A 121,896-nucleotide genomic window follows, 5' to 3' on the forward strand; every position below is an offset into this window, starting at 1 on the left:
ATTACCCGGCTTATCTTTCAGTGCTTACATATTACGTTGTGCTATGCCAAGTTTCCTTCACTGACTTGATGCTGCGTCCATATTTTGCTGTTTCCTCAATCTTTTCCACGTTACAACTTCGGATGTACCTTACTTTCTTCTTGTTGTTTAGTTTGGACAGTTCAGCGAATTCTATATTATCTCCCGAGTTTGACACTTTCATGTTTTGCCGTTTCTTTATTAGGTCCTTTGTTACTTGGGAGAGCTTACCTATTCGTTGTCTCGATGCCTTACCTCCCACTTCAATTGCTGCTTCTGAGATTTGCCTAGTTACGGTTTCATTCATTACCTCTATGTTGTCTTCATCTTCCTTTTCTAAAGCTGCATATTTGTTTTGCGAGCGCCAGCTTGAATTGCTCTCCTTACTGCTAGACTGGCCTGTTTGTCTGGCCTGCTACAAACATAAACAGGCCTGCTAGACTGGCTAGACTGGCCTGTTTCTTCTTGGCTAATTTTATTTTTTCACTCTTCAAATTGAGAGAAATCTTGGACCTCACTAACCTATGGTCATTGCAATTTACGCTACTTAACACTTTTACATCCTGCACTATGCTGAGATCGGTAGAGAGTATGAAATATATTTCATGCCTTGCTTCTCTATTAGGGCTTTTCCAGGCCCACTTCCGGTTACTGCGCTTCCTGATTGCAACGTGGCATGCCCAAGCCTCACTTGGTATGTCGAGCAGACTCGACAACTACCGTCGGGCATGACTGGGCTTCGGCAGCGTCTAAGCGTTCAAGACAATGTGGTGGACCTGCAAAGCCACATAGAACATTACAGTGCGGATGGCCTGTCGACACTTGCTGTTTTTATGGTTGTTTCCAAGGCTTATGAGTACGTGTCTCAAAGAGCGATCATCAGCCAATTACAAGTTATAGGTGTCACGGGTAATCTATTGCACTTCATACATACGTTTCTCAATTATCGTCGCATCAGAGTTCGTCTTGGCGACACTTTGAGCGATGAAATAGGTATATTTCGCGGCGTGCCGCAGGGAAGTGTTTTATCTCCCTTATTGTTTAACATCGCCATGGCTAGCCTCCCAAGAGTACTAAACCATCGAACAGCAGTCAAGATATCTATATATGCCGATGATATCTTCATATGGGTCTCCGGCTACCAGCATCGCCGCATCGCACGAATAGCCCAGGGAGCAGTAAATATCGTTCAGGGCCACTTGGCAACGCTTGGATTATCACTATCAGCAGAGAAATCATCAGTCGTACTATATGCTGGATAGGATAGGAATAAACGTTATTTGTGCAACGGTTATTGCTTTTCGTGCCCGGGGCTAGGCTGCCAGGGGTCCATCGCCGGAGAAAAATCTTTCGAGATCCTCAGAAATGGCCCTGGCCCGCTGGACGGCCCACTCCTGTTCCTCGGAGTGAAAAGAAAATATGCACGCTTGAAGCTGAATATGGACGGACACCTGATTCGACAAGTCACCAGCGTCCGATTTCTTGACGTTATCTTGGACCACATGCTACTTTGACGCCGCGCTGTTGACCACGTCGTTGCGTCATCGTCACAGAGGCTACATGTGCTCAAGCGAGTCGCTGGCATACGTTGGGGCAACCACCCGACGTCGATGCTACGGCTACATACAGCGTAGGTTACCAGTTAGATCCTTTATCAGCTACCTCTGATGTCACCCTTAGATAGCCAATACGAGCGCTTAGAAACCATCCACAGAAAAGGTACTCGACCTTGCCTTGGAGTCCCTCATTCGGCATGGAACAAGAAAGTGCTCTACGAAGCTGAGTCCCGCCCTCTGCGACGTCAGGCTTCCCAGGCTCTCATGACCCAGCTACTACGATTGAGTGAGTCTACGCCCGGCAAAGCCCTGTTAAAACGTATAAGTAACAGGCCGTGCTCACACTTTTATGCAGCACTGTACACGCTTCGCGTCTTAGGATGGCGCGGCTCGAGACAGAGGGAAAAAATAAAATCGTCATGGACATTCGAGGGCATCACATTCTACTTAAGTGTACCACAATTGCAGTCAAAGTGCTGCATTCCATCTGCAGAAGCCAAGTCACTAGTCCTGGAACATTTGAACACGACTCACCCGTATCATCTACAAGTATACACAGATGACTCTGTCATAGTACACGAAGACCGCTGCGCAGCTGAATTTTATATTCCCTTACTGAGATATACATGGTCTGGCCGTCAGGACTGTATAGCCTCGTCGACAGTTGTGGAAGGCGTAGCAATAGCTTCTGCTCCGCGCAAACTAAACACTTTGCCTCCGCAGAATGTGGTTATCCTTACGAACTCAAAGGACGCGTTACAAGAACTATACCGTGGTCTGCCATCCATCAAGTTTCCACGCAAATCGCAAGCCACAATGAAAGAACTCAACAACAAAGGCTTCACAGTAAAGTTTCAGTGGATTCCCTCCCACATTGGTATTAGCCGCAATGAAAAAGCTGATGCGCTTGCATACGCAGTGCTCTATCATCCACCCAAAGTCAAGGCTCTAAAGAGTAATAAAGTGAAAAAATCTGACATTTGAAATCACTTTGGGTCGGTTTGGGTGCCACCACATATGCCCTGCGTAACCAAGTGATTTCACCAAGAGGAAGCATTACTTTTATATCTAATCAGGGCAGGATCTGCTAGTACACCAGCCTGGTTATTTAAGACGGGGCGAATCAATTCTCCGAACTGTACGGCATGCGACGAGACAGGAGACATTGAACACTTTCTGTGGTAGTGCCCGAAATTCCAAGATGAAGGGGATGCTCTCCTGGAGAATTTGCAAAAAAAGGACCTTCCGCATGCGTGCCTGGAACACCTTGTATTTCCCGAAGGATGCGTTATAGCCCACAAAGAAACTTCACGTCTTCTTAATGAATTGTTAAGAGAGAGTGGTTTGATGGACATATGGTGATACTCTACAGCGATATTGGAAGAAACAATCGGGCGGAGCAATTGCCGGCCTTGATCGCCAGGCTAAACCCGGTACCTGTTGCTACAATTCACCACCACCACTACACGACAGCAATGAGATCTCGATTCCTAAAATATGACGATCGTATAACGACGACAACATGAGGACAATGAGGTGACGACGACTGTATGAAGAAGATGGCGTGACGACGATGGTATGAAGACCACCGGATGAAGAAGCGGGGATGACGAGGATGACATGACCAAGATGGTATGACGACGACGGGATTACAACGGTGGCATGATCGCGATTGAATGGGGACAGCATGATTACGATAGAATAACGAGCAAGGAATGGCGCCAATGGATCGACGACATGACAACGGATGACGATAGTGAAGTAATGACGATGGGGAAATGACAGTGTGACGACCACGGCATGACAGGAGTCGCATGTCGGTGTCATAATGCTGACGAAGGAATGACCGACGGCATCAGGACGACACTATGACAACGAATACGACACTATGACACCTGTATAACGGCGATGGAGTGACGACGATGACATGGCACCGGCATGAGGGCAATGTGATGACGACGAGTGTAAGATGACAACGGGATAATGGTGACTGTATCCCGAAACCTGTGCGACAATGATGGCATGATGACGACTGCATGAAGTGAGTAAGGTCAGATAGGATAAACAACGAAGGTGGAACGACCTCGAGGGCATCACGACCACGAGCGCATGCCTAATGGCCGAAGCAGGTAAAGAACTTGGGTTAATGGGTCGGTGGAAGAGGCTAGACAGACAGAACAGAACAGAACAGAACAGAACAGACAGACAGACAGACAGACAGACAGACAGACAGACAGGCAGACAGACAGACAGGCAGAAAGACAGACAGGCAGACAGACAGACAGACAGACAGACAGACAGACAGACAGATGGACGGACGGACGGACGGACGGACGGACGGACGGACGGACGGACGGACGGACGGACGGACGGACGGACGGACGGACGGACAGACAGACAGACAGACAGACAGACAGACAGACAGACAGACAGACAGACAGACAGACAGACAGACAGACAGACAGACAGACAGACGGACGGACGGACGGACGGACGGACGGACGGACGGACGGACGGAACAGACAGACAGACAGACAGACAGACAGACAGACAGACAGACAGACAGACAGACAGACAGACAGACAGACAGACAGACAGACAGACAGACAGACAGACAGACAGACAGACAGACAGACAGACAGGCTCGAAACGGCTGGAGTAGGCAAATAATGCTATTCGGAATAATAAGTAAAGAAAGTGTGGGTATACACAGCACAACTTGCTCCATGAGGCAAGGCCCCAGCATGAGGCGTGGCCTAACAGACACACAGGAAAAATTTCCGCGAAATGTAGTTACGTACGCACAGCAGACAGAATCGCATGCATCGAAGTTTTCAAGAAGTGTGCTTTTGCAAAGTCACAAGCTTAGACGAATGTACGCAAAATAGAAACACAGCGCTGTTGCAACATTTCGCAACTAGTTACAGAGAAGAGCTAGGAGCAAACGCCGTCGTCATCATGGTGAGTCGACTGCTAACAGACACGTAAGAAATGCATACACAAAGACACAGAGCTAGTTTTATAATTACGCAAGTACAGGTTTCCAAGAAGTATATTTTATCCAAAGACATTAATGTCCCTTCGAGTGAATATAAAAAAAGGGGGGGGAAGAGGGGAGAGAGCCTGCCACCATACAAAAAATGCGAGGAAGGACGCGGCAAAAGGGGAAATGGCAGGCAGAGCACAGCTTAGAACTTGTGGGTGATTAATCGTTTCCCGGTAGAGTCAATGGGCGAGATCACAACGATTCGGTGTCTCCACAATTAATTATGCACGTGCTACCATTTCCTGCATCGGGATGGAAATTGCTGGCCACATGTTAGGCGTAATGTGGTACGAGAAAAATGTGAAAATGAGGGTGCAGGAATCGGAGCGCTACAAGGATTAGGTTTCTCGTGACGTGCAAATGAAAAAATGAAATCGAAGATTGTTAAAATATATAAAGAAGCCATAAAGAATAAAAAAAAAAAAACAACGTGAAAGGGAAGGAGTGTGGATATACGTTTGACAGTAGCTAATCTATGCGTGTACGATTTTAGTGGTTTTTAAGTGTTAATTTTCTTTCGCTAGGTAATTGTCATTTTACGCGGCTGTTTCATGACCTAAATGACACCCATGCCATGACATTCATGTCAACACTTACCCTTTATGCTCGTCATACACTCTTGTCATACTACGCCAGTTTTGGTGCCTACCAAGTTTACGAAACGACCGTGAGAGCTCCAAGACGTAGGCGGCTTGATAGATAAATGAGATAGATAGATAGATAGATAGATAGATAGATACTGTCAAAGTGGCGAATGTTCGCCAAAAAATGCTTCGCACTTAAAATGCGTCGTTGCTCACTGCTTTCGCAAGAGCTTGTTCCTCTTCATCTTCAGGCGTAGCAGCCAACGGATGCCACCACGTTGATTTGCTCCGAATATGAACTCCGCCCACATCTCGACTTGGATGTCCACACAGAAACTATGCTACTGCACCAATGTGTAATAATACACAATAGGGCTAGGCTATGGTGTTAGCCATCTTTTTTATTCCGAACCACCTGTCATTTCGTCCTCTTCGTTAAGACCTTCTCTAAATTCTTTGCAACGTCCACGCACACATAAAACGTGCTACGCTGTTGTTGTTTTTTTGCTTTTTTTGCATCGCTAATGACCAATGGTGGGTAATTCTGGGGTGTTTTGTCGGTGCGTAAACGTTTGCAATATGACGCGCAGCCTTGACTAAAAGGACTCGATTTTATACGAATTCCTACGTGGTTACTGTTAAAGTTGAAGTACGTCGATTTGTAGCTGAAAGGGTTCAAGGAGACAGCAGTATAGCCTTTCCATGTTACGTATTGATCAAAATTTCTCATTGGTGAAGCGTTGCACGCTTACACGACTGATACTTTATACTATGGCGTCTCTGTTGGCACGACGTTTATTCGGCCCGAGTACTCGGCAGCGAACCAGCAAAAGCCCACACCCGATGATGATGATGATTACACATAACTGAAGATGAGGATCGCGCAACGTAGGATGATGATGATAATATACAGATGAAGAAGACGTGCGTAATAAACGCCCACACTAATTTCCCCCCCACGTGGAAGCGGCCATCCTGGCCGCAAGTCAAGGCGACGAAGACCGCCGCGTGAACGGTTTCATGCGGGAGACATGAACGACCTCGGTGCTGCGACAACGGCGGTCTGTGGCGGCGACAACAGGAGTCACGCGATAATTGACGGGTGATGTCTGCTCCAGGACGATGTAGGGCCCGATGAAACGCGGCTGGAACTTGTCGCACAAACCAGGCGTGCGAAGGGGCGTCAATAGAAGTATTTCGTCACCAGGTCGGAAGGACACAACGCGATGGAGGGTATCATAAATGATCTTCCGGTCGTGTTGCCTGGCCGCCGTGTTGACGCGAGCACGCTGGCGACACTGGGCGAGTCGTGAAAGGAATTCTTCGCTAGACGATGCAGATGGATTGACAGGAGCATCGAAGAAAGAAACGTCTAGAAGGGAAGTAGGCGACCGTCCGTAAACTAAGTAAAATGGCGAGTAGCCGGTGGTACGCTGAACGGCCGTGTTGTAGGCGAAAGTGACGAAAGGTAGAATTTTGTCCCAATTCTTGTGATCAGGCTGAATATATACGGCGATCATGTCGGCAAGCGTGCGATGAAATCGCTCTGTCAAGCCGTTAGTCTGTGGATGGTAACTCGACGCTGTTTTGTGGGTGGTACCAGAGGCGCGCAGGACTTCGTTTAAAAGTTGCGAGAGAAAGACCTTTCCACGGTCGCTGAGCAGTACTCGAGGAGCACCATGGCGCAGAATTATAGCTTGAAGGACGAAGTCGGCAACCTCCGAAGCTGAGCCAGTGATCACTGATGTTGTCTCAGCGTAGCGCGTCAGGTGGTCGATGGCGGTCACTATCCACCGATATCCAGCTGCAGTAACAGGAAGGGCCCGTAAAGGTCGATACCAACAACCTCAAATGGTGAGTCAGGACACGGAATAGGCAGTAATTCGCCGGCAGGAGCAGAGGTTGGGAGTTTGCGACGCTGACATGGAGAACAGGAACCGACGTATCTCGCCACACTAGTAGAAAGGCCAGGCCAATAGTAACGGCTTCGAATGCGATCGTAGGTTTTGTGGAAACCGAGATGGCCAGCAGTCATGTCATCGTGGAATGCTTTGAGGACATGGGCTCGAAGAGAGCGTGGTAGAACGGGCACCCAGCGTTGACCGTCAAGGTGGTAAATGCGCCGATACAGCACGTGATTGTTCAGCTTGAATTGTGCGAGTTGGCGTCGAAGCCGCGCGTTAGGTGGGCGAGAAGCGCCAGAGAGGTGGTCTATCATACGCCGACAATATGGGTCAGCCCTTTGGCGAAATGCAAATGTTTGATCGTCGTCCGGAGAAAGGCGGTCTATGGTGGCTAGAGAGGAAACCGGCGCAGAAGTGACATCCGAAGAGCTGCTTTGCGACGCAGTTGCCGAGGTGTCAAGTGGGTGCGCAGGAAGCGGGCAACGAGAAAGAGCGTCAGCATCTTGGTGTTTTTTGCCTGACTTATGAATAATGTCAAAGTCATATTCTTGCAGGCGGAGAACCCAGCGACCCAGCCGTCCAGTCAAGTTCTTGAGAGTGGAGAGCCAGCATAATGCGTGGTGGTCCGTAACAATTGTAAAATGACGCCCGTGCAAATAGGGACGAAACTTCTGTACGAACCAAACAATCGCCAGGCACTCCTGCTCAGTTATTGTATAGTTCTTCTCGGCATCGGTGAGTACGCGGCTGGCGTATGCAACGACTCTCTCGTGCGAAGAGTTGTTGCGTTGCAGAAGAATGGCACCGATGCCGTGGCCGCTAGCGTCTGTGTGCAAGAGAGTCGGTGCAGTCTCATCAAAATGGCAAAGCACAGGTTCAGACGTGAGGGCGCCCTTCAACATGCCAAAGGCTGCTGCACAATCTTGAGACCAGTGAAAGGGTACACCGGAAGCAAGTAGTTTGTGTAGTGGCGCAGCGATGGAGGCAAAGTTCCGTATAAAGCGACGGAAATAAGAAGCGAGGCCAAGGAAGCTTCGCAAGTCTTTAGGCTTTTCTGGGCGAGGGAAGCGAAGGACCGCAGCAATCTTGTCAGGGTCAGGACGTATGCCCTCCTTGGTCACGACATGCCCCAGGACCTTAATAGATCTGCTGGCGAAATGACATTTCTTCGTGTTGAGCTGAAGACCAGCGTCGCCAAGGCACGTCAGAACTTCATCTAAGCGTTGCAGGTGCTGAGGAAACGTGGATGAAAAGACGACAATGTCATCCAGGTAGCAGAGGCAAGTTTTCCATTTCAGGCCACGCAGCACGGTATCAATCATGCGTTCAAAAGTCGCAGGTGCATTGCATAGCCCGAAAGGCATGACGTTGAATTCGTAAAGTCCATCAGGGGTGGCAAACGCTGTTTTTTCTTTATCGTCTTCGTGCATGGGAATTTGCCAATAGCCAGAACGCAGATCGAGGCTCGAAAAGTATTCTGCACCTTGTAGTGAATCAAGGGCGTCGTCACTGCGAGGCATAGGGTATACGTCCTTTCGAGTGATCTTATTGAGGGCCCGGTAATCGACGCAAAAACGCACGGAACCGTCTTTTTTTCGCACCAAAACAACCGGAGATGACCAAGGGCTAGCTGAGGGCCGGATGACCTTCTGTTGTAACATGTCCGCGAACTTTTTCTTCTATGATTTTCCGCTCGCCTAGGGACACGCGGTACGGGCGTCGGCGCACTATCGACGCTTCGTCTGTCTGAATGCGATGCGCTGCAGCTGTGGTTTGGCCCAGAGTCGACGAATGGACATCAAATAAATTTGCGTGTTTGTTCAACAAAGCAAGCAGCTGCTGCATATGTGAAGGTGGCAAGTCACTGCTGATGGCTGCAGTAAGGGCGGAGGGAGAAGCAGTAGCACAAGTAGAAGGGTCTTTGGAAGACATAGTCGTAAGGGGCACGACGCATACAGGCCCTGGGTCGGCCGCGCAAGCCACTGTGGTGCTTTGCGGAAGGAGAATTTTCTCCGATGTCGCGTTCGTGGCGGTGACAAGCGCCGAGCCATTGTGAAATCGAACCACACCTGGCGCAAAAGCGATGCCTTTATGAAGGCAACGGGAAGAGGGCAAGACCAAGACGTCACCATGGTCGATATCGGTCGACATAATGGTAATAATGCGCTGTCGGCCGGGAGGCAGTTCGGTATCTTCCGCAGCGAGCAGGCGCAACGGCGTGTACCTGTCTTCCCCAAGTAAGTAGTCAGTGTCCGTAAGATGGACGACACGTTGGCCACAACAAATAGCCGCGGAAGCAGAAGAGAGAAAATCCCACCCTAAAATAAGTTGATGAGCGCACGGGGACAGCACAGCTAATTGTATATGGTGCAGGATATCATCGATCAAAACACGGGCAGTGCAAAGAGCGGAAGGTCGAACAGGGTCTCCTTGGGCTGCAACTAGCGTCGGTCCATCGTATGGCGTCGTGACTTTTCTGAGTCGGGAACATAAATCAGCGTGAATAACAGAAATTGTCGCACCTGTGTCCACCAAAGCATCGACGGGCACTCCTTGGACAAACACCGAGAGCATATTGGACGGGCGCGCTGGAGGAATATCAGTCCTGGTGTCGTATGCAGTTTGTCCTCCAAAAACTGCATCGCTTAGTTTTCCGGACGAATGTTAGAGTTGAGGGAGACGGGCCGTAGTGGTGACGTGGATCGGCGGAACGGCGAAGGGGAGCGGCGTCTGGCTGAACGGTAAGTGCTTCGGTCTTCAGTCGATGCGGGCGGAGAAGTAGAGCGGAGCGGAGGCGAAGAGAAACGCCGGCGTTGGGAAGAGACTCCACCGGAAAAGTTGCGTTCGGAGATGTCGTATCCCCGACGCTCGTCTTGCTGGCGCTTGCGGCAGAAACGTGAAATATGGCCGCGATAGCCGCAGTAATAGCACGTGGGACGTGACGGACGCCATGGCGGATAGTACAGGGGGCTAGGTGATCCGGGAGTCAGTGCAGTCAAATGGGCTGATGAAAGCTCGGGCGGCATCGTCGAAATGTTTACTGGAGGCGTGGCAGCAACCGACGCGTACGTGCGCAGCGGCACCGTGGAGTTGACGTTGCGTGGAGGCGTGGCAGCAACTTCCGCGTACGTTGGCAGGGGACGAGAGACGGAGGGTTGCACGTGCGTGGAGCAGGTCAAGGACGCCAGTTCATCCCTGATGATGTCACGCAAGGCTGCGCTAGAAGGCGCGCTGGGGCACACGGATGGTGACGACAAGCCCATTGACTGTAATTCTTCGCGTGGTTTTACTTGCCAATGCAAAAGCGAGTTGGCAAGCAAACGTGCTGTGGTAGTCTGAAGCTTTGCTACCCGCTACTAGCAGTATATAGGGCTTGAAAACCTTTTTATCAACTGAGTATTTGGCGTGTAACTTATGCGAAAAAACTCTTTCTTCGCTAAACGAGTGTTCTGGTGCTGATCGGGACAGAGCTATGCAATAGCTTCTTGCTCACAAAAATATGTTTTGTGCGTGAGCTTGAGTTCCGTTTGCGTTGCCGACCGATGTTCAGCACTCTCATTCAAGATTCACTATGCTTAAGTGAGACACCGCCTTCTTTAGAAAAACTAAACAGTCGCTGTGATTTAATCATATGGCCACGGTTGACACTCTGCTGCATTTGTCTAATGAGGCGTCTACCGCATGGAAGCAAAGCCTCAGCATACACTTTATGCAAATGCACTAGCAATTAAAAAAAGCCCTTAATTTAAGCGTGAAGCGGATACAATTCAACTCTACATACATTACGCGAGACTTTATGCGGTTAAAATGCCAAACAATGGGTATAAGTTATTTCGCAAGCATTAGTAGCTTATGCTGGAATCACGTTACTGTTGAACATGTCCTGTTATTGTAAATACGCGCTTTTACTAACAGGCCTTTCTAGATGCCATTATTATGACTAAGCCAACCAGAGCAGGTACAAATAACCCGCACTGTATTCCCCACAATCAACGAAAGTAATAATGATTTGCGCCTTTTTCACAGGATGCTAAAACCCGAATGCATAGAGGTCAAGGCGAACCAAAACTATCAGAAAGACCACAGGAAGTTCCCTGGCCAAACAGTGCGCGAAGAGTTCTATTGCAAGAAGATCTTGAAAAAACACAACGGAAACCGAAACAAGGTGATTGTGAAAAAGGTGAGCCGCCGAAATGCACGGATATTTTTCTCTCACAAAGAAATTATCAAAAAAATTAATAAGGAGGTCATTGTTCCTTTGGTGAACTGTTTATATGGGTTCTGGAAGCCTGGCTTATTATGTGTAAAATATTTGTAAGAGCACATTTTTTGCCCTGTTCTCCTCTCACTCTACAGCCCGCTTATAACGCAATCGCGCTTCCTGCTTCGATTGCCAGACATTAGCTCAGCTTCACTGAGACCCACAGGCATCCTGCTCACTCGAATAACTGTCGCACACTCATATTTCAACGCGTTCAAGGCTTTCAAAGTGTGCCAAGGGTTGTCTTTGGAGGTTTGTCACTCACAGGGTGGCCAAAGGCTCTTGCTGACAATGGGCACCAATTTGCGATGCAGGACCTTTTTTTCTTTCTTTTTTTAGCCTGAAACGTCCTTTAGTTCCGTCAGAGGCGGTCGCTTGGTAAAACCGAATGTAAACAATTGGTGTTATACTATCCTCGTGTGTTTTTTTTTTAGAACTACACTACCCGCGTACCTTACTCTGCTATCGTTGGGTAGAGGCACAATGTTATTACTCGATGATGCACGTGTCCCGTCAACAGATGGCGCAGTTTGAAAGACACGCATGACGCGATCGGAGCAAAATTGAGCTCTTCGTGGACGTTGAGAGAGGCATAGCTCGTTTGTCGGTTCTAGCGGGAGTGGCGGCGTTTGAGAGCACACTTAGCCATAGCTAGCATACTCCATCAAACTCGTACATGTGCTCACCAGGACTTAAGGGCCTACAAGTGTAGAACTTTTTTCACTGAAATGCCGTGCTTGCTCGTATACTGCGCCCCCGTGTTGGACAAGTTGAGTCCTGAAGTGGCGCGAAAAGACTCGGCACAGCAAGACAACAAAGCCTGCCGATTCGCGCCCACCACCTTTCACCGCGGCGAGCCGACTGTGAATAGGCAGCGAGAACGATTGCTACATGAGACTACAAGACACCCCTCCCCCCCCCCCCCCCCACACACACACACACACACACACAATTGTAACATAATTACGTGAAGCATGGAAGCTCCCTAATGCGCGAATGAATGTAACTGCTGGTTTTGGTTGCGTCATTTCTGTACACTAGAGCACGTACACCCTCCGCAGCAGGCACAACACGTTTCACGTAATCCAGTGCGGTTGCGTCCATGCTACGTTTTACGCATTTTTTTTTAGGTATAGCGCTTGGTCACTGTGGCATCATCTCAGAGCATCCGAAACGAGAAAGAGGCCGTTGGTACACGTGATACAGAAGACTAGAAAGCCGGGACATTTGCTTCTAACACTTAATGAAGCACTCAGCGAGAACTCAGGCTAGCGGCAGGCCATGCATAATTAGCAATATGCATTTAAAGCAAACACGCACTGCACGATATTTGTGCCCGTTGTGCCGACAGTAGTTCCGAAGTACGTGAAGTTGGAATTTCCAATAAACTAATTAACTATACTTGACTAACTAGTCTTTTACTAATTACTTTACTGCAAATATTGTCATTTACGAATTGTGGCCGGGGAGTTCGAGAGGAATAGCGGCATAGAACGTAATCTGAGGATTGCACTGGTTTCGAGATACGCGCCGTCAAAGTTGCAGTAAATATCCACTGTTCCACTTAGGTTTTTTTAACATAACATGGTTTTATGCAAATAAACGTAGAAGTAACTGGACCGCCAATATATTTCTTCGCCCACTTTATAAATATCCGAAAAACTGGTTTCATTCCGAGATTTCGTTCCAAGTGGAACAAATTCTCGCTAGCCAACTGACAAGCTACAATTAGTAAATAGAAATGTTTGCCGTTAAATAAATGAATCAAAATGTAATTATTATTGTTTGATAATGAGTTGACTTTGAATTTTCATTTCTCGCGCAACTACTATCGAGTATTATAGGTCAACGCCTACAATAGTGGTATCTGCCTGAGTTGATTTTCGAAAATTCCTCTATGGTATAAAAAATACTTCACTCCGTACGAACACCACGTTTCTTGCAACAGCAAATAGGCGTACAATAGACGTCTTATGTCGCACAATAGGTGTGTTTGTCAACCTATTTTCATTAGAAACAACTGGGGACAGTGAAGAACGTTTCCTTCTCTATCGTTGACGCCTCGTTTCTCTCGGTTAAAATATTAAGAAATACTCGCAGGCGCATTTGAAGGAAGCATAGATTGGCGTCACCTGGATGTCTACAAGCGGCCGTTAAAATCGCTTTGTATCAATGATGATGTTCTGCGAAAACACAATATGGGAAGGCTCTCCTAATGTAACATATCGTATACTTCCAGGATCCGCAATTCACCAGGAGATGCAAAATGAACTGCTGCACTAGGCATATGAATGGCCTTTACTGCATCCGAGCAACCATACCAGCTGGCATGGCGTGTGACCGAGGAAAGGCATGTAACCTTTGGCGAGATCTTTTTCAAGGATGGGTTGTGGCATGCCTGCGTGGTTGAAAAGAAATTGCTGTAAAGAGAACAATAAGCGTTTTACGTTTATTAATCAGGCCGGGTAATTTACATACCTGTCTGATCCGAAATATATAGGCTTGTTATATGAATAACAGTTTTGCAGGATACGAAAACGAAACTAAAGTGACCGCTTATCCAACAGCATTGCGAGAACGAAAAATAATGACGTGCTGAAGGCGAAATATATTTGCAGATTATGTATATTAGAAGCAATAGCAATCACAAGCAAATGTTATTCGAACATGTTCTTTTTTTAATGATAATAAATGAATCAAGTATATCAATCCATCAACAACTTCTGTTCTAGTAGTGCAGATAGATATACTGCAGTCTTTAGATGGCATGCGCACTATACACAAACTTATTTTTGCGTTCAGAAGTGCAGACAGGCTTCGCCATGTTTTATTTTTTCCTCTTTCAGACGTGCAAAAGAGGTGTCTGCGGAGTCCACACATGGGAACAGTTCAAGTGACTTTGCACCTTCCGAATCTAACTATGGGCTAGCACAAATGAAGTATAAATTTCTGAAAGAATAAATCACTTGCATCGGTTTCGCACGATTTTGGACTTTAACAAAATTCGCGTGCCAAATACCACGACCACTTGGGGCCCGCTTGCTGCTATTTAAAAAAAATATTGCGAACAATTTATATAAAATGTGATCGACCAGGCATGCCTATACGAAAAAACGAAGAAAACGACTACAAGGGACATATAACGTTATCCACGAATTGTGTGTGTACCAGGCATGTTGTCAATTATTGTTGTTTTCTTTTTCAGAGAGAGCGGGTGATTGACGGTTTTCATTGAGTTACCTCCGTTTCGTATCTCTATTTATTCTTTGACATTTTACTCTCCGTTTACAACAACGCACGCGATTGGATCGGAGATGAAGTGCATATTACTAGGAATGCTCCTACGCGTATGGCGATACTTCGAAGTCAAATGCATTGACATACTGTTTCTCGTTTCGAAACAAACTTAAATAGAAATGTTACGCAGTGTCCGCCTGATTGAATGAAGGCTTTTTTCGCAATTGTTTCATGCATGGATGTATTTCTCTTGACAAATGGATTTGCAAACAAGAAACAACTGCTTCCAGCTGTACCCGCCGAGGTTGTCTAGTGGCTATGGTGTTGGGCCACCTGCGACCTCGTGCTAGGCACGAGGTCGCAGGATCGGGCGAAATACGATAACACCGGTGTACTAAGATTTAGGTGCACGTTAAAGAACCCCAGGTGGTCCAAAATATCCCGGCGTCCCCCACTACGGCGGGAGTCATAATCAGATCGTGGTTTTGGAACATAACACCCTACAATTTTTTTCCAGCTATCCCGTGTAACATGGCAATGATGGCTTAGAACAAGGTAGCACTACGTTGCCAGATGGTGGGTTAATGCGATTAGCATTCCCTGCCCACTTCTGGCCCATTTTGAACCTATTTATCTACCTGCTGGAGAACTTCGCAGTCTTCTTTACTCGCTACTGTCATGCCGTGCACGTAACAATAGAAGGCTTCTTGCAAAAAGCTGTCGGGTTCACACATATAATTTTTACCGCAACAGCAGTTAGGTTTCTCGAAATTTGGTTCACGTTGTCCGTCCAGTCCGTCCGTCCTTCCATTCAGTTTCGCTTTCAACAACAGCTTTCGTCATCGACAACGCACTACTATTATTTCTCTCGTCGTTAGGCCCCCTTGTTATCTTCAGCTTCGTCATTACCAGTGCGTGAAGAAGAAAGAGGCCATCGCCGCAATCGAGTCCACTAGAATTCGAACCCAACACCAGTTACGAACTCTGCAGTTCGGTGTCGAGCGCGCTACCACTTAGCCGTCACCCAACATTTTTCTAATCTTTAGCGCATGATAATGAATGAATGAATGATAACTTATAATCCGGCGAGCTTTTCGGGGATTTGGGCGAATACCCCTGCCTAGGTGTCGGCCAGGAGCCCTTGAGCTCTGGCGGCTTCCTCGGCCCGCTGGACGGCCCAGAGTTGGTCTTCGAGGGCGGAGCTGAGCAACGTAGTCTCCCAGCGCGTTCGGCTCGAGGCTGCGTCCCCGTCTGGAACCCCCCCTTGTTTGCACTCCCATAACATGTGTTCCAGGGTTGCCCTGGCCTCACAAGACTTGCATTGGTTGGACGAATAAAGCTCTGGGTAACAGAGATTCAAGATCACCGGGTTTAGAAACGTTCTTGTCTGCAGCTGTCGCCATGCGACCGCCTGTCTGATAAAAAAAAAATTGTATTGGGCATTCAATGCAATGCTTCGCGCAGACAGACTCGAAGAGCAGTGACATCTGTGCATGCATGTCGGAGTCCATAACCAGCTATACTGCAGTGGACAAGAATTACGTTAAGTACATCGCATAGAGAATGCTATTCATAAGATGGTGGTGTGTATGCGTGCCCTTCTAAATGCGTAAGAATTTCTATGCTTACGCAACGAGAAAACTGCCTGTCCGTTCGTCCGTCTGATCTTCCCGCAAGACGATCGTTTTCAAGACAGAGCCCGGCGAGCGATTTGAGCGTCGTGCGGCCGAACTCTTCAACGTAAGCAAAGCGGCAAGAACACAGCGCGCTGAGCTATCAGCAGCCGGCACTCTCTGCCCGCTTCACCGATCACTTTCAAGGTACGGTCCGCGCGTCCGTGCTGGAGTACGTTTGATCGGTCCGTGTCGGCGCGAGAGTCATTTCACCAGGATTCATAATAGACAGATTTAGTATTGCGGAAATGGCACCACGCTAAACGCAAAAATATAGCGGTGTCAGACTGCGCATGTTCAGAACGCTATTTCAGTCTTGCGCGTAGCGTGCGTCCACTATTTTTCGAATTTTCCGGAGACGCTAAACGGTCGCTAAGTTTTTAGCGTTGCAAACACGGTGGCACCCTCGGAATTGACGGCTGCCCGCTTCGCGGAAATCGTCTCGTCGTTCTGTCATATAGGAGACCCTGATTTACAAATAAACGGTGCTGCCGGGTTTCACTTCGTGTATTTTTGGTTCGGTAACGGCCTACGGACGATAAGACAGCGTTGTTTTCGCTGTCGATTCTAGGTTAAGCACACTCCACATGCACAGCGAAAGCGTAACTCTGCCTGTAAACACTCGTCAGACTGAGGCAAGAAATTTTAAAATTATTGTTGCCCAATTTATTTTCTTAATGATTGTTTACGGGCTTCAGTTGTTTTGAACTTACTAACAGCGTCCGATACGTCTGAAAGTTGTTACCGATTAAATTTCCGCGCACGAGCGCTTGACTTTCTCATCACTAGGCGGCGTCGGCGGTGCCGCTACAAGCTGTCTGCAAGGCGCGCACTTTGTGCGTGAAATCAATCACAAAACGAAACTTTTTCGTGCGGCACCAGGTCGACATAGCAGCATCCAAGGCAAATGCGAGTGCGAGGGTGCGCTTCAGTACGCCTGATGACCTCACCCTCCTACGTGAAATACTTGCTTCTGGAGCTGTAAGCGACTGTTCGAAATGACCGGAGGTTACCTATCGCTCATGTTTTGCAAACAGAGCGGGACGCCAAGAGAAGAAGTTCACGGTCCGTGCGGTGCGCGGCCGTTTCGACTAACTAGTGCCGCAGTTCTCCACTGGCGATGCAGCGAATCTTAAGAAGTAAGTAACTAATTCCTTGGAAATGTACAAACCTTGCGCCCTTTTCTGCCTTTTCTAAGAACCTTCGTCGTTAAGCATGTAAAACGCATTTTTTCCCGTCGAGTGACTTCACTTGTTGTAATCTTCGATATTCCAGTTCAGGAACTGAAGAAGAACATGCCGAAAAAGAGCAGGTATTGACGGAACTTCTGAAACTGGTGCGCGAGGTCGGCTATAAATTTAAAGTTAGAAGGAACATCGCAGCGCAGGCTGAGCGCCAAACCACGAACCATGCACGAGATGCTGCGTGTGCAGCATTCTCCTCCACCTTTGAAGATGACACAGAGCGTACGGCCTTATTATTATTCGTTTTACTTCGTGCGCACTGGTTGGCAAGTGCTCATGCGCAAAGGTTCCTAAATTCCTGCTTTGCCTCGCACGCCAGTGAGGGCAGTCACGCTGTCGTGCTAAGTGTTATGTTAGTGCGCCACAAGATCATGAATAAAATGTTTTCATTCAAGGCTGCCTTTAAACAAACCAGCAAACATAAAGCTTACAGTTATGCGCGCACATCAATGCAGCTTGCACCATAAGCAGTGAAGAATGCTTGCATGAAAGCCAAACGTGTTGCACGCACATGACTACAGCTTCTACAATAATGTGCCAGCAATACTTGCTTGAAGTGTTGTAGTGCTACGTCATTTGTGCATAACTTGTACACTTCAGTCAGTGAACATGTTTAACCAGCATAGCGTAGCACAAGTACATGAGGAAAGTAACGACAACACGACTTGCTTTCTTTGCCGTTGCGCTCATGCAACAGAGAGAGGGAGAGAGAGAGAGAAACAACTTTATTTAAATTAAGATCGTGCTTGGTCACTGTGGGTGGAGCCCCTCTTTCAGGGCCGCACTGGCTATTGCGGCGCGCCGGGCCTGGTCGAGGGTCGCCAATGGGCTTCCCAAGTCCAGTTCGGAGAGTCGCGCCTCCCACGACCAATTGCTAATTGTATCGTTAATTAGCGGAGAGACGGCGTCTGCCGGACGCTGCGTGCATTGGTAAGTGATGTGTTCTAGTGTCGGGGTGGAGTCTCACCATTAGGCAGACAGAACCTGTCGATATGCCTGAACTAGCCGAGTGAAATACCAAATTTTCAACGTATTTTCTGAAACACTGCTTAAGGTATTGCACACGTGACAGCAGCTCTATTTTTATTTGCATACCATATATCACCTTTAGGTGGAGTCAGTACAGCAAGTGGCATTCTGCAAGAAATTTATTGTGAGCCTGATGACATTTAGTGGGTGGATTTATCTGGACAACCAGAAGAAAAAAGCAGCATCAATGGAGTAGCAATCAATTCTCAGGAAGAAGTTACTCCGTAAACAGTAGCAAACGATGCAGAGGATGCCGCACCTGAACTGCGAAGGCGGCATGGGGCTCGCAGTAAGCACACAGAAGTACAGTACCCAAGGCCAGCATTACTATGGTTCGAGGTCAGGTTAGATACCACTGAACATGTTATAACGCATTTCATGAGCTACCCCCTCCCTACCAAAAAAATGTTTTCTTTCAAGGTCTAGCTAAGCCTGCATAGCTAAGGCCTGCATACTATGCTCTGCAGCATCTTTCGGTGTAATCATAACTGAGGTATCTGGACAACTGTTATGAAGACTAATGTTATCTAGACAATGTTCTAATGTTCTTACTAACCTTGAGGTAGGGATCCAGATGCTTTGTACAATATTTCCTGTGTGTTGTTGCTATTTGACTAAATTTGAATTTGAAAATCATTAGGGTGTGTTCAAATAAGTTTGGCTAGGCAAGCCTGGCGACCATGATTTACTTAATTTTCATTCACATATCTGACTTGTGTGATGTGTGCCTTGACATATTACAAAGTGCATCCTGAAATATCTTGTCCAGGAAAGCGAGGGCAAATCCAAACAGCCGACCACGCCTTCCTGGAAAAACGATAGAAGCACGAACAGGCTCTCGAGGACAAAGATGTCGCGCTTGAGGAGAAAAGGATTGAGCTGGAAGGAAGCAGGCTGGCCTTCGAAAGAAAGCGCCTGCAGCGAGAAAACTGAACTCCGCATGGAGGAGCTCAGAGTGAGGGAGGAAGGCCGCAGGGAAAGAGAAGAGCAGCGGCGCACAAATGCTGCGCACCAAAGTGCCCTTCTTGACATTGTAAACAAATTATTTGACACATTGACGAAGGATTGAATAAATTTATTTCAGAAAAAACATGTCTCGCATGGAATGTACACCCAACACTTATTTCTACTCCAAATGTAGCGCTAAAGTAAGAAAAATATATTGGGGTTCAATGTGTGAAAACTACCGCACGATTAAGATGCATGCTGTGGTGGCGGACTCCGAATTAATTTTGACCAACTGGGGTTCTTTCATCATCATCATCATCCTACATTTAGGTCCACTGCAGGACGAAGGCCTCTCCCTGCGATCTCCAATTACCCCTGTCTTGCGCTAGCCGATTTTAACTTTCGCCTGCAAATTTCCTAACTTCATCACCTGAGCTAGCTTTCTGCCGTCCTTGACGGTACTTCCCTTCTCCTGGTATCCATTCTGTAATTCTAATGGTCCACCGGTTATCCATCCTACGCATTACATGGCCTGCCCAGCTCCATTTCTTCCTTTTAATGTCAACTACAATATCGGTTATACTCTTTTGATCACTGATCCACACCGCCCTCTTCCTGTCTCCTAACATTACGACTAACATCTCTTCTTCCATCGCTCCATGCGCGGTCCTGATCTTGTGCTCGAGCTTCTTTGTTAACCTCAAAGTTTCTGCCCCATATTTTACCACCAGTAGAATACCGTGATTGCACACTTTTCTTCTCAAAGGCAGTGGTGCGCTCCCAGTCAGGATGTGGTGATGCCTGCCATATGCACTCTAACCCAATTTTATTCTTCGGTCTATAGACATGTGTCAAGACTCAAACCCTCAAGTAAGCATGAAGGCTTGGTGGTTGTGTACCAAAATAGAGAGGGATTTGATTCTCATGCGTGCAGGCATGGCAGTTCATGAGGATCACTGCAACTCTGTACATGCGGCGAGCATTCTGAAGCAGAAGTTTCTGTTTTTTTTAATATAGAAAAGCACACTGTGATATAACCTTACCTTATCCCCACTCCACTGCTTGTCTCACTGAGCTCATGGATGTGTTGAATTCTTGCTATGTTTCAGTAAGGTCGGCACCTCCGTACGGCTTCATGAGTGGTGGCCGCAGAGGGTATGCTTGGTCCCTGTAGATCACATAATCTCTGCATGCCTTGGACCAAGGTTTCCAGTTTCTCATAGAGTCCACTCTCGTGCAAAATGCCTGAAGAGCTTTCTTCACATGCGAGAGTTTTCCGTCATTTATAGAATAACTGAATGACCGACATCTTTATAAATGCTACAGAACATCTCATTGGATAGGTGTAAGAAATTATGCAGATAAAATGCACATATTAGCATATCTGTGAGGCAAAGCCACATTTAAGTGTTAATAACATCCTATTAGCAGATTGAAATGATGTCGTTTTGGCTGCCATTTGGAGGTAATAGGACACTGACAAGCTGCATAAGGAAATTTAACAGCATGACTGGCAACATCATGCAATGTTTGTATAATACATTTCCAAGATTTGCCAAATAAGGCACATGTAAAATGTGAGACCCCTACGCAGCAAGGCAAGGTCCTATGCTTGCCAAGGAAAAAAAAAACGTTGACGGGCATGTGCACGGTGCAGTATTACACGTATAGCTACATACAAGGGTGCTCTATCTCTTGTATCACAGTGGAATGTAGCCATCTTAGAGCATTTGAATATAATAAGTACATACCGATTGCCTAAATCATACAAAGTCTAAGCTGAAGTCACGCAATGTCAATTTTTGCATCTTTTCAGGCGCATCGAACCTCTTCTCATGTCAGAGTCTTTGTTTGTATTCTTTAGAAGTAATGTACTAATACAGCTTTAAAGTGATTCGCATTCAAACAAAGTATTATTAATACGTTGTCTCACCACCATCGTGTCTCCTTCCTGGATACGGGCTATCAAGCTCACAAACAAGCCCATTTGCACACATCACCACTTGGTACTTTAGAACATGCAATCTTTTGTGTCCAGAAAAATATGCACGTTGGTCTTCGGATGGTCTGCAGGTGGGCCGTGCAGTCCCATCAATGAAGACCCAACAGCTTTGCAAAGCTACTCCTGTGTTGTGCAATGCATAAAAGATAAAGGTGAAAACACATAACGTCAAAATCAGTGTAAGCGTAACAGTCCGTTAAAGACACAAAATATCATGACAAATTATTCTGCTTTCTGTCAAGTACGGAGCTTTCTCAGGCATATGCTTTTATGCCACATTTGCTTATATGTGCAGAAGCTCCTCAGTGAGCTTAAACAACTTGTATTAAATATACCTGACTGGCATTCATGTACTCATGGTGTCACCAGGAGTATTCGCAGACTTTGTGGCACTTAACAAAGGAGATCTCTGACCTATATGATGTGTTTCAAGCACATATTAACACATAATATGTTTTGCAGCTTTTGACCACTTGCTATGTGAATAGCACTAGTTCAAATGAGGCTTAAGTCGAATGTGGGGTGCTTATTATGAACGCGCAAACTCATAAGACTGCTGTGGTGCCTCACACCGTAATTAAATCACGATTTAGATTATCAATTAAATAATAAACTTCCAAGCCGTAATAACCACGTTCATGGAACCATTTACCCGCTACTCTTGCACAATTTTGTGTTACATCTGTTCCGTAATACATACCATCGCGGGACATGTGCGCACATTTTTCTATTTTCGTAACACAAGAATTAGTTCATACCTCAAGTTACCCAGCACGCTGTTGAAAGCCCGTAGCAGCTACCTAACCATTCACCACAGCGCCCATAAAAAGTCATGCCGGAGTTAAACTGTTCTTCAATCTTTGCGAGCAGACGAAACATTTCCTGGTTTCAGTTGGCTTACCTGAGAAAGCTCGTCCAAGTCGTTCAGTGAGAGCCATTCGTGCTTGGTGAGGTCATCCAAGAGATGGCCGAACGTCATCTTTATGTGATCCAGCACGTTGTTGCTTATGCTGGAGATTGCGGAGTAATGAAGGCCGAAGCACTGCTGCAGATCACAAAATCGGTTTGGGCAGGCCAGCTGCTTCAAACAAATGCACAACACCTCAAAACCACGAATGTGCATACTCTTGACGCTCGTTAGGACATCTGGAATCTTCAGTGCGCGTTGAAGGACAGAGAAGCCTGCTTTTTCAAAACCAAAATGCCGCCAAAAAACATCGGATGGCATTTCCGCAATGTTCAGCAAGCCGTGTCGCGAGGCGTACACTCTGGGCTGCACCTCTGGCACCCTTGTCATAAGCGCCTCGATGTCGTCCCATCCAAGAGTCGCTAGATATTGCGGGTCCCACAATACAGACGATGGCATCGTTCACCACAGAATGCACTTGCACACGAACAACCGAAAACAACGCCGCGCACGAAACTGGCGCGCGAGACTACGCAGGCTCTTTCCAAGGCTTGGCGTGGATACAAACGGCTAGTTTGTATCCACGCCAATGGCAAGCCGATCAGCTTTAAAGCTTTGGCTACTCGCAGCTAGAAGCGCGGCGAAGTTTCGCGCTTAGCGGCGCATCGTTGTTTTACGCTGTACTCAAACTATATCGAACAGCGTTCCGCAAAGATTTAGCTTGCGCAACACGCTAACGCTAACGCAAGCATTTTTCGCACGCAATACTAAAACCTTCAAATGATTCGACACGGATGGAGAAGGTGCTAAAGAGCGATAACGGTTTACGATTGATCTGAACATCATCAGCGCACCTGGCGCCGTCACCTATAGTACTTTGCGTGCGTTATCAGTGCACCTTGCGCCACCGTCCGCACCATTTCATGTCGCCACAGCGCTGTCGTTTGTACTAGCCGTATCAAGTGTCATAGCACTGACAATAACACCGGGCTGCGTGGAGACGAGCAAGTGGCTTACGCATACTTAGATATTTGCTTGAATTTTTTTAGATGTCTTACTCGTGAAAACAGCGTCAGTGGCACAAAAGAGGCGTGCATGGCAATGATGATGATAAGCCTCAAACACAGCACAAAACCACAATACAGGATGCGCGGAAAATGAAGTAGTTGGTGGAAATCAACGTCGAAAGCAACGACTGCGTCAGTGGCAACAACATCATGGCAGTGGAAATGGCAGTCATTTTACATAATAGCTCAAGGTATTCACCGCCAGAAAGTGTCCTATATATCAGTACTGAAAATAGACAGAGAGAATAAAATCGCTCGTGCCTCGTGGTTGCACGGTGTAGTTTCCCTCCAGACATCAGCTTTAGTCGAAGATTTGGTGTTAGAGTTGATTAATCCCCAGGAGGAATCTTCACAACGACAGTTCGACTCGTAAATGCAAGAAGCCATTAACACAGCAAGAGCTCGCTCGCCCACGGCCATAAGCTTTTACCTTCCACAAAAACTGAAGGTAATAAATGATGTAACGACGCTTCAAATTCGGAGGTGATCTCAAATGTCACGCTGCAATCATGTCGGGCGGGTAGGTGCTTGGGCATTTTCGTACAGAACAACCAAACAAATTGTTGTGACACTTTTACGCAAGTTCTCCTAACTTCTTACACTGACAACACTACGTGACGTTGATAAGACACAACAGAAGCAAAATTTACCATGATGAACCATGATTACCTCGACTAAATGTATTGGAATAGTAATTTATTGACCCACCTAGGAGAAAAAAGAATTAGTATAAGCTTTTGACCAAGTAGCTGGGAATCAAGTTGAGAAAGTTGCAATTTCGCCCGAAACGACAAGCATCGATTGCGGCAGGATATTAGTAGACAGCTATACCAAGTAAGCATAGTGGTGTAATCAGCCGAAAAAAACTTGTAAGCATTCGCTTACTAACCAAATTACCAAGCTTGGTGTCACGCGCGCACAAGCAAAAATGACCACATCACACTTTATGAGCGCGCACACTCGCGGTCAAAACCCCGGACAGAGGAAGCGCGGTAGCCGCAGCGAGAGAATTTACCTCGGTGCTGCCTCTCGCTTCAACGCGAACTCAGCGGCGAAAACAAAGCGCACACGAAGCTATCAGCAATCGACGCACTTTGGCCCCATCGCAGATCGCTTTCAAGATAGGACCCGCGCGGCCGCATCCATACGCAGTATAAAGCCCCCCCCCCCCCTCTTATCCCTCCCCTTCGCCCGGTGTCCTTGCGCGCCACGCAAGACGTCACGCTTGCTCCCCAATGCCCTGCCTTGCGCGTGCAAGATTGAGCCATCATCGTCAGCTCATCCTTGCACGCCTTCACTCGCACATAGAGCATACCGCGTTCGGCAAAGGTATTACCACCCTCGGACTTTATACGGAACATCATGGCAATGCCCAAGCCGCCCGAAAAAATGTGCCTGGAGTGTCCATATAATATCGGTTGAAACAATGAAACTGCCTTTGAAATAATAAATGTAGCCTATACTCAGACAGGGAAAGCCGGACAGTGCTGAAGTCTGTCCATGTGAGTAGTTCGAATTTCTGATAACCTGATCAGGATGAGCGCGTGTGCATTACTACACCATAGAAGCACGTGCAAGTTTGCATGTATTTCCCGTGTTCTTGAGCAACATTTTATAAGCATCATCTCTCTGGGCTGCACGGTGTAACAACGGTTCAAAGAAAAAACATGCTTCTTGGAAAACATTGATGGCTATGCAGCTCATATATATTGAGCTTTGATGCGTACCAAGGGCTATGCATGGATGAGATGGATAATGGAAAAGATTGCTATAGGTAAGATGGTTAATCTATTATCGATATGTGTGGGAATAGCATGTGTAGAAGTCGCTATATAACCACACCGAAAAAACAAGAACCGAGCTGTCGAAGAACTTTCAAGGAACGAATGTTGAGCAAACCTGTCGATCGCCTGGGAATGCCGGCCCAGCATAATTTTACCAAATACTAACCAAAAACATTTTCATTCTGAGTACTTGCAGACGTTTTAAGTATGATAAAATATTTACACAGGCACGTCTCCTTTTTAAAAATAACTTCAACTTCACGAACTATGGCTTCGCTTTTATCAAGATATTCATGTTCTACTCATTTCAGAAAGAAACGGCGTTGTGATCACTTAACCCGTGTATGTTTCTAGGATAATGACGTTGCCTGTGTTATTTGTAGAGAAAGCGCTTAGCTGTGGTCTCCCATATTTGGTTTATTTTTGCGCAGTTACTCTGCTTGGAAAGTTATAAAATATTTCATAAAAGAATTAGCCATCTGAGACGCTTCAAAAGCGGATTGTGATTCGCTAGTTGAAACAATGAAGTACAACGGCCTCTAGCAATAAGATAATTTCATATATATATATATATATATATATATATATATATATATATATATATATATTTCAGCAGAAGCAGTTGATTTAGACCAGACTTCGAGTGCACTCAGTAGAAGGCAGCATAAGCAATGTTCGTTTTATCCATAGCCTCCCTCAAGCCTAGTTTCCTTTACTATTTGCCCAAACAAATGCTCTGATATAGCCCCTGAACGGTGTCTCAGCCGATGTGTTTTGTTGGTACCACAGAATGTCAGCTGGGAAGTATTTACCGTCTTCTATATCATGTCGCCACTACTCAATACCGGTAACATTAACAGGCTTCAACTCGGGGAAAAGATAAGTCGTCAAAATATTACACTGCATCGGTGATTCTTCAGGTTGATCATAGAACACCGTTTCAGTGTTCACTAAGAAATTGTAAATTTGGAATAACCATAAATAACCATTACAACAATATTTCCACAGACTGACACCTTCAAATACAGCTTCTCTGGCTCGGTGATTGGGCTCTGTACACCCCTTAAGCGGCAGTATTCTTGATCTACAGCTGGACAAGTTTTGTCAACACTGAGAGACATATAGTCACGTTTTCTGAATTCACTTGGTTCTGCTTGTTGTTGTTTTACCTTTGCTTGATTTGTTTGTTATTGCACTGGCCGTCCGTGTTTGCTTTACGTGTTACAACTCCCCCTCTAGCGATAGCCCCGGTGTAGACCGCACTATGTAAAAATAAATAAGAAATAAAAGGCTATCAATATTATATTTTAATCCCCTGTGTGATAAGCGCTCTAGCAAGTAAATGTCTGATGTTTATTGCACAAAATACAGAAGAAGACTTCTATTGCTGAAGGAAGCATTGGTCAGCTCACTTTCGTCCTTAACACATTTACTTTTCAACACGTACTCTGACGCTACACGTGGAAGTGCAATAACAAAACTGTTCTTCAAACCAGGAGGACTTGCCTCAAAAGGTTTCACAAGGTGACGTGCAGCTACCTTTAGCAGGAACAGAAACGAACAAAGGCTTAATCTTGTGCGAAAAGTAACTTGGAGGCAGGCTTCTTTACCGCTAATTCTTGGAATATGGGTGCAAAAAGCACACAGTTGATGAACTTTAATCCAAAGGTCCACGTGACAGATGATTTGTTTATTCTTCTGCTTTTCTCAGAAAATCAAACCGCCGATAAGCAAACTTAAGCGTTGTTGACTTCTCACTTTGTCTTGCCTACTATTAAAAAGTTAAAAATATATACAGATCTAGGGCACAAGTTTTAACCTATTAAAAGTTCAATAGTGCGCTACAGTCGAGCTGCTGACACATTCTTCTTAGCAATGTTACATAAATAAGCGCATGAAAAAAACAAGAATCAACAGGATGCACTGCCGCAACTTTAAACCTAAAGGTTCATTAGGGTTACCTTCCCAAATTGTGACAAGCATCCATCATTACTAGACAAGATACGACAATAAAAAGGAATCCCACGTGCCAACGCATCTCCATTGTTAGCTAAGGTAATTTTCTGTCTATTCATATCAACATCTGCTCCTTTCTTGATAATACAATAAATGCTGCTCTGGCATACGAGATTCCAGCATCTCTATTTGCGGGCTTCAATTATTTCCTGTGATGTCTTTTCTCGGCATGTGTGCATGCTGTGGCTCGTTCAAAGTACTAATTACAAACACAGTAACGACAGCAGAGCGCCAAGTTATCCGACGTCAGCCTAGTACAAGCACTGTGGTGTTTTTCCAGCATTTGTTTCGAGCAATTTCCCGTTATGGCAATATACCGGGTGTTCAAAATTAAGTTTTACGGAATTTTTTTAAATCGTCTGTGGCAGGTAGCACAATTCTTATAGTTGAGCTGGGTTATTCTAACTAATCAACTTCTTCGTTAATTACATTACGACACATTTGGCAGTTTACGAATTGTAACCGGCGAGTTTTCACGACGCATGCTCTGGAAATGAACTTCCAGGATGACACCAGTTTCAAGTATTATTTCTCAGTGTGGGACGAAATACATTGGTGCTCCAGATAAGTTTGTGCTTCAATGTAAAAAAACAGCATTTTGGTAAAAAAAGTTACTGGAACAACAGTGCATTTTTATAGTGAGTTTTATGGCGCATAACCCCAAACTGGTGTCATTCTGGAAATTCATTCCAAGTGGATACGCCTTACAAGCTGACCGGCTACAATTCGTAAATTGCAATATGTGTCGTAAAGTAAGTAACTAAGAAATTACCAATGATTTTGTGTTAATTAGTGAAGATGTGTTTCGATTTCTCGTGCTACAAATGTCCGCCTCATCGAATAACCCATCTCAATGATAAGAATTATGCTGCCTGCCACGGGCGATTTCTAAAAATTTCGTGAAACTTGAAAATAAACGCCCAGTATATTTTTGCACATGCCAACTGAGAGGAGTAGACATCACCATCAACACACTCCACAAAACACAAACAGTGTTGTTTTGAACACCTGGGTGCAGAGCGGTCAATTCTGATGGCCTTGCAAGGGTCAGACATCTTTTCTGGCACGGAAAAGTTTATTTTGAATGCTTACGCGATCGTCCACATGCTTCAAGTTGTGGGTAACCTCGTAGCAATGTACATGATCACGGTAAAACTTTTGTATAAATTTTCTTTGGTCTCAGCGTTTTAATCAGTGGTCTTCTTCAGCTTTTGCATTAGGCTTTCAGCCAAAATCGACAAAAAATCTATTTGGTTCATAGCTCTTGAAAGACCTGCACTTGATTGTCGAAACAGCTCTCCATTTTGTGCATACATGGCTTAACAACGCGCTGGAAAAATCCAATGAACGACGGTCCTCTTTTTCTTCTTCTTCTTTTTGGGGTTTTACGTGCCAAAACCAGTTCTGATTATGAGGCACGGCTTGGTGGAGGGCTCCGGATTAATTTTGACCACCTGGGGTTCTTTAACGTGCACTACAACGCAAGCACATGGTCCTCTTTACCAACTTAGAGTGAGCCAATTTAAATGAAAGCAATGGTTTTTCAGCGTGTGGCTGAAATTCCCAGCAACCGTAATTCTTACTCATGAACAGTCCTAGATGAAGGAATCTTCCAAAGTACTATTCTGATACCTCGTGCGTTTCCACCGACGGTTCAACGAGCGTAAGAACACTCATAGAACGTCAGACACGTTCTGAATGAAATTTCATTTCGCTCGCTTATGCTTATCGGCTTATTCTTTGTTAACCAAAAAAATTTGACAGTTTCTTCCTGAGGCGAAGCATTGATCGCTAGCGAATTACAGCTATACGAAGTAAGGATGGTGGTTTCTTCGGTCGTAGAAACGTGTAAACACTTACCTACTAGATAAATTAACAAACACGGTGCCACGTGCGCACAAGTAAACGTGAACACATCTCACTTGAGGACCGCGGACACATGATGTCATAACGCTGACGGGAGAAAGAGTGGCTGCAGCAGCAAGCACATTCCCCTTCATGCTGTCTCTAGCTTCCCCGTGAGCTTAGCCGCGAGAACACAGCGCACATGAAGCCACCTCTGACACTATGTACCCGCCGAAGCTCGCTTTCTAGATGGGCCCCACATGGCTATGCTCAGCTGCGCCATACGCGGCCGCCGCCGGAGTAAAACGGCACTTGCAGCCCTGCGCGCGAGTTGAGCCTCCATCCTTCTCGGATCGACGTCGCACGCTTTCAATCGCACCTACACCATACGGCGTGCAGCCGCAATGTGATCGCGCTTGGACTTGATGAGATCAACACGGCGACGACGACGGCAGAAATCCGCCCATAGTGTCCATATTATTGCTACTTCAATAATACAACAGATGTTTCATGTTCACTGAAAAGAGCTGACATGTGTCTGGTCTCTTAGAAAATCAATTCTTCTGAATAGTGTACTCTGAATTTATCCCCATGCTTGAACAGGGACAGTTTGGTTTGTTAGAATATAGAAACATGGCTTGCTGATCAAAGGTGCACCCGCGGAACGCGATCGCCTGACCAGCTACAACGACCTTACGAAATCATTCTATCTCAACAGAAGAACGTTTCCCATCTCTCATCACAAGCTAAACAGAGCTCAGGCAACCACCCTTCGCCGGTTACAAACACGTACCCCTCACAAACACGTTACCACAGGATCTACCCTAGTACCATTTGCAAGATCTGTAGACTCATGCAGCATCGCTTTCCCACATGCTATGGGAATGTAAAGACCAATATCCGACAAATAATACCCTGACCCTCTCGTCGAGATGGCACGCTGCCCTGCGGAGCTCCCACCTCAACGACCAACTCTGGGCTACCCAGCAAGCCTGCGAGGCGGCGAAGAGGCAAGACCTCGATGTCCCCACGTGGGAGGCCTAGGCCCAGCCAAATAAACTGTTGGTTTAAATGAAAGTTTGTTCCTCCTCCTCCTCCTCCTCCTCCAATGTCATACGTTCTTGAACGATTACACTGACAGGTTAGTAGAGTTTGGCCTACTTTGCGATGAAGAGCAATTGTAACTTCAAATTTTGTTATCGACAGCATGAGCAAGACTGTTCAATTCAAGTTCTTTGCAAAGCTGTTATGCCTTATTCTTCACTTTCGATATTGTTACATTGTTATGTAGATCTGAAATCAATAAGGCGTTCTTGAACAAACTCGTATTTAAACAGATCGCAAAATCCACCTGCATGGGTAAAATTGCTAAAATATTCCATTTGAAGTACACGACAGTTTTCTTCACAAGATCGGTTGCTCGCGAACGGCATTTCGTAAAGACCAATGTAGCCTTTTCATATGTATTTGTCCGTTTATGATTCAGAGCCACGTGCGAAGACTTGCCTCATTAAAACCAGAAAATTAGCAGGCCACTTTAGAGGTCCGGTGGTAAACTAGAGAGCGCAACTCAGAACTTGCATAACGCCCTCAGTAGGCGATTTTTTACCCAGCATGTGGTCACGGTTTCATTGAGTGCCAACCTTCCACGAGGACGCAGTCGAAGATTTGAAGCGCGTGCTGCTAGAGATATTCCGCGGTCTGGTCGGCGCCCTTTGCTAAGGAGTGCAGCTCGTTTAACCCATTCCGAGGCATTGACTCTAGGCGCCGAAGCAGCCACAAATAGTCCTTGTAGAGACGACTTTGCCGTTGCTATTTATGTCTAAGTAACATGCATAGTTTAGTATCATGAGCAGGCGAAAGTCGAATGCCTCAGAACAACTGTTCTAGATCAAGAGGTAGGATATTTATTGCCTACACAGCGCTATCGTTATGGCCTTGCCGTTTGGCCTTACAGATGGACCATGCAATGTGGTTCAGACAGAAAGTTTGACAGACAGCTGCAGACCTACATCTGAACTTCAATATAGTTTGGTGGTGGGCTACTGGGTGATGCATGTTTCGTAGCATTGTAACAGCACATATAAACGTGGCAAAAAATCAATACGAGACAGGAGACAGTGAAGAGATTGAAATATGAATTTTATTGAGGGAGGCGCGCCAATGTTGCCAAAGTCTCATCAATATAACAGAAGATATCACAAAAACACCGCCCAAACACTCCGTACAGTTGGTTAACCAGCAAAGCTGAAACGTGCGTCCCCGATGTTTAGCAGTGGGTAAATACCGACGCTCCATTCAAGCGTTTCTCAATTATTGGTTACATGTTTGTGTTTCTAGTGGAACGCAAGCGCCAATGGCGGGCGGTTGCTGTTAACCATGACGCCAAGATAACTCAAGATATCTAACGCATGCGACAACGGTGAGCCGAGGAGGCGGCGTTGCGGGTAGAGCAGCGTCAACGTGGCAATGGCTGGAACGCATTCGCCGGGGCCAACGCCCACTTTCGGCGGGAGTTTCTCGAGCGGCAGTTTGGCTTCGGCTGCGACGAAACGTCCACGTTGTAATCGCGAAGTTGAACGCAAGCGCCAATGGCGGACGGATGCTGCTAACCACGGCGCCGAGCTAACTCGAGATATATCACGCATGTGACAACGGCGAGCCGATTAGAAGGCGTTGTGGGCAGAGCAGCGTCAACGTGGGAATGGCGGAGAACGCCTTCGCTAACGACGTCATTAACGGCGCTGCCAATGGCGCGCGCGCTTGGGTGTGACGTAGGGAACGACGTAACTGACGGGGCAGCCAATGGAGACTTTTATCGAAGCATGGGACAAACGGTTTTTCGTTTCGCCTAGCCATATACAGCTTTCGCTGTAAAAAAAAGGAAGAAACTTGAGTGCCACCGCGTCTCCATTGACCGCAAACAATCACAAAAGGCCAATCCCCTGTCCATTGTTAAGTAGTGGTGTTCATATTTCTCATTATACAATGAATGGCGCACTGACACATAATCAGAAACGAAGATTTAGTGATTAGGTAAAGTGCATTCTATAGAACACATAGCGATGTGTTCAAATTATTTTATCCAGATCCTCAGCAGCTGTCTCATGCCCTACATGACAGGCATGTCATGAAATTCATGTGATGATCCTTCATTTAAGTTCGTCATACACTATTGTCACATTACACCAATTTTGGAACCTACCAAGTTTACGAAACGACCATGAGAGCACCAAGATATAAATATTGCGGGGTTTTAGGTGCCAAAACCAGTTCTGATTATGAGGCACGCCGTAGTGGGGGACTCCGGAAATTTGAACCACTTGGGGTTCTTGAACGTGCACCTATATCTAAGTAGGTACATGGCTATTTTCGCATTTCGCCCCCGTCGAAATGCGGCGGCCGTGGCCCACCAAGAACTAGGCAGCCGTTTCTTGACCTACATGACACACATGTCATGATATTCATGTCATAACCTGTAATTCATGTTCGTCATAGACTTTTGTCATGCTATGCCAATTTAGCTAAATACCAAGTTAACGATACGACTATGAGAGCACCAAGACATAGGCGGCTAGATAGATAGATACTGTGGCAAATGTTCGCCAAGAAATGCTTCGCATGTAAAAAAAACATTAACACTCAAAAAGCACTCAAATAGGTTCGGACGTGGGTACTTAGTGAAGGAAACAATAAGGGATGATGGTAGAAACCAGTCATGAGCATGACTCAGCAAAAAATAATAACACTCAAAAATCTCTGAAATGGGTTCGCACGTGGGTACTAAGTGAGGAAAACGCGAAAGGATGGTGGTAGAAACCATAGTCATAACCATGACTAAGTAAAAATGACCGCCTCAGCGAAAGAACATTAACACTCAACAACCAATGCAATTGGTTCGGATGTGGTTCTGAGTGAAGGAAAAGGCTAAACATTCATGGTCGAATTCATAGTCATGAGCATGACTAAGGCTTTCGCCTTAATATCTCTTAGCCCTAGCTAAAGTGACTCCTCAGGACCCATGACATCAATGCCATGACATGGGTGTCATATAGGTCATGAAACAACCACCCAAGTCTTGGTGCTCTCATAGTCATTTCGTTAACCTGGTAGCCGCCAGGCTCACTGCTTCGCATAACATCGATTCCGACAGGGCGTGGGATCTGGCGATTTTTTACATTGTTTCATACACGGACGTATTTCCATTGACAAATGGATTTGCAAACAAGAACAATGGCTTCCAGCTATACCTGACGTGGTAGCCTAGTGGCTATGGTTTTCGGCTGCTGAGCACGAGGTCACGGAATCGAATCCCGGCCACGGCCGCCGCCTTTCGAGGGGAGCGAAATGCGAGAACACTGGTGTAATTAGATTTAGGTGCACGTTAAAAAAACCCAGGTGGACCAAAATATTCCGGAGTCCCCCGCTACGGCGTGCCTCATAATCAGATCATGGTTTGCGCACGGTAAAAACCCCCAACTTTTTTCCAGCTATCTCATGTAATATGACAATTGATAGGCTTACAGCAAGGTGGTAGCAGTACATTGCCAAATAGGTGTAATTGTGCGATTGGCATTCCTTGCCTAGTTCCAGCCCAATTTGAGCCTATATATCTATACCTGCTGGACAACTTTGCAGTCTCCGTTACTCGCTACTGCCATGCCGTGCACGTCACAATACAAGGCTTCTTGCAAAAAGCTGTCGGGATATTATATATAATTTTTACTGCGACAACACTTGGGTTTCTCGAAATTTGGTTCACGTTGTCCGTCCTTCCATACAGTTTAGCTTACAACGACCGCTTTCGTCATCGACAACGCGCTACTAGTATTTCTCTCGTCATTAGGCCACTCGTAATTTCCAGCTTCGTCATTGCCACTGCGTGAAGAAGAAATAGAACATTGCCGCAACCGCCTTCACTAAATTGGAACCCAACACCAGTTAACAAATCGGCAATTCGATGTCGAGAGTGCTAACCACATAAACCCACCGTGGCTGCTCAGTAGCTGTGGTGTTGGGCTGCTGAGCACGGTGTGGCGGGATGGAATCCCGGCCATGACGGCCGCATTTCGATGGGGGCGAAATGCGAAAACGCCCGTATACTTAGATTTAGGAGCCCGTTAAAGAACCCCAGGTGGTCGAAATTTCCGGAGTCCCCCACTACGACGTGCCTCATAATCTGACCTTGGTTTTGGCACGTAAAACCCCAGTATTTTTTTTTTTTTTGCTAACCACTTAGCCATCACTCAATATCTTTTTAAACTTTAGTGCATGAGACATAAAAAATAGTATTGGGTATTGAATGCAACGCTTTGCGCAGACAGATTCGGAGAGCAATTACATCTGTGCATGCATTTCGGAAGCCATAACTAGCTATACTGTAGTGGACAAGAATTACGTTAAGTGCATCGCATGAAGAATGTTATTGACAAGAGGGCGGTGTGTATGCGTGCACTTCTAAATGCATTAGCATTTCTTTGCTTACGCAACGAGACACCTGTCCGTCCGTTCGTCCCGTCCGATCTTCCCATAAGACGATCGCTTTCAAGACAGAGCCCGCCGCAGCGAGCGACTTGAGCTTCATGCTGCGGTCGCTTCAACGCGAACGAAGCGGCAAGAACACATCGTGCTCAGCTATCAACAACAGGCACTCTCTGCCCACTTCGCCGATCACTTTGAAGATACGGTCCGCGCGGCCGTTCTAGAGTACGTTTGATCGGTCCGTGCCCCCGCCAGAGTATTTTGATCACGGTTCATAATGATTCGAACGGATGGAGAAGGCGCTAAATAGCGATAACGCTTATGGTTGATAGGAAAGTTCATCAAAGCGTACTGGCGCACACCGCAACACGTTCCTTGCGTTATCACGCCTTGGTGATGATAAGGAAAGAGTGCCGATACCTTGTGTTTGATGCGCTGTGGACACACTGCGCTCACTGACTCCTGTGGCGCTTGTTTGAAGGCGCTGGTTTTTGATGCGGGCGGACGGTTAGCCACGTGATATTTCTCAGCCAGCAAATAGGAATAGCGGGCAGCGGGTACCTGGCTGAAGAGATGCCAGTTTTAAGTGTCCTTTAGTTTTCTACGATTTCTTCATTGACAGCACGCCATTCAGGGCAGCCATTCAACAAATTAGCTAGTTTAAATTATTTATAAATTGAGTAGCATCGACAAAATATTACTGGCGGCTGCTATAATCGACTGTGAATAATATGCACTTGGTTATGTTTGCATAGATTGGCTCGTCTTAAGAAAAAAAACATGATTCATGATAGCGGGGACATTCTGTATTTTCGCAATGCCTGACAAAACGCTGGACTAGAGAAGTATGTCACAAGTACTTGCTTATTGTAGACAAAGACTGGATATATATTACAACTATATTTGTTTGTTCGCCTGAAGTCGACATTTGGAAGTCATCGAAATAGGAAAAACGTGAGACTGGAACGTTTTGTAGATTTAGAGGAAGCTTTAGCTCGAGGGATTCCATCGAAGTACACAGGAAATCAGAGGTTTTAACTCTTATTCCCTCATAATGAGAAATCGTTTTTCTCGGCACGCACTTCCTCCAATTTGATGTGGTCTCTCAAATTTAAAAGAAAATATTAACATAAAGTGATTGCAGGAAGCCAATTTTTTATTTAGATCGTTCAATAATTTTATAAGTGCAAAACTTGTTGGAAAGTGCAAAACTTGTAAAAACGAAACTACCAAGTTTACAATTCTTCCATAGAACCCTTCCTAATTGTTTAGCCTCATGCTGCAGCCCGTGTGCCAACGTTGTAACCCTGAATTAAGCTGACCGCAGAGTCCACGAGATACAATGGCCATGATTTTTTTATCACACGAAGATACTCCTATCGCTGCTTAGCCGTCTTGCACCTGCGGAATGGTGCAGGAAGCGCTAATCAAAGAGTAAAGCAAGCAGAATTACGCCATGTGCTTGCCGACAGCACTTTAATTTTAGACGAAGTAATGAACACTGTGCGTGGTGGCGTGGAGCAGAGGTAGAACACCGAAGGTCTTAATTTCGAAGGTCGTAAGTTCGAATCCTTTTTCAGGCATAGAATGGCGCTTGACACCGGCAATAAAAATACCGCCGAGAGCTAGTGGGGCTATACTAGTCCAGGTGCAACCAAATTAGGAAGGCCAACTAAGCTTCAATACAACAAAGTCTCTCCCTCACCAGAACAGGAATTGGCCTCCCTGGTGCATGTATTCGGCCACTACCTCCCTCATGACTCCTACAATTAACCCATAGCCCTCAGTCCCCAGCGGCTGCGGAGCACCTGACCAAGGTGGCGGTCAGACCTGCGACGTGGCAGAGGGTGCTAAGAATCTCTGGGTCCAGGACAGGCCGCCACTGGAAACTGAACCTGGCAACTGTTCAACACGCGCACCCTATCGAGTGAGGCTAGCTTAGCAGAGCTATTTGAAGAATTATTAGGTACTGCCTAGGATATTATTGGCCTTAGTGAGGTTAGAACAACTGGTGAGGCTTATACAGTGCTGACTAACGGCCTCGTCCTCTGCTACAGAGGTCTTCCAGATAAAATAGAATTCGGAGTAAGATTTCTAGTCCATAAGGACATAGGGCAGCATTGATGAATTCTACAGCTTTAATGAGAGGGTAGCAGTCGTCGATAGAATGAAGGTAGTACAAGCCTACGCCCCAACGTCCAGTCACGATGATGAAGAAATAGAACAGTGTTATGAAGATGTTGAATTAGCAATGAAAAAGGTTCAAACTCAGTATACTGTAGTCATGGGCGACTTCAATGCAAAAATGGGGAAAAAGCAGTCTGGTGAGCAAGCAACTGGCAACTACGGCATGTGTTCTAGGAATGCTAGAGGAGAGATATTGGTAAATTTTGCGGAAAGGAATAGGCTCCGATTGATGAATACCTTCTTCAGGAAGCGCAGCAACAAGAAGTGGACTTGGAAAAGTCCTAATGGAGAAACAAGGAATGAAATAGATTTCATACTCTGCCAATCCCAGTGTTAGGTCGAGTAAAGTGCTGTGACCATACTTAGTGTGGTCTAGGATTTCTCTTAATTTGAAGAAAGAAAGAATAAAATTAGTCAGGAAGAAACAGGCCAACCTACATGCAGTAAGGGTAAAAGCAGACCAGTTCAGGCTGGTGCTCGCAAAAAAATATGCAGCTTTAGAACAGGAAGATGAAGACAACATAGAGGTAATGAATGAAACCGTAACTCGGCTGATCTCAGAAGCAGCAATTGAAGTGGGAGGTAAGGCACCAAGGCAACCAGGAGGTAAGGTCTCCCAAGTAACAAAGGACCTAATAAAGAAACGGCAAAACTTGAAAGTGTCAAACTCGACAAATCAGATAGAATTCGCTGAACTCTTGAAACTGATCAACAAGAAGAAAGTAAGGGATATTCAAAATTATAACGTGGCAAAGATTGAGGAAGCAGTAAAATATGGACGTAGCATGAAATCGGACAGAAAACTTGGCATAGGTCAAGGCAAGATCTATGCACTGAAGGGTAAGGAGGGCAATATCATCAGCAATTTCGATGACATAGTAAAAAAAGCGGAAGAATTCTATACTGATCTGTTCAGTACCCAGAAACAGCCAAGCTACTTTCATTCGAAGTAGTGATGAGCAGGATACAGAGGCTCCTTCTATCACTAGCGCTGAAATTAAAATGGCATTGAAAGACATGACCAGGGGAAAAGCTGCTGGAAAAGATGAAACAACAGTCGATTTAATCAAAAATGAAGGAGATATCTTGGTTGAAAAGCTTGCGACCCTTTATACGCAATGCCTCACGACTTCAAGTGTACCAGAAAGCTGGAAGAACACCAACATTATACTCATCCATAAGAAGGGAGACGTTAAAGAATTGAAGAAATATAGATCCATTAGCTTGCTTTCAGTATTGTATAAAATATTCACCAACATAATTTCTAATGAAATCAGGGCAACACTTGACTTCCGCCAACCAAGAGAACAGGCTGGCTTCAGGTAGGGATATTCTACGATGGATCACATCCGTGTAATAAATCAGGTAATAGAGAAATCTACGGAGTACAAGCAACCTCTCTATATAGCTTTCATAGATTATGAAAGAGCATTTGATTCAGTAGAGATACCAGCATTCAATAGAGGCATTGCGTAATCAAGGAGTAGAGGAGGCATACGTGGATATCTTGGCATATATCTACAACGATTGCACAGCAACCTTGTTTCTCCACGAGGAAAGTAGGAAGATACCTATCAAGAAAGGGGTCAGGCAAGGAGACACGATCTATCCAATGGTATTCACTGCATGCTTAGAAGTATTCAAGCTCTTAGACTGGGTAGGCTTAGGAGTGAGGATCAACGGCGAATATCTCAGCAACCTTCGGTTTGCAGATGACATTGTCCTCTTCAGCAACAATGGGAACGAATTACACTAAATGATTGATGACCTTAATCGAGAAAGTGCAAGAATTGGGTTGAAGATGAATATGCAGAAGACAAAGATAATGTTCAATAGCCTGGCAAGGGAACAAGAATTCAGGATCGCCAGTCAGCCTCTAGAGTCTGTAAAGGAGTACGTTTATCTAGGTCAATTACTCACAGGGGACCATGATCATGAGGAGGAAATCTACAGAAGAATAAAATTGGGTTGGAGTGCATACGGCAGACATTGCCAAATCCTGACTGGGAGCTTAGCACTGTCGTTGAAAAGAAAAGTGTACAACCATTACATTCTACCGGTGCTAGCATATGGGGCAGAAACTTGGAGGTTAAGAAAGAAGCTCGAGAACAAGTTAAGGATTGCACAAAGAGCAATGGAACGAAAAATCTTAGGACTAACGTTAAGAGACAGGAAGAGAACGGTGTGGATCAGAGAACAAACGGGGATAGCCAATATTCTAGTTGACATTAGGCGGAAGAAATAGAGCTGGGCAGGCCGATGTAATGCGTAGGATGGATAACCTGTGGACCATTAGAGTTACAGAATAGGTACCAAGAGAATGGAAGCGCAGTAGACGGACGGCAGAAAATTAGGTTGGGCGGTGAAGTGCGGAAATTTGCAGGCACAAGTTCGAATAAGCAAGCGCCAGACAGGGTAATTGGAGATCGCAGGGAGAGGCCTTCGTCCTGCAGTGGACATAAATATAGGGTGATGATGAATGAACATGTATTAGCCCCAAATTTACGTTAAAATTCTTCATCGCAATGCTCAGCTCATCCTTCTTTTCAGTGACCAGAATTTGGAGATGTGTTGCAATTGAAAGAGGTTATTTGGAGATCAGGGCAGCAGCTTGCTTTCGGTGGCTGAAGGCAGCATTTCTGGCATGAACTCGACAATGATTGAGGTGGCAGTGAACCTTTTGTTAATGTTCCTCAGTAGACGAAACATTTAAGGTTCACTTGCAGCTGTTGGTGTTTTAGAGCTACACTAAAGAGGAGAGTATCTGGAGTTGTATGAATAAATTAGGTGTCTGCAATGGCGATATAGTCACTCTTACCATTAGCGGCGGGTTGCTAAGCCCGAAAATACGTAAAAATTAAATACGTGTGGCGATATCACTGTCACGATCCCACACGAGGTCACCGTGACGTCATTGATTTTGACTGCGCCCACGGGGGCCTTGTTATTTTAAAGCAAGAAATGCTTTTAGCTCCCGTTGTGGGCGTCCTTTAAGTGACCTTGAGCCAAAAGCAAGAGCAGTTTATCTGGGCACTCAAACGAGAACATCTAGGCATGGTTGCGAGAACAAAACGAAATCACACAGGCAACCAGTTAAGAAAATGCGGTCTCTGTCCTTCAATCCTTTGTACAGGACTGGAATACATAGGCTACTTACTGCGCAAACAACTTACAAAAATTATTACTTCCGAGTTCTTCGTAATGCTTGTTTACACTATCACTCAAGCTGTAATTTCCAGTACGCTGAAGTTTTATTTGTAATTTACAATAGCGACGTTCAAAAGTCAGATAAAGGGCACCATGCATGCACTTGATTGTCATCTTTTCGCCCTGAGACAGGACAGCCTGTGCTCTTTTCAAGCGCCAATGGTCGGTGAGTTCCGCGGCGCATGTCTTGCGTCGCCTCGAGAGATGGCGCGACGCTGCGTGGCGCCTCCTCCAGGCGCTTTTCTTCTTCTAGCTGGGCAGTGCGCTCTGTCTCCATGGCGTCTTTCGCTATCTGTCGTGCTGCCTTCAGCCGGTTTTCTTCTTCTAGCGGGGCAGCGTCCATATCAATTAGTACACAATATGGTGTGATGCGGTGTGGTGTGGTTTGCTGTTGTGAACATGCACCACGCCCATTTTAAGATTTTGGCTAGGTATCATCTCCAGCCAATCTGCTTTGCCTATAGCCATATCATGCTTACATCTACTCTTGATTGCGAGCAATTTTACAGGCTCGGTAGGTTGGTCTCGTTGTCGTGTGCAGCATCGCCAAGATGGGAGAGTGTCAAAGCAGAGCATAGGAGGAGAACACGTGCAGAGAGAGAGAAAGATAGACGGATAGAGAACGAGAAGGCGGGATTCGAATCCGGGTACCCACAGACCGAAGGCGAGCGTTGTAACCCCTGCACTATACACCCACGCTTGCAGAACATGGATTTATGGGACCCATATGGTTGCATTGTACCGATGATGGTAACGCAACTTGCTATGAGCGAGAGCAAGAGAATATGAGATCGAGAGAGAGAGAGAGAGAGAAAGAAAGAAAGAGAGACACAGGGAGAGAGATACAGAGAGAGAGAAAGAAAGAGGCAAAGAAAAAGAGCGAGAGTAAGAGAGATAGAGAAAGAAAAAGAGCGAAAGAAACAGAGAGAAAGAGAGAGACAAAAAAAAACCGAGGCTAAGAGAAAAGCAAAGTTAAAGCGAAGGTTAAAGCCAAGATAAAAACCAAGTAATGCCAAGATAGAGCTAACGGAAAGCCAAGCCAAACCTCCACAGTTACGCTGGTCATTGGTATTTGCGATAGCAAAGCCAGCGCAATTTTCTTACCAGTATAGATACGGACATATGGACTAGGATGTGTTCTAAGCGACCAAAAACTGAATTTACCAAGTTTAGAGGACTTTTACTGAGCCACACGAATACGAGAAATGACTTTGAAATCCATGACGTAACCCTGACGTACCGGCGTTGGGGTTTAGGCCGGAAATTCAAGTAATATAGCTTCGACGTTACCTTTCTGTTATAATGGTGACCCTATTGCCGCAAACCCACCGATTGCTCCGCGGTATTGTGGCCGCGGCTCCGGTGACGCCTCCCCCTTCGATTCGTAACTCGGTAGCGCCGCGTTAACCAGAAGATGGTGCTTAAGGGAGTGGCGGCGGCGGTGGTCCGCTTGACGCGCCGCTGCGCGTCCGCCAGCGCCAGTGTATGCTTAGAAACCCAGCGAGCATTCGAGCATCGGAGAGGAACGTACTAGCTTAAACCAGAACGCTATAAAGCGTCCTTCACTCTGAATTGTCAAGGAGAAAGAGGGACATTCGGAACCCCAAGAGATTCGACGAGCTCGAGATGGGGAGTGAAAATGCCTAGCCCGAACCACAGCTAATGCTTTCACAATATTAGCGTTGCACACTCGTTACCGTGCTGCGAGTTTTCTGTTCGTCTAACCATAGTCGTTAAATTGCCTCTCTAGGATACTAAGCGGGAGAGTGAATATGCTGCTCCGCATGACTCAGCAGCACATCAAATAAATGTTTATGTTTTGCAGAGCGGACGCTCTCACAAATTCCCGAACGTGCAAACGCTCTTCGCCAACGCCGGGGCCAAAGAAGGCCGAATCGTAAGTATAGTGCCTACCTAAAGTTTAGATCATTGTATATAATATACGTGGTGATTTCCGCAAACACCATTGCCCTTACGTATTGTCATGCACCGTATATGACACAGCTGGAGTTCGGCTTAAAGAAGTGATTTGACCTAATAATTACTGATGTAAATGTAGAGAGAGTGAGAGAAAAAAAATTCATGATACGAAATGCAGAGAGGTCCGCCTAAGGTACATTCCTCTAGGCAGCTACTCTGTGCTTCGGGAAGGGGAAGAGGGAACGAAAGAGAGAAGGGGCACATGATTGGTAACGAAGACGAGAGATGACGGCGTTTCTCCTCCCTAAGAAACAGAACATTGCAAATTGCAATGCGACAGCTCGGCCTGCCATTGAACACTCCGGAACTGCTGTCTTTCGGAGCTTCTGTGCTTGGACACTCACACAGGAATGTATGCATCGCCATAGAGAAATTCGTTCTCGAATCAAACCGATTTCATTGTTAAGCATATTATTCCATTTATCATTACCTTATTGCCTCTTGTACTAGTGTGCTTACTTTTATATATTTATTGTCTACTGAATCGTCTTCGAATTTATTCGCTTTAGTATATTTACCAAAATTAGACATTTGCTAAATTTATTCACTTAGCACATATATAAAATCTGCCCGACTCTTGGCCGATCCCCGTGAGTGAGTATGCGCCGAAGATGATAAGGTCATCATCATCATCATGATCACGACAAGGATGTAGTACATATAGCAAGCAATTTGGTGTACTCAAAGCCTACAGTCCAGAGCCGTACTTTTTAAAAGGTCAAGTAAGGCCTGTATGGATCTAAAACTCGATGTAACGTCTAGCCAAAGGCCTCAAATAACATTCTCCTATATCGGTGGGCTGTCGAGGCCCGTAAGGTCATTGCTCAATTTTTGTCGCCCTTCCACATATTGAGGGCAGTTACACAGCGCATGAGCTATAGTATCATTCACACTGCACAGATGTCTGTCCGGAGACTCGGTGTGTCGAATGAGGTGCTGGTACCGGCGCAGGGATGCTTAGATGGACACAGACAGAGCTAAAGAAGTTGAACAGATTACTTAAAAGGCTTGTCAAAACAACAGTGGGATTGCCGGTTAGCACACCGGATGATAAATTAATGAAACTATGGCTCCACAACACAATAGCCGAGATAATTGAAGCTCAGCAAATTGCCCCACAGAGAGAGGCTTTCCGAAACAAGGTCAGGTAGAGCAATACTCGAAGAGGTAAGGTGGTACCCAACCGAATTCAAAAATTCGGAAGAAACAGTAGAACTAAATAATAGCATAAGAGAGATCATTAAGACGACTCCTTTCCCCAGAAATATGCACCCTGGTGCACAACCTCGAAAGAAGAAAGGCATGGGCCAAAGCTCTCCTGCAGGAGATAGAACAGGACAGAGAACATGCGGCTTTTGTAGATGCTGCATGGGTCGGAAGAATGAAAGCCTTTACAGCAGTAGTAGTAGATGCAGATAGACTCACTCGGGATGCTATTACAATCATGACTAAAAAAGCGACAGTCGTGGAACAAGTAGCGACAGCATTGGCTTTAAGGAATAATCAGTGGACGCGAATTTACAGTGAGTCTAAGATGGCTATTAGACACTTTACCAAAGGTTTTGTAACCAAAAGGGCTGCCCAGCTGATCGGTGAGATGGACAGCCAAGGGATCGAAATCCGCTGGTTTCCTGCACACATGGAGTCTGTCGATCCATCTCGGATGAATCTAAACGAGGTCGGTTATGATATATTGAGATCGGGGATCAGAGGCAGCTAAGGCGATAGCTACTTCTTCAGCTTGCGTGGAGCCTGGGGCTTTGAAAGTGAGCCCATCTACTTGCTTTTCCGCGTGGATGATCGCTGCCGTATACCACCACCCACGACATGGACCGGCCACATCCACGTAGAAGACTCCGTGTTTGTTGCCATAGTGGCGTTCCAAGGCGTCCGCTCTCACCTGGCGACGACCACTATGGTCTTCCCTATCCATCTTTGTGGGGAGGGGTCGAACTCTGACGGCGCATCTCCAGAGCTCGGGCACTCGGAGCCGCTCCTGAATATGAAAGTCATGTTTCAAGTGGAGCCGGTCAAGCAAATGCCGTCCCGACTTTTTTGAGCTAGACGTGTATATTGGTTGATGAGGTGGGTTTTCTTGAGCTCCTGAAAGGTGTTCACCACTCCCAAAGCGAGAAGTCTCGCGTTAGAAGTTGTGACAGGAGGTCAAGGGTCCTCTTCATCACTTTGCGGAGGTTAACCTCGACTCTGTCTTCATCATGCGTCCGCAGATGGAGATAGGTGAGCCTCAGCTAGGCGACTGGCCACGGCTGTCTGGTGTTGAGCGATGGGACAGTGACGAGACGTTCTCTCTATGTTCATAATTATGCGCCAACTTCGTTCTTGACGCCGTTCATGCGCCCCCCCCCCCCCCCCCTCGAGCGTATCCATTGCCCCACACCCCTTCTTAAAATTATTTTCCGTTAGTCACTGTCGCACTCTTAAACATTCACAGGATTGTGGAACAGCACGGCGGCCCGTAGCATTCATATATTTTGTATTATGCGTATTATGTATTGCGTATCAGTATTATGCGTTTCCTAGGCAAGAACGTCGCAATATTGTCGGAATGTTTTGCTTCCGCGCAGCGTGGTCAACGATTCGGTGAAGTAGCAGAAATGAGAAGCTCTTCGATGACGCGAAAGTTGGGAGCAACAATTCCCCCAAGTTTCATGCAGGTGCTCGTCCTATCTTTTTCTGTGTGTAGAATTTGGGCGCTGGTCCCCCCTCAGCAGTTATGGTTGACACGATCCGTAATGAGGTAGAGACGCGCCATGAATGGGGCCGCAATGATTGGTGCTGGGAGAGGGTATCGGATGGATGGATGGATGGATGGATGCTATGAGCATCACCTCTGAAACGGGGTGGTGGGTTGCGCCACCAAGCTCTTGTTATTATTTTACCTAATGTCCTACCTTTATTTTTGAGAAACACACAAAGAATTCCAGGCATCAACCTTTTTGGACCATTACTGGGAACTCTGTTTCTGTACGTCTCCGTTGTTTGTGGTCTCCCTACTTTTCTGCCACCAAACCTCCAACCACCTCTTACTAATCTCTACAGCGGACATGTTTACTTTACCCGTGCTATCCCTGAACCCAAGGCCTTCAAGGAGGTCAGAGGAGGCTAGACTTGCAGCTGGGTAGATTTCTTCACATTCCAATAAAACATGTTCCACCGTTTCTCTAGCTTTACCACAGCCAGCACATGCGGCTCCATCCTTGGTGTACTTCGCTTTATAACTGCGCGTTCTAAGGCATCCTGATCTCGCTTCGAAAAGTAAGGGGCTTCCCTTTGAGTTTGTTTTTTCCTTTGACGTAGTTAGTCATACCAGGTTTATTTTCCATTGCCGCCACCCATAACCTTGTCTCAGCCTCTCTCACTTTGCGTTTGACGTTCTTTGTTGCCTTGTTGCTGGCCATACCAGTCGCATATTTGCTGGTAAGCTTCCTAGTTCTTTTCCTCCACTGTGAGTGAATGTTGTGCCTGTACAGATACCTGAATACACTTGCACCCCATCTACTTTCTTCCAATTTCCTCAGTCGTTCTTCAAAATCAATTTTACTCTTTGCCTCCCTTGCTTCAAAATTTGTCCAGCCCATATCACCCTGCACAGCTTCATTAGTAGTCTTCCCGTGGGCGCCAAACGCGAGGCGTCCCACTGACCTTTGGTTGCCATCGAGTCCTGATTGTACTCCAGACTTCAAGCAAACAACCGCATTTCCAAATGTAAGCCCTGGAACCATTACACCGTTGCACATACCCCGGAGAACCTCGTACCTATTGTATCCCCATAGCGCCCTGTGTTTCATTATGGCCGCATTTGTCTTCCCTTTTGCTGTTGTTTTCTCCTATGTCTCCAGATATTTATCGCCTTCGTTTATCCATATACCAAGGTATTTGTATTCTTTTACCCGAGGTATTTCCTGGCCCTGAATCAACACTCTCTGTTCACTGTTTTCATTGAATACCATAAAACCTGATTTTTTTAACGCTAAATTTTAATCCTAACTTTATTAAAATTTTAATCCTATCGCCCCCGTGATCCCCCCTCCCCCTATCGGACCGCCGCTAGCTCTCGCCTTGCTTCAACATACAAGCTTTCCATTCATGTCGCTTTTTCTGCGCCCACTTTCTGAAAGCTTCTGGTCCCTGGGAAAGCGGTGGAGGGAGGTAGGGTTCGTCAAAAAAAAAAATGTTTTACGGGGGCGGGGAGTTGTTCGAACCCCCATGCTACGCCAATAAGTGGGAGTATCGAAACGTATCGAGGAGTCGGTGACCACAAATGCAATATCTGAGTGCAACGCTGATAATGTTTTAAAGCAGAAATATCAGCCACCATTACCACTCTCACTATACCACACACTGTAATAATTCGTGGATAATTGTAACTAGCTTCAACGACATAAGGAACGCCAATAATGATACGTTCACTCTGCTCTCAATTTTAGCGCCTCGTTCTACGAAAGGTCAGCAACAACAACGACCATCGAACGGAGAAAAATTTACTGTGGAGCTTCACGTTATTTCGGACTCGGTGCACCAAAAGGTGTTTAGAACAAATGATGAACTAATTGCTTATTTGGCAGTCCTGACAAATGCGGTAAGTACGTTTCTTAACTTCTTAAGAATGACCTTATTCTGAGTTTTAAACTAAGAATAAGGTCATTCAGTCAGAATTAAACTCAGAATAAGGCGCGCAGTTCAAATTTGATTTTGGATGTTAACGTAGACGGCACTACGTGCGATTTTGGCGCCTACTACGCACCAAACAGTTAGCCAAACGCGGTTGTCCTCAGCGAGCCCCAGTGCGCTCAGCCGGTGGACTCGTCGCGCCACCCCTCGGCGGCCGCGGTATCTACACTATACAGGGTGTTTCAGCGAACACTTTCAAAAATCCTTAAAGGTTGCCTGTGACAGATAGCACAATTCTAGTTCATGGGCTGGTCTACTCGAAGAGGCGGACATTACTTGCACAAAATATTGAAATGCATAATCGACTAATTAACAAAAATTCACTAATTAAGTTTTTAACTAATTGCCTGATGACCCATATTGCAATTTACAAATTGTAGCCGTTGAGTTCGCAAGGCGGATCCACTTGGAACGAATTCTCGGGATGACACCAGGTTCGAGATATTAATTGCCGAACTTTGCGGAGAAATGCATTGGCGTTCCAGTTAATTTCTTAACAAAACGTCGCTTTATGCATTGAAGCACAAAATTAACTGAAACGCCAATGCATTTCTCCGCAAAGTTCGGGAATTAATATCTCGAAACTGGTGTCATCCCGAGAATTCGCTCCAATTAAGTGGATCCGCCTTGCGAACTCCCCGGCTACAATTTGTAAATTGCAATATGGGCCATCAGGTAATTAGTTAGAACTTAATTAGTGAATTTAGTTAATTAGTCGATTATGCATTTCAATAATTTGTGCAAGTAATGTCCCCCTCCTCGAGTAGACCAGCTCAATAACTAGAATTGGCCTATCTGCCACAGGCAACCTTAAATAAATTTTGAAAGTGTTCGCTGAAACACCCTGTATAACAGACCGCAGCGACATGCAACTGTAGCGCGTATGCGCAGCGTATGCTTTGTGCACGACAGGGCTTCAGACCGTGCTACGGGGTGCGGACCTGAACCGATGGATTGTAGCCACATCCAACTCGCGCATTTTTGAAGCGCTATCGATTAGTCTGCCATGGCGCCTACCCGAAGCGGCCAAGAGTGAGTGTGCGCTGGAAAGCGTGAGCATGCTCTGAACTTAGTTTCGCGTGGATCGAGGCTAGTTGAGCGTTCCAAACTTGTCAAAATGGGTGAGATCCTAAGACTGGGACAGCGAGAAGCAGGTTGGCCAAATTTTAACTCCTACGCGGGCGGCCGCGGCAGAGCGTAAGCTGACGATAGTCGTTATTTTTCAGCAAATACGTAATTATTATCGAATTTGGAAAGCACATTTACGCTTACTTCGGCCTGTTTATTAAACTTCGTGACTAAATATAGGCAGTAATAGCGGGGAAAAGCGCACTGATACGAACACCCTGCTTGATTGACATCAGCTATTGGCCAATAGCGGCCGCGTATAGGAATCCGCTTCATTACGAAATAAAGCGTCCAGAAAAGAGTGAGGACCAGACTTCTGTTGAAAAGTAAGCGTTTGAGAGAAAGCTGACTTCGCGCTCCTCTTGCGAGCTCAACGCGCCACGCACAACAGCAAAATTCGTCTACATTCGTCCGTCTACATCCACTAACGTGGAAGACTCTGACGACTTAAAGGGACACTAAAGTCAAATAAAAAGTCAAACTAAAGTGATAGAGCAATGCTCTAGAAAGTAAGCACAGCTGGCTTGTGCTATGAGCGCCGCCGCACCCAACTATTCCAGTGAGAGCAACCGCCGGTTTTGCTTTGTGACACAAATTGGTGCGAGTTTTATCGGTGGCCTCATGACACTTACCATGAAAATTTCTTGCGGAGCTAGACGTCACCAACCTGACGCCAACGCTGATATCAGCCACCAAGCCGCCACCGAGCTACATCTTCGCCGGGAAACTACCTGGCCAGTCTGATGGAACTGACGTCGGTGGACGCCGTTCGTTGTATACACACAAGTTTATACAGAATTAGGCCCGTCATGTTATAGGTAGAGTTTCCAGATTATCTTGTCAACACCGGGGCAGCGTTTTCGAAGTAACGCTTTCAAGTCAGTGAAAAAGTAATATTTTGTTGGGGTAACTGCGCTAAGTTTCATGCAGTGAAAAGACAATCACTGTGCCCTGTGGGTAAAATTATACTGTTGGAACTACTTCGGATGGTAAATTGTTGAAGGCAGAATTTTCAGTTCCTGCCAACCACATACACGATATGATCCTGGGGATGGACTGTTTATAAGAATGTGGTACCACCATGGACATGCGCAGTAATTAGGTATTATCTGCTTTTGCGAAAGCGTTTGGGCGCTGCTACGAAACTGTCGCTGTCACGAATACCATAGGTTTGTCAGCGCAGTTCATAACACCAGTGCATGTTGATGCCCGTGTCGCCGTCGATATACCCACTGTGTCGTTCTAATTGGATCGATCCCTCTTAAATATGCGAAGAAAAATTTACTTGCGCTCCTGTCCTTGCTGTGCATATTAGGATATCCACATTATGGGCGCTGAAATGTTCTTTTGTGCTTGTTGTTCTGCCCACTGGGATGCGACTGGTCAAATTTGAGCCAGTAGCTAGCAGTGCCATGGTGATCCTAACTGACGATATGTACCTGTAATAGCTGCGCCCTTGCCTGATCTGGTGATGCTGTATTACTGAGCATGGTGAAGAAGTCTCTGTCATCAGAGAAGCGACAATCCTTAGTTCGCATCCTCTGCAAGCATGGACTCGTCTTTCACTTCTCCTTGAACGCCCGACATGTACCGGGACCACCTTCGCGATATGATTAATACTGGATCCCGCCACTAGATCTGACAGAGTTCTTACGAGTCTCGCCAGCCGCTAATTATTGCTGAACAGATCAAAGAAATGGTAACAAAAACGGTCAGGCAAAAGTAACTTAGCCCTTGAGTGCACTTGTTACTCTTGGTATGCGGAGAAGCGGTTCGTGGAGGTTCTGCGTAGATTATCGGCTGCTCAGTCCTAGCAAAAAAAAAAAAAAGTAAGTATACCCACTTTCATCTATTCGCTACCGTCGGCTTTGTATTTTTCTTCCGTGGACCTCAGATCTGGATTAGCAAATTTGATGATTACCAACCTCGGTGAATATCAGACCTCTATATTTGCGAATTCCTATACCTTCTGTCGAGAACGAGAAAACAGCATTTTTAAACCCAGGTAGCCTGTTGAAGTTTATTACGCGTTATGCCGTTTGGTTGGGTGTAATGCCCCTCCTATCTTTGAGCGTTTTATGGGCACAGTGTTCCGTTGCTCTGGCGATATATGGTGATTGTAAAGGAGGAAAGGGACGCTTAATTCTACAGCCATTCAGGGAGCACGGCGCAGAACGCGCGTTTGCTCTCCGCCGTGCGTTCGCTCCCCACGAAAGCGCGCGTCCCTCACGAGCTTTCACTCTCACATACAGCATACGGCGCGCGGCGACAATTTCATCGCCGTTGGCGTCATACGGAACCTCACGGCAACGGCAGAAATCCGCTTTGAATGTCCATATAATTGCTATCGCAATTAAACTTTTATTGAATGTCCTGCATATTGATGACCCGGGCTCAGGTCTCCCACGTCGAGACGTCCAGGCCTTGCCTAGTCGCCGCTTCGCACGCCTACTGGATGGCCCAGATTTGGTCAGCGAGCGTGGAGCTGTGCAGGGCATCGGCCCACCTTCCCAGAGCACGTGTTTTAGTGTAGCAGGTTCTATACCGCAAACCTAGCAGGTGCTGTCGTGGTAGATCTCAGGGCAGAATCTATGATACGCTAGCGTGTTTAGATAAGCGTCAGTCTGTACGTGCCACTAGGCGGTAGCTTGGGCTCCGCATAACTTGCTGTTAGGCGGAGTGAAACTCCGTCACGCCAGATAGAAAGCCTTAGTTATTTCATTGTAGCTCATTAGTCTGTACTTGTCTGCGTCAACCGCGAGGGCTGTTCCGTAACGGTAAATTATGTCTCGCGAAGCGGAGTGTGCTGTCAGGTTAAGGTTGGTAAGTTTAGGACAGACTGCGCCCATGTGGGCGGGGAACTAGATCACGGTGATCGGGGTTTCCCGAGTTTGAGTTGTGCTTTGGAGAATCCGGAAAGCTTCCGGCGAAATTCTTTCCTTGGCGTAATTTCTGACTGCTGTACGCGAGTCGCTCAGGATAACTTGGGTTTCTATGTCAGGCATAGCAAGGGAAATGACCACTTCCTTGGCCGTTCCTGGTTGTTTGGTCTTGATACTGGCTGTGTGCGGGGCTTTGCCGTCGGTGTTGACGACTGCCGCTGCGAATCATCGGCCATCCGGGTAGCCAGCTGCGTCTGTGAATCTTGCCTGTTTGTCGTTGTGATATTTCCGCAACAGTGTTATGGCCCTGGCCTTTCTGCGTCCCTGGTTGTAAGGTGGATGCATGTTCCTTGGTATCGGGGCTACTTGGATCTTGTCTCGTATCTCTACATCGACTTCATCGCCGTGTTGACGATGGTACGTGATGCTTAGCGTTTGCAAAATGTCTCTTCCTGTGCTAGTGGTGGCGAGCCTTTCAAGGTGTCGGATTCTCTGTGCTTCTCCCACCTCATTTAGGGTATTGTGTAACCAACGCTGTAGTAGTTCCTCGGTGCTGGTGGCGTCGGGCAGTCTGAGTGCAATCTTGCATACCCTACAGATGATTATATCGATCTTATTCCTCTCGTATCTGTACCAGTTGTGCATAGCGGCCACGTATGCAATGCGACACATGACGAAGGAGTGCACCAGGCTGATGAGGCTGTCTTCCCTCATGCTACTCCTCTTGTGAGCCACTCGCTTGAGTTTGACTGCGTTTGTTGTCTTATGCATAAGTCTTTTAACGCTCTGTCCGTTAACCCCGTTTTTTTTCAATCAGCATGCCGAGGACTCGAATGGGGATAGTGCCTCGGTTGCTCATGTTGAGCATGATTTCTTCATACTCCCTCTCTCTGGCGTAGCCCTTGGGTGGTGTCCCCTTGAATGTGGGTCGATATAGTAATAATTCTGATTTCTTTGGTGAGCATATGAGCCCGGTGGCTGCGAGATGTTCCTGTACTGCGTTGATAGCTTCCTGCAAGGCTCTATTTCCTTTGACATAAAACGGCTCAATTTCTGCACGCCTCCCGCTACCATCAATCACGCTATTAACTAAAATTAAAATAGCACGTCTCACTTTAACAGTGTCATATACGAATGCTGAGCTATGAAGTCGTGATAGTTGCCTCCTGTAGATAGGTTACGCATTGCCCAGATATTACAAGCACGATTTGCTTGACCCGCCGCGGTGACTCAGTCAGCTAAGGCGTTGCGCTGCTGAGCACGACATCGCGGGATCAAATCCCGGCCGCGGCGGCCGCATTTCGATGGAGGCGAAATGCAAGAACGCCCGTGTGCTTGCGTTGTAGTGCACGTTAAAGAACCCCAGATGGCCAAAATTAATCCGGAGCCCTCCACTACGGCGTGCCTCATAATCATAACTGTTTTTCGCACGTAAAACCCCAGAAAGAAGAGCACGATTTGCTTAAGACAATGTTGACTAAGCTTCAGATATGTGTAAAGAATGACTGCTTGGTTATACCTATCGCTATTGAGTACATAATGCTTTCTTCCAGGTGAACCTAAGATACCTGGACATGAGAAATCCACAGATAAGCTTTATACTCGTCGGTATCACACGTAGCAAGGTAAGGGTTGCAATCAATCTTTGTTGGCGTAAAAATCATAGGTAGAGTGAGAGCCTGTGTTCTGCTCAGCAATTTTACCATATTTCCTCTCCTGTCACAAGTACAAGCAGAGCGCGATATGCTGAAACCATTCATAATTGGAATCAGCATCGTGCGCGAGTTTCTTGAGCGTATTCCTGGACTTCTGAAAAGTAGGCAAACGGTACATATGTGCTGGTTGGGACTTACTGTGGCTAAACAACAGTGTGGACAAGCGAAGCGATCACGTCGGGCTGTCTCCTTAAGCACTTGTCCCGGGTTTCGTACGCTGGCCTAACTTTAGGCAAAAACAAAACCCAGCTTGTTAAGGCCGTAACAGGTGTAGTCCTTGCAGGCAGTCGAAAGACATCGCCCTTTTCTGGACGTCGCATGTCGCACCATTGAGAAACTTACCACGCGTACCAGCAAGAAATATGTGGTCGGTGCGCCTCAGTGCAGGCTCATCAGCAGTCAGCAACTTTACCGCCAAGGGAGACGGGCTGTGGTGAGTGGTGCTCTCCTTAGCGCCAACAAAGTCGCAGCGGTTACAGCCAGTTGAACTGACTGGAATACTGGAAGAACAGTAAGTGGTTTTAAGGCCAGCAAAGTATAATTGACTTGGGACTGTACGCGTAGATAGTGCCATAAACGTAGACTGCATAGTACGGTCCTCAAGCTTGTAATAACACCGAGAACCCCGAATCACGTGATAGCACCGAGGTAAAGATGCACAACATGAGACGACATTCGTAACCACACTGTTTCGGGGAACTTCGTAATTCTCCCGTACTGCTCACGGTACATAATTATCTGACTAGAATTATTTAGTCAACCTTCCGCACGCGTCACCTTCCTATAAGTTGATTACGCTTTCAATAGATAAAACAATGCCACAACTTTGTCTTGTGCCACACAAAACCTTCAATGTTCTTAAGAACTAGACCATCAATCGCCCTCGCGCTAAAATCAAGATTTTCTTAACAGCAAAGATTTTTCTAAGCACCTTCAAGGGTGACTGAAATTTGTTGTCGACCGTGACACGTATATCACAAGGGATATCGCTCGTTTCATAAAATGGTAAGAGTGACAGTGTAGACAAGATACTATTTGGAAGGCAAACAGCTCAACAAACGCACAATGACTGCATGCACAAAATAAATGGTCAAAGTCAGCAATGCGTTTTTCCTCTCGGATTATCCCCCAGCTGTATTAGTGACACAAGATCCAGACAAAACAGTCGACATCAATTGAAGTATTCCAATACATAAAGAAGAGGAAATATAGTCTTCTGCTAGTGAATAAAGGGAAATTGGGGTGTGGGCTTTTAAACATTACATTCCTGTACCACTCCTGCACGGGCCGTCAAGGGCCTGCCGTATATTAAAAAAATAATATATATATAGTTGATGAGAGAGAGAGAGAGAGAAAGACGTTTAATAATTTTAAACAATGTACATGTATTAAAAGGCAACCTCAGGGGTTTTTCCGGTGAGGTGCCTAGATTAGGTTAGTGGTTTCGCTTCTTATAAGGTAGATGAGCAAGCTCTCATATGTAGGTGTTGAGGGGTCCCTCTTGGACGGATCCAGTCATTGAGTGTGACTATTGAGCTTTGCAGCCCAGCAAGGCAGATTCTTCGCAGTGAGGATAGTCCAGGACATGTGCAAAAACAACCGAAGGACCAGACAGGCGCGAGCACAGACACAGGCTCACTGACTTGTGCTTGTGCACTCGCTACAGTCTGGTCCTTTTAACAGCGGAGCTGTTTAAGGCCGAGGTTGAACCGTGCCGAGTGTTGATGAGAGAACAGCGGAGGCGCAGTTGCTGGGGGCGGAGCCAAGGAGAGGGAGAACCAATGAGGAGCGCGCGCCAGTCACGAGACAGAGCGAAAGACAGAACGCGAGAGAAGTAAAGAAGTATCGGTAGTCTTTCATGTCGCTCTACAACTTTCTCATTGACACTTTGATAATTAGGGCAGTACTTCTCGAGTTAAATAATTAATTACAATTACCTAATTAAATCTCAGTAACGAGAAAACTACCGGCGGCTACTCCACTGTACTGGAAACAATACGCACTAGGTTGGCTTCGCGTAACGCCGTTCTTTTTTTAATCGTGCTGCATGATAGCTGGGACCCCATATATATATATATATATATATATATATTGTAATAAAGTGGAAGCACAAGGTCGGTAACACGGGACAAAAGGGGAAAAAGAAGAGGAAGTTAATAGAACAGCCGGCCCAGTGAACGGGTGCTGTGTCTAACGCATACACGGACAGGACGACAGCATGCGTGGAGTCGTGGATGCCATCTATGACATACTGCTTGGCCGCTGGGGAAGCCCAGGTAAGGTTGCAGGTGCTAAGGAGCCACAACTTCTCGTAAATGTACTCGGCTATGTCTTCATCTGGAGCTTGCTGGCGTGACCGCATCTGCATAAAGCGAGTCTCATAGGCGCTTGGCAAGTTCTCGAAAGCAGAGAGCAGCGCCGCGGTCCAGCTGGACAAAGTTGGATAGGCTCGTCCTTCAAGCAAATTCCAAGCCTGAGCTGCACCTCGGAGACGACCTTCTGCCATGGACCTCTTCACGGCGTCTGTCAACGCGTAACGATTAGCGACAGACTCTATGGTACGCACCCAAGTTACAGGGTCCTCTTGGAAAACATAGAAATCCGGAACAGTCGTCAGTGCTTGCAGTGAAAGCGTGCTTTGTCCGACGACTGAAGCAAACGCGTCGGTCATTGTCTGAAGTCGTTTTGAGACAGCGGAGAGGGCTTGGTTGAGCTCACTAGTGCAGTCGTCCGCGAGAGCCACTGAGGAGGCCTGGACGCCGTCTCCAGATGATGTGCCGAATACTTGCGGCGGCGAATGCGGTCCCGGTAGTGTCCGTCCGCTTGCGATGCTCCGGGCCAGATCTTCCGAAGTCTCAGTATTAGCCGACTGCGCCATTGTAAAGGAAAGAACAGGCGACAGAGACACAGCACCCGTTCACCGAGGCCCAACGCCAAGACACTGACGTGGCGGCTATCATAGCTTCACTTGCGGACGCACAGAACAGCAAGAAATTTGTCGTGCGTGACGCAACTCTCTATCGTCGTCTATGGAAGAATAAGTGGCAAGTTGAAGAACACCTTCTAGTCATCCCTGCTTCGTTGCGGCCTGGTATTATTCACGCCATCCACGATACACCTGAAGGCGGACACATAGGTCAGCAAGCGACACTAAAAAAGTACAGGAGCGCTTCTGGTGGCCCAAAATAAGTAAGAGTGTTCGTGATTACGTCGCTAGCTGCGAAATATGCCAACGACACAAGCGGCTTCCAGGGTGCCAGTCTGGGCTACTCACAAACATTCCACCTCCTGATACCATATTTCACACAGTTGGCATCGACCATGTTGGCCCCCTACCAACGACAGCGGCTGGCAATCGCTACATCCTCATTGCTGTTGACCATCTATCCAAATTTCTGGAGGTGGCCGCCGTGGCTTCTCTGGCACCCAGCTACGTGACAAGATTTTTGAGAGACCGATTTGAACTGAGGCATGGTCTTCCGAACAAACTAATATCCGATCGGGCACCCACCTTCCGCAGCTCCGAACTCCGTGCCTACCTACGCCATGCAAGAGTTGAGCACCACTATGCCTCAGCGTACCATCCGCAAGCAAACGGCCTGACGGAGAGAGCTAATCAGACAATTCAAGCACTTTTGGCTCCCTACTGCAGAAATAGTTAGCCGGGAGAAGCAGATTGGGACGAACATCTCCAGGCTGCTGCTTACCCAATGAACACTTCACTACAGAACTCAGCTGGGACATCGCCGTACGAAATAGTCTATGGCCAGCTACCCCGCCTTAACGCGCTCAATTTGGATACCCCGATCAGATTTGGACGCCCCGTCGCGCGACAGACATTATGCCGCAATATTCGAGAAGAAACTCGCAAGAGTGCCGCGAGAGCCCAAGACGTTCAAAAGCGTCATTACGACCGTCACCATCGTCCCGCGCCGCAGTAACAGATAGGAGATGAGGTGTGGGTCCAACGAGGTAGTCGACCACCGGGCAAGAAACTTTGCGCGAAATTTGAGGGTCCCTTTGTGATCACAGAACGCCTGGGGAAGAACACTTGGCGTGTTCGCACTCTGGATCAACAAGGAACCTTGGACAGGAGAAGAAAGAACAATTTTGCCGTCCACGTGGCTCGTCTCAAGAAGAGGGTCCACCGACAAATCTGATGTGGCTGTGCACTGAGTTTCAAAAATGCAGTGTGGCCGAGTGTAATAAACTGTAAGCACAAGCTCGGTAACACGGGACAAAAGGGGAAAAAGAAGAGGAAATTAATAGAACAGCCGGCCCAGTGAACGGGTGCTGTGTCTCTGTCTCCTGTTCTTTCCTTTACAATATATATATATATATATATATATATATATATATATATATGCATTGTTTGCTGACGTTACTCTCAGTTCAGAAGACACGACTTCATTCACAACTCCGAAAAAGCGCAACAGATGTTCCTTCCCCGTTTATCTGTCGATTCCCGAAATACACAAAAAGTCTAGCCAGACTGTTTCGGCACTATTTCAGTTGGCTCAGTCCCACGTATTTGAAGAACTTGGAGATTATATTAAAGTATTCACGGACGCATCTGCACGCAAGGTGCTTCTGCGGCTTTCTTCCGCCCTTCGAACTGACATCAGACGGGTGTTTAGAATACTTCATCCAACCTCATCAACAACTGCAGAACTGGCAGCGATTGATGCTGCTCTGAAGTACGTACACGAAGAATTAAACGTATTGAAGGTCGTCATTCTCACAGTTTCCCGTGCTGCCCTCAGCAGACTGAGACAAGATACCGATAGCCCAATTTTTGCAGTACCCTAGATTATGTCGGCAAAATTACTTCACGTGGAATGTCCCTCATTGCCCAGTGGACACCTTCGCACGTGGGCATCGCTGGAAATGAAGAGGCTGATCGCCTAGCTTCAAGTTGTGCCCACCAGGAATGTGACTGCCTAGCATTTCCTGTATGTTTGAAAACGCTCGTCTTCTGATACGCCGACACCGCCTAAAGCAGCACCCAGACCAGGGTGTTGCAAACGGATCGTTCCCTCCCGTGTCCGTGGTCGAGGCTTGCCCCCTTCGTGAAGCTAGAACCCTGTTATACAAGTTAAGGGTTGGATCTGTGTTGGTGCGCGAATACCTATACTGACAAGGACGTGTGGACAGCCCGTCGTGTAGATTTCGTGGCTCCTGTGAGACACTTGAACATCTCGTTTTAGATTGTCCCGCATTAGTTGCGCAGCGCGCATTGCTAATTAAGGAATATAGACTCATTGGACTGCAATGTATGACCCTTCACGATTGCCGGTGTCCAAGGGGGTGCGCTGCTCGACGTGACCAGGCCCAACCAGCCCTGCTAACATGTCTGAAGGATACTGACTTGGCATCCCGTTTAGAGACATTATTTGTGTTTTTGTATTGTTCTGTCTCTGTCTCCGCCATCTCTTTATTTCCTCTGCTCTCTCTTCCTATTTTCATTTCATCTATTCCCTCCTCCTGAAAGTGTAGGCAGGCGCTGTGCCATTCTCGGTGGCAGTTGTGAGCGTTCTCCCTCCCTATTTCCTTTGTGTCCACATCAATAATAATAATTATAACAACAAAAACAACAACAAAAAAAATTGTCGCAGTTTCACCCGAAAGGAGAAGCATCAATTGCGATAGCAAATTAGTAGAGAGCTATACGGAGTAAGGATAGTAGCTTTATTAGCTGTATTAACTTGGACATGCAGCAGCACCAGCAATGCGCAGAACTGTTGTCGACGCCGTCGGCGTTTTGCCCGCGTCCGCACCGAACGCGCGCGGCGTTGGTGACTGTTGCCGGTGCCTCTGGGGGCGGCTCGGAGGTTTTCGACGAGATCAGAATGGGACACTCGTTGAGTAGCGTCAGAAATCTTACCCACCTTCTCGCCTCGCAACGTCTTTATATAAACACGCATTTGGTGCCGCAGATAAACGTCGCCTCCCTTCCCTCCCTCCTTCCCGTCCACTCACGGCCTTTAGCGCGACGGAATAAGGCGCGTTTGGTCTCTGTACATGGTGATTGTAAAGGAGGAAAGCGACGCTTAATTCTGCAGCCCTTCAGGGAGCACGACGCAGAACGCGCGTTTGCTCTGCGACGTACGTTCGCTCCCCGTGAAAGCGCGCGTCCCTCGCGCCCTTTCACTCGCACATACAGCGTTCGGAGCGCGGCAACGATTTCATCGCCGTTGACGTCATACGGAACCTCACGGCGACGGCGACGACGACGCCGACGGCAGAAATCCGCTTTGGAGGGTCCATATAATTGCTATCGCGATGTGAGTGACACCAGCGTGTGGTCTACGTTCGAGCCGCTCGTCAAATGGCAAGCGAACTTACGGGGCCGCGAAACGGATGAACCACACGCCCACACTTTTCGTGCACGCGTACGCAGGTAGCTTGAAGGCCAATGGTACGAAGTGTGACGTCGTTACACCGACCATCCCCTCCATCTCGCACAAAAGCTTCGGAACGCATGTGCTATGGCGGGTGATTTCTTGCATGGAGCAGGGGCGCCAAACGCTTCGCTGGCCGTATGTGACACCACCATCGAAATGCGGCCGCCATCACCAGGATTTTAGCCCACGCCCTTGGGCTTACCAGGGCAAGGCTATAGACACTACGCAATCATGGGGGGCGGGGAGAGGGTACCGTTATAGTTGGGTTTCTAGCTAAAATAACAAGAAAATTATTAACTTCTAGAGGCCATGTGCCACATAGACCAAATGACGCATTCGCGGTTAACGTATTGGATATTGGGGCAACGGAAACGCGATAGACAGCAGGAGAGAAAACATTCAACTGCGAGAGAAACGATGTTACGTTTGTTCATGCTCCCGGGTGTGAATCGGGTATGTGATTTTGAAGGTGCTGTTAATCTTGCCTTGCACATCTTTGACGTCTGAGGGTGCACAGGTATATGAAGATGAAGTGTTCGTTCTAAAATAAAGTAGTTGTGAGTGCAGCGGGTGTCGTGTATTCTTGTGCCTGTCCACTTTGTCCTGGTCAGTGCGCTGCTTCACCAATACGGCATGATGGTTACGTTTGTGTTTGTTTGCTTGATGCCAAACGTGGGGTTTCTGATCTCCGAGTCACGGTTTAACCCCAAGCAGGTGTAAGAGGCTCACTATCATGAACATGGCGGTGATGATAAAACAGTCAAGGGCGAAATGGTTCTTGGCATTGTCCTGATTTTACACTCAGACCAACCTGTCGGGTGTGACTTGCTGTCTTCTGTGCTTGGCGCGGGTTTCCGTTCTTTAGAATAAGAATAAGCACTTGCGTTGGAAACAATAGAAATGATTCTTCGTCCTTATAGGCAGTTCTATAGTGTCTTCGATGTCACTTTGGATTGTTTGGTAACAGTGCGCTACTGCGTTATTTTACCGGAATCAGTTACCGTATCACAAAAGCCAAGCCATTTCAAATGCCATCAAAGAATTAGAGTTACTATAGTTGCATTCATCTGCGTTTCACACATTTTCCCTGTATTTTCGCACAGGACGACCCTTTCGCCACTCATATGAAAGGCTACCTTTCCTCTCCACATACATTAGAAGGGTTGAGGTTATATAACGAACAAGGAAAAATACCGGGAAAGCCGGACGTGGTGTACCTTGCAACCGGGTAAGCAAACGTCCTTTATTCATTTTTAGGTTACTTTAAAAAAAATGCCAGGCCTGCGCAGCACAGGCAGCACAGTCACACCATAAGCTAGACGAGCGTTTCGACATTACTACCTAGTAATTTAAGTGAATGCGTCAGGAACGCGTTTCGGACGTCTTCGCGCGTGCAAGCCGACGCGTTCCATCGCCGATGGCTAGCGCCTTTCCCGCTCTCGGATAGCAATCGCTTGCGTGGCTCAGTGGTAGGGTATCCGCCTCCCACGCAAGGGGCCTGGGCTTGATCCCGGTGGAGAGCGGGTACTTTTTTCGCATGCGATAGCGGCTACGGGGGTGCGGCGGCGGCATCATCGCGACCCGAAACGGCTATTGGAATGAGCCCATAACAGCTTACGCTGTAAAGGTCATCACGTGAGTTATACTGCATGAGTTATACTCCGGTCAGTTATAGTGGTGTCACAGCCCCTGGATAAAAAAAATCACCGCATATCCATGACGTGAATGATGATGAGTGGACTAAGCACCGGGGGATCATTCGGGTAAACCAGAGCTACGGACGAGAGAGAAAAAGAGCGCGCGTCGGGAACGAACGCTCTTGTGCACCGTAGTGCCCCTATCTACGGACGAGAGAGAGAGAGGGCGTCGGAAACGAGAGAGAGAAAGAGAAAAAGAAACGAACTCATTCGGGTAAACCAGAGCTACGGACGAGAGAGAAAGAGAGCGCGCGTCGGGAACGAACGATCTTGTGCACCGCAGCGCCCCTAGCTACGGACGAGAGAGAGAGAGCGCGCGCGTTGGGAACGAGAGAGAAAGAGAAAGAGAGCACAGCTGCGCCTCTAGCGGGAGCAGCGAGTACTAGCGTGGCTACGACGGCGCTACGAGGGACAAGGCTGGACCCTAAGGAGCTTCGCCCCTAAAAGGTGCAGCCCGTTGCGTGGCGCTGAAACGGCGTCTCAGGCCTAGTTTTCCTCGCGCCCGCTCTGGCGCCACTGCTCGGGTACAGCCGTTCACGGAGAAGCATTCCCACTGCGGCGTTTGTACGCGCGACAGTGACTCTAATCAGGCCGCAAATAACGCGTTTTATAATTGCACATTACGGGTTGAATATTGAAGTCGTTATTAGAAGGGCCGATTACCCCACATATGTGAAAAGTCTGCCCTAGGAGTGCCAATCTTTGTAGAGTGGGCCTCAATGCTCTCCATGAAGGCTGCCCGCTCGACTCACCTGAAATGAAAAGTGCTCTAGTACGCATAATCGCGAGTGGATTTACGTGTTCCTTCAAGACGACTTCAAGACGATGGATCGCGTTTATTTACAAGATAATGAATGCGAAGGTATCGCTCAGCGAAAGCAGTCCACGGTGCCGCACCCGATCCAGCCCAGCTTCGTTCTTCTCCTCAACCGAACTCCGCTCGCACGTTTCAATATTTTCTCTGCGCTGGCAGTGAGTGGCACGGCCGCTAGGTAAGTAGGTAGTAAAATTTATTGAGGTCCGGAAGAATCTTCACCCCGTTTTCATAGAGGCCAGACTGCGGGCCGCTCTCGCGTTGGGAGGGAAGGCCAAGCCTCACCGCCGCATCGTGGGCCTTCTGGACAGCCCGGAGTTGATCAATCCATTCGTGGCTCTTTAAAAAAAAAAAAAAAAGAAGGTGCGGCCTGCTGCGTCGCGTCGCCGCCAGCAGGCGAGCGCGTCTCGGCTGAGTTGACAGTTGCGGCCGCTGTTTTTCCTGGGCTCGAAAAAAAGTTTCCTGGGCTGCGCGTTCTTTTTTTGCATGCACGGTGGATAACCGGGAAACACAGTCGGGACTGCAGTCGGAAGCAAGAACCTGATCTTCGTGTCCTTTTTATAGCCATTCTCAGTAAAATGTAATGAACATACTAGCGACCTGTCGCTTGGGTCCCACTTGCTTCCTTTCCCTGACGGCCCTTGTCGAGAAATATTCTTCAGCCATGCTTCCCGACGCTGTAGATCGCAGGGGAATTCGTGGTACTTCAGAGATGCGTTTCTTCTCGCGTTCGAGTTGTGCAGCGGCTCACAACAGCTTCGCGGCATCACACCGCTAGAAAAAAATCACCGCATATCCACGAAGTGAATGATGATGAGGGGGCGAAGCACCGGGGATCATTCGGGTAAACCACAGCTACGGACGAGAGAGAAAAAGAGCGCGCGTCGGGAACGAACGCCCTGTGTAAGTGGTTCGTGTGGAAGGGGAAAGGTTGGCGCTATCTCCTGCAGCCCCTGAGGGAGCACGGCTCAGCGCCAAATGTCCTTGTGCAATGCAGCGCCTCTAGCTACGGACGAGAAAGAGAGCGCGCGTCGGGAATGAACGCCCTTGTGCACCGCAGCGCCCCCAGCTACGGACGAGAGAGAAAAACGCCGGAAGCGTTCTCCGGAAGCCGGAAGCTGGCTTCCGGAACAGGAAGCGGAACCGGAAGTGCAAACGGAAGCGGAAGTCGGCTTCCGGTTCCTGCTTCCGGAAGACGGAGCTTGGCGTACACACACACACACACACACACACACACACACACACACACACACACACACACACACACACACACACACACACACATATATATATATATATATATATATATATATATATATATAGCGTATACATACATAGCGGTCTACATGCCAACCAGAGCTACGGACTACGAGGGACAAGGCTTGGCCCTAAGGTGCTTCGCCCGTAAAAACCGTCTGCCACACACGCACACACCAAAGAACCGTACTCAAGCACAAGAAACATGAGGCAAGCTGCTCGCACACACGATCACATAAAAAAAGCACACGAGAATGCCACGAAAAAGCACACCAACACGGATAAATCCTGAGGCAAACACATTGTAGCACGAACCGGCGTATGCCTTGCGTACCGTAGCCGTGGCGTCCTCACCAAAAACAGCGGAAGCAACTGCCAACTTAGCCGAGACGCGCTCGCCCATTGACGGCGACGCGACGCAGCATGCCGCACTTTTTTTTTTATCCAGCGGCTTAAACGTACGCAAAAACATAATTGAAATTATGCAGAAAATTGTTTAGAGCATTGCCCTCTTAGAAATACTTAATGACAATTACATTTAATTACAGCCAAGATCTTGCAAAGATGAAAGATGGAAAGCTGAGTACCGGCGTAGCAGGTGAGTGGAATGTGTGTCGGAGCGAATAAGTGTATCAATGCACATAATACACTCTTCTATTACTATGGTGTTACGCTGTGGTTTACCTCCATATTGGTTGACCCTCTATATAAGTGTCAAGAGAAGAGTGAAGGCTCCTACAAAAGTTTGCTTTTTTTGTCAGAGTGAGGCATGGCAGTCAATTAACGCTGTTGCGAATTCAGCGAAGTACAGAATATTCCCAGCCGACAGCCCCATTACGAACATGAGTAAGTGGCCTAAGGACAAATCATTTCTCACATTACTAACAATACCCCTATAGACCCTGTGTTCAGCGGGAAAAAAAATCCGTGCACTATTAGGCCATCATTTGAAGGCAGGCATGCACGAGAAGGGGGGGGGGGGACAGGTTGAGATAAGGATGCATAAAAAAAAGTGGGCAGCTTGCATTAATGGTGCAAGGCTGGAGTAAATAGCAGAGCTGGTGAACGACCTAGCTTCTTGCAGGTTTTACGAGGCTTGGCTAAGTATTGCTAGGAAATGCTAAGTGCTGCTAGGCACGGTATTTAGAATTGGTTCGCCACCGACGCGCAGATTTTCGCTTGGCCCCGCGATGCGCTTCAAGATGAGCGGCTTCTTCTTCGGGTGTCCGGATCTTTTGTCATCCCATGTCAAGGATTCTGCCAGCCACAGAGTCAACGAGAGTTCTGCCGCCGCCGCGGCGGCTCCGAGCTTTATCTACTCGGTGATCTCACGACCAAGCTGCGCCTCCACACTTACGGGGGCGTGGCTGGTCTAAACCTGGCAAGCCGCCGTCAGAGGCACCTGCTGCAGTCACGGACACCGCACGCTTTCGGCGCGAACGCGGGGAAACAGAGAAACGCGGATGGAGTTGGCAGCAGCTCTGCGCGGTGCCTCGTTGGTGCTGCTACAATTTCTTTCTCTCTCTCTCTCTGTCTCTCTTTCTCTTGCTCTCATTTTGTCTTTCTCTCTCCCGAGCATAGTGGGCGCCGCGCGCATGCTCTCCTTCCCTCTCCTTAACGTCCCATGTCAAGACAACATGTGCACGGCACGGAGAGGAGGCGAAGGACACGCTGCTCCACGAGGTAGTTGCTAGGCAACGCAGGGTATGTCATCGTTCAGCGAGGTTTTGTTCGCGACTGACGGTCGGCTTAAACAACTTCGCCGTTAAAAAACACTACTAGCGAGCAAGAGCCTTCCTCTGACTATAGGAGTCGACCCAACATAAACCCCCGTATGTACCCTACATGAAAAGGTTAGCCACAGTCTTTGTGAAAAATTCTTGTATAACTTCTCTGCTTACATGGTGAAGTCACCAACAACGCTTTCATAACCTACGGGGGCCTGTTGCTCCTACAGTTGCATTTAAAATCTGATAGCAGTGGGTGCTATGAAATTCTCTCTCCTTTTGCCACCACATTGGTAGAGTGAAAAGAAGTCGGCTGCTTTCGTGGGGTATACGCGATTACGCACAACAGCGTGCATTTATCTGAAGCGATGTGATGACGACAGTAATGAGCTCAAATAATGGCCCCCAGAATTCTAGGACGCTCTTTCTAGGAGATGCCGCACTTTATTTCTGCTTGCGATGGTTGCCGTTGGTTTAGGAAAATGTTTAGCGCCTAATACAATTAGAATTATCAGCTGTACCTTGTGCGAAATCTACAGTAAATGATTGCACTGCAGCGCAGATTGTAGGCCCCCCTTGCCGATCATTAAGCAAGCAGTTTTATTGCGATAGCAATTATATGGACACTCAAAAGCAGATTTCTGCCGTCGCCGTCGCCATCGCCGTGAGGTTCCGTATGACGTCAATGGAGATGAAATCATCGCCGCGCGCCGAACGCTGTATGTGCGAGTGAAAGGGCGCGAGGGACGCGCGCTTTCACGGGGAGTGAACGCACGGCGGAGAACAAACGCGCGTTCTGCGCTTTGCTCCCTTAAGGGCTGCAGAAGTAGGCGTCTCTTTCCTCCTCTTCAATCACCATATACGTAGAGCAAACGTGCCTTCTTCCGACGCGCGAAAGGTCGTGGGGGAGGGGGGGAAGGGAGGCGACGTTTAGCTGCGGCACCAAGTGCCTATTTGTATCAGAGGCTCCGGCAACAGTCACCAACGCCGCACGCATTTTGAGCGAACGCGGGCAAAACGCCGACGGCGTCGACAACAGTTCTGCGTGTTGCCGGTGCTGCTGCATGTCCAAGTTTATACAGCTGATAAAGGTGCTATCATTACTCCGTATAGCTCTCTTCAAATTTGCTATCGCAATTGATGCTTCGCTTTTCAGGTGAAACTGCGACAACTTTTTTCATAGTGCTCCAGAGCCGTGTTTACGCAAAGCGAGCTAGCATTGGCCGCAAACCTCCCCATTGTGATTTACTCTTGTGCGTTTTAATGAGGCACTTCCTTGCTGACGTCAAGCAGGATGAATGCCGAATTGCTGCAAAAAGCAAAGAAGAACCTTTACTGACGAAAGCCCCAGGCCAACTGCCGTCCAGCCTCCGGATCCCGCCACGCCCTAAGGTTCGATGCGCTGCAGAATGCGCTGTACTACATAAGAAATTATACAGAATGCACAATAATCAATCACGGATACCCAGACTTGGGTATGCATATTCCGCACTACATGTGATATATATCTATATAACGCCTGGCTTGGATAGGTTCTGCTACTGTTTACAGCAACTGAAAATAGCGAAGTAACAATAACGTTTACAGCGCTTTGGGCGCATCTTGTCCCCAAGGAATAATCATCAGCTGCCTTGCTTATGTTTCCTATCTTGAAAACTATGCGCTCGCTGCTTTTCTGTCAAGAATGCTGCGTCAGGCTGGTAGCTCGTATGCTGTTAGGGAAGTGGATTTACCGGGCACGTAGCGCTAACGAAAGAAAAGGCACGCAAGAGAGATGAAGGAGATTGTTCATAACGCTCGTGAAAGAGAAGGAAGACGCGCACAGGACAGACCAAGAGAAGAGAAGAGCAAGAAGTGGGCCAGTGTAATTATGTCTGATTAAACGGAATGTTACATTTTGGTGCAGTCACAGATTTGAACCATCTGGGTGTCATTCACCACCGCGCGACATTAAGATGGTCGTCTACTGGTGAGGAACTATCAGGAAGATAGAGACAAAGCCGTCGAGTTACCTCAACTGGTCAGCACACCGGACTTCCTGGCCTTCATAGCCGTTAGAGCCATTCAGCGCTTGAGAATCTTGAATTTGTTGGCTCAGTCAGAGTGAATATGTGTCGAACTGACTTCCAACGCTGGATTGACAGTTACAGCAAGCAAACCGTAGTTAAAAGCGAAACTCAAGTTGCCGGCCATCTTACGCAACACCGTTTGAAAAATCAGCAACAGCAACTGCAGCGACAGCAAGAGCTACTGACTATGCTGTCATCAACACCCCGATCAACAAAGCAGACGGTGCAAGAACTTAAAAAGCCAGAAATTTTCCGATGGTACATCGGTAAGCCCGTCAACGTGGCTTCACTTTTATGAATATGCATGCTCGCAAAACAATTCAACCACGGGCTGTGACCAAATCTATAATATGCGCCATTTTCTTTTAGGAAATGCGAAGCAGCGATCCGAGTTGTGCATGCCGATCAACAAAGATGTACCATGCGCTGAATGGCGAGCTAGCTTTTATTGCGATAGCAATTATATGGACACTTCAACCGGATTTCTGCCGTTGCCGTCGCCGTGAGGTTCCGTATAGATAAAATCTTCGCCGCGCGCCGTATGCCCGAGCGGAAGCGTGCGGGGACGCGCGCTATCACGGAGAGCGAACGCACTCAATCTCCCACTGCGCAAGCAAGGGAGCGGGAAGCCAGCGCCGGAGGGAGCGGGGGGGGGGGGGGGGCGCACCTCTACTCTGCCAACAACCGCGCTCGTCGCTCGCCCGCACCGTCTCTTATCTCCACACGGCTCTGACCTTTATGCGCTGTGCATTCGCCGCTCAGTTTCCGCTGAAGCGATAGACCGCACGTACCTTCGCCGTCTGCGGCGTATGCGCTTGCTGCCAGCGTTTTGACAGTCGTTGTCTGCAGTAATTCAGTGTGATCTATTCATGTTTGTTTGTGCGCGCTCACACCACGCTTGTTCATTCAGTTAGTAATAGTCGGGCCACGTTTTCCAACGCACGCTACACATGCAATGCTGCCCGGATCGGCAGTGCAGCGCTACAGGTGTGTCCCTTCGCACGCGCTGCCCACGGGAAGCGCTTCTCATCAACACCACCGTTTCACACGCGCTTCTCGTGGTCATAGATTCTCTCTTCATGTCGGTCTACTTGCGCCGTAGCACACCTGCTTACTTAATCAGCTCATGTTTACTACAATTCATATTGCTACCAAAGCCGCTCACCTTACTTCGTATGACATTGCTGTGTTGCTATCGCATTCATTGCTTCGCCCTTAGGGCAAAACTGTGACATTTTTTGCGAGCTTTCGCTTTGAATCCCATAGAATGCTGGGAAAAAGCCATTGTATTCAAGCACCGAGAAGGATCTGTCAACTACTGCTTATACGAGAAATGTTTGCTTTTGCAATGCGCCGACCCCGACCTGCGAGAATCATCAATTGTGCCATTGGTTATTCTTGTAATGACAAAGGATTATCAGCGTCTAATCATGATAAGACAACCTGCCACATTGGATGAAATCCTACAGTCCCTAGAAGACGTTCCCGACGACCTTTTACTAGCCAATGACCAAGACAGCATTACGATAACATCCCCGGAAGACCTGGCGTCCTATGGCTGTAGCCCTACAGTGAATATTTCTGAAATTGGCTCAACCAAAGGAAGAACTGGAACACCCAAGCCGAATAAAGAAGCCTGTAAGCCCCGACTTTTCATTCTCTTTAGAGATACCGAAAGAAAGCGTTTACTTGGCGAAGTCTGCTGCAGGCATACTGTGCGCAACGATGAACGTCTACATAAACGTCATTGAAGTATTAATTGACACTGGAGCTTCAGTTAGCCTAGTAAATTCGCTACTGATTCCGCAAGATGAAGTATATAGCGGGAAAGCTGTCAAGGTACACAGTTACGATGGAAGTTCTCGAGTACTAGACAAGTGGGCACGCGTGTGCGTGGAATTTCAAGGAATCAAAACAACTGTAGAATCACTACTCGTTCATGACGCCACATTTAATTTTATACTGGCGTGCCTGGAATAAAGAAATGAAAGATAAACATTTCATGGCACGATGAAGTCGTTGTAGACATTCCAGCTAAGACATCCTAGTTGAACGAGTACATGTGCATGCAGATTCTCAAACACGTCTCAAGTTGATCAGAGAGAGGTCGGATGTACCGACACAGTTATATATGCTGATATGCTTGGGTGTTTGCCCTCCGGCAGCGAAAGTGAGTGAGGTTCCATTCAAGCTCAGCAACGCGTCACCGTTTAAAACAAAGTCCTATGGGATTTTCTATATAAAAAAGAAATGGTTAAAAGAAGAGTTACAAGGGTTGCTAGATGCTGAAGGTTTTCGACCATCAACATCTGCCTTTGCATCTCCAATCACAATTGTGCCTAAAGATGATGAAACTTTCAGGATGTGCATTGATTATAAGCTTGTAAACCGTCAGACGGACTTATTCCCGTGCCCGATGCCAATAATCGACGATATTATTGACGAGACAGGCGGATGTACACGGTTTTCCCACATAGACCTTTGCAAAGGGTATTGGCAGATCCCGCTGCAAGAAAACTACGAGTAATTCGCGGCCTTTGTTACTCCTTTCGACATTTTCGAATACAACCGACTCCACTCCGGTTTGAAAAATTTCGTTGCATGGTTTCAGAAGATCATGAACAGCGTACTCAGCGAATTTATACTAGTAACACACAGCATGAGAGCAAACACAGGGACGAATAGCAGACACGGAATAGCAGACACGGAAGCGCTTGTCCGTGTCTGCTATTCGTCCCCGCGTTTGCTCTTGCGCTTTGTATCAGCACTATGAATAACCAACTAGCGCAGTCCGCCACCTTAATAAGAGAATGTACCGGGATATTCTGCAACATGTATGTGGATGATGATATCATTTATTCGAAGACTCATGATGACCACTGCTCGCATCTGTCCCGTGTAATGCTGGGCTAAAGGTGAATTCTTTAAGAACACCGTTGCATTCCTAGGAAGAGTACTTGACGGACAAACATAAAGCACGGAAAAATAGTCAGTCAGGCGCATCTCCCAACTGCCCAAACCGTATGATGTGTATTCTCTTCAAGTATTCCTGAGTCTTGCTGGAGATTTGAGGGCTTTTATAAAAGACTACGCCCTAAGGCCAAATGCCTAACGTTCATTACACAAAAAGATACTCCATTTGTGTGGACTAATGAATGAGAAGAGACGTATCAGCAGCTTGTAAAGTTATGTTATCCGTTGCTGACAACACCGCATTTCTCGAAGCCGTTCGTGGTAAACACCGACGCTCCCCTTTATGGCACTGGCACTGTACTATACCAGCGGGACGAGAGTGAACATCCGAAGGGACAGCTAAACTCATACACATTCACCAATGCTGAAGTTAACTAACCAACGACGGATAAAGAAGCACTGGCAGTCGTAATGACCTTCCGTTTTTTCAGGACAGATCTGGAAGGCAAACACTTCACCCTATTCACAGGCAACCAAGGACTGACATGCATGCTTAATCTCTCGCAACCTAAAGAAAGACTGGCCAGGTGGGTGATCGTAATACAACAGTTTGCCTTCAATGTCGCTCAAAGTCAAGGAGAAAAATTACCAGACGCAGACGCCTTGTCAAGACTGTTAATTGGGAGACAACGTGACGACAAGTATGTAACCCATATGTTGTGGAACGGCACGGAAGAGATGGTTCTCAGTATTGGTAGGCTGCATGTGCCTACAACGAGTGTACAAAAAATTTTAAGACTGCATCATGATTCTCTGGAATCAGGTGGTCATGACGAATTTTGGAGGACGTACTGGAAGATTAAACGAACATTTCACTTGAGTACGATGAAACAGGATATTTCAGAATACGTGAAGACGTGCCATCAAAACCAGCTCTGCAAAGCGAAGTTTTTGAGACTATACGCCTTGACTTGGCAGAGCTCAGAAAAAAAGCGGAAGGGTGTACGAACTACGCAAGCTTTTCTACTCGCCAAGTGACAGAGTGCACAAGCACGGTGGCATGCAGGCCCGGAAAAGAAGATTCTGAGAGCGTTATCTCACTGTTTAACCGAGATGTGTTCAAACACGCCAAAGTAATCATCGCTGACAATGGTTCAGCTTTTAGAAGTGATCGCTTGAAACGATGGGCTGATGAACGGAACATGGAGCTTCATTTTGCTGCACCATACCATCACGATGCAAATGGACTCGCCGAGAGAGCAATACGAGATGTAAAATAGTTCATCCTGCTCCACCCGGGATTTACAGGTGGTTGGAATTGTGCCCTTGAAGTGGCTGTGCACCACCACAATCACTGATACACGGTTTTCTTGGGGGGCACACCGTACTTCGCGTACCATAGAAAATCGGAATGGTCCACCGCAGACCACCTGCTGGGAATCATGAATCTATTGGTGCTGGAAGAACGAAAGAAGTCTGAAGAACAAAGTGCAAGATACAAGTCCGCCATGAAAAGAAATTACGACCGCCGACATTCAATAAAGCCACCGGACATACAAGTGACAGATTACGTGCTTGTTCGGAGGGGCCTGGTGTAAGGGTCAAAGGCTCCTTTTATAGGGCCCTACAAAGTTGTTAAAACCACTTACAAGCAAGACATTTTCAAGACTTTATGCTACAGGGGACCGTAAGATGTTATGGAGACGACATCTGTGAACAACGTGGTACCATATCAACCCAGGAGGGTTTACGAGAGAGAGGAGGCCCGTGTAACGCTCGTGAAAGAGAAGTGCGCAGGAGAGACCAAGAGAAGAGGAAGAAGATTGGCAGATTAATTACGTCTGATTAAATGGAATGGTACATTGTTTTGGGGACAAGATAAGCCGCTAAGGGTGCAAGCTTTTCCTAAAGTGAACATGATGCTTTGTTTTATTTTAGGACTTTCTGCTTTACCTTACATACTACCGGGGTGGAGAGCCTCCACATGGGTTGTCGTATCGTAGTGTGGTTAGAATCAGGTTTTTTTCGAATACAAAGTTCTCCCACCTCTCAAAAGTAATTGAGTAGAATATGCTGCCGGGCGGATTGGTTCCAATCTAGTGTGTAGGTGACGTGGGAATAAATAAGAGCTTTAGTTTGTCCGGTATTCCGGTAAACGCTGACGGACTGGTTGTTTTGCCAGAGGGCTGGAGGCGTAAACGTGACCGGCGTGCATCGTGCAGTCACCTGATGGCGCCGAGCTCAATCAGATAAACACATAGCTAATATTTCAGCAACCAAGTGTATTCTACTTAACTACTGGCGTAAATTTTTGGCAGTGGCGCAATAGTCTTGCTGCCGAAAATCTACACCAGGAGCAAAGTGAAATGCACTTGGATACCGCAATATTAGCTTTGTTTGTCTAACTGAGCTCTGCGCCAGGTGGCGGCACCATGCAAGCCGTTCACGTTAATGACTCGACCCATCCGGTAAAACTGCCCAGTACCTGTTGCGTTCGCCGGAATACCCGAAACGATAAAAATGTGTACAGACTTAGTAGGAGGGAGTAAGAAAGAATAGCGGTCGCTCTGTTCTTTCTTACTTCCTCCTATTAAATGTCTTAATTTCCATGCCGCGCTAACATGTAACCATTAGTCTCAAAAGTAAGTTGGCGATTACAACCTACTGTTCCCCGCCATTCCTTTCCGTTAGGAGATCCAGGTCGAATTTAATATTCCCGCAGATAGTATTTCAAGCAGGTCCACACGCTATGCGTACTTTGCTTTACAGCGAAGCTGCATAGCTCTACCTCCCAATGCATTTGGCGTGTCCGTGGGCAAAAACTCAACCAATCAGCGCGAGGAATGCGCCGATGGGTTCCTTGCAGCACCAGCAGATGGAGCTCGCCTCCGCCCATTTGCGGCACTGGCAGCGCCGGTCGTACGGGGGAAAGAAACAGAAAGAACCAGAAAGTTCGCCTTCTCGCATAGTATTCGTCGCAAGCGTTTGCCGGTAGAGATTACGGTTGCATAATCTGTAGTTTTCCGGGAAGCAGCAACTGTAGCATACGAAGCAGGGAGGGACGTAAGGACACTTCCGTATGTAAAAGAACAACCTGCATAGCAAGTGGTTTGTGCTGTGACAGTGCTATGTGAAGGCTACGTATAATGAGGACAATTGAACAACAGCGCGCATAGGAGGCGTTTCGAAATTGTGGTCAAGCAGCGCAAGGCAAGTCGCACGCCGTTGAAATGTTTTCGGCTATTACTTAGGTTAAGTGTATGGGAATGTCGTCATGTGAATAATTTCAAGCTACGTCGTAATAGATAATCATTCTGGGTGTCGTTTACAGCTTCGCTGTCCAACCACCTAAACAGTGTTCATAGAGACCAACTTGTTTGTCTGCTTTCGATCTGTAGTAAGTGAGCAAAATGAGCCCCCGGCTCCCAACTTTACCCTGTGTGGCATATAAAATTAAAGTGAACCTGAGCAACAGCGTGCACTCAATGTTTCGCTTCCACTCTAAAGCTTCTTCTTGAGTTTGGAATGCAAGACAAAAGCTGCATGTGGTGGTAATTATTTTTAACAGCCTAGCTGTTTAAGCCGAGCGTTAGTCCGTAACATGCGAACAGAAAATGTGGGCCGATCCTGACGGCAGTGCAGAAAGGTTCCAAGCGCAAAGGCACATATCCCTGTGGAGCAGCGAAGCTGAGCCTGGCAAAGTCTAGCTACAGTGTGCTAGAATACGGTTTAGTGGGACGAGCGGCTGGGGCAGCGCATGCTTGGCAGTGAGGCGCCCGGCGTGGAAAAATACTGTGACGCGCTGCGATCGAAGTGGATTGGGCCGCATCAAGGTCGCGCCGTTGGAAACTGCTGGCGACACTGCTCGGCAGGGCCATTCGTACTATTTCGCTCGCTGGTGTTTGCATTCAGGCCGCTCAAATGGTGTTCATAATTGCAGGTGACATGTACTTGTGCCTTAAGAATAAATTTATTCCTTTCTCTTCTTTATTTTATTTTATTTTTTATGCCGATCGGTGATTGCGCGTGCATTGCGGCCGCAGTGGCGGCTTCCATTCTGCTATGTTATTGTATGGTTACTTTTGAAGAATAAATATTTTTCTCGTTCTTCAAGCAGCATGTATCTCTCATGTGCAATGCTGCGCATATAGTTTTCCATCAGTAGGTCTTGCGAAACGCAGACGAAGAAACGTATGTAATCTTTCTGCTTTGCCGCTTCAAACAAAGTAAAGCATATCTGCCCCATCCGGCGCCTTGTACTCCGATTTACGGGAAACATTGTTATAGATAAAAAAAGAGTAAACTGCAGCGCAAATCCCATTCAAGTTTCCGCCTTCCTCGTGTAATAGAATGCGGAGTAATTGGTATGGGGTCATTTATAGCGGTCGGACCGCGAGCGCCGAAAACGGCTTTAGTTAGTCATATTCTATGTCCAATATATATATATATATATATATATATATATATATATATATATATATTGTAGCGAAGCGTTGGAACTCTGATGTGGGTCATCCGCTCCAGCGCCTTGAAGTGGGTGTCCTTCTCCAGCACCTTCTAGTGGGTAGTTTTCTTCGGCTCTCGAGCGCCGCTCGTGCTGAGAGTCCGTACTGCGCTTTTGGACTGTCGCCCTTGCGCTGCTTCAAGTGCCGTCCAATAAACATCCCTATAAATTGGTGGAGAGTGCTGTACCCTCAAAACCGCTTCGAAACCCCTTCGATGCCCCTGGAGCTTCGATCCCGTGCACTACCATCTGCCGTGCCGCAAGACGCCTCCCAGCAAACGCCTCCTCCCGCACCGCCCGCATGTCCCGGTGTCCCTCGTCAACGCGACCCACCTATCTTCACTGGCGCGGATGGCACCGACGTGGAGGACTGGCTCGCTATCTACGAGCGCGTGAGTGTACCCAACGAATGGGATGAGGTAGGAAAATTGAGCAACTTGGCCTTTTACCTGGCGGGAGTATCAAGTCTGTGGTACAACAACCACGAATCCGATTTCCCAATCTGGTCCGCTTTCAAGACTGCCATTATCGACGTGTTTGGCCACCCTGCTGTTCGTAAGCTGCTAGCAGAACAGCGTTTGCGCGAACGCGCTCAGCAGGCCGGGGAATCTTTCACAGGTTACATAGAGAACATCCTGGACTTGTGCAAGAAAACCAACGCGATCATGTCCGAGTTGGATAATATCAAAAATGTCATGAAAGGCATCGACGACGGCACCTTCACCATGCTCCTCGCCAAAAATCCTCGCACGGTGGCAGAGATAATAACGCTGTGCCAGAGTTATGAGGAGCTACGCCGGCAGCGGTCGTTGACCCGTCGGCCGCCAGCACGGGACGCAGATCTCGCTGGCTTGTTAACCGTTTCTGACCACACCACCTTGCTGGTAGAAATGAAGACATTTGTGCGCGAAGAAATTGCCCGCCAGTTCTCTCTGCTGCCCTTTGCTTATCCGCACCATGTGGAAAAGCCATCAAGCACACTTCCGCCTCCCCTCCGCCAAGTGATTGAACAGGAAATCGCCGAAGTCATGTCCGAATATCACCAGCGCCCTCCGGCACCAGCGCCATTTAGCTACGCTCAAGTTGTCGCCAGGCCGCCCAAGCAATCTCTGCGGCTGCGCCGTTTAGTTACGCCGAAGCCGTCGCTGGACCTCAGTCGTTCGAAGCGGTTGTGCCGCCTACGTACGCCGATGACACTAGGCTCCGTCTGCAGCCCACCATGCAGCCATATCAGCAGTCGCTACGTCCATCGCGTCCTGAACTTTGGGTAGGACCCTCTCCGGCAAACCGTTGGCGCACTTCTGACAACCGTCCCATATGCTTTGCGTGTGGTTACGCCGGCCATGTTGCACGTTTTTGCAATCGCGTGCAGTCTCCTCGAGTCGTGTCACCCGTCATGACCCAGTCCAGCCGCCCTATTACGAACCACCGCCGCCTGTGTCACCGACGTTCCGCCCAGCTTCTTCTACCCGCCGTTCGCCGTCTCCACGACGTCGCTCATTCTCGCCGATGCGGCCACGTCAGGTCACACGAGATCGGGAAAACTAGTCGTCGCAGTCCACGAGGCAAGGGCTGCGACGCTATCGAACTGTGAAAGCCCTCAGGAGAGACCATCGAACATAATAGATGTGTTTCTGGACGGTGTTCGCGCATCTGTCCGTATTGTCACGTAGTAGTGACGATGAAGCAAACAGTCGTAAAACTGGGAATGACGAAACTGATTCTTTATTGAGCGAACCTGTGCCCACAAAAGCAAGTTACACTTGAAGCACAACGATAGCGGCGAACACAGTCGGCGATCGTCGAAATCTGATCAGCGGCGAAACGCGTCGGCTTTTATACCTGAGTCATCGAAGGTTCTAGATTAATCCCTGATGCCCGCGTGTCTTCCAGAAAGTTCTAGAGAATTCGCGTCAGTCATGCAATCAGATAACATAAGCGTCGGTGAAAACAGGCAATGGAAAGAAGCATCGATAACGTTCTAGAAACTTCCCATACAGGCGCGTCCTGCGCCGAGCGATAACGTTTAACATTTGTTAGCCGGTGGAAAGCGGCCACCGGTGAAAGATAAACATCTATACGTGTCAATACCCTCCCCTTAAAAAGCATCGTCCCGATGCTACAAACAAATGTGAAAGCGAAAACAAAACCACACGTAATAAAGAAAAAAAATAAAGTAACAAAGTACCTAAGTTCGTCAGCGGGCGTAGAAAGGCTTAAGACGCACCACATGGACGACTTCGGGTCGTGCGCGGCGCCGCTGTGATTGCGAAATGCCGTCTGGCACGACCTCATAGTCCAGTGCGCCAATACGTCGGATGATCTTATATGGTCCGAAATAGCGACGTAAGAGTTTTTCGCTAAGTCCTCGTCGGCGTATCGGAGTCCAGACCCAAACACGGTCTCCGGGCTGGTACTCGACGTAGCGTCGTCGAAGATTGTAGTGTCGGCTGTCGGTCCTCTGCTGGTTCTTGATGCGCAGGCGGGCGAGCTGTCGACCTTCTTCGGCACGCTGCAAATAGGTGGCAACGTCTAGATTTTCCTCATCGGTGACGTCCGGTAGCATGGCGTCAAGCGTCGTTGCCGGGTTCCTTCCGTAGACCAGGTTGAACGGCGCCATGTGCGTCGTTTCTTGCACGGCCGTGTTGTATGCGAAGGTCACGTACGGAAGGATGGCATCCCACGTCTTGTGTTCGACGTCAACGTACATTGCCAGCATGTCGGCGATGGTCTTATTTAGGCGCTCGGTGAGGCCATTCGTCTGCGGGTGGTAGGCGGTGGTCCGGCGATGGCTTGTCTGGCTGTATCGCAGGATGGCTTGAGTTAGTTCTGCCGTAAAGGCCGTGCCTCTGTCGGTGATGAGGACTTCTGGAGCACCGTGACGCAGGAGAATGTTCTCAACGAAGAATCGGGCTACCTCGGCGGCACTGCCTTTGGGCAAGGCTTTTGTTTCGGCGTAGCGGGTGAGGTAGTCCGTAGCTACGACGATCCATTTATTCCCGGACGTCGACGTCGGAAAAGGCCCGAGTAAGTCCATCCCGATCTGCTGGAATGGTCGGCGAGGTGGTTCGATCGGCTGTAGAAGTCCGGCTGGCCTTGTCGGCGGTGTTTTGCGTCGCTGACAGTCTCGACATGTCCTTACGTAATGGGCGACGTCGGCAGAGAGGCGAGGCCAGTAGTATTTTTCTTGTATCCTCGCGAGCGTGCGGGAAAAACCGAGATGTCCAGCCGTTGGGTCGTCATGGAGAGCTTGCAGAACCTCTGGACGCAACGCTGAGGGCACCACGAGGAGGTAGTTGGCTCGGAGAGGCGAAAAGTTCTTCTTTAGGAGAATATCGTTTTGCAAGAAAAACGACGCCAATCCTCGCCTGAACACCTTCGGCACAGTGACGGTCTTGCCTTCTAGGTAGTCTACAAGACTCCTTAGTTCCGGGTCGGCTCGCTGTTGTTCAGCGAATTCGTCGGCACTGATGGGTCCCAAGAAAGTGTCGTCATCCTGGTCGTCCTGTGGCGGCGGTTCGACGGGGGCGCGAGACAAGCAGTCGGCGTCAGAATGCTTTCGGCCGGACTTGTAGACGACGGTGATGTCGAATGCTTGAAGTCTCAGACTCCATCGTGCGAGGCGACCTGAAGGATCCTTCAAGTTAGCTAGCCAACACAAGGCGTGGTGGTCGCTTACAACTTTGAAGGGCCTGCCATAGAGGTAGGGGCGAAACTTTGATGTAGCCCAGATGATGGCGAGGCACTCCTTTTCTGTTGTGGAATAATTTGATTCCGCCTTCGATAGCGACCGGCTAGCGTAACTTACAACCCTTTCTATTCCGTCAGTCCTCTGCACAAGCACGGCGCCGAGTCCTACGCTGCTTGCGTCGGTGTGGACTTCGGTATCGGCGTTTTCGTCGAAATGCGCAAGTATTGGCGGCGATTGCAGGCGTCGCTTCAGTTCTTCGAATGCTTCGACTTGCGGAGTCTCCCACTTGAACTCGACGTCGGCCTTCGTAAGGTATGTCAGTGGCTCGGCGATCCGTGAAAGTCCTTGACGAAGCGCCTGTAATAGGCGCACAGGCTTTTCAGCATCGTATAGCTTCTCTTTGACAAAGTTAGGTTTAAAGTGTAGCACAAAAATCTACCTAGGCAGAACGGCTGGACAAAGCGTTGTCCGGTCGCTTATTGTCTTTCTTCTCTTGTAGGCTTTTTTTCGTGCTAGCCTTAAAAAAATACTAAGTGGTGTCTCCAAAACGCGGCGCCTATGACGTGATTGTGGCAGACTTTTTGGGGGCTCTGCAATAGCTTCCGGCGCATGCAATTAGCAAACTATGACCTTCGATATCTGTTTTGTTTCCCAGAGAGAGCCTTCGTTGAGGCATCGATTTAGGAACTACCTCTTGGCACCGACTTCCTCAATTTATTATTCCATGAAGAAAAACAATATTCAGCAGCTGTTGAGTCTTCAAAATCACCATCGGTCATCATGTCTCGTCTTAAAGGCCCGTCAACCACCCAGAGGTCGAAATTTAGTTGTAGTGTTGCAGTTGTGCATGAGTCTACAACGAACACGCAGCCGGGAGAATTTTTCGAAATGGTGTCGTAATAGCGGAGTTACATGCGTTTTATGATGGAAACACGGCCCTCGCTCGTTTCGCTCTTTCCTTCGCTACTCTCCTCGTCGGCTGGTCTCTCCTTGCCGAGTGCTCCTCCAAATGTCCCATGACTTACGTCATAGCCAACGCGGTTCTCAAACCACTGTCCGCTTCCGGTTAAGGCACGTCCAGGCTAGCGCCAAATACACCGACGTCGAGCCGGCCCGCTTTGCCGTAGAACGTTTGCCGCACGCGAGAGTTGTCGAAAGTTGACAGCAGTTCGGCTGGCGCCCCGCCCACCACACGACCGACAGGCCAATCAACGACCGCGAAGCTGCGCGCCTCCACCACCGGCGACGCAAACATCGGCTGCAGCTTCTGTTCCAAGCAAAATAATTTCCCCTAGATAAAGTGATGCGTAAATTGTACATTTTATGAAAAAATGTCGCAGTTTCGCAAAGGCGAAGCATCGATTGCGATAGCAAATTAGTAGAGAGCTATTGGGAGTAGGGATAGTGGTTTTATCGGCTGCATAAATTTGGACACATTCGTTCACTAACTGAATTAACAATCGTGGTGTCAGCGCGCACAAGCAAACATGAATAGATCACACTGAATGACCGCAAACAACGACTGTCAAAACGCTGGCAGCAAGCGCAGCCGCCGCAGCGTGCGAAAGCTCGCGCGGTGTATCGCTTTAACGGAAACTGAGCGGCGAATGCACAGCGCATACAAAGGTCAGAGCCGTGTGGAGATAAGAGACGGTGCGGGGCGACCGCCACCGCCGGGCAAAGTGGAGAGGAGTTGTGCAGAGGAGAAGTTGCCCCCCCCCTCCCTCCCGCACTGCCTTCCCGCTTTCTTGCTTTCGCGTGGGAGATTGAGTGGCCAGTTCCCCTTGCGCCCGGTTGCAAGATAAGCATTTGGTGAAGCAGCACAGCGTCGCCCCGCCTCCCTCCCTCACTCCCATACCCCCACGGCCTTTCGCGCGACGGTCGCGCTTACTTCCCACCGTGCGTTCGCTCTCCGTGATAGCGCGCGTCCCCCGCGCGCTTTCACTCGCGCAAAGGCGCGCGGCAACGATTTTATCGTCCTTGGACTTTATACGGAACCTCGCGCCGACGGCAGAAATTCGATTGAAGTGTCCATATAATTGCTATCGCCATAAAACGATAATCACTGTGAAACGTGAAACACGAACGAGAGCTCCGATACTTGTCGAGCTCAGCTGCAGTGCACGGCTACCGACGGCAGACGACCGGCTTATTCGTGCTCGCATCGCAGCCGACGGCGCCGCTAATATCAGCGTATTTTCTTCTTTGTGTACAATCACGGTGAAGAGCGACAACCACGGCAAGGAAATGGTGCCGTTCGCGCGGAAAACCGCTGTCGAATGGCAGCCTGCGAATGAAAAAGCTGAGTTGCTTTTCGGTCTCTGTACGTTTTTAAAAGGGCCCGGAACCAATTTTTATCGAAGACAATATATTGCTACACACGTGTTGTATTTGGTCGTTTGAACAAGGCGCGCGGGCGCCATTACTCGAGCGAAGAGGAGGAGGTACGAACTGGGCTCGTACTGTGAATCCAACCGGTCAGTGCTGCAATTGCTGCTGTAAATATAATCTGCACATAGTTTATCGTTAAAGTGACCCATCCTTCGCGTTACATTGTGGTGGAGATGGAACGTCCCCCGTCCTCGCCACGGAGCTCTGAAGCGGCCGCACCACCGTCTTCTCCGCCATGGCTTCCGATGGAAACACCCCGTCTCCAGCTACACATGCGGTGCCAACCACAACGTACGTTACGGTTCCCGGTCTCTGTGATCCTGGGACATTCTCCCCCCTAAATGGCGTTGATGTCGACGACTGGCTCCGCATGTATGAGCTTGTTAGCCGAAGCCACTGCTAGGACCTTACCATCAAGCTTGCCAATGTGATCTTTCATCTGGATGAGACGACACGTGTCCGGTTTCACATCCATGAGACCGAGCTCTCTAGCTGGGACATTTTCAAAGCGAGGCTTCACGACTAATTCGGCAACCCGTCAGGTCGCCAAAAGGCTGCGCGAAAAGAGCTTGCCACGCGTGTCCAGTCGTCGACCGAATCGTATGTCTCCTACATTCAGGAAGTACTCGCGCTTTGCTGGAAAGTCGACGAGCACATGATCGAGGTTGACAAAGTGGGCCATATACTGTAAGCGGTCTGACTAGTAGCGCCACCTACCAGCCTCAGCACACAGCCAGCCCCGAAGCCAAGCCGGCCAAGCCTAGTGTGAGAAGTGTGCGAGAGTGCGATGCGCGCGTTGGCTTTCGTCGCGTCTAGTCGCGTTCTTGTAGGTGCCATGCCTTGTAATAAAGTTCATTATTAATGGTTCTCGAGCCTTAATTACGTTCCGGCCAGCAGCCAGCCCTCGCCGCCCCCTCACAACTGGCGCAGTCGACCCCGAACCATGCCTGAAACATTGCCTCTCGCCCACCTCGTGAAGTGAGTCGCCAGCCAACGCTCCTTTGTTCAGCTCCGGTCGCCCGACGCAGCCTCTCGCCCTCTTCGTCCTAGCCATTTCGCGCCTTCGCCCTTTGTGTTTCGCCGACCGTCGTGATGACGCCTGCCCGCCCGATGAAGTAGCTTGCCTGCAGTGCCCAAACGGTTCGCCCTTCTCGCCTTATCGTTTCTCGTGACTCTTGTGCTGCTTTGTCAACCGCCATGCCGCTCGTGAATTGGAGTGACGCGACGCCGGCGGATCTCGCAGGCTTTACAGTAGATTACCTCCGTGAAGAGTTGGCTCGCCGAAACCTCGACGCTACCGGGTCGAAGGAAGAAATAATAAGTCGCCTTATCGCCGACATCGCCCAAAACCGCCCAACGACGCCTCCTTTGCCTTCCCAAGACTCCGCCGCGTCCACCCAGCGTTGCAACGCTGCGCCGCTCCCGGCAAGCCTCGACGCAGCCCAAACTACCGAGTTGCTGACGGGCTTACTTCAGCAGCTCCTTCACGTGTCGCAACGCGCTGCAGCCCCAGTTCACGTCACTACCCTTCCAGGCCTCTCCGCATCGCTTCCTACATACAGTGGAGACAGCAGCATTTCAGCGTCCCACTGGGTTGAAGAGTTGAAACGAACTCGAAACTTGGCTTCGTGGGAACCTTCAACCCTACTCGCCGTCGCCCTGGGAAAACTTCGCGGAGCAGCCGCTGAGTGGAAAGACGTCATCGGTCGTCAATGTCCAACATCGGAAACCTTCAGACAAGCGTTCCTAGACCAATTCAGTGCCAAGCAAACCTTGCTACAGTGGCAACAAGCAGTCACTTGTTGCGTGCAGGCGCACGGAGAAAACCTTGTCAGCGATTCTCTCGCGAAGTTTAAGCTAATCTCTGGATGCCCAGTTACCCTCACCGATCCCTAGCGCATAGAGTACGCTCTTCAGGGCATCGCCGACGTGAACCTGGCCACTACTATTGCAGCGCAGCGCCCAGAGACAGTCGCAGCGTATATGGACAACTCAGCTTGACCAAACATTAAGCCATTCGTCCCTTCGCGCCCCACGCACAGGCTATCCAAGCGCCAAATTACCAACGCCAAGCCCACAGGCACCTCCACGTAGCACAGTGTACAGGAACCCCCAGGCTGTGTCAGAAAAAACCGGCAGGCCACAGCGCATTTCAGCCCTACCACCAAACCAACGAGAGGCTCGATACCTGACTATCTCAGCCAAGCATGGTGCTCCTGCCTACCGTCCTGGCCAGAACTTGGCCGAAGCTGTGTGTTTTCAGTGCCGTCAAAAGGGACATCTCGCATCCAAGTGCCCGTCTAGATCTACTGCTCCAACATCTACAACACATCTTTCGCCAGCTCTCCACAGCAGCCCTTCCGAGACCCTTGATGGATCTCTGGTTCAGTGTGCTATTGTCGACACCACAATTGCTGGGATTGGCTAAGTGGATGCATTTCCAGACAGTGGATCTAAAGCGACGCTTGTTTCACGTCGCCTGGTCATCTCTTTGCCCCTCCTGCCCTGGACTAGACCTCCTCTAGTCGTCGTTGGAAGAACATCAGTAACCCCAGCTGGTGCCATCTGTTTGAAGATTCCTGTTGGACCTATCACCGGTTTGGTCGAAGCAGCCGCCCTCGATAATAATGCTGTGCCACTTATATTGGGTGAAGACTGGTTTTCCTCAAGCCGTATTGTTCGCCGCGTATTGTTCGCCGCGAGCTTGAAGCGGCGAATCCGCACCCCACTTTACCCACGACCACTTGACAGTACCTTTGATCAAGTGCCCCCAACCATTTCCGTTATTCAGGCAGGTATGCGGCAAGAAATTGCAACCCTTGGTATCCCTTCCTGACCCTCTCTCCCGACCCGATTCGGGACCCGTTCCCATGGCCACAACCTGAAATAACCAGTATTTCGCTCCCAGACCACGCAATGCTGCTGAATGGCGAACCCCAGACGACAAACCGATATGCTTCCACTGCCACCGAATTGGTCATGTATCCCGCCACTGCCGCACCCCCTGGATGCGGCCATACTGGAGCTCATTTCGTGCTCCTCGCCCATACGCCGACGCTCGCCGTTATTCCCCTGTGGTGTGTGGAGTGCGCGACACAGTGAGGTGGATTGAGACAACAAGAAGCAGACGACAAGCAGTACGCGCGCCGAGGCGAATTCCATGCTGGATTGAAAGATTGCAACGTTGAAGTGCACCTGAACACGTGGCACAAGAAGAAAAATAACAAAAGAAAGACATCCAATCGCAAGACGACACGTAACCTCAAGTAGCCTGTGAGCAAACGACAAATTGGCCAGAGCGGCAGAAAAACGAGGCACGCTGGCAGAAGGGGGGAGGAGCTCCAGGAAGCGACGCAAGGAGAAGGTCGGCCACCGGACCCGGGGTTGAAGACGGCTGTCGGGTTTCAGACCCGAGCCACCAGGACTTCACCTGACCGGGGCCTCCTGCCAACCCGTTCCTGGGAGTCATCACTCTGCCCAATCGTCAACTGCTGCCCGAGGCCGGCGAGCGTCTACGCCCGTGGGCAGAACGTCAGCTGTCTGGCTACGGGCCCGAGTTCCACAAACAGCTGCCCGGCCACAACGCCGCCACCGTCTGCCCGTGTCGTCAAGCCGCGGCGTCGCCACTCTGCCCGATCGTGAACGGCTGCCCGAGGCCGACGGGCTTCTGTGCACGTGGGCTGAGCGTGAACTGGCGGGCTACGGGCCCGAGTTCCACAACCAGCTGCCCGACCAGAACGCCGCCGTCATCTGCCCGTGCCACCAAGCCGCCTGTCTGCTTCTTCCTCCAAGCCAGAGCTGCCACGCTCTGGTCGCCCGGTCGACTATCCGACACCCCGGCCATTGGTGAGATCGACGCCGCTTCTTGAATCGTCTCACATCCATTTCGGCGCGTCGAGACTATAGTGCGCTCTCACACCCGCTGCCTGCCCGAACTTGCTTGTTGTCCTTAGCGTTCCAGCTCCGCGTGTGTTCCGGATTACGAGTTTTTTCGTTGAGTGTTTGATTTATGGGTTGCTTTTCGTTTGCTTTTAATAAATGTTTGTGTGCGTTGTCCAATAAACGGCTTTGTCCTCAATTGGGTTCTAGAAGGCTCCACCTCAGTGAACCGTGAGAATCATTGGAGAAAAGAACCTGTCAGCACAACCCCGCGCCGTCTGTACCCTACTTCTGATGCACCTGACAGCCGCTCATTCGTGCGATCGCCAGAGCCTCGACGTCGTCACTCCCCGTCACCCCAACCACGCCACTTTTCCTCGCCAAACCGCCAGACGGAAAACTAGGCCATGCAGCTCTTGGAGGTAGTGCTGCATCACGTTCGTCCTGTCCAAATCCTCTGTTGACGCCCCTTACGAACACGAACCTAATTGAAGTGGACCTAAATGGTGTTCCGTTGACGGCATTGTTTGATACTGGAACTCTAGTGTCCATAATGAGCGCTAATCTCTGTCGTCACCTCAAAAAAGTTCTTACGCCTGCCACCACTCGAGCCGTACGCGTCGCCGATGGCTCCACTGTTGCCGTCAGTGGTATGTGCAATGCTTGAATCGGAATTGTTGGCCGACACGTTTTAGTCCTGTTCAGCGTGCTGACCAGTTGCCCTCATGACCTAATCTTCCGGCTCGACTTTCTGACGACCCATTCTGCCCTCAACGACTGTTCCGTCGGTACGCTGTGCCTCGAGCTTCGTCTTCTTTCAGACATTCGCCCCGAACAACCGAACACCCTCTGCACTGCAGCATTTCTTCGCTTACCTCCAAAAGCCTTCACCTTCGTCCAATTGGCCTCAACGGCACCCGTGCCTGATGGCGACTATGTCGTCGCACCTATTCTTGATGTCGTCCTGGCGTGCGACATCTCTGTGCGACACTCCGTCGTAACCCTTGCCGCTAATCGGATGTGCCTTCCCATTCTCAATTTTAACGTGGTAGCGTTAAGGGCCCCGTGTCGCAGAAAATCCGGCGTTGGTGTTAACGCGAATGTCGGCGTCCACGGCGGAGAAAATCATCCCCAACAACCCCGACCGCGCAGGCCCTCTGCGTGGCTTAAGGTGTTAGTAAACAAAAATTGAATTCCACAGAGTGAAATCCGTCAGAAAAATTGTAGCGTACGACTTGACCACAACCTACAGAGATGGTGGGGTCGGATTGTAATTTGAATGTTCGAGAAAACGTAATTCTATTACGAGGAAACACAAACCCAAACCCATTTTCCAGCAAACTCAATGCCTGACCTAGTTCTTGCTCGTGAAGGAATACTTTCTCTTCTTTTAAATGTAAAAATGAAAAAGTCAAGCGGCGCTGACAGCCTACCGAATGCCTTACTTGTACGGTACTCAAATATTATGTCACATTACCTTTATGTTTTGCTTAACGCATCACTCGACCAAAGCTCCTTACTCGCAGATTGGCTCACGGCAAGAGTAGTTCTCGTATTTAAATCGGGAACCAGACTAACAGGTTGTAACAGCAGAAGGTTAACGATATTGGCCTAAGGTTCTCTAGTTTGAGTTCTTTCCCTGGTTTGGGGATGAGGACTAGATTTGGTTTCTTCCATTGCCCGGGTATTTCCCCCCGCTCCCAAAATTTTTGCATGAATGCCGTTAGTTCTTGGAGGCAGTTGTCATCGAGGTTTCTAAGCATCTTCTTGTGGACCCCATCTGGGCCACCCGCGGTTTTTCGTCTGAGCATGTTTAAGGCAGCTTGGACCTCGCTTATGGTGATTGGTTGGCCGAGCTCCTCGTTGTTTTCACCGCTATAGTCGGGGAATGTCTCGGTGTTTGTTTTCCCTATGTACCTCTCTTTTATCTGGTTGATCATATTCTCCTCCGATCCCTGGAAATTGTGTGTTAGTATTTGCGTTTTTCTCCTGGTCTCAGTCTGGGTCCAGGAAGTGTCTCAGCAGTTTCCAGGAGGTGACGGAGCTTAATTGCTCGTCTAGTCTATCCCAGAAGTCGTTCCAGTGATGCCTGTTTAGTGTTTGATCATGGCTCTCATTTTCCTAGTGGAGAGCTGCTATTCTACTTCTCCGGTTACGGTAGCCCCTTTTTTGGGCGAGCTTGGTTTCTGCATTTTTTGTCTTTTGCCACAATTGTCCCATGGGGCTGTCAACCCAGTCTTGTTCCTCATCTAATTCTATTTCCTCTTCAGCCTCTTTGCACGCCTGCTTGATGCCATTGGTCCATTCAGCTATGTCGGTGATCTCCCCGCAACCCCCTCCGTTGTCGCGGAAGGACTGCCAATTGAGGGATTTCAGTGTTTTACTGTCACGTTTCATTTTGACTCCTTTTTGGACAACTATCTCTATAAATCAGTGATCACTGCCTAGGTTCTATCTCGTGTTGTGCCATGTAGCCTCAACGTCCACTCCTATCATGGCCAGGTCGCGGGTGGTGTCGTATGACACGCTGTTCCCCTGCCTGGTCGGTGCGAGTGGATTGTTGAGGAGTATTGCACTGTATCATGGCGTCTCATAAGTCCCTTCCATTTATCTGGGAGTGGTTGTATCGCCATGCTTGGTGTGGGGCATTAAAATCTCCTACTATTAAGAGACGCCGCTGCCCTTGTGCCAGTGCTTGCGCTTTGGCAAAGAGCTCCCTGAAGACACAGTCTATTCTTAGTTTAGGAGAGCTGTAGACGTTCAGGACTAGCAGGCTGCGTTCTTTCCTCCTCTGCGGTATAATTTCCGTTAACACGTAGTCAATCTGCTTGCATCCTACATCATGCTGCTTGACGGTGATATTTCTCTTCACCAGGGTAGCAGTCTGAGTGTTTGGCGACCGGCCTGGGTACGTTTTGTATCCGCTCAGTTTAGCGTTTTTTCCACACTCTTGCAGCACGATGATGTCGGGACCATCGCGTCTCGCAATGTAGGCTTCGAGAACATTTCTTTTTTTTGTGAAGCCCCTACAGTTCCAATGCCATATTGTGTTTGCCCTAGTGTTGAGTCTGGCCGTGATTCAACCGCAGAAGAATTTGCTTTTGCTGTTCCTCCAGTTGGTCCATTCTAGTTCCTATTGTGGTGATTAGTTGGTTGAGCTGGGCTGAGAGTTGGTCTATCCTTTCCGCGTTACGCTAAGTAGCTATGGCCACCTGTTGTACTACTTCTTTGAGTTGCTGCATGTCTACCTCAAGTTTGTCTACCCTGCCCTCGGCCTTCTCAAGGCCGGAATCGGTCTTTTTAACTCGCTTTTTCTTTGGCGGTGCCGCCGCCTCTGGCTCGGTTTCGGACGACTAATCGTCCAATGGCCTCCTGATGTGCTTCCGGTTGTCTGAGTTGAGCTTTGAGCTCATTGTTCTCCATTTGCAGCTCAATAACGTGATCACGGAGCTCCTGCACCTGAGCTTGTGTTTGCTCCTAGTAAAGCTTGCATTGCTTCTGTTGCTGTTTCATCATTTCGTGTTGCTGTTTCATTTGCTCTTTAAGCTTCCTCACTATGTCTGAGTCATGGAAATTCCCTGCTTCCCAGCCCACCTTTTTGGTGGGTGGTGCCCCTTGCTTCTTGTGTGAGGTGGTGGTGGCCTGTTGTGGTAGCCTCGGAATGAATGTGGACCGGAGTCGCTCCTTGCTCCTGGCCCGCGACTTGCTCTCGTTCTGCCTGCTGCGATGTTCTGGTAGTTCCTGCTCCTCCTCCTCCTGTTGCTGGAGCTTCTCCCATTGTCGTTTCTTAATGATGCATGGGGTTCTGAAGATCTCCTTGCAGGTTTTGTCGCCGGTGGGGTGCGGCTGGCCGCCCAGCTTGTAGGTGGGGTTGCAGTCGTGTCCCTCGGTTGGGTTGGGGATGCCGCAGCCCCTGCACTTCTCCTCCTTGCTCTCGCATACGTCGGATCGGTGTCCCAGGTCTCCGCACTTATAGCATACGTCGTACTTTTTCTTGTACAAGCAACAGTTCAGGATGGCACCTAGGCATTTGATTTTCCTCGGTACCTCCTTGGTGGTGAATATGAGCATGATGGTCTTGCTCTGTCCTAGTCGTCTGATAACCAGTATCTTGGGATTCTCCTCATGTTCTGCTATCCCCTGCTTGATCTTTTGCAGAGAGGTGTTGAGTCCTATGTCGTGGATTACTCCTCTCGAGAAGTCGTCGGGTACTGCCAGGAGAACGGTCATCTCGTGCACTTTCCCTTCACTGTCCAGGTGTGTGAGGCGTAGGAGCTTGTATCTTGCCTCCGTGCTAGGGTTGAAGAAGACAAAAATTCCTTGCTTCTCGTTCTTGACGAGCTGGCGCGCCTTGTTCCATTCAATCTTCGCAGTTACATGTATGACTTCGGTCAGTGTAGGTCCATCGTACTGTTTGACTATACCATGCCTCCCTTGGGGTGGAAAACGATTCTCTAGCCATTCTCGGGAAGATTGACTTGGTTCGAGGCGATCGATTTCTCCGCTTGTTGTTTGCCGTCGCGCTTCGCTGAGGGGGTGTCAATCACTTTCACCTCTTCTGTGGCGAACTTGGCTTTCCGCGCCCATTTCTTCTCGAGGTTGCATTTGTTGAGCACTGTGATCCAATCAGTGGCGTCGAGCTCGCCCTTTTCGGCGCTGCGACCTTGCACGGTGAATTTCATACCGCTTGTTGGCTGCCGCACGGCTGACGCGGCGGCGCCGGGGGCCTCGGTAAGCCTTAGCCCTCGTTAGGACTAGTAGCAGGCGTTAGGGTTGGCGTGTCGGTACCACGGCTGGCAGACTTTTGGCTCTCAAATGACGAAAAATCCGTTTACGGACAAAACGCTGGTGTCCGCAGAGTCCTCTCCACTTCTTATTGACGATATTGACCAGCTCTGGTCGATCCGACAACATTTACCGCTAGAAATCACTGCAGAAAGACAGAGTTGACATAGCACACGTCCGCTCGCCACAGACCCCTAGCGGAGCTCGCCTTTCCTACCGCGACATATTTGCCACTGACAATCGACCACTGGGTCAGACGTCCCTAGTTAAGCATCGGATAAACACTGGTGATGCTGTTCCCATTCACCGCCGACCGTACCGTGTGTCCACGGCAGAGCGGCAAGTTATTCAGCAGGAAGTAAACAAGCTGCTCGCCAAAGGCATTGTTGAGCCCTCATCGAGCCCTTGGGCGTCACCGATCGTGCTCGTTAAAACGAAAGATGGCACGTGGCGTTTCTGCATTGATTACCGCCACCTAAACCGAATCACTAAAAAGGACGTTTACCTTTTACCAAGAAGTGACGACGCTCTTGATTGTCTTCACGGTGCCAAATACTTTTCTTCCACAGATCTTCGATCTGGCTATTGGCAGATTTCCGTCTATGAGCAAGACCAAGAAAAGACCGCTTTCGTCACTCCACATGACCTCTACCAATTCAAGGTTATGCCGTTAGGTCTATGCAATGCCCCCGTCAGGTTCGAGCGGATGATGGACTCCGCTTCAACGTTTGAAATGGTCAACTTGTCTTTGTTACCTCGACGACGTCCTTTTGTTTTCTCTTACAATTTGCACGCACCTTGAGCACGTCGCAATTATATTTGACGTCTTCCGCAAGGCTGGGCTCCAATTAAACTTACCAAAGTGCCACTTCGGGCACCGACAGATTACAGTGGGGCCTTCTCGTCGATGAATCCAGCGTACAACCGGACCCGGAGAAGGCTCGAGCTGTAAAGGCTTTTCCTGTACTTTAGTCTGTAAAAGACGTCCGGAGTTTTATGAGGCTCTGTTCTTATTTCAGATGGTTCGTGAAATATTTCGCACCAATCACTCTATCGCTCATTGAAATTCTGAAGAAAGACGTACCTTTTACGTGGAGTTCCCCACAGGCTGCCGCATTTTCACGCCTTATCACGATTCTCACCAATCCGCCTCTCTTGGCCCACTTTGACCCGACCGTACCTACAGAGGTCCGAACCGATGCCTGTGGTTATGGGATCGGAGCTGTTTTAGCGCAACGCCAACATGTAGCCCACGTTAGCCGGCTCCTGACAACTGCAGAGCACAACTATTCGATTACCGAACGCGAATGTCTTGGTCTCGTCTGGGCTGTTTCAATGTTCCACCCGTATTTATATGGCAAGCCCTTCTCAGTAATCACAGATCATCATGCCCTGTGCTGACTTTCGCCGCTCAAGGATCCTACTGGCCGGCTCGGCTGGTGGGCCCTCCGACTACGAGAATATACCTACACAGTGACTTAGAAGTCGGGATGCCACTACCAGGACGCACACTGCCTCTCTCGCTACCCAGTCAAAGACCCGACCACTACGCCTGATACTTATACCGACGCCTGCGTTCTCTCTGTTTTTCAAGTGCTCCATGTAGCCGACGAGCAGCGCCGTGACCCATCCTTGCGTATCATCATTGACCACCTGAACTTGCTGACTGTTCGCTTCGCTTATTGCGTACTCTACCGCCACGACGTTCACCTTGACGACCCCGCATTATTCCTTGTGATCCCTAAACTCCTTCGCTCGGGTGTTCTCCCCGCACTTCACGACCTCCCTACGGCCGGTCAGCTCGGTGTGTCTCGTACCTATGACCGGATCCACCGACGGTTCTTTTGGCCAGGGCTCGCTCACTCCGTTCGAAGACACATAGCAGCGTGTGAGAAATGCCAGCGACGCAAGACACCATCGACGCTCCGTGCCGGTACCTTCAACGACCCGACATTCCCGTGGAGCCATTCTTTCGGGTAGGTTTGGACTTACTTGGCCTTTTTCCTCTATATACCTCTGGGAACAGGTGGATCGCTGTGGCCACGAATTGCGCCACGCGCTACGCCATCACTCGAGCACTTCCTACAAGCTGTGCCAGAAATTACCGCCTTCTGAACACCCACGACAAAGGCGTTCGTACGACCGGTGACACCGAGTCGCGCACATCCCGCCTGGTTCTTTGGTACATCTTTGGTCTTCGTCGCGTCAGGTCAACCGGTTAGAAAACTGCTGTGTCGCTACACAGGCCCATACCGAGTGCTTCGTGCCGTGACTCCTGTCACCTCCGAAATCACCCCTGAGGCCCCATCTGCTTCCCGGTCCAGTGATATCGCGCACGTTACACGACTTAAGAAGTATCACCCTCCCAGTGATGACATTTAGACGCTCCGAGACGTCGCTTCTGCCGCCAGGGGATTATGCTAAACGCGTGTTGCATTTGGTCGTTTGAAGGAGGCGCGCGGGCGCCATTACTCGAGCGAAGAGGAGGAAGTATGAACTGGACTCGCGGTGTGAATCCAACCGGTCAGTTCTGTAACCGCTGCTGTAAATACATTCTGTACATAGCTCCTCGTTTAACTGACTCGTCCTTCGCGTAACTTATATGAAGTTAAAATGGACTACTTCAGAAATACTTTGCCGAAAAAAGTACTTCGATACCTTTATTAGGCGAAAGCCTTAGGTGTCTATGTTGGTGTTGCTCTTGGCGAAACTGCGCCGTGACGAAAAATGGCCGACGCCGCAAAGATTAAAAACACGTCAACAAATGCTCAGATTGGCGTCACATTCATCAGGGAGGTTCCTGTAAACAAGGTAAATTAGTGGCTTTGAAAATAATAATTTGGTACATTTCGGTCTGGGCCTCCAAGGCGCGAGACGAGCATGCTTCCCTGAAGCCACGGCTGTTCCACGGTTCTGGCATGCTAAAGGTGTGCCTAGTGCGTGCCTCATTGCACGCGTCACGTCGCAGCCACCTGACTAATGCATGCGTCGTTGGGTGGCGCACGCGACGGTGCGGAGGAGGTGGCGCCACGTCATGAGGGCGTGAAATGAGCCCGTTGATAACATTCTGAGGTTTACAAACGGTATAGTGCTTTCGCATTCTCACACATAAGCAAGTCTATGCCGAATTTTAAGTTTAGTAATTGATGTCGCGTCAGGTGTTGCTGCGCAGAAAAGTGGGCGCGCGCGCTTTGCGCATCGACGTCACAGTCGGAGCGGCGGCGGGGGCCACTGCCACTGCGGAAGTGGCCGCCACTGAGGACGCACGCCACTGCGGAAGAAGCGCCTGCCGCTGCGCCTAAATGCCACACGTGTACTTCCCAGTGCGGCTCGTTATGCCTTGCAAGAAGTCGAGCCCCGATTCTATAACCCAATGTATTACCAATATGTCTTACAAAGACATATTGTAACCCCGACTGTATAACTTCATGTATTGCCAAATGTGCAGTACGTTTCCGCCTCCTTGTGTTACAGGAGTGTAACACATGCCTAACATTTTAAATTACGTATTGGTCATTCTGAGATTTCAATTGCTTCAGATTTGTTACCATTTGCACGCATGAGGTGTCCGTTCGTTTAGTTCGACACCCGAGGACGCTAATAAATCCATTAGAGTTAAGCGATTTTATAACAGTAAACATCTTGTAGCCAGTTTCTTTAACCTTAACCTTTAAAGCTGTTAAGCCGGAACCGTCGAAGCAGAAAGGGTAATTTTTGATATTATTTTAATAGTTACTCTTTCCGCAGGCCTCGCATTTGTTGGCGGTGTCTGCACAAGTACTTTTGTTAGTGAAGGTGAAGACACTCCTATGACTTACGACGGAACCCAAGCGATGGCTCATGAGCTCGGGCACTTGTAAGTGAACGAATTCAAAAGCGTTTTGTGTTTTTCATTTATTTGAACATATATACATTTGCGCCGTATACTTTCGATGCTCGTACCACGGCCCCACCTACTACGTTTAACCTAGTAATAAATGTAGCAAGAATGCCATAGGCAAAAGATTCACTATAGCCATTTTAACTGGTTAGTTTTTTGGCTTACTAAATATAAAGTAAAAGTTTAGCACCGTGTCTTGTCATTTAATCTCAATGTGTAATATCGAGGCTCATCAGCTTATAGGGGCGCGCGCGCAGTGGTCATGGCAGTCTTCAGCTTGAATACTTTTAAGTTAAAGGTTAAGTTGAAAGCATGAAGGGTAGTTTTTCACACGATTTGAATACTACTTCGGTTCTGTAGGACTTGGAAGTGTCCGCACTGTTGCACAAATGATTTTATGGGGGAAGGCAAAGACTCTGCTAGGACTTACACTGTAACCTACACGCTGGCTCGTGAGCTCGCACATATGTAAGACTACGCAATTTGAAAACGTTTTGTTTGAATTCAGACGGAAAGTATGGAGTGCATTCAATTGCGCTATATATTTTTGACACCATTGCCCGCTACGGCTACTCCTTTCCTGATTCCTATTGGTTTGGCTGATTATTGATATAGCAAGAGTTTAGCACCTCGCCCATTCACTTAAAATAACGTGTTGCATCTGTTTTGGTCATGAGAATGATTATCAATAATAAAGGCATTTGTCGATTCATCGCGCAGACTCGGGTCACCACATGACGATGGCTGGTCCAAAGATCCAGAATGCGCGTGGGACCAGGGATACCTGATGAGCTACGTGGACGGTGGAGTGAAAAGCTATCGGCTTTCTAAATGCAGTGAAGACAAGATACGGAGCATATTCAAGTAAGCTGTAGCATAATGTTTGGTTTGAACAGTGCATCTATTAATAATGTAGGCGATATGGTAACAACTAAGTGGCATCTTTCATATTGACCTATTTTAAGGACAATGTCAGTCTTACGCGCAACGCTGTGAGACTGTCTTGCAATTATTTTGGTGTGCACTCAATATACTATATAATAATTTGAAGAAATTCACAGCAAAAAAAAAAACACAACAACTTTATTTTAAACGTTTTGGCCTGGGACCGGCGGTCCGGTCCCAGGTTGTAACGTCGAAAATTATTTCTCGTGTGTTTTGATGCGATAGCGTGAAATGGTCCATTGAACACAAAAGCCGGCGTCTGTCGTCAGTAGCGGCGAAACGGCAGGTAAATTCTCATTGGCTGCGACGCCACCTCACGAGTGCGCCTCGAAGAAGCAGAGCGTGCGTAAGGGTGCACCTGCTGCCGAGGGAGAGAGAGAGAGAGAGATTGTGGTGGTGAAGAGGAAGAGGCGCTATTTTGTGCAGCCCTTTTTGGGAGCACGACTCAGTGCCTTGGGGAAGGGGCGGCGGATATAAAGCAGAAGGAAAAGAGAAAGAAATAAGAGTTGGTTAAGGCGATTACACAGCCCCTGACTGTCGGCGGTAACCAAGGGTTGCGTGAGGGGAGAGAGCATCGCCACTACGCCATGCCATCCTCGCTCTTGCTCTCGGAGGCTGGTGCGCGGTCCGTATCTCTCTCTCTCTCTCTCACCCCCACTGGGCTTAGCTGCTGCGCGTACCTGCCAGCCTTGGTGGCCGCCGCTGCTTCCTCGGTCTCTCATCGCGCAGGTCGTCGGTGGCATGAGGCGCTGGCACCACAGGCTGCTGCTGCTTGCTGGTTCGAGCAGCACCGGCCACTAAGGTAAATTACTCGCAGCGATAAACTCACAGGAAAGCTCAGCCGCGTTCGATCGTAGATTAATGATTTTGCATCACAACTCAAGAAGTGCTTAGGTGTGAGTGAGTGAAATAACTTTATTTCGGTCCAGAGAAGACGCAGGGGAGACCACGTGTCACCCGGCTAGTCCCACGTAGGGACCGCCAAGCCGAGCTTGACGGCGCGATTGCGGGCACTCTGGACGGCCGGGGTTTGGTCGTTGAGTTCGGGGCAGCGTAACAGCGCAACCCACATATCCTCGCTGAATCCGGAGCCGATGGCTTCACACTCCCACAACACATGGTCCAATGTTGCCGTCAGTACATAGGCAGGGAAGTCTGCACTGGCATACCTTTCAGGGTATGTATAGCATGAAGAATCGGAAGGTTAGGATAAGCACGGGCGTGTAAAGTCGAAGGGTCACCGCCCGCGCCCTGCATAAGGCATATGCGGGAGGGTGAATACCCGTGTTGACAGATAGTAGTGTCTGGTGATCTCATTGAACGTGAGGAAGGGTTCCTCGCCGGGCAGGGGGTCTGCGGTGTTGGCGCGGTCAGTGAGTCCTAGCACGGCATCGTGCGCGCCCTCGTTAGGGTTAGAGGGCGAGTCCTCAGTCGGCCCGAAGTGAGCGGGAAACCAAGTGAGAGGATAAGGAGAGTTACTTTTGACGCTTCGGAGAATGCGGAGGGCCTGAGGGGAGCCCACGCCTGTGTGGTAGGCCTTAATAGCCGCCACGGAATCGCTAGATATTGCCTCTCTGCGACCATCGAGCACAGCCAGCACAATTGCAACCTGTTCGGTTACCCCGAGCTTCGAAGTGCGTACCGTAGCGCAGCAAGTAATCCTGGAATTAGAGTCGATGATGGAGACTGCGAATGTCTGTTATTAGACATATGCCACGGCATCCACGAAGCTTGCCGCAATGTGGTTGTTACGCACATGCTCGAGTAGGGCTCTACACCTGGCCCGACGTCTACCGAAGTTGTGCACGGGGTTCGTATTGCGAAAAATGGGCGCGATGTGCAGTTGAGACCTGATGTAGCTAGGAATCTGTACGGCGTCGAGGCACTGGTCGACGGGGTTGAGTCTCATCTCGTCGAGTATCTTGCGGCCCGCCGGGGTGCCAGATAGCCTGAGCAGCTGTGAGCGCTCTTGCGCCTCGATTATTTCTTCGAGCGTGTTGTGTACTCCCAGCTTGAACAGGTTTTTGGTGTTAGTGCGTACAGGTAAGCCGAGGGCGAGCTTGAAGACCTTTCTGATGAAGCAATTGAGCTTGTTCCTTTTTGCAACATGCCAATTAAACATGGCCGCCGAGTATGAAAGGCACAAAACATCACAAAAGCACCAAACAGCACAAGGGCATGTATAATGCGGATGAGATTCTCTTCCTTGATTCCTTGGTGCCTTTTGCCGGTCCTCTGGCTGAGGTCGAAAGCAATCTCCGCCTTGGCGGTGATCTGTCTGAGTGCGGCTCCATTGGCACCGTTAGACTCGATATCACCATCAGCCTGTATTTATGTCCACTGCAGGATGAACGCCTCTCTCTGCGATCTCCAATTGCCCCTATGTTGTGCTAGCTGATTCCAACTTGCGCCTGCAAATTTTCTAACTTCATTGCCACACCTAGTTTTCTGCCATCCTCGACTGCGCTTCCCTTCTCTTGGTATCCATTATGTAACTCCAATGGTCCACCAGTTAGGCGTCCAACGCGTTACAAGGCCGGCCCAGCTCCATTTTTCCTCTTAATGTCAACTAGAATATCGGCAATCCCAGTTTGCTCTCTGACGCACACCGCTGGCTTCCTGTTTCTTAATGTTAGGCCTAACATTTCTCGTTCCATCGCTCTTTGTGGGGTCCTTAGCTTGTTATCGAGCTTCTTTGTTAACCCTCAAGTTTGTGCCCCATATGTTCGCACGGGTAGAATGCAATGATTGTGCAGTTTTCGTTTGAACGACAGTGGCAAGCTCCTAGCCAGGATTTGGCAATGCCTACCGTATGCACTGCAACCCAATTTTAGTACAGCGTAAGCTGTTATGGATTCTTTCCAATAGTCTTTTCTGGTCGCGATGATGCGGCCGCCGCCCCGTAGCCGCTACCGCCGGAAATGCGAAATAAAGTACCCGCTCTGCGCCGGGATCGAACCCAGGCCCACTGCGTGGGAGTCGGATACTTTACCACTGAGCCACGCAAGCGCTTGCTATCACGCTGAAGAAAAATTTCTGCGCGCATAGCGCGCAGGCGCAGACGACCCGAGCCTCCGCCAGTATGGTGACGCAATCTAGTTAACGTGCCTGAAACCACCGCGTGCCACGAGATGCGATTCAGACGAGGGGCGCAGTCAACGCTATACCGATGTTAGATGTGCGCCACGTATTCTGGGTACCTCTTCGGTACACGTTATGGCGTCTCCTCGCAAGGTACGAGCCGCTGCTGATGAAGCGAGTCATAGAGCTACGTGCGCGGCTACAACCAGGCATCATCGGGCTGAGCGGACTGATGTGCAGAGAGCATTAGAAGCCGCAGCTCGCCGTCGACGCCGACGCCGGGCGGACAGTTCAGATCGTTCTCGTCAAAATCGAGGCGAAGACACTTTGCCGCGAAGACCTTTTTGTGCGTGGTGCCGAAATTGGAGCTACTCTTGCGCCGCTCAACCAGCTTACACTGTGACTGTGCTGCGTGCGCTGCGCAGGCCTGTGACTTTTTTCTTCTCTAAATTTCTTTCTCATGATCATGGTCCCCTGTGAGTAATTGACCTAGATAAACGAACTCCTTTACAGACTCTAGAGGCTGCCTGGCGATCCTGAGTTCTTGTTTCTATGCCAGGCTATTTAACATTATCTTTGTCTTCTGGAGATTAATCTTCAACGCCACTCTTGCACTTTCCCGGTTAAGGTCCTCAATCATTTGCTGTAATTCTTCCCCATTGTTGCTGAATAGGACAATGTCATCTGCAGACCTAAGGTTGCTGAGATATTCGCCGTTGATCCTCACTGGTAAGCATTACCAGTCTAAGAGCTTGAGTACTTCTTCTAAGCATGCAGTGAATCGCATTGGCGAGATTGTGTCTCCTTGCCTGACCCCTTTCTTGATAGTTAACTTTCTACTTTTGTTGCAGAGAACCAAGGTAGCTGTGGAATCTTTGCAGATATTCGCCAAGATAATCACGTATGCCTCCTGTACTCCTTGATTGTGCAATGCCTCAATGACTGCTGGTATCTCTACTGAATTGAATGCTTTTTCATAATCTATGGAAGCCATATAGAGAGGTTGATTGTACTCCGCAGATTTCTCTATTAGCCGATTTCTGACATGGATATGATCCATCGTATGATATCCCTTCCTGAAGCCAGCCTGTTCTCTTGGTTGACTGAAGTAAAGTGTTGCCCTGATTCTATTGGAAGTTATCTGGGTGAATATTTTATACAATACTGAAAGTAAGTTAATGGGTCTATAATACTTCAATTCTTTAACGCCTCCCTTCTTATGGATAAGTATAATGTTGGCGTTCTTCCAGCTTTCTGGTACACTTAAAGTCGTGAGGCATTGCGTATGAAAGGGCGCAAGCTTTTCAGGCACGATATCTCCTCCATCTTTGAATAAATCGACCGGTATTACATCTTCTCCAGTAGCTTTTCCCCTGGTCACGTCTTTCAATGCCCTTCTAACTACATCGCTAGTTATAGAAGGAGCCTCTGCATACTGTTCATCACTACTTCCACTGAAGGTAGCTCGGCTGCTCTGGGCACATTACAGGTCAGTATAGAATTCTTGCACTGCTTTTACTATGTCATCGAAATTGCTGCTGATATTACCCGGCTTATGTTTCTGTGCATACATATTGCCTTGTCCTATATGCCAAGTTTCCTTCTCATTGACTTCATGCTGCGTCCATATTTTGCTGCTTCCTCAATATTTTCCACGTTACAACTTCGGATGTACCTTACTTTCTTCTTGTTGTTTAGTTTGGAGAGTTCAGCGAATTCTATCTGATCTCCTGAGTTTGACACTTTCATGTTTTGCCGTTTCTTTATTAGGTCCTTTGTTACTTGGGCGAGCTTACCTATTGGTTGCCTCGGTGCCTTACCTCCCACTTCAATTGCTGCTTCTGAGATTTGCCTAGTTACGGTTTCATTCATTACCTCTATGTTGTCTTCATCTTCCTTTTCTAAAGCTGCATATTTGTTTTGCGAGCACCAGCTTGAATTGCTCTGCTTTTACCCTTACTGCGGCTAGACTGGCCTGTTTCTTCTTGGCTAATTCTATTCTTTCTCTCTTCAAATTGAGAGAAATCTTGGACCTCACTAACCTATGGTCATTGCAATTTACCCTACCTAACACTTTTACATCCTGCACTATGCTGAGATGGGTAGAGAGTATGAAATATATTTCATGCCTTCTCCATTAGGGCTTTTCCAAGCCCACTTCCTGTTACTGCGCTTCCTGATTGCAACGTGGCGTGCCCAAGACTCACTTGGTATGTCGAGCAGACTCGAAAAGTACCGTCGGGCATGACTGGGCTTCGGCAGCGTCTAAGCGCTCAAGACAATGTGGTGGACCTGCAAAGCCACAGAGAACATTACAGTGCGGATGGTCTGTCGACACTTGCTGTTTTTATGGTTGTTTCCAAGGCTTATGAGTACGAGTCTCAAAGAGCCATCATCAGCCAATTACAAGTTATAGGGTGTCACGGGTCATCTCTTGCACTTCATACATACGTTTCTCAATGATCGTCGCATCAGAGTTCGTCTTGGCGACACTTTGAGCGATGAAATAGGTATATTTCGCGGCGTGCCACAGGGAAGTGTTTTATCTCCCTTATTGTTTAACATCGCCATGGCTAGCCTCCCAAGAGTACTAAACCATCGAACACCAGTGAAGATATCTATATATGCCGATGATATCTCCATATGGGTCTCCGGCTACCAGCATCGCCGCATCGCACGAATAGCCCAGGGAGCAGTAAATGTCATTCAGGGCCACTTGGCAACGCTTGGATTATCACTATCAGCAGAGAAATCATCAGTCGTACTATTTGCTGGATAGGATAGGAATAAACGTTATTTGTGCAACGGTTATTGCTTTTGGTGCCCGGGGCTAGGCTGCCAGGGGTCCATCGCCGGAGAAAAATCTTTCGAGATCTTCGGCAATGGCCCTGGCCCGCTGGACGGCCCGCTCCTGTTCCTCGGAGTGAAAAGAAAATATGCACGCTTGAAGCCTCTGCGACGTCAGGCTTCCCAGGATCTCATGACTCAGCCACTACGATTGAGTGAGTCTACGCCCGGCAAAGCCCTGTTAAAACGTATAAGTAACAGGCCGTGCTCACACTTTTATGCAGCACTGTACACGCTTCGCGTCTTAGGATGGCGCTGCTCGAGACAGAAAGAAAAATAAAACCGTCATGGACATTCGAGGGCATCACATTATACTTAAGTGTACCACGATTGCAGTCAAAGTGCTGCATTCCATCTGCAGAAGCCAAGTCACTAGTCCTGGAACATTTGAACACCACTCACCCGTATCATCTACAAGTATACACAGATGACTCTGTCATAGTACACGAAGACCGCGGCTCAGCTGAATTTTATATTCCCTTACTGAGATATACATGGTATGGCCGTCAGGACTGTATAGCCTCGTCGACAGTTGTGGAAGGCGTAGCAATAGCTTCTGCTCCGCGCAAACTAAACACTTTGCCTCCGTAGAATGTGGTTATCCTTACGAACTCAAAGGACGCGTTACAAGAACAATACCGTGGTCTGCCATCCATCAAGTTTCCACGCAAATCGCAAGCCCCCATGAAAGAACTCAACAACAAAGGCTTCACAGTAAAGTTTCAGTGGATTCCCTCCCACATTGGTATTAGTGGCAATGAAAAAGCTGATGCGCTTGCATACGCAGTGCTCTATCACCCACCCAAAGTCAAGGCTCTAAAGAGTAATGAAGTGAAAAAATCTGACATTTGAAATCACTTTGGGTCGGTTTGGGTGCCACCACATATGCCCTGCGTAACCAAGTGATTTCACCGAGAGGAAGCATTACTTTTATATCTAATCAGGGCAGGATCTGCTAGTACACCGGCCTGGTTATTTAAGACGGGGCGAATCAATTCTCCGAACTGTACGGCGTGCGACGAGACAGGAGACATTGAACACTTTCTGTGGTCGTGCCCGAAATTCCAAGATGAAGGGGATGCTCTCCTGGAGAATTTGCAAAAAAAAGGACCTTCCGCATGCGTGCCTGCAACACCTTGTATTTCCCGAAGGATGAGTTATAGCCCACAAAGAAACTTCACGTCTTCTTCATGAATTGTTAAGAGAGAGTGGTTTGATGGACATATGGTGATACCCTTCAGCGATATTGGAAGAGACACTCGGGCGGAGCAATTGCCGGCCTTGATCGCCAGGCTAACCACCTGCCTGTTGCTACAATTCACCACCACCACTACACGACAGCAATGAGATCTCGATTCGCGAAATATGACGATCGTATAACGACGACAACATGAGGACAATGAGGTGACGACGACTGTATGAAGATGATGGCGTGACGACGATGGTATGAAGACCACCGGATGAAGAAGCGGGGATGACGAGGATGACATGACCAAGATGGTATGACGACGACGGGATTACAACGGTGGCATGATCGCGATTGAATGGGGACAGCATGATTACGATAGAATAACGAGCAAGGAATGGCGTCAATGGATCGACGACATGACAACGGATGACGATAGTGAAGTAATGACGATGGGGAAATGACAGTGTGACGACCACGGCATGACAGGAGTCGCATGTAATGCTGACGAAGGAATGACCGACGGCATCAGGACGACACTATGACAACGAATACGACACTATGACACCTGTATAACGGCGATGGAGTGACGACGATGACATGGCACCGGCATGAGGACAATGGGATGACGACGAGTGTAAGATGACAACGGGATAATGGTGACTGTATCCCGAAACCTGTGCGACAATGATGGCCTGATGACGACTGCATGAAGTGAGTAAGGTCAGGTAGGATAAACAACGACGGTGGAACGACCTCGAGGGCATCACGACCACGAGCGTAAAGAACTTGGTGAATGGGTCGGTGGAAGAGGCTAGACAGACAGAACAGAACAGAACAGAACAGAACAGAACAGAACAGACAGACAGACAGACAGACAGACAGACAGACAGACAGACAGACAGACAGACAGACAGACAGACAGACGGACAGACAGACAGACGGACGGACAGACAGACAGACAGACAGACAGACAGACAGACAGACAGACAGACAGACAGACAGACAGACAGACAGACAGACAGACAGACAGACAGACAGACAGACAGACAGACAGACAGACAGACAGACAGACAGACAGACAGACAGACAGACAGACAGACAGACAGACGGACGGACAGACAGGCTCGAAACGGCTGAAGTAGGCAAATAATGCTATTCGGAATAATAAATAAAAAAGTAGGCAAATAATGCTATTCGGAATAATAAGTAAACAAAGTGTGGGGATACACAGCACAACTTGCTCCACGAGGCAAGGCCCCAGCATGAGGCGTGGCCTAACAGACACACAGGAAACATTTCCGCGAAATGTAGTTACGAAAGCACAGCAGACATGCTGCAAGTGTGATAACAGAATCGCATGCATCGAAGTTTTCAAGAAGTACGCTTTTGCAAAGTCACAAGCTTAGACGAATGTACGCAAAATAGAAACACAGCGCTGTTGCAACATTTCGCAACTAGTTACAGAGAAGAGCTAGGAGCAAACGCCGTCGTCATCATGGTCAGTCGACTGCGAACAGACACGTAAGAAATGCATACACGAAAGACACAGAGCTAGTTTTATAATTACGCAAGTACAGGTTTCCAAAAAGTATATTTTATTCAAAGACATTAATGTCCCTTCGAGTGAATAAAAAAAAAGGGGGCGGGGAAGAGGGGAGAGAGCCTGCCACCATACAAAAAATGGGAGGAAGGACGCGGCAAGAGGGGAAATGGCAGGCAGAACACAGCTTAGAACTTGTGGGTGGTTAATCGTTTCCCGGTAGAGTCAATGGGCGAGATCACAACGATTCGGTGTCTCCACAATTAATTATGCACATGCTACCATTTCCTGCATCGGGATGTAAATTGCTGGCCACATGTTAGGCGTAATGTGGTACGAGAAAAATGTGAAAATGACGGTGCGGGAATCGGAGCGCTACAAGGATTAGGTTTCTCGTGACGTGCAAATGAAAAAAAATGAAATCGAAGATTGTTAAAATATATAAAGAAGCCATAAAGAATAAAAAACAACAACATGAGAGTCAAGAAGTGCGGATATATGTTTGACAGTAGCTAATCTATGCGTGTACGATTTTAGTGGTTTTTAAGTGTTAATCTTCTTTCGCTGGGTAATTGTCATTTTACGCGGCTGTTTCATGACCTAAATGACACCCATGCCATGACATTCATGTCAACACTTACCCTTTATGCTCGTCATTGACTCTTGTCATACTAGGCCAGTTTTGGTGCCTACCAAGTTTACGAAACGACCGTGAGAGCTCCAAGACGTAGGCGGCTTGATAGATAAATTAGATAGATAGATAGATAGATAGATAGATAGATAGATAGATAGATAGATAGATAGATACTGTCAAAGTGGCGAATGTTCGCCAAAAAATGCTTCGCATTTAAAATGCGTCGGTGCTCACTGATTTCGGAAGAGCTTGTTCCTCTTCATCTTCAGGCGTAGCAGCCAACGGATGCCACCACGTTGATTTGCTCCGAATATGAACTCCGCCCACATCTCGACTTGGATGTTCACACAGAAACTATGCTACTGCACCAATGTGTAATAATACACAATAGGGCTAGGCTATGGTGTTAGCCATCTTTTTTATTCCGAACCACCTGTCATTTCGTCGTCTTCGTTAAGACCTTCTCTAAATTCTTTGCAACGTCCACGCACACATAAAACGTGCTACGCTGTTGTTGTTTTTTTTTTGCTTTTTTGCATCGCTAATGACCAATGGTGGGTAATTCTGGGGTGTTTTGTCGGTGCGCAAACGTTTGCAACTATGACGCACAGCCTTGACTAAAAGGACTCGATTTTATACGAATTCCTACGTGGTTACTGTTGAAGTTGAAGTACGTCGATTTGTAGCTGAAAGGGTTCAAGGAGAGAGCAGTGTAGCCTTTCCATGTTACGTATTGATCAAAATTTCTCATTGGTGAAGCGTTGCACGCTTACACGACTGATACTTTAGACGTAGTGCATGGTTTTACTTGCCAATGCAAGAGCGAGTTGGCAAGCAAACGTGCTGTTGTACTCTGAAGCTTTGCTACCCGCTACTAGCAGTATATAGGGCTTGAAAACCTTTTTATCAACTGAGTATTTGGCGTGTAACTTATACGAAAAAAAAACTTTCTTCGCTAAACGAGCGTTCTGGTGCTGATCGGGACAGAGCTATGCAATAGCTTCTTACTCACAAAAATATGTTTTGTGCGTGAGCTTGAGTTCCGTTTGCGTTGCCGACCGATGTTCAGCACTCTCATTCAAGATTCACTATGCTTAAGTGAGACCCCGCCTTCTTTGGAAAAACTAAACAGTCGCTGTGATTTAATCATATGGCCACGGTTGACACTGTGCTGCATTTGTCTAATGAGGCGTCTACCACATGGAAGCAAAGCCTCAGCATACACTTTATGCAAACGCACTAGCAATTTAAAAAAAGACCTTGATTTAAGCGTGAAGCGTATACAATTCAACTCTACATACATTACGCAAGACTTTATGCGTTTAAAATGCTGAACAATGGGTATTAGTTATTTCGCAAGCATTAGTAGCTTATGCTGGAATCACGTTACTGTTGAACATGTTCTGTTATTGTAAATACGCGCTTTTACTAACAGGCCTTTCTAGATGCCATTATTATGACTAAGCCAACCAGAGCAGGTACAAATAACCTGCACTGTATTCCCCACAATCAACGAAAGTAATAATGATTTGCGCCTTTTTTCACAGGATGCTAAAACCCGAATGTATAGAGGTCAAGGCGAACCAAAACTATCAGAAAGACCACAGGAAGTTCCCTGGCCAAACAGTGCGCGAAGAGTTCTATTGCAAGAAGATCTTGAAAAAACACAACGGAAACCGAAACAAGGTGATTGTGAAAAAGGTGAGCCGCCGAAATGCACGGATATTTTTCTCTCACAAAGAAATTATCAAAAAAATTAATAAGGAGGTCATTGTTCCTTTGGTGAACTGTTTATATGGGTTCTGGAAGCCTGGCTTATTATGTGTAAAATATTTGTAAGAGCACATTTTTTGCCCTGTTCTCCTCTCACTCTACAGCCCGCTTATAACGTAATCGCGCTTCCTGCTTCGCTTGCCAGACATTAGCTCAGCTTCACTGAGACCCACAGGCATCCTGCTCACTCGAATAACTGTCGCACACTCATATTTCAACGCGTTCAAGGCTTTCAAAGTGTGCCAAGGGTTGTCTTTGGAGGTTTGTCACTCACAGGGTGGCCAAAGGCTCTTGCTGACAATGGGCACCAATTTGCGATGCAGGACCTTTTTTTTCTTTGTTGTTTTTAGCCTGAAACGTCCTTCAGTTCCGTCAGAGGCGGTCGCTTGCTAAAACCGAATGTAAACAATTTGTGTTATACTATCCTCGTGTGTTTTTTTTAGAACTACACTACCCGCGTACCTTACTCTGCTATCGTTGGGTAGAGGCACAATGTTATTACTCGATGATGCACGTGTCCCGTCAACAGATGGCGCAGTTGGAAAGACACGCATGACTGCGATCGGAGCAAAACTTAGGCTCTTCGTGGACGTTGAGAGAGGCATAGCTCGTTTGTCGGTTCTAGCGGGAGTGGCGGCGTTTGAGAGCACACTTAGCCATAGCTGGCATACTCCATCAAACTCGTACATGTGCTCACGAGGACTTAAGGGCCTACAAGTGTAGAACTTTTTTTGCTGAAATGTCGTGCTTGCTCGTATACTGCGCCCCCGTGTTGGACAAGTTGAGTCCTGAAGTGGCGCGAAAAGACTCGGGACAGCAAGACAAAAAAGCCTGCCGATTCGCGCCCACCACCTTTCACCGCGGTGAGCCTGACTGTGAATAGGGAGCGAGAACGATTGCTACATGAGACTACTAAGACACCCCCCCCCCCCCCACACACACACACACACAATTGTAACATAATTACGTGAAGCATGGAAGCTCCCTAATGCGCGAATGAATGTAACTGCTGGTTTTGGTTGCGTCATTTCTGTACACTAGAGCACGTACACCCTCCGCAGCAGGCACAACACGTTTCACGTAATCCAGTGCGGTTACGTCCATGCTACGTTTTACGCAATTTTTTTTAGGTATAGCGCTTGGTCACTGTGGCATCATCTCAGAGCATCGGAAACGAGAAAGAGGCCTTTGGTACACGTGATACAGAAGACTAGAAAGCCGGGACATTTGCTTCTAACACTTAATGAAGCACTCAGCGAGAACTCAGGCTAGCGACAGGCAATGCATAATTAGCAATATGCATTTAAAGCAAACGCGCACTGCACGATATTTGTGCCCGTTGTGCCGACAGTAGTTCCGAAGTACGAGAAGTTGGAATTTCTAATAATCTAATTAACTATACTTGACTAACTAGTCTTTTACTAATTACTTTACTGCAAATATTGTCATTTACGAATTGTGGCCGGGGAGTTCGAGAGGAATAGCGGCATAGAACGTAATCTGAGGATTGCACTGGTTTCGAGATACGCGCCGTCAAAGTTGCAGTAAATATCCACTGTTCCACTTAGGTTTTTTTAACATAACATGGTTTTATGCAAATAAACGTAGAAGTAACTGGACCGCCAATATATTTCTTCGCCCACTCTATAAATATCCGGAAAACTGGTTTGATTCCGAGATCTCGTTCCAAGTGGAACAAATTCTCGCTAGCCAACTGACAAGCTACAATTAGTAAATAGAAATGTTTGCCGTTAAATAAATGAATCAAAATGTAATTATTATTGTTTGATAATGAGTTGACTTTGAATTTTCATTTCTCGCGCAACTACTATCGAGTATTATAGGTCAACGCCTACAATAGTGGTATCTGCCTGAGTTGATTTTCGAAAATTCCTCTATGGTATAAAAAATACTTCACTCCGTACGAACACCACGTTTCTTGCAACAGCAAATAGGCGTACAATAGACGTCTTATGTCGCACAATAGGTGTGTTTGTCAACCTATTTTCATTAGAAACAACTGGGGACAGTGAAGAACGTTTCCTTCTCTATCGTTGACGCCTCGTTTCTCTCGGTTAAAATATTAAGAAATACTCGCAGGCGCATTTGAAGGAAGCATAGATTGGCGTCACCTGGATGTCTACAAGCGGCCGTTAAAATCGCTTTGTATCAATGATGATGTTCTGCGAAAACACAATATGGGAAGGCTCTCCTAATGTAACATATCGTATACTTCCAGGATCCGCAATTCACCAGGAGATGCAAAATGAACTGCTGCACTAGGCATATGAATGGCCTTTACTGCATCCGAGCAACCATACCAGCTGGCATGGCGTGTGACCGAGGAAAGGCATGTAACCTTTGGCGAGATCTTTTTCAAGGATGGGTTGTGGCATGCCTGCGTGGTTGAAAAGAAATTGCTGTAAAGAGAACAATAAGCGTTTTACGTTTATTAATCAGGCCGGGTAATTTACATACCTGTCTGATCCGAAATATATAGGCTTGTTATATGAATAACAGTTTTGCAGGATACGAAAACGAAACTAAAGTGACCGCTTATCCAACAGCATTGCGAGAACGAAAAATAATGACGTGCTGAAGGCGAAATATATTTGCAGATTATGTATATTAGAAGCAATAGCAATCACAAGCAAATGTTATTCGAACATGTTCTTTTTTTAATGATAATAATGAATCAAGTATATCAATCCATCAACAACTTCTGTTCTAGTAGTGCAGATAGATATACTGCAGTCTTTAGATGGCATGCGCACTATACACAAACTTATTTTTGCGTTCAGAAGTGCAGACAGGCTTCGCCATGTTTTATTTTTTCCTCTTTCAGACGTGCAAAAGAGGTGTCTGCGGAGTCCACACATGGGAACAGTTCAAGTGACTTTGCACCTTCTGAATCTAACTATGGGCTAGCACAAATGAAGTATAAATTTCTGAAAGAATAAATCACTTGCATCGGTTTCGCACGATTTTGGACTTTAACAAATTCGCGTGCCAAATACCACGACCACTTGGGGCCCGCTTGCTGCTATTTAAAAAAATATTGCGAACAATTTATATAAAATGTGATCGACCAGGCATGCCTATACGAAAAAACGAAGAAAACGACTACAAGGGACGTATAACGTTATCCACGAATTGTGTGTGTACCAGGCATGTTGTCAATTATTGTTGTTTTCTTTTTCAGAGAGAGCGGGTGATTGACGGTTTTCATTGAGTTACCTCCGTTTCGTATCTCTATTTATTCTTTGACATTTTACTCTCCGTTCACAACAACGCACGCGATTGGATCGGAGATGAAGTGCATATTACTAGGAATGCTCCTACGCGTATGGCGATACTTCCAAGTCAAATGCATTGACATACTGTTTCTCGTTTGCGAAACAAACTTAAATAGAAATGTTACGCAGTGTCCGCCTGATTGAATGAAGGCTTTTTTTGCAATTGTTTCATGCACGGATGTATTTCTCTTGACAAATGGATTTGCAAACAAGAAACAACTGCTTCCAGCTGTACCCGCCGAGGTTGTCTAGTGGCTATAGGTGTTGGGCCACCTGCGACCTCGTGCTAAGCACGAGGTCGCAGGATCGGGCGAAATACGATAACACCGGTGTACTAAGATTTAGGTGCACGTTAAAGAACCCCAGGTGGTCCAAAATATCCCGGCGTCCCCCACTACGGCGGGAGTCATAATCAGATCGTGGTTTTGGAACATAACACCCTACAATTTTTTCCAGCTATCCCGTGTAACATGGCAATGATGGCTTAGAACAAGGTAGCAGTACGTTGCCAGATGGCGGGTTAATGCGATTAGCATTCCCTGCCCACTTCTGGCCCATTTTGAACCTATCTATCTACCTGCTGGAGAACTTCGCAGTCTTCTTTACTCGCTACTGCCATGCCGTGCACGTAACAATAGAAGGCTTCTTGCAAAAAGCTGTCGGGTTCACACATATAATTTTTACCGCAACAGCAGTTAGGTTTCTCGAAATTTGGTTCACGTTGTCCGTCCAGTCCGTCCGTCCTTCCATTCAGTTTCGCTTTCAACAACCGCTTTCGTCATCGACAAAGCACTACTATTATTTCTCTCGTCGTTAGACCCCCTTGTTATCTTCAGCTTCGTCATTACCACTGCGTGAAGAAGAAAGAGACCATCACCGCAACCGAGTCCACTAGAATTCGAACCCAACACCAGTTACGAACTCTGCAGTTCGGTGTCGAGCGTGCTACCACTTAGCCGTCACCCAATATTTTTCTAATCTTTAGCGCATGATAAATAAAAAAAATTGTATTGGGCATTCAATGCAATGCTTCGCGCAGACAGACTCGGAGAGCAGTGACATCTGTGCATGCATGTCGGAGTCCATAACCAGCTATACTGCAGTGGACAAGAATTACGTTAAGTACATCGCATAGAGAATGATATTCATAAGATGGCGGTGTGTATGCGTGCACTTCTAAATGCGTAAGCATTTCTATGCTTACGCAACGAGAAAACTGCCTGTCCGTTCGTCCGTCTGATCTTCCCGCAAGACGATCGTTTTCAAGACAGAGCCCGGCGAGGGATTTGAGCGTCGTGCGGCCGGACGCTTCAACGCAAGCAAAGCGGCAAGAACACAGCGCGCTGAGCTATCAGCAGCCGGCACTCTCTGCCCGCTTCACCGATCACTTTCAAGGAACGGTCCGCGCGGCCGTGCTGGAGTACGTTTGATCGGTCTGTGTCGGCGCGAGAGTCATTTCATCAGGATTCATAATAGACAGATTTAGTATTGCGGAAATGGCACCACGCTAAACGCAAAAATATAGCGGTGTCAGACTGCGCATGTTCAGAACGCTATTTCAGTCTTGCGCGTAGCGTGCGTCCACTATTTTTCGAATTTTGCGGAGACGCTAAACGCTCGCTAAGTCTTTGGCGTTGCAAACACGGTGGCACCCTCGGAATTGACGGCTGCCCGCTTCGCGGAAATCGTCTCGTCGTTCTGTTATATAGGAGACCCTGATTTACAAATAAACGGTGCTGCCGGGTTTCACTTCGTGTATTTTTGGTTCGGTAACGGCCTACGGACGGTAAGACAGCGTTGTTTTCGCTGTCGATTCTAGGTTAAGCACACTCCACATGCACAGCGAAAGCGTAACTCTGCCTGTAAACACTCGTCAGACTGAGGCAAGAAATTTTAAAACTATTGTTGCCCAATTTATTTTCTTAATGATTGTTTACGGGCTTCAGTTGTTTTGAACTTACTAACAGCGTCCGATACGTCTGAAAGTTGTTACCGATTAAATTTCCGCGCACGAGCGCTTGACTTTCTCATTACTAGGCGGCGTCGGCGGTGCCGCTACAAGCTGTCTGCAAGGCGTGCACTTTGTGCGTGAAATCAATCACAAAACGAAACTTTTTCGTGTGGCACCAGGTCGACATAGCAGCATCCAAGACAAATGTGAATGCGAGGGTGCGCTTTAGTACGCCTGATGACCTCGCCCTCCTACGTGAAACACTTGCTTCTGGAGCTGTAAGCGACTGTTAGAAATGACCGGAGGTTACCTACCGCTCATGTTTTGCAAGAGCGGGACGCCAAGAGAAGAAGTTCACGGTTCGTGCGGTGCGCGACCGTTTCGACTAACTAATGCCGCAGTTCCCCACTGGCGATGCAGCGAATCTTAAGAAGTAAGTAACTAATTCCTTGGAAATGTACAAACCTCGCGCTCCTTTCTGCCTTTTCTTAGAACCTTCGTCGTTAAGCATGTAAAACGCATTTTTTCCCGTTGAGTGACTTCACTTGTTGTAATCTTCGATATTCCAGTTCAGCAACTGAAGAAGAACATGTGGAAAAAGAGCACGTATTGAGGGAACTTCTGCGACTGGTGCGCGAGGCCGGCTATAAATTTAAAGTTAGAAGGAACATCGCAGCGCAGGCTGAGCGCCAAACCACGAACCATGCACGAGATGCTGCGTGTGCAGCATTCTCCCCCACCTTTGAAGATGACACAGAGCGTATGGCCTTATTATTATTCTTTTTACTTCGTGTGCACTGGTTGGCAAGTGCTCATGCGCAAAGGTTCCTAAACTCCTGCTTTGCCTCGCACGCCAGTGAGGGCAGTCACGCTGTCGTGCTAAGTGTTATGTTAGTGCGCCACAAGATCATGAATAAAATGTTTTCATTCAAGGCTGCCTTTAAACAAACCAGCAAACATAAAGCTTACAGTTATGCACGCACATCAATGCAGCTTGCACCATAAGCAGTGAAGAATGCTTGCATGAAAGCCAAACGTGTTGCACGCACATGACTACAGCTTCTACAATAATGTGCCAGCAATACTTGCTTGAAGTGTTGTAGTGCTACGTAATTTGTGCATAACTTGTGCACTTCAGTCAGTGAACATGTTTAACCAGCATAGCGTAGCACAAGTACATGAGGAAAGCAACGACAACACGACTTGCTTTCTTTTCCGTTGCGCTCATGCAACAGAGAGAGAGAGAGAGAGAGAGAGAAACAACTTTATTTAAATTAAGATCGTGCTTGGTCACTGTGGGTGGAGCCCCTCTTTCAGGGCCGCACTGGCTATTGCGGCGCGCCGGGCCTGGTCGAGGGTCGCCAATGGGCTTCCCAAGTCCAGTTCGGAGAGGCGCGCCTCCCACGACCAATTGCTAATTGTATCGTTAATTAGCGGAGAGACGGCGTCTGCCGGACGCTGCATTTGTAAGTGATGTGTTCTAGTGTCGGGGTGGAGTCTCACCATTAGGCAGACAGAACCTGTCGATATGCCTGAACTAGCCGAGTGAAGTACCAAATTTTCAATGTATTTTCTGAAACACTGCTTAAGGTATTGCACACGTGACAGCAGCTCTATTTTTATTTGCATACCATATATCACCTTTAGGTGGAGTCAGTAAAGCAAGTGGCATTCTGCAAGAAATTTATTGTGAGCCTGATGACATTTAGTGGGTGGATTTATCTGGACAACCAGAAGAAACAAGCAGCATCAATGGAGTAGCAATCAATTCTCAGGAAGAAGTTACTCCGTAAACAGTAGCAAACGATGCAGAGGATGCCGCACCTGAACTGCGAAGGCGGCATGTGGCTCGCAGTAAGTACACAGAAGTACAGTACCCAAGGCCAGCATTACTATGGTTCGAGGTCAGGTTAGATACCACTGAACATGTTATAACGCATTTCATGAGCTACCCCCTCCCTACCAAAAAAATGTTTTCTTTCAAGGTCTAGCTAAGCCTGCATAGCTAAGGCCTGCATACTATGCTCTGCAGCATCTTTCGGTGTAATCATAACTGAGGTATCTGGACAACTGTTATGAAGACTAATGTTATCTAGACTAATGTTCTAATGTTCTTATTAACCTTGAGGTAGGGATCCAGATGCTTTGTACAATATTTCCTGTGTGTTGTTGCTATTTGACTAAATTTGAATTTGAAAATCATTAGGGTGTGTTCAAATAAGTTTGGCTAGGCAAGCCTGGCGACCATAATTTACTTAATTTTCATTCACATATCTGACTTGTGTGATGTGTGCCTTGACATATTACAAAGTGCATCCTGAAATATCTTGTCCAGGAAAGCGAGGGCAAATCCAAACAGCCGACCACGCCTTCCTGGAAAAACGATAGAAGCACGAACAGGCTCTCAAGGACAAAGATGTCGCGCTTGAGGAGAAAAGGATTGAGCTGGACGGAAGCAGGCTGGCCTTCGAAAGAAAGCGCCTGCAGCGAGAAAACTGAACTCCGCATGGAGGAGCTCAGAGTGAGGGAGGAAGGCCGCAGGGAAAGAGAAGAGCAGCGGCGCACAAATGCTGCGCACCAAAGTGCCCTTCTTGACATTGTAAACAGATTATTTGACACATTGACGAAGGATTGAATAAATTTATTTCAGAAAAAAACATGTCTTGCATGGAATGTACACCCAACACTTATTTCTACTCCAACTGTAGCGCTAAAGTAAGAAAAATATATTGGGGTTCAATGTGTGAAAACTACCACACGATTAAGATGCATGCTGTGGTGGCGGACTCCGAATTAATTTTGACCACCTGGGGTTCGTTCATCATCATCATCATCGTACATTTAGGTCCACTGCAGGACGAAGGCCTCTCCCTGCGATCCCTGTCTTGCGCTAGACGATTTTAACTTTCGCCTGCAAATTTCCTAACTTCATCACCTGAGCTAGTTTTCTGCCGTCCTTGACGGCACTTCCCTTCTCCTGGTATCCATTCTGTAATTCTAATGGTCCACCGGTTATCCATCCTACGCATTACATGGCCTGCCCAGCTCCATTTCTTCCTTTTAATGTCAACTACAATATCGGTTATACTCTTTTGATCACTGATCCACACCGCCCTCTTCCTGTCTCCTAACATTACGACTAACATCTCTTCTTCCATTGCTCCATGCGCGGTCCTGATCTTGTGCTCGAGCTTCTTTGTTAACCTAAAAGTTTCTGCCACATATTTTACCACCAGTAGAATGCCGTGATTGCACACTTTTCTTCTGAAAGGCAGTGGTGCGCTCCCAGTCAGGATGTGGTGATGCCTGCCATATGCACTCTAACCCAATTTTATTCTTCGGTCGATAGACATGTGTCAAGACTCAAACCCTCAAGTAAGCATGAAGGCTTGGTGGTTGTGTACCAAATTAGAGAGGGATTTGATTCTCATGCGTGCAGGCATGGCAGTTCATGAGGATCACTGCAACTCTGTACATGCGGCGAACATTCTGAAGCAGAAGTTTCTGTTTTTTTAATATAGAAAAGCAAACTGTGATATAACCTTACCTTATCCCCACTCCACTGCTTGTCTCACTGAGCTCATGGATGTGTTGAATTCTTGCTATGTTTCAGTAAGGTCGGCACCCCCGTACGGCTTCATGAGTGGTGGCCGCAGAGGGTATGCTTGGTCCCTGTAGATCACATAATCTCTGCATGCCTTGGACCAAGGTTTCCAGTTTCTCATAGAGTCCACTCTCGTGCAAAATGCCTGAAGAGTTTTCTTCACATGCGAGAGTTTTCCGTCATTTATAGAATAACTGAATGGCCGACATCTTTATAAATGCTACAGAACATCTCATTGGATAGGCGTAAGAAATTATGCAGATAAAATGCACATATTAGCATTTCTGTGAGGCAAAGCCACATTTAAGTGTTAATAACGTCCTATTAGCAGATTGAAATGATGTCGTTTTGGCTGCCATTTGGAGGTAATAGGACACTGACAAGCTGCATAATGAAATTTAACAGCATGACTGGCAACATCATGCAATGTTTGTATAATACATTTCCAAGATTTGCCAAATAAGGCACATGTAAAATGTGAGACCCCTACGCAGCAAGGCAAGGCCCTATGCTTGCCAAGGGAAAAAAACGATGACGGGCATGTGCACGGTGCAGTATTACACGTATAGCTACATACAAGGGTGCTCTATCTCTTGCGTCACAGTGGAATGTAGCCATCTTAGAGCATTTGAATATAATAAGTACATACCGATTGCCTAAATCATACAAAGTGTAAGCTGAAGTCACGCAATGTCAATTTTTGCATCTTTTCAGGCGCATCAAACCTCTTCTCATGTCAGAGTCTTTTTGTATTCTTTAGAAGTAATGTACCGATACAGCTTTAAAGTGATTCTCATTCAAACAAAGTATTAATACGTTGTCTCACCACCATCGTGTCTCCTTCCTGGATACGGGCTATCAATCTCACAAACAAGCCCATTTGCACACATCACCACTTGGTACTTTAGAACATGCAATCATTTGTGTCCAGAAAAATATGCACGTTGGTCTTCGGATGGTCTGCAGGTGGGCCGTGCAGTCCCATCAATGAAGACCCAACAGTTTTGCAAAGCTACTCCTGTGTTGTGCAATGCATAAAAGATAAAGGTGAAAACACATAACGTCAAAATCAGTGTAAGCGTAACAGTCCTTAAAGACACAAAATATCATGACAAATTATTCTGCTTTCTGTCAAGTACGGAGCTTTCTCAGGCATATGCGTTTATGCCACATTTGCTTATATGTGCAGAAGCTCCTCGGTAAGCTTAAACAACTTGTATTAAATATACCTGACTGGCATTCATGTACTCATGGTGTCACCAGGAGTATTCGCAGACTTTGTGGCACTTAACAAAGGAGATGTCTGACCTATATGATGTGTTTCAAGCACATATTAACACATAATATGTTTTGCAGCTTTTGACCACTTGCTATGTGAATAGCAGCCAGGCGCGGATCCAGGGGGGATGTCCGGATGTCCTGACCCCCCCCTCAGATTTCTGCATCGCCCCCTCGCTGACAGGGGGATGGCCCTGTCGCAAAAAAAGTATGGCCACCAGCATTCTTCAAAAGTATTTTTCGCGAGTACCAGTGGTATCAGCCATGTAGAAGTAAAGCTAGCTCACTCACAAGCTTAGTAGTATTCCGTAGGAGTGTGGTGTCGCGAAGTTGCCGTAGTTATTTTTTCTCATGAACACCTTGGACCTTCTGGCGCCTGCCGTGCCTTACTCGTCCCGTCGGCGGCGTCGAATGAACGAGGGGACGTCCCTTTTGCCAAGCACGCCGATGTCCGCGCGAGCGCCTTCGCGCCTGATCAACTTTGTTCCCCCTTGGGGTGTCATCGGTTGCCTCATTGGCGGTCATCGGTTCCGCGACCAACCTGCTTAATGAAAGAGATCTCTCGCTGAAGTGTTCATATATAAATAATAACAATTACCAGCTAAACTAAGAACTACGCATAGGCAACTTTTTTTAACTGTAGCACTCATTGTGATCACAGTTACTCGTTGACAATATCCAGTACGAGCACAGTACCGTTCGTACGCTAAACGTTTTTTATTGTAACTTCGCAGTTTTATTGTCGTACATTAAGCATAGGAGGCTCTCCTACTTGGAGGTGCAGCAAAGCGTCGATCACGCATTGCTGCGGCCCGCCGGATCCGTTTATCTGAGTGGGCGTCCTCGCGGAGCGGGGCGAAGCCTTGAGCCGCGGCTGCGAAGTGGGGGAGCGTGACGTCAGCGGCCAACGCCAGCGCGCGGGCCTAGGATGGCGTCGCGTGGTTAGAGAAACGGGAGCAGATGCGCGCCTTGTGTAAAAGGATGGACGTCACGTGGGAAACAAAACATGAAGACGCTGGCTCGCGCTCTCGCCTACTACGCCACATCGTTATTCTTGTAGGTGGCGTCGTGAGTCTTCATACGCGGTGATTCGCATATCGTAAACAACCAGCGTAGTGGTTGCTGCGTTGGAGGGGAGCGTTACGCCCGTATTCAAGAACGTTCCTCTAGTCAACACACCACCACGACTCAAGAGAGAAGATGGCACCGCCATCCCTCCACAGAAGTGGTCCCTGAGCTTCATGATCATTCACGGGAATTCATGAGAATTGTCGCGTCTTTATTCTCGATTATTCTGCGCAGTACGACAATTTAAATTTGGAGTCTGATATCTCGGAGCACGGACACGCTAGAATAATTCTTCCGACTGATACTGTGTAGAAAATTCGATTGTCTCTAAGTTTTCAATACAAACATACCCACTTACTGCAGTCAACAAAAAATAATTGTTCAACTTTAGTTAATTGGGCTGCTCACAGCGATAATTATCATCTCACTTTGTGCCCCCCTAGCCACATAACTTATTTGCACAGGTGGTCTTCGCGTGATTCCCAGTGCCTAACTTTAAAAAAGCCATAAAGCTCAGTTTTGAACACCCTGTATTATCAGGCGCAGCCGCCAAGCACATGAACCCACAACCTCCCGCAGCCGTGGCCTCGTGGAAGAGCGCCCGCCTCGGCTGCGGGAGGTTGTGGGTTCGATTCCCACCGCCGCCGGGCACCCACTGGTTCAAATGGGTACAAGCGTACCCCGGCCTGGCGTTCGGCTTTCATCAGGGGTGATACGCTTGGGAAAGGAGCCTGCGCCCTGAATTCCCGTCGAAACCCTCGTGAGGACAGAAAACAAGTGATGTATGGGCCGCTCCCATGGCGGTCATTTCCCATATGTATTGGGTAACGTCCTTTTCCTATTGACCCTTTTCGCGGCGTTCCCGTGGGCGCTGCCATGTTTGATCACGTGGTGACGCGTCCATTGCTTGCCTCAGCCGCCTCCGTTGCCTCCGCGTTTACAATACAAGCGCGTGACGCCGGCGCGGCGCAGCAAACCGCTGTTTCGACGCGTATCGTAGACGGTGACTGCGTGCACGACACGAAGCTTTGGGTGACAGCTTTAGAGGCCATGTAAGTGCTTTCAGAGCTCATTACGCCTTGTGCAAACGGCGTGAGCAGCGTATACGGTGCTTGTACTAAGAGCGGGGCTAGAAATGTGTTCCAAGCTGTCCAATCTTTCCGCTTATGAAATAAATCGGGATTAGTGTGCTCTGCGTTCTTTACTAGGCAAACATTTTGAACGAGTGGCTTGTCATATTTCTGACTAAGTAAAGTTCCTCGGTGCGGTCACTATCTGATTGTCTATTTTCAGCGTAATCACACGCGGGTGTGCTCTGCTGCAATAAATTTGTTCTTGCTGTGCACAAAGCTTGGAATTTAAATGTTCTGTACTTTGCGGTAGCTCGTAGCAAAGACATATTATCGCTAGTCCCTCGCTTACTCTGTGGACCGTCACGAAACATTCAGCTTCCAACATTCGTGTCTTGTCGGTGTAGTCGCCGTCACTCATGCTTCGGCACATTGATTCAAGTGAGCGCCTCTCCACTCACACATTGGCGATAGGGTGGGCGTAAGTTTTCGTGCGAGTAAGGGTGGATGTGTGTAGATAGCGTGCGTGAAACTTACTATGCCAGTAAGTGGCACTACTTCATTTTGTAACGAGCAGTAATCACCCCAAAGTGCCGACGTTCCGGAGTTGAAGTCCTTTCTTTGGAGGTTGGCTATACAGCGCAGGCGGATGAATTATATTTTTTATCCTTGAGGAAATCCGTGCATCGCGAAGGGCGGCAACAAAGGCAGTCATTATGTAGCAGCGGCGACACAGGTTGATTACATTCAATAATATGTGAATCACTATTTTTGCAGCGAACTACCGCACACGTCTTCCCTTTATCGTGACACATTTTGCAGTATGAATTGGGCACAGTGCATTAGCGCACACCCAGTTGCATTTTCAACAGCTGATCGCACAGTAGCAGGGTAGAAGCAGTAATGGTTTCGTATTCGTACGCATTCGCTGAGGCAACGTATGGCGCGCGGCCGAAAGCGCCATCTAGTTCCTGTATAGCTAACTGCTCCGCGAAAAGGGTCAATAAGCTCGGAGAAACCGATACCTGGCTTCGCTACAGGTCTTCTTCCTCTTTTTGGGGTTTTACGTGCCAAAACCAGTTCTGATTATGAGGCACGCCGTAGTGGAAGGCTCCGGATTAATTTTGACCACCTGGGGTTCTTTAACCTGCACTACAACGCAAGAACACGGGCGTTTTTGCATTTCGCCTCCATCGAAATGCGGCCGCCGCGGCCGGGATTTGATCCCGCGATCTCGTGCTCAACGCCTGAGCTGACCGAGCCACCACGGAGGGCTACAGGTGTTGCTTTAGCCGTATAAAACGCGGGTTTATCGTCAGGAAAAACGGTAAATTTCGGTAAATAAGAAAGGCTACTATCATCATCATCATTATCATCATCATCATTGACAGTAGCTGACCCCCCCCTCAGAAAAAACCTGGATCCGCCCCTGGAATAGCACTAGTTCAAATGAGGCTCAAGTCGAATGTGGGGTGCTTATTATGAACGCGCAAACTCATAAGACTGCTGTGGTGCCTCACACCGCAATTAAATCACGATTTAGATTATCAATTAAATAATAAACTTCCAAGCCGTAATAACTACGTTCATGGAACCATTTACCCGCAACTCTTGCACAATTTTGTGTTACATCTGTTCCGTAATCGCGGGACATGTGCGCACATTTTTCTATTTTCGTAACACAAGAATTAGTTCATACCTCAAGTTACCCAGCACGCTGTTGAAAGCCCGTAGCAGCTACCTAACCATTCACCACAGCGCCCATAAAAAGTCATGCCGGAGTTAAACTGTTCTTCAATCTTTGCGAGCAGACGAAACATTTCCTGGTTTCAGTTGGCTTACCTGAGAAAGCTCGTCCAAGTCGTTAAGTGAGAGCCATTCGTGCTTGGTGAGGTCATCCAAGAGATGGCCGAACGTCATCTTTATGTGATCCAGCACGTTGTTGCTTATGCTGGAGATTGCGGAGTAATGAAGGCCGAAGCACTGCTGCAGATCACAAAATTGGTTTGGGCAGGCCAGCTGCTTCAAACAAATGCGCAACACCTCAAAACCACGGATGTGCATACTCTGGACGCTCGTTAGGACATCTGGAATCTTCAGTTCGCGTTGAAGGACAGAGAAGCCTGCTTTTTCAAAACCAAAATGCCGCCAAAAAACATCGGATGGCATTTCCGCAATGTTCAGCAAGCCGTGTCGCGAGGCGTACACTCTGGGCTGCACCTCTGGCACCCTTGTCATAAGCGCCTCGATGTCGTCCCATCCAAGAGTAGCTAGATATTGCGGGTCCCACAATACAGACGATGGCATCGTTCACCACAGAATGCACTTGCACACGAACAACCGAAAACAACGCCGCGCACGAAACTGGCGCGCGAGACTACGCAGGCTCTTTCCAAGGCTTGGCGTGGATACAAACGGCTAGTTTGTATCCACGCCAATGGCAAGCCGATCAGCTTTAAAGCTTTGGCTACTCGCAGCTAGAAGTGCGGCGAAGTTTCGCGCTTAGCGGCGCATCGTTGCTTTACGCTGTACTCAAACTATATCGAACAGCGTTCCGCAAAGATTTAGCTTGCGCAACACGCTAACGCTAACGCAAGCATTTTTCGCACGCAATACTAAAACCTTCAAATGATTCGACACGGATGGAGAAGGTGCTAAAGAGCGATAACGGTTTACGGTGATCTGAACATCATCAGCGCACATGGCGCCGTCACCTGCAGTACTTTGCGTGCGTTATCAGTGCACCTTGCGCCACCGTCCGCACCATTTCGTGTCGCCACAGCGCTGTCGTTTGTACTAGCCGTATCAAGTGTCATAGCACTGACAATAACACCGGGCTGCGTGGAAACGAGCAAGTGGCTTACGCATACTTAGATAATCTGCTTGAATTTTTTTAGATGTCTTACTCGTGAAAACAGCGTCAGTGGCACAAAAGAGGCGTGCATGGCAATGATGATGATAAGCCTCAAACACAGCACAAAACCACAATACAGGATGCGCCGAAAATGAAGTAGTTGGTGAAAATCAACGTCGAAAGCAACGACTGCGTCAGTGGCAACAACATCATGGCAGTGGAAATGGCAGTCATATTACATAATAGCTCAAGGTATTCACCGCCAGAAAGTGTCCTATATATCAGCACTGAAAATAGACAGAGAGAATAAAATCGCTCGTGCCTCGTGGTTGCACCGTGTAGTTTCCCTCCAGACATCAGCTTTAGTCGAAGATTTGGTGTTAGAGTTGATTAATCCCCAGGAGGAATCTTCACAACGACAGTTCGACTCGTAAACGCAAGAAGCCATTAACGCAGCAAGAGCTCGCTCGCCCACGGCCATAAGCTTTTACCTTCCACAAAAACTGAAGGTAATAAATGATGTAACGACACTTCAAATTCGGAGGTGATCTCAAATGTCACGCTGCAATCATGTCGGGCGGGTAGGTGATTGGGCATTTTCGTACAGAACAACCAAACAAATTGTTGTGACACTTTTACGCAAGTTCTCCTAACTTCTTACACTGACAACACTACGTGACGTTGATAAGACACAACAGAAGCAAAATTTACCATGATGAACCATGATTACCTCGACTAAATGTATTGGAATAGTAATTTATTGACCCACCTAGGAGAAAAAAGAATTAGTATAAGCTTTTGACCAAGTAGCTGGGAATCAAGTTGAGAAAGTTACAATTTCGCCCGAAACGACAAGCATCGATTGCGGCAGGAAATTAGTAGACAGCTATACCAAGTAAGCATAGTGGTGTAATCAGCCGAAAAAAAAACTTGTAAGCATTCGCTTACTAACCAAATTACCAAGCTTGGTGTCACGCGCGCACAAGCAAAAATGACCACATCACACTTTATGAGCGCGCACACTCGCGGTCAAAACCCCGGACAGAGGAAGCGCGGTAGCCGCAGCCAGAGAATTTACCTTGGTGCTTCCTCTCGCTTCAACGCGAACTAAGCGGCGAAAACAAAGCGCAGACGAAGCTATCAGCAATCGACGCACTTTGGCCCGATCGCAGATCGCTTTCAAGATAGTACCCGCGCGGCCGCGTCCATACGCAGTATAAAGCCCCCCCCCCCCCCCCCCCCTCATCCCTCCCCTTCGCCCGGTGCCTTGCGCGCCACGCAAGACGTCACGCTTGCTCCCCAATGTGAAAACTCGTGAACTCGCTTGCGCGCGCAGCATTGAGCCATCATCGTCAGCTCATCCTTGCACGCCTTCACTCGCACATAGAGCATGCCGCGTTCGGCAAAGGTATTACCACCCTTGGACTTTATACGGAACATCATGGCAATGCCCAAGCCGCCCGAAAAAATGTGCCTGGAGTGTCCATATAATATCGGTTGAAACAATGAAACTGCCTTTGAAATAATAAATGTAGCCTATACTCAGACAGGGAAAGCCGGAGAGTGCTGAAGTCTGTCCATGTGAGTAGTTCGAATTTCTGATAACCTGATCAGGATGAGCGCGTGTGCATTACTACACCATAGAAGCACGGGCAAGTTTGCACGTTTTTCCCGTGTTTTTCAGCAACATTTTATAAGCATCACCTCTCTGGGCTGCACGGTGTAACAACGGTTCAAAGAAAAAACATGCTTCTCGGAAAACATTGATGGCTATGCAGCTCATATATATTGAGCTTTGATGCGTACCAAGGGCTATGCATGGATGAGATGGATAATGGAAAAGATTGCTATAGGTAAGATGGTTAATCTATTATCGATATGTGTGGGAATAGCATGTGTAGAAGTCGCTATATAACCACACCGAAAAAACAAGAACCGAGCTGTTGAAGAACTTTCAAGGAACGAATGTTGAGCAAACCTGTCGATCGCCTGGGAATGCCGGCCCAGCATAATTTTACCAAATACTAACCAAAAACATTTTCATTCTGAGTACTTGCAGGCGTTTTAAGTATGATAAAATATTTACACAGGCACGTCTCCTTTTATTGCGATAGCAATTATATGGACACTTCAACCGGATTTCTGCCGTCGGCGTCGCCGTCGCCGTCGCCGTGAGGTTCCGTATAGATAAAATCTTCGCCGCGCGCCGTATGCCCCAGCGGAAGCGTGGGGGGACGCGCGCTGTCACGGAGAGCGAACGCACTCAATCTCCCACGCGCAAGCAAGGAAGCGGAAAGCCAGCGCCGGAGGGAGGGGGGGGGGGGGGGCACTTCTCTGCCAACAACCGCGCTCGTCGCTCGTC

General features: G+C 47.9%; 2 protein-coding genes across 2 annotated transcripts in view; both read left to right on the top strand.

Annotated features, from left to right (window-relative positions):
• The window catches only part of LOC119465214 (metalloprotease mig-17-like), a 20,129-nt gene extending 5,786 nt beyond the window's left edge, over positions 1–14,343 (top strand). Inside the window, exons 3-5 of the mRNA XM_037726007.2 lie at positions 11,135–11,288; positions 13,609–13,719; positions 14,216–14,343. Of these exons, the coding sequence (XP_037581935.1) occupies positions 11,135–11,288; positions 13,609–13,719; positions 14,216–14,266 (316 nt within the window). The 3' untranslated portion in view covers positions 14,267–14,343. The remainder of the gene's footprint in view (positions 1–11,134; positions 11,289–13,608; positions 13,720–14,215) is intronic.
• Positions 14,344–41,825: 27,482 nt separating this feature from the next.
• LOC119465215 (disintegrin and metalloproteinase domain-containing protein 7) lies at positions 41,826–107,366 on the top strand. Its single transcript, XM_037726009.2, has 10 exons — positions 41,826–41,893; positions 46,425–46,576; positions 52,232–52,303; positions 59,901–60,025; positions 63,114–63,163; positions 92,272–92,380; positions 93,125–93,268; positions 104,188–104,341; positions 106,653–106,763; positions 107,259–107,366. Exons 3-10 carry the CDS (start codon positions 52,253–52,255, stop codon positions 107,307–107,309), a joined length of 795 nt encoding a protein of 264 aa, XP_037581937.1. The 5' UTR covers positions 41,826–41,893; positions 46,425–46,576; positions 52,232–52,252; the 3' UTR covers positions 107,310–107,366.
• Positions 107,367–121,896: the final 14,530 nt, after the last annotated feature.

The sequence above is a fragment of the Dermacentor silvarum genome, chromosome 9 (assembly GCF_013339745.2).
Source record: "Dermacentor silvarum isolate Dsil-2018 chromosome 9, BIME_Dsil_1.4, whole genome shotgun sequence".
Lineage (NCBI taxonomy): Eukaryota > Metazoa > Arthropoda > Arachnida > Ixodida > Ixodidae > Dermacentor > Dermacentor silvarum.

What these genes read in the sequence shown, in the direction of transcription:
- LOC119465215 (XM_037726009.2), top strand. Translation starts at nt 52,253, where the DNA reads ATGAGAAATCCACAGATAAGCTTTATACTCGTCGGTATCACACGTAGC. An exon ending in TCGGTATCACACGTAGCAAG is followed by an intron (nt 52,304 to 59,900) that starts GTAAGGGTTGCA and finishes ATTTTCGCACAG; the next exon opens with GACGACCCTTTCGCCACTCA. An exon ending in GCTGAGTACCGGCGTAGCAG is followed by an intron (nt 63,164 to 92,271) that starts GTGAGTGGAATG and finishes CTCTTTCCGCAG; the next exon opens with GCCTCGCATTTGTTGGCGGT.